Source organism: Salmo salar, chromosome ssa02 (assembly GCF_905237065.1).
Source record: "Salmo salar chromosome ssa02, Ssal_v3.1, whole genome shotgun sequence".
In the NCBI taxonomy this organism is placed as follows: Eukaryota; Metazoa; Chordata; class Actinopteri; order Salmoniformes; family Salmonidae; genus Salmo; species Salmo salar.
In genome coordinates, this window is record NC_059443.1 from 64,797,209 (window position 1) to 64,907,606 (window position 110,398).

At 42.0% G+C, this 110,398-nt stretch overlaps 2 protein-coding genes and 1 pseudogene across 2 annotated transcripts; 1 reads left to right on the forward strand and 2 right to left on the reverse strand.

Moving 5' to 3' along the window:
• The first annotated feature begins 24,141 nt into the window (after positions 1 to 24,141).
• On the forward strand, positions 24,142 to 52,579 carry LOC106589846 (glyoxalase domain-containing protein 4-like; annotated as a pseudogene).
• Positions 52,580 to 67,163: 14,584 nt separating this feature from the next.
• LOC106590134 (alpha-2A adrenergic receptor) lies at positions 67,164 to 69,706 on the reverse strand. The gene is made up of 2 exons (XM_014180757.2): positions 69,372 to 69,706; positions 67,164 to 69,230 (listed from the first exon to the last, which is right to left on the reverse strand). The coding sequence occupies exon 2, from the start codon at positions 69,029 to 69,031 to the stop codon at positions 67,712 to 67,714; it is 1,320 nt and encodes a 439-aa protein (XP_014036232.1). The 5' UTR covers positions 69,032 to 69,230; positions 69,372 to 69,706; the 3' UTR covers positions 67,164 to 67,711.
• A 2,719-nt stretch (positions 69,707 to 72,425) lies between these two features.
• Positions 72,426 to 109,453, reverse strand: LOC106590140 (leucine-rich repeat protein SHOC-2). Its single transcript, XM_014180771.2, has 10 exons — positions 109,349 to 109,453; positions 88,224 to 88,914; positions 85,693 to 86,128; positions 84,523 to 84,660; positions 84,015 to 84,145; positions 83,741 to 83,929; positions 83,075 to 83,197; positions 82,697 to 82,834; positions 79,450 to 79,567; positions 72,426 to 78,833 (listed from the first exon to the last, which is right to left on the reverse strand). The coding sequence occupies exons 2-10, from the start codon at positions 88,500 to 88,502 to the stop codon at positions 78,625 to 78,627; spliced, it is 1,761 nt and encodes a 586-aa protein (XP_014036246.1). The 5' UTR covers positions 88,503 to 88,914; positions 109,349 to 109,453; the 3' UTR covers positions 72,426 to 78,624.
• Between the last annotated feature and the right edge of the window lie 945 nt (positions 109,454 to 110,398).

Sequence of the window (110,398 nt, forward strand, 5' to 3'; positions counted from 1 at the left end):
AAAACCTCTAGATTCAGTCTACCACTCAGCCTTGCGTTTTATCACTGGTGATAATTTCTGTACGCATCACTATCTGTTAAATAGTTCTGTTGGCTGGGAGTCTCTGACGACCAGAAGGGCCCCGACATTGGCTATTATTGTATATAAAGCACTTCTCCGGAAACTCCCATACTACCTCACCTCACTTCTAAATGGGAAATCTAGTAACTCTCTAGACTGGATGGTTCTAGAGGTTCCACGGGTCTCCTCTGAGTTAGGGAAAAATTGCTTTCAGTTATTATGCCCCTCAGTCCTGGAATTACCTACAGGTCACTCTAAAACTTGATTATTTGTTGCTTACATTGCTTGAACTGTTGTTCTCAGGGCATCATTGGAAATGAAACCCTGGTCTCAATTGGTTCCCCTGGTTAAATAAAGTTAATACAAAATAATAATAAAACACTTAGAAGTCACACAGACCTCAGCTATTGTCTATTTATTGTACTCTGTAGAGATCTTTCACAGAAGGCTTGTGTATGCCGTATGGCCAAGGTTAGCAGTACTAACACAATACAATACTTGACACCTTACACTTGGGGGTGTCTTAAGTTGTCAGTATTGAGGGATTCCAGGGACATAAAACAGATAGATATTGTATTGTGTAAATCCAAAATTACACACACACATCTAATGTGTTGCCACTAGGCATTCTTGTTAGGGGTTTCCAGACCAAAATTGTGCTGCCTGCCTGCCTGTCCACACTGATTCCCAAAGAAAGCAATGGCATACAGTACAAAACCATAGTAACAGTGTCTATTCTGTATAAAATCTAAAATCTCTCCAATGCTAGACTTTCAGAAAGACATATATACCCCACCAGACTCACCACTATGGGTTTCTTCACGGCACCCAAACCAAAAACAGATTTAATCCGTTGTTCAGTTATGTGGCGCAGTGGTCTAAGGCACTGCATCTCAGTGCAAGAGGTGTCACTACAGTCCCTGGTTCAAATCACATCCAGCTGTGATTGGGAGTCCCATAGGGCGGTGCACAATTGGCCCAGTGTCGTCCGGGTTTGGCCAGAGGAGGCCGTCATTGTAAATAAGAATTTGTTCTTAACTGACTTGCCTAGTTAAATAAAGTGTGTGTAAAATGTAGATTATTTTGGGAATTTAATGTCATATATTTGTATTTTACGTGGACCCCAGGAAGAGCTGATGCTGCTGCATGCTAATAGGGATCCTAATAAACTAATCAGAACTTTTTATATACAGTATTATCTGTGTGGTCTGATTATCTGTGTGGACTGTAGGTAGTCGGTTTTGGGGGGTTCCAGTCAACCCAGGAGTACGCTGCTGTGTTGCCTTCCCTGACTTCCCATATTGATTTAATCAGATAGAAACAAGTAGCCTATAGCCATAAAAACCTAGAACCCCCTAGAAATCACATATAGCTGTGTCTTTGTTGTAGAAAATCCCCAGCCTCTTTCACACTATATGCTTTGGAATAGGAGATTCTAGTCAGATCGGGAGTCTGCTGTGCTACCTTGCCTTCTCATCCTTGACACATTGATTTGCCTATATCATAAAGACAGGGCTAGATACTATTTGTATCTCTGCACTATCTCTTTCTTCTATTCTGTAGAAATATCCCAATAAGCTTGTTATGTACAGTATGTGGCCTTAGTGTTGGCAGTCAGGCCATCCAGGAGTGTGCTGCTCTTCTGCTGTCCACCCTGCCTCTCCTCATCCTGTCTCTCCACTCCTCATCCTGTCTCTCCACTCCTCATCCTGTCTCTCCACTCCTCATCCTGTCTCTCCACTCCTCATCCTGCCACTCCTCTCTCTCCTCATCCTGTCTCTCCACTCCTCATCCTGCCACTCCTCTCTCTCCTCATCCTGCCTCTCCTCTCTCTCCTCACCCTGCATCTCCTCTGTCTCCTCACCCTGCCACTCCTCTCTCTCCTCACCCTGCCTCTCCTCTCTCTCCTCACCCTGCCACTCCTCTCTCTCCTCACCCTGCCACTCCTCTCTCTCCTCACCCTGCCACTCCTCTCTCTCCTCACCCTGCCACTCCTCTCTCTCCTCACCCTGCCACTCCTCTCTCTCCTCACCCTGCCACTCCTCTCTCTCCTCATCCTGCCACTCCTCTCTCTCCTCATCCTGCCTCTCCTCTCTCTCCTCATCCTGCCTCTCCTCCCTCTCCTCATCCTGCCTCTCCTCTCTCTCCTCACCCTGCCTCTCTCCTCATCCTGCCTTTCTCCTCACCCTGCCTCTCCTCCCTCTCATCCTGCCTCTCCTCTCCTCATCCTGCCTCTCTTCATCCTGCCTCTCCTCATCCTGCCTCTCCTCTCTCTTCATCCTACCTCTCCTCATCCTGCCTCTCCTCTCCTCATCCTGCATCTCCTTTCTTCTCATCCCGCCTCTCGTCTTCTCATCCTGGCTTCTCTTTCTTGCCTTTACTTTCCACATTGATTTTCTCCAGCAGCTTGTGGGCTAATTGCCCTTATCAAAATCATGACCGGTAAATGATCTCCGTCTTTAATCGCCTGCAGCCATTGACATTTAGTCAAATTAATGAAGGCAAGCAGTGAGAGGATTGGGGCTCAGTGACCTGGGTTTAAATACGATTAGAAATCATTCAAATACTTTGAGCTTTTGCTTTAGTCTGCCCTCAAGTGCTAGGTGGGTGGGGTCTGCACATGTGAGGCTTTGTAATTGGTTCCATTTCTACAGGCAAGCTCAATCAAGCACAGATAAAGTATTGGAAATTAATTTGAATAGTATTTGAACCCAGTTTAAAAGTGTCTGTTTAGTTGGCAAAATGGTCGCCTCCTTCACACTGAATAACAAGGCAAGTTAACAGAGGGAGATGGTGAGACAGAGAGGGAAGGAAGGTAAGAAAGAGAGAGAGCTAGAGAGGGGGAGAGAGAGCAAGAGAGAGCGAGTGTAATGTTTACTGTAAATTTGTTTATTTCAATTTTGTTTATTATCTATTTCACTTTCTTTGGCAATGTACACACGTTTTCCATTCCAATAAAGCCCCTTAAATTGAATTGAGAGAGAGAGAGTTAGAGAGAGCGTAGGAGAGAGAGAGTGTAGGAGAGAGAGAGAGGGAGACGGTGAGTATTCATTTTCACCAGCTGCACTATATGCAATCAGGGACTATGTGTCTACAGTGTGTGTGCTGCGCACGCTGCGGGCGTGCGTGTGTGTGGACAATTCATTTTCCGTAGCCTACCTTGATTGCCAGGTTAGAGACTCAGCGAGAAACAGAGCTAATTTGATAAACTATCATTTGGGAACAGTTTTCGGAGAGAATAATAGGCTTCGAACTGGTAGGAAGCTGCAGCTTTCGTGTCTGTTTCTTTTCTTCATAAAGGAGCCAATAAACTAAGCTCATTTGTTTCTTTCCTAGAGCAAACAAAACAACAGAGATCATAAAAATATGGAAACATTCCAGAAGCCTTTCAAATTCCAAATGGCATCAGTACAAATGTCTCAAATCCTCAAACAGGTGCAGAGTTAAATATATGCATTCATTCACACATATTGTACTGTATGTCAAAACATGCACCTGTACTATCACACCATCTGCAACCCAAACAGCACAATGATTCCCTATACAGTTGATTCCTGTACTGTTGATTCCTAAACAGTTGATTCCTGTACAGTTGATTCCTATACAGTTGATTCCACAAGTATTCAGACCGCTTGACATTTTCAACATTTTGTTACGTTCCAGCCTTATTCTAAAATGTATTAAATAAATACAAATCCTCATCAATCTACACACAATACCCTGTAATGACAAAGGGAAAACAGGTTTTTAGAAATACCTTTATTAGTATTCAGATACTTTGCTATGAGACTCGAAATTGAGATCAGGTGCATCCTGTTTCCATTGATCATCCTTGAGATGTTTCTAGCAATTGATTGGAGTCCACTTGTGCTAAATTCAATTGATTGGACATGATTTGGAAAGGCACACACCTGTCTATAAGGTCCCACAGTTGACAATGCATGTCAGAGCAAAAACCAAGCCATGAGTTCGAAGGAATTGTCAGTATAGGAATTGTCCGTCTTCTTAAATGGAAGAAGTTTGGAACCACCAAGACTCTTCCTAGAGCTGGCCACCCGGCCAAACTGAGCAATCGGGGGAGTAAGGCCTTAGTCAGGGAGGTGACCAAGAACCCGATGGTCTCTCTGAAAGAGCTCCAAAGTTCCTCTGTGGAGATGGGAGAACCTTCTAGAAGGACAACCATCTCTGCAGCACTCCACCAATCAGGTTTTATGGTAGAATGGCCAGACGGAAGCCACTCCTCAGTAAAAGGCACATGACAGCCCGCATGGAGTTTGCCAAAAGGCACCTAAAGGACTCTCAGACCATGAGAAAATAGTGGGACTGGGAGAATACTCAGGATCGAGGGAAAGATGAACGGAGCAATGTACAGAGAGGTGTGTGTGTGTGTGTGTGTGTGTGTGTGTGTGTGTGTGTGTGTGGGGGAAGACCGATAACGGATTCTGTAAAGTTTATCCAAGGGCACCAAGCTAATTCTGCAATTTAGTGTTTTTTGTAACGCTTCTAAACAAACAGATCTTGTTGTTCTTCAACGTGTGTGTGTGTTCTACCCAACTGATGTCAATATTTATCTCTCACAGCCAAGAGCTCTCAAAATTGGGGAGAAAACACCTGAAACATTAACCTTGTCCAACACCCACCATCATTGTTTCGCCTCTATTATTTCACAGAGCTGCCGACCCTGATTCCAAGTATTTTGAATTATGCAGTGTGAGTCAAGGACTACTTTTGTGAAATTATTTTTCATACAAGACAGGTCATATATGGTGATTCTGCATAAGTGGCAAAAATTGCTTTCCCACCCATAAAAACATTTTAAACCATTACATTTACATTTTAGTCATTTAGCAGACGCTCTTATCCAGAGCGACTTACAGTAGTGAATGCATACATTTCATACATTTTTTTCTCCGTACTGGTCCCCCGTGGGGGGAAAAGCAGCAATATGTAACTTTGTGAGCAACCTGACAGAATTAACAAAGAAATGTGAGTTATAGATCTGTCATTCTCGTTGAAAGCAAGTCTAAGAAGCGATAGATCTGTTCTATGTGGGCTATTTCTATGCTTTTCGTGTTTTAAGTTTTGTTTTTGCGTCTTTTAGTTTTGGCTTTTGTACACCAGCTTCAAACAGCTGAAAATACAATATTTTTGGTGATGGAAAATATATTTAGCAGTGGTTTAGATGGTATAATGATTATCTACACTATACTTGCTTGTTTTGTCACATAAACTGAAATTAGGCGAACTATTAGAATTTTAACAACCAGGAAATAGCAGAGCGCTTTCTGCATAGTGCATGTTTAAGTCTCCAAACTTAGGACATTTATTTAGATCATGATGTGTTCTAAGGCAATTACAAACATATTGGTGAATTAATCTAGTAGTACAAAGTTATTGTTTAGACACCTATTTTACTGAGAGCTGGCTGTCCCAAACCCTCACTCCTAAACTTCGTGTTGTAAAGTAATTCATGTTTTTTGTAAAACCAAAAAACGTAACTCTATTATTTCAACAGAACATCTTGAGTTGTTGTATTATTACATTGAAAGATACTGATCGAATTAGTAGTTTTGTTTATTTAAAGAAATCTTTCTCTAAAAAAAGATGTCACTACCAAAACACACACGTCCACACTACCAAAACACACACGTCCACACTACCAAAACACACACGTCCACACTACCAAAACACACACGTCCACACTACCAAAACACACACATCCACACTACCAAAACACACACGTCCACAATACCAAAACACACACGTCCACACTACCAAAACACACACATCCAACATAAGTCAGATGTCTAAACTGAACGATCACAACCAAAACAATTGACACTATATATATATAGATAGATAGATGAGGTCTCATCTTTGTATCTGTGTCTTTATGGCGTCTGTGACAGCATGGGCAGCGCCATTGAGGCTATCTCCATTTTAAAGTTTAATGTGCCATGCTCTATCAAATGAGCTACAGAAGACCACCATGTGGGTAGTGGACAAGTGCACACTACAGGAAAATGTGTAAAGTATGCATAGCCAGCAGGAATGCTCCAACTGTACTGTGCTCTACTACTCTACTGTACTTTACTACTCTACTGTACTCTAATGTACTGTACTCTACTACTCTACTCTACTATGCTCTGCTGTACTCTACTACACTGTACTCTACTACTATGCTCTACTGTACTGTGCTCTACTACTCTACTCTACTCTACTACTCTACTGTACTCTACTACACTGTACTGTGCTCTACTACTGTACTGTGCTCTACTACTGTACTGTGCTCTACTGTACTCTACTTTCGTTTTTTCTTTTGTCTTTAACTTGTCATGGTCTCAACTCTGGATCTTGGACAAATGTCCTGGTATAAATCTTGGACTTGGCTCCTTGATATTACCATTTCTAAAGTACATCTGTAATAGAAGGTAGACCATTATAATCACTACTGTGCATGGTTCTCCCTTTATTGCCGCTTTTCACTATGTTTCAAATGTAGTGTGGTGGTCAGAAATTCAGGGAAATATTTCAAGTAAGCAATACAAAGTGTGTTGTATGTCTATGTCTGTATGTCTACCTGACATTTTGACATTTTTTATTTAACCTTTATTTAACTAGGCAAGTCAGTTAAAAACAAATTCTTATTTTCAATGATGGCCTAGGAACAGTGGGTTAACTGCCTTGTTCAGGGGCAGAAAGACAGATTTTTACCTTGTCAGCTTGGGGATTCGAGCTGATGCCTGATGCTCTGACCACTAGGCTACCTGCCGTAGAGTACTAGTCAAAAGTTTGGACAAGTTTGGACAGACCTACTCATTCACAGGTTTTTTTAAATTTTTACTATTTTCTACATTTTAGAATAGTAGTGAAGACAGTGAAAACATATTTTAGATTCTTAAAAGTAGCCACCCTTTGCCTTGATGACAGCTTTGCACACTCTTGGCATTCTCTCAACCAGCTTCATGAGTTAGTCACCTGGAATGCATTTCAATTAACAGGTGTGCCTTGTTAAAAGTTAATTTGTGGAATTTATTTCCTTCTTATTGTGTTTGAGCCAATCAGTTGTGTTGTGACAAGGTAGGGGTGGTATACAGAAGATAGCCCTATTTGGTAAAAGGCCAAGTCCATATTATGGCAAGAACAGCTCAAATAAACAAAGAGAAACGACAGTCCATCATTACTTTAAGACATGAAGGTCAGTCAATACGGAAAATTTCAAGAACTTTGAAGGTTTCTTCAAGTGCAGTCGCAAAAACCATCAAGTGCTATGATGAAACTGGCTTTCTTGAGGACCACCACAGGAAAGGAAGACCCAGAGTTACCTCTGCTGCAGAGATAAAGTTCATTAGAGTTACCAGCCTCAGAAATTGCAGCCCAAATAAATGCTTCACAGAGTTCAAGTAACAGACACATCTCAACATCAACTGTTCAGAGGAATGAATCAGGTCTTCATGGTCAAACTTCTTCAAAGAAACCACTACTAAAGGACACCAATAAGAAGAAGAGACTTGCTTGGGCCAAGAGACTTGAGCAATGGACATTAGACCGGTGAAATCTGTCTTTTTAGTCTGAGTCCAAATTTGAGATTTTTGGTTCCAACCGCCGCGTCTTTGTGAGACGCAGAGTAGATGAACGGATGATCTCCGCATGTGTACTTCCCACCATGAAGCATGGAGGAGGAGGTGTGATGGTGTGGGGGTTCTTTGCTGGTGACACTGACAGGGATTGATTTATAATTCAAGGCACACTTAACCAGCATGGCTACCACAGCATTCTGTAGTGATACGCCATCCCATCTGGTTTGCACTTAGTGGGACAATCATTTGTTTTTCAACAGGACAATGACCCAACACACCTCCAGGCTGTGTAAGGGCTATTTGACCAAGAAGGAGAGTGATGGAGTGCTGCATCAGATGACCTGGCCTCCATAATCAGCTGACTGCAACCAGGTTGCAATGGTTTGGGATGAGTTGGACCGCAGAGTGAACGAAAAGCAGTCAACAAGTGCTCAGCCTAAATAAGGTATTTCTAGGTGTGTCCAAACTTTTGACTGGTACTGTATGTGAAGGCCTATTTCTTTTCTCTGTATTTCCCTATATTTCTCTAAATGGTCAATTGAATAGCATTGTACCCTCAAGCTCCCACACTGACAGCTCCAAAAGGCTCATCACTCATCCTTGTAGCGCCAGCTGTGGTATAGGAGATTTACTGCCCCTCTTAAAATGGCAAGCTGCCCCCTGTGGCATAGGGGATTTACTGCCCCCCTCCTGGCTGTGGCATAGGGGAATTACTGCCCCCCTCCTGGCTGTGGCATAGGGGAATTACTGCCCCCCTCCTGGCTGTGGCATAGGGGAATTATGGCCAAACAGTTCTATTTTTGTTTCATCAGATGAGGGCATTTCTCCAAAAAGTACGATCTTTGTCCCCATGTGCATTTGCAAACCGTAGTATGGCTTTTTTATGGCGGTTTTGGAGCAGTGGGTTCCTCCTTGCTGAGCGGCCTTTCAGGTTATGTCGATATAGGACTCGTTTTACTGTGGATATAGATACTTTTGTACCTGTTTCCTCCAGCATCTTCACAAGGTCCTTTGCTGTTGTTTTGGGATTGATTTGCACTTTCTGCACCAAAGTTCATTCATCTCTAGGAGATAGAACGCGTCTCCTTCCTGAGCGGTATGACGGCTGCGCGGTCCCATGGTGTTTATACTTGCGTACTATTGTTTGTACAGATGAACGTGGTACCTTCAGGTGTTTGGAAATTGCTCCCAATGATGAACCAGACTTGTGGAGCCCTACAATTTTTTTCTGAGGTCTTGGCTGATTTCTTTTGATTTTCCCATGATGTCAAGCAAAGAGGCACTGAGTTTGAAGGTAGGCCTTGAAATACATCAACAAATACACCAATTGATTCAAATTATGTCAATTAGCCTATTGGGAGCTTCTAAAGCCATGACATCATTTTCTGGAATTTTCCAAGCTGTTAAAAAGCACAGTCAACTTAGTGTATATAAACTTCTGAACCACTGGAATTGTGATACAGTGAAATAATCTGTCTGTAAACAATTGTTGGAAAAAATAATTGTGTCATGCACAAAGTAGATGTCCTGTCCTAACCGACTTGCCAAAACTATAGTTTGTTAACAAGAAATTTGTGGAGTGGTTGAAAAACGAGTTTTAATGACTCCGACCTAAGTGTATGTAAACCTCCGACTTCAACTGTATATGTATGGAGATCCCTTCAATCGACACTGAGTTAGGTAAATCTCCTTTTAGTTTTCTTTCACCTTACTGGAATAATCTGACTCGCTCTGAAATTGGATGAATTGGTGTCTCTAGGGCAATTCAAAAGGCTGATTGAAAACCTTTTTACTGAAGAATGTGTTTGTTTTCTATGACTGTATTTTGCTTTTGTGTATTGATGTGCATATTGATATGTATAGTGCATTAATGTATATTCAGGGCTCATCTGTAAAAGAGACCTTGGTCTCATGTCTCCCTGTCAAAATAAAGGTTAAATAAATACATGAAAAAAAATAAGGCAGCAACAAAGGCTATCCACTTATGGAGGTCTTTGGCCAACTGTCTTTACCAATGTCTGGTCAGTAGACAAGACAGTCTACTTCCTGTTGCACCATGTCAACAAACCAATCTTTGTACCTCCCCTCGCTCTGCTAGCTGTCTGCTTATTATTAAATGTTTGACCAAGATACATAACCTGCGTCATATGTAGTAAATGACTGCCCTCTGAGAAACGTGATGGGTGTAAATAGGTGTTCACACGTTCATTTATTTGATTTGAACAGTTGTGTCACTGCTGTGTCACTACTATTAAACAAACTTGATCTGGATTTGAGGCAGACCTGGGTTCAAAACTTTTTGCATTTGCTTTAGCCTGCCTGGAGTGCCAGATGATCTTGGTGTGCTTTTTTGCGACTTCCATTGGTTCCATTGCACCAAGCAGGTTCAATCAAGCCCAGATCAAGTGTTTGAAATAGTTTCAAACACTATTTGAACCAGGATTTCGGAATTCAGTCTAGTGCCAAAATCAGATGAAAGTAAATAAAACGTTAGTTTTTCATGACTTCATAGTTTAATCTATGCCATAAACTCCATGGTTAGCACAAATCTATTAAATAAGATGAAGCAAATCAATATACTGGAGACAAGTAAAGAATCTGAAAATTACAATGGGGAAATACTTTTGGACATGTGTGTATGTGGACATACCTTAAAATTAGTGAATTCGGCTATTTTAGCCACACCCGTTGCTGACATTTGTATAAAATTGAGTGCACAGCCATGCAATCTCCATAGACAAACATTGGCAGGAGAATGGCCTTACTGAAGAACTCAGTGACTTTCATTGCGGCACCATCATACAGTAGGATGCCACCTTTCGTCAAATGTCTGCCCTGCTAGAGCTGCCCTGGTCAACTGTAAGTGCTGTTTATTGTGAAGTGGAAACATCTAGGAGCAACAACAGCTCAGCTGTGAAGTGGTAGGCCACACAAGCTCACAGAAGGGGACCGCTGAGTGCTGAAGCGTTGTCCTTGGTTGCAACACACATCGTCTGTCCTTGGTTGCAACACTCACTACCGAGTTCCAAACTGCCTCTACAAGCAACGTCAGCACAAGAACTGTTAGTCGGGAGCTTTATGAAATGGGTTTCCATGGCTGAGCAGCTGCACACAAGCCTAAGATCACCATGCGCAATGACAAGCGTTGGCTGGAGCGGTGTAAAGTTCACTACCATTGGACTCTGGAGCAGTGAAAAACACGTTCTTTGGAGTGATGAATCACGCTTCTCCATCAGGCAGTGCGACGGACTAATCTGGGTTTGGCGGATACCAGGAGAACGCTACCTGCCTCAATGCATAGTGCCAACTGTAAAGTTTGGTGGAGGAGGAATAATGGTCTGGGGCTGTTTTTCACAGTTTCGGTCTAGGCTCCTTAGTTCAAGTGAAGGGAATGCCCCCATGCACAAAGTGACGTCCATACAGAAATGGTTTGTCTAGATCGGTGGGGAAGAACTTGACTGGCCTGCACAGAGCCCTGACCTCAACTCCATCGAACACCTTTGGGATGTATTGGAACACTGACTGCGAGCCAGTCAGTGCTCAACCTCACTAATACTCTTGTGGCTGAATGGAAGCAAGTCCCGCAGCAATGTTCCAACATCTAGTGGAAAGCCTTCCCAGAAGAGTGGAGGCTGTTATAGCTGCAAATTGGGGGACCAACTCCATATTAATGCCCATGATTTTGGAATGTGATGATCGACGAGCACGTGTCCACATACTTTTGGCTGCGTAGTGTATATCACCATTGAAATATGCATTCAGAGCAGATGCATGGGTGCTTCAATAATTCTGCCTCTGTGAAAAAAATACATTTAAAAACACATCAACTTCAATCAAGCGGTAAGAGAAAATAACAGTGCTGTGCTTTTAACCCATGGGGATTGTCAGAGCATAGGCTGTTTCGGTCGAAGTAGAACATTTGCTACTAATGCTATGACATTAGTGGAAAGTTTGAAATTAACATATTAGGTTTCGAGTAGCGTAACCTTTTACTAATGCTATGACATGCACTCACTTTCAATGAGTAAACAAAACAGGAAATAACAATGTCTGCTGTGGGTTTAGCCGACGGGGAATATCAGTCTATAGGTGATCTAAAGGTATCTGTATTTACGCAAAGCAGGACCTTTGTTAATGCTATGACATTAGTGCAAAGTCTGAAACAAACAGAATAGACATTGTCTACGTCCCAAATGGCACCCTGTTCCCTATTAAGTGCACTAGCTTTGACCCTGTTCCCCTTTAAGTGCATTATCTTTGGCCTGGCCCATAGGGATTCAGCCATTAAGTAGCCCTATATCCACTATCAATGATATAAATGCTATCAGACAGCTAGACGGCTGGAGTATGTACCCTGCTGAGATCGGAGAGTGGATGGGCAACCTGGTGTGTGTGTGTGTGTGTGTGTGTGTGTGTGTGTGTGTGTGTGTGTTTGTGAGAGAGAGAGATTATGTGCATGCAGGTGGGCGTGTGTGTCTCAAATCGATCAGGAGGGGGATGGATGAACGGAGGGGGTCGAGGTCACCGGTGTGCCGGTGCATCTTTGTTTCATGAGTTCTAATGCATTTTCAAAAAACCTCCCCATTCGTGTCCCCTCATGTCTAGCTGGGCTTTTCAAGCATCAAATGGCCCTGAAGGTAGCATTATCTGCTGGTTATTGTCTGGTTGCATTATCTGCCGATATTTGTTGTTGTGGTGATTAGCGGGGGAGGACACCATCAAGGTGGATCAGTAGGGGTTGAGCTGAGGCTCTTCTCGTAGGAGGAACTGAATTGAAGAGGCTGTTGTAATGCACACACACACTAACACATGTGTACACACGCACGCGTACACACACACACACAGGGTGCACCATATAGGGGATCAGCAGGGGGGGGGGGTTGAGGAAAGGTTGTAGGAATTGAACAGGCAGTTCTAGCGGGCTGTTCTGTTCTTGTGAATTACCCACTGGGTTGGGTTTGAATGTGTCAAAATCTAACATCCATCATGGTTAATCTTACTTGATCTGTTTCCAAGTTTAACTCGTAGTTCAGAGACACAAGAAAACAACAACAAGACCGCACGCACACATGCACCCACACACGCACGCACACACGAACATGCGCGCACGCGGGCACACACACGAACACACACACACCATATTTTCTCTTTTCTCCCTCTAAACACCTCATCATCACTTGACATTCCATGATGTGAAGTGTCCAGCTGTAGTTCACTGGGTGGATAACAAAGACAAACACGCGTGTGTACATGTGAACACCACCAGCTGTGTAGTATTTGAGGATGGCAAAGTGTGGCCCGAATGGCACCCTATGGGTCCTGGTCAAAAGTAGTGCACTATGTAGAGAATATGGTGCCATTTCAGATGCAGCCATTGTCTTCTCCACTACACCTCTTGTAACCGCTTCAGGGATATGTCATAGGGAAATACATTCAGTGCAATACTTCTCTCTTTGTCTAGGCAACAGAGACGTCCACTCCAGGCAGATATAAATGCACACCTATATATACAGTGGCTTGCGAAAGTATTCACCCCCCTTGGCATTTTTCCTATTTTGATGCCTTACAATCTGGAATTAAAATCGATTTTTGGGGGGCTTGTATCATTTGATATACACAACCTGCCTACCACTTTGAAGATGCAAAATGTCCCCCCCCAAAGTCAATACTTTGCAGCAATAACAGCTGCAAGTCTCTTGGGGTATGTCTCTATAAGCTTGCCACTGGGATTTTTGCCCATTCTTCAAGACGAAACTGCTCCAGCTCCAGAAATCTTTAAGTCATACCAGAGATTCTCAATTGGATTGAGGTCTGGGCTTTGACGAAGCCATTCCAAGACATTTAAATGTTTCCCCATAAACCACTCGAGTGTTGCTTCAGCAGTATGCTTAGGGTTATTGTCCTGCTGGAAGGTGAACCTCCGTCCCAGTCTCAAATCTCTTGAAGACTGAAACAGGTTTCCCTCAAGAATTTCCCTGTATTTAGCACCATCCATGATTCCTTCAATTCTGACCAGTTTCCCAGTCCCTGCCAATGAAAAACATACCCACAGCATGATGCTGCCACCACCATGCTTCAATGTCGGGATGGTGGAACTTGGGGTGATGAGAGGTTTTGGGTTTGCGCCAGACATAGCATTTTCCTTGATGGCCAAAAAGCTCAATTTTAATCTCATCTAACCAGATTACCTTCTTCCATATGTTTGGGGAGTCTCCAATATGCCTTTTAGCAAAACCAAACGTTTTTGCTTATTTTTTTTTATTAAACAATGGCTTTTTTCTGGCCACTCTTCCGTTAAGCCAAGCTCTGTGGAGTGTACGGCTTAAAGTGGTCCTATAGACAGATACTCCAATCTCCGCTGTGGAACTATGCAGCTCCTTCAGGTTAATTGGTCACTTTGTTGCCTCTCTGCTTAATGCCCTCCTTGCCTGGTCCGTGAGTTTTGGTGGGCGGCCCATATTCTTTCCATTTTTTAATAATGGATTTAATGGTGCTCCATGGGATGTTCAAAGTTTCGGATATTTTTTATAACCGAACCCTAATCTGTACTTCTCCACAACGTTGTCCCTGACCTATTTGTAGAGCTCCTTGGTCTTCATGGTGCTGCTTGCTTGGTGGTGCCCCTTGCTTAGTGGTGTTACAGACTCTGGGGCCTTTCAGAACAGGTGTGTGTGTGTATACTGAGATCATGTGACACTTAGATTGCACACAGGTGAACTTTATTTAACTAATTATGTGATTTCTGAAGTTAATTGGTTGCACCAGATCTTATTTAGGGGCTTCATAGCAAAGGGGGTGAATACATATGCACGCACCACTTTTCGTTTTTTCATTTTCTTAATTTTCTTTTAAACAATTTTTTTTTCTTCATTTAACTTTTTTGTGTATGTCCATTACATGAAATCCAAATAAAGATCCATTTAAATTACAGGTTGTAATGTAACAAAATAGGAAAAATGACAAGGGGGTGAATACTTTTGCAAGGCACTGTACACACAACACACACACACACACACACACACACTCCAGGTGGATATCTATTCACAGAGCCGCCAACAATGCTTTATTCTCCCAGTGGTTAGAATGATGTGCCTTTGTGGTCCTGTAATATATGCAATAATGCGTAGAACAGTGGGATATGGACTTGATAGAGAATAGACATGTATGGGGGATCTACATGAATGTACTTCTTCTCTACTCCTTTTTTAATTAAGTTAATTATCACCTCCCACCAACCCAAACCCTTTCCCGTAAACCGGGTCCGTATCCTGTACCCAACCCTCCCCCCAACCCAAACCCAAACCACTTACCCTAAACCGGGTCCATATCCTGTACTCAACCCTTCCCCCAACCCAAACCCCTTACCCTAAACCGGGTCCGTATCCTGTACTCAACCCTTCCCCCAACCCAAACCCCTTACCTTAAACCGGGTCCGTATCCTGTACCCAACCCTCCCCTTAACCCAAACCCCTTACCCCAAACCGGGTCCGTATCCTGTACTCAACCCTACCCCCCCCAAACCTTACTCTAAACCGGGTTCATATCCTGTACCTAACTCTACCACCAAACCTTTCCCCTTTCCCTAAACCTGGTTAACATGCTATACCCAACCCAACCCTACCCCCAAACCTTTACCCTTATCCTAATCCGGGTTCGTATCCTGTACCCAACCCTACCCCCAAACCTTTACCCTAAACCGGGTTCGTATCCTGTACCCAACCCTACCCCAAACCTTTCCCCTTTACCTAAACCTGGTTAATATGCTATACCCAACCCTACCCCCAAACCGTTACCCTTACCCTAAACCGGGTTCGTATCCAGTACCCAACCCTACCCTCTAAACCTTTACCCTAAACCGGGTTCGTATCCAGTACCCAACCCTACCCTCTAAACCTTTACCCTAAACCGGGTTCGTATCCTGTACCCAACCCTACCCAAAACCTTTACCCTTTCCCTAAACTGGGTTAATATGCTATACCCTACCCCTAAACCTTTACTCTAAACTGGGTTCATATCATGTACCCAACCCTACCCCCATACCTAAACCCTAAACCGGGTTTGTATCCTATACCAACACAACCTTACCCTCACTTTTATGTCAATATCTTCACTATTCTTTACACCTTTTAAACCCAATAAAGTTTGTTTTAATAAAAGTCAAGTTGAGAACAACATGAAAAGGTGAGGTCGAAGTAATTGTCCATCCAACCATCTCTGCAGCACTTCACCAATCAGGCCTTTATGGCAGAGTGGCAAGATGGAAGCCACTCCTCAGTGAAAGGCACATGACAGCCCACTTGGAGTTTGCCAAAAGTCACCTAAAGACTCTCAGACCATGAGAAACAAGATTCTCTGGTCTAATTAAACCAAGATTGAACTCTTTGGCCTGAATGCCAAGTGTCACGTCTGGAGGAAACCTGGCACCATCCCTACAGTGACGCATGGTTGTGGCAGAATCATGCTGTGGGGATGTTTTTCAGCGGCAGGGACTGGGAGACTACTCAGGATCGAGGGAAAGATGAACGGAGCAAAGTACAGAGAGATCCTTGATGAAAACCTGCTCCAGAGCGCTCATGACCTCAGACTGGCCCACCCAGAGCAGTGACGCTCCCCATCCAACCATCCAACCAGACAGAGCTTGAGAGGATCTGCAGAGAATAATTGGAAAAACTCCCCAAATACAGGTGTGCCAAGCTTGTAGCGTCATACCCAAGACGACTCGAGGCTGTACTTGCTGCCAAAGGTGCTTCAACAAAGTACTATGTAAAGGGTCTGAACAGTTATGTAAATGTGATATTTCAGGGGTTTTTGTCAACCTCATTTTTGCTTTGTCATTATAGGGTATTGTGTGTCGATTTGATAAGGAAAAAATACAATGTAATCAATTTCAGAATAAGGCTGTAACCTAACAAAATGTTGAAAAAGTCAAGGGGTCTGAAAGCCGTATCTCAGACTGGACAATAAAAAGATTAAAATGGGCAAAAGAACACAGACACTGGACAGAGGAACTCTGCCTAGAAGGCCAGCATCCCGGAGTCACCTCTTCACTCTTGACGTTGAGACTGGTGTTTTATGGGTAATATTTAATGAAGCTGCCAGTTGAAGACTTGTGAGGCATCAGTTTCTCAAACTAGACCCTCTAATGTACTTGTCCTCTTGCTCAGTTGTGCACCGGGGCCTCCCACTCCTCTTTCTATTCTGGTTAGAGTCAGTTTGCGCTGTTCTGTGAAGGGAGTAGTACACAGCGTTGTATAAGATATTCAGTTTCTTGGCAATTTCTCGCATGGAATAGCCTTCATTTCTCAGAACAAGAATAGACTGACGAGTTTCAGAAGAAAGTATCTTTGTTTCTGGCCATTTTGAGCCTGTCATCGAACCCACAAATACTGATGCTCCAGATACTCAACTAGTCTAAAGAAGGCCAGTTTTATTGCTTCTTTAATCAGAAGAACAGTTTTCAGCTGTGCTAACATAATTGCAAAAGGGTTTTCTAATGATCAATTAGCCTTTTAAAATGATAAACTTGGATTAGCTAACACAACGTGCCATTGGAACACAGGAGTGATGGTTGCTGATAATGGGCCTCTGTACACCTATGTAGATATTCCATTAAAAATCAGCCGTTTCCAGCTACAATAGTCATTTATAACATTAACAATGTCTACCCTGTATTTCTGATCCATTTGATGTTATTTTAATGGACAGAAAAAAAGTGTTTTTCTTTCAAAAACAAGGACATTTCTAAGTGACCCTAAACTTTTGAACGGTAGTGTAGATAGAGGAAGCGAAACAGCATAAAGTCCCCACAGTCATTGTAGCCTATGGATAATCACACTGGGGAAGAATGTTGACAAAAGACAACACTACTCACCTAATCAAATGAAACCTTGAAGTTAGTTTTATGAGTCTGGGAAACCTGGAGAGGGGTGTTCTTTACTTCCAGCTGAGTCTAGCTCACAATTATCATTCTTCTCTCTGTACAGAGAGGGGACTTCTGGGAGATGGTTTCCATGGTGATGGGGTAAATGCGACGAGGAAGAGGAGGCTTAATGTGACAATATTTCAGCCGCAATATCCCAGAGACCCATAACTAGGATTTCAAAAGGTTGGTATATTACTGGAAACCTTCAAAGTTTAGCACTAAACTACAAGGATTTTATCTAATCTATCACATCTAGTGGCCCTTTAGGGTACTTCACATTGTCACAGGTATGTAAATATGTGTGGCCTTATCACATGTAAAATATATTAAATAATTGAATAAGAAAAAAATTGAATGACAAAGCTATAAAACATTATCCAAAATATAAACCATCAACTTAGTGACGATTGGTGTTTAATTTGAGGGTTTCAGTATGAAATATCCCTATATATTTCTTCTCAAACTTTTTCTTATAAAACAAAACAAAAAAAATACTATGTCAATATGTATTTGTTGTTAATGTTTTTGGTGGCAGTTATGAAAAAAGTCATTAGTTGCAAAAGTTGCAGAGTTAATTGAAAATAATGTAATTGTTGATTAGCATCATTAATGAAAAGAATAATACATTTTCTCTTGAACAGTATGATCTATGTACTAGAAAATCATGGATAATATGGATACAGATATAATAAATTAATACTATAAATGAAAATATATTGTTTTGTTATTTAAGTATAAATGACCAAAGTTATGATAGATTGCCATAGATTTTCTGTTAATTACCAAAATTACTGAAGATTCCGGTAACTTTGCTAAATTGCCAGAAGCTTTGCAACCCTACCCATTATGAATTAATTCCACTCAATCGCTCTGGTAGGTAGCAACAGAGGGTGAAATAGAAAAACACGTCTGTAGAGAGAGTAGAGTATAATGGCATTTTTAAGACATTAAGATTTCTACTTCATTGAGCAGCTATGCTAAAACATGCATCTATGGTCTTGAACCAAATGTGACTTTTATTTCTCAAACTTTGAGACTTTATTATTGTTCTTACTCAGGGTTGTAATCACACTTTGAGCACTAGGCTTCTCTCCCTTCTTGGTAATAGATATGTGGACCTTTAGGGCTGAGTAAGTCTGGGTATTGAGAAAAACAAAATGGAGTGAAAATAGGTTTCTTTTCCGCAAAGACTTCCACACTGCGGGTGTACGCACGTCTAAAGGGAAAGAGAGAGGGAAGAGAGAGGGAGAGTTAAAGGAAGAAAGAGAGAGAGAGAGTTAAAGGAAGAAAGAGAGAGAGAGTTAAAGGAAGAAAGAGAGAGGGACAGTTAAATGAAGAAAGAGAGAGGGACAGTTAAAGGAAGAGAGAGAGATGAAAGGAGAACGAAATCCATCTAAAGCCCTGTGATCTGGAAAAAAGGGTTCTGAGGAGAGACGGAGTGTGAGGGCAGTCAGGTCACTCGAGATCCAAGGCGATATTCGACGTTCATCCATGTCCCCAGGATGTCGGGAGATGCCTTCAAAACAGGCCACTAGAGGCAACTGTGAGGTCCATTACCATCAAGTAGACTTGCGACAAGGGCGATGCGGATGGGGATGGCGGATAAGCTGCGAGCTCGGGGCTCCGAGGGTCATGTGTTCAATCCCAGTGCTAGGCACTTATTGGACCCTATCCCAAACCTTAACCCTTAACTCAACCATTCAGAATGAATGCCTAAACTTAACCGTCAAAATGTGACGTTTATCCCCTCCCACCTTGACAAACGTCGAATACTGAAGTCAAACTGTGAGATGTTGTTGGTGACCTCTGTAAAAGGGTTCTGATGAGAGGAGGGGTGAGAGGGAATATGAAAATTGAGAGAGAGAGACCATGGCCTGGGCTAATGGCCACCACAACCATATTAGCCACACAATAAGGGTCAGCCACACACACACGTGTGTGGTGTGGCCAGGTGGGGGGTTGTGAGATGTCATTAACCCTCCCAACAGCTGCACTGTGTGTGTGATATACCCAAAGTAAACAGGCACCAAGATAAATGGTGCAAAATGGCTCACTACACCGTGTGTGTGTGTGTGTGTGTGTGTGTGTGTGTGTGTGTGTGTGTGTGTGTTATCTGGCCTGGCGGGCGGTCATGGCTGGCGACGGTGTCAATGAAAACGTTATTAATGTTTGTGTTGCAGAGATAATGGCATCATTTTTCCAGTTGCTCCTGTTTCAGTGTGTGTGATGTCGTAAAGTGGAGCGTGTGGTGGGGGGATGTGACGGGACAGTGAGAGGTGTATGTGTGAGAGTGTGCCTATTGTGCCTGCCCATGAGCATGCAAGTGTGTGGGATGTGACACATTTCTTTACTAAATAAATAATAATGACTGTCACAAGTCCAGCCACCATGATATCGTACACAAACGCCAACCCCCAGAGTTTATGAAATGTTCTAAATCATAAATACACTATATTACACCTATATGCCTACATTTTATTATTATGTTTGTTCTCTCACTCTGTTGAAGTGTAATAAAATGTGTTCTTCTCGAAAATGAAAAAATGGCAATAAATATATATATATATTGCTCAAAAAAATAAAGGGAACACTTAACCAACACAATCTAACTCCAAGTCAATCACACTTCTGTGAAATCAAACTGTCCACTTAGGAAGCAACACTGATTGACAATACATTTCACATGCTGTTGTGCAAATGGAATAGACAACAGGTGGAAATTATAGGCAATTAGCAAGACACCCCCAATAAAGGAGTGGTTCTGCAGGTGGGGACCACAGACCACTTCTCAGTTCCTATGCTTCCTGGCTGATATTTTGGTCACTTTTGAATGCTGCCGGTGCTTTCACTCTAGTGGTAGCATGAGACGGAGTCTACAACCCACACAAGTGGCTCAGGTAGTGCAGCTCATCCAGGATGGCACATCAATGCGAGCTGTGGCAAGAAGGTTTGCTGTGTCTGTCAGCGTAGTGTCCAGAGCATGGAGGCGCTACCAGGAGACAGGCCAGTACATCAGGAGACGTGGAGGAGGCCGTAGGAGGGCAACAACCCAGCAGCAGGACCACTACCTCCGCCTTTGTGCAAGGAGGAGCAGGAGAAGCACTGCCAGAGCCCTGCAAAATTACCTCCAGCAGGCCACAAATGTGCATGTGTCTGCTCAAACGGTCAGAAACAGACTCCATGAGGGTGGTATGAGGGCCCGACGTCCACAGGTGGGGGTTGTGCTTACAGCCCAACACCGTGCTGGACGTTTGGCATTTGCCAGAAAACACCAAGATTGGCAAATTCGCCACTGGCGCCCTGTGCTCTTCACAGATGAAAGCAGGTTCACATTGAGCACGTGACAGACGTGACAGAGTCTGGAGACGCCGTGGAGAACGTTCTGCTGCCTGCAACATCCTCCAGCATGACCGGTTTGGCGGTGGGTCAGTCATGGTGTGGGGTGGCATTTCTTTGGGGGGCCGCACAGCCCTCCATGTGCTCGCCAGAGGTAGCCTGACTGCCATTAGGTACCGAGATGAGATCCTCAGACCCCTTGTGAGACCATATGCTGGTGCGGTTGGCCCTGGGTTCCTCCTAATGCAAGACAATGCTAGACCTCATGTGGCTGGAGTGTGTCAGCAGTTCCTGCAAGAGGAAGGCATTGATGCTATGGACTGGCCCGCCCGTTCCCCAGACCTGAATCCAATTGAGCACATCTGGGACATCATGTCTCGCTCCATCCACCAACGCCACGTTGCACCACAGACTGTCCAGGAGTTGGCGGATGCTTTAGTCCCGGTCTGGGAGGAGATCCCTCAGGAGACCATCCGCCACCTCATCAGGAGCATGCCCAGGCGTTGTAGGGAGGTCATTCAGGCACGTGGTGGCCACACACACTACTGAGCCTCATTTTTACTTGTTTTAAGGACATTACATCAAAGTTGGATCAGCCTGTAGTGTGGTTTTCCACTTTAATTTTGAGTGTGACTCCAAATCCAGACCTCCATGGGTTGATAAATTGGATTTCCATTGATTATTTTTGTGTGATTTTGTTGTCAGCACATTCAACTATATAAAGAAAAAAGTATTTAATAAGATTATTTCTTTCATTCAGATCTAGGATGTGTTGTTTAAGTGTTCCCTTTATTTTTTTGAGCAGTATATATAAACAACTCTCTGGTTTTGACAGAGTCGGGAGGCAGCTCTGGCCGATCCGTCCAAATCAATAAGGAATTTAAGACGTTAGTGCTCGGGCCTCTACCTCATTGCTTTAGCTCATTATTTACAAGCTTGGCACGACTGGTCCTGAATGGATGGAAAGTGTTTTACTCAACAATCCCCCACATTCTCTCTCTACCGCTCTCACTCTCTCTCTACCACTCTCTGGCTCTGCCTACCTGTCTCTCTCTTTGTCTGACTCTCTCTCTCTGCTTCTCTTTCTCTTTATCTCTGTCTTTCTCTCACTATCTCTCTCTTTCTGTCTCTCTTTCAATTCATTTCAACAGTAAATATTACACTCACAAAATAATATCTCTATGTTGTATTATGTCTATACAGTGTTGTAATGATGTGCAAATAGTTAAAGTACAAAAGGGAAAATAAATAAACATAAATATGGGTTGTATTTACAATGGTGTTTGTTCTTCACTGGTTGCCCTTTTCTTGTAGCAACAGGTCACACATCTTGCTGCTGTGATGGCACACTGTGGTATTTCACCCAATAGATATGGGAGTTTATCAAAATTGGATTTGTTTTCTAATTCTTTGTGGATCTGTGTAATCTGAGGGAAATATAGTCGTACATTTGGCAGGTGTCTCTCTCTCTCTCTCTCTGCCTCTCTGCCTCTCTGCCTCTCTGCTAAAGCATGTGAAATGGATAAACAATACAAAAATAAACATTACACTTACAGAAGTTCCAAAAGAATAAAGACATTTCAAATGTCATATTATGTCTATATACCGTGTTGTAATTAAGTGCAAATTGTTAAAGTACAAAAGGGAAAAGAAATAAACATAAATATGGGTTGTATTTACAATGGTGTTTGTTCTTCACTGGTTGCCCTGTCTCTCTCTCTCTCTCAACTATATCTCTATCTCTCTCTCTCTGTGCATGCTGGGAGTTTTTTGGGATTCTGAGTGTTTGGTGTGGAGTTACATTGCCTGTGTTATTTATTTTTTTCATTTTCTTGGTGGTTTTCCTTTTTCTAGGCATGATTAAGGTTATCATTACTTTAAAAAGTTATTGCATTTTGGAAAGTTTGCAACTTCAATTAAAATTGTCCCGTTGGGTTGCAAACACCCGGCTCTGAAACGGGTTATGTTGTTTCAAACACCCGGCTCTGAAACGGCTTATGTTTTCACACCCGGCTCTGAAACAGGGTATGTTGTTTCAAACACCCGGCTCTGAAACAGGTTATGTCTTTCACACCCGGCTCTGAAACAGGTTGTTGTTTTAAACACCCGGCTCTGAAACAGGTTATGTCTTTCACACCCGGCTCTGAAACGGGTTATGTCGTTTCGGCGACCGGTGTTTGTTTTTGGACTCACCGGAGCAGACTTTAGAGTTATTGTTTTAAAGTAAAGTATGACAACAGACTGTACAGTATATGGCTTATGCTAGTACGGGTAGTCAACGGTGTTTTGAGTGTGGGGATGTTGGTCATAAGCGACATGCTTGCCCGAAAAGGGAGAAGGCAGAGGGAGGGGTGCAGGTGGTTCTCGTAACGCCTGGGCCCACTGATGTAGAGAGAGGTGGTCCTCGTAACGCCTGGGCCCACTGATGTAGAGAGAGGTGGTCCTCGTAACGCCTGGGCCCACTGATGTAGGGAGAGGTGGTCCTCGTAACGCCTGGGCCCACTGATGTAGAGAGAGGTGGTCCTCATAACGCCTGGGCCCACTGATGTAGGGAGAGGTGGTCCTCGTAACGCCTGGGCCCACTGATGAAGGGAGAGGTGGTCCTCGTAACGCCTGGGCCCACTGATGTAGAGAGAGGTGGTCCTCGTAACGCCTGGGCCCACTGATGTAGGGAGAGGTGGTCCTCGTAACGCCTGGGCCCACTGATGTAGGGAGAAGTGGGCCGACAGTGATAGAGCAGTCACAAGCACCTGTTGCTGAGGAACAAGTTGTCCGCATTGAGGGTTGCAGCTTATACCAGAGGGGAACATAGCGTCTGTTATGCAGCAGAAAAATATTGTTGTAGGAGGTAAGGATGGATTTGGGGAGGCAATTCCCCAGACTGGTGAGGAGATGCCCAGTACGAGTGTTGGGGTTCAGGTGGAGCTAGTCTCCCAGGTAGTGGAGGAGATGTCCACTACGGGTAATGGGGTTCAGGTGGGGCTAGTCTCCCAGGTAGTGGAGGAGATGTCCACTACGGGTAATGGGGTTCAGGTGGAGCTAGTCTCCCAGGTAGTGGAGGGGATGTCCACTACGGGTAATGGGGTTCAGGTGGGGCTAGTCTCCCAGGTAGTGGAGGAGATGTCCACTACGAGTAATGGGGTTCAGGTGTGGCTAGTCTCCCAGGTAGTGGAGGAGATGTCCACTATGGGTAATGGGGTACAGGTGGAGCTAGTCTCCCAGGTAGTGGAGGAGATGTCCACTATGGGTAATGAGGATCAGGTGGGGCTAGTCTCCCAGGTAGTGGAGGAGATGTCCACTACGGGTAATGAGGATCAGGTGGGGTTAGTCTTCCAGGTAGTGGAGGAGATGTCCACTACGGGTAATGGGGTGCAAGTGGGGAGTGTTCAGAGGGATGTGGCTGAGGAGAGTCAGGGGTCTGTGGCCTCAGTTGAGGAGGATCAGGAGAATGATATGGACATCTCTGTTGATATGGTAGCAGCTGGTGACGACTCAATTTACAATTTAGCGGATGTAAATGGGTTCCTGGATCAGACTTTTGGGAAATCTGTCAAATTGGCAGATTTCTTTGACGTTGATAAGTTTGTGAGGTCAGTTGTGGTGTTACAGGAGACAGTGGGGTTAGACCAGTTGAGTGTGAAGAAGCATTTCCGCTTGAGGAAATGTGTTACTGCTGTCACGGCAGCAAAAGGTAGTGGGAAACTTAGTCAGGTTCAGAGAAAATTAAAACAATGATCGTGATCATGCCTCTTAGGGTGTTTTTTCTCTCGTTTCTCTGTGGTTTCTTCTGTTTTTTCCTTTCTCTTTTCTATACGGCAATCAATTTCAAGGATGCTCAATCAACGTAGACAAACTGAGCGTGATATATAATTATACAGTACACAGCAAACTCACTTGGATTATATTGGCTTTGAGGCAAGCCTTGCATTTAGTTTTCAAAGTGGGTGACAGAAGCAAAACGGCCACCTTTTTACCGAGATGTGCTCGGCATGAAGATTTTGCGTCACGAAGAGTTTGAAGAAGGCAACTTGTAAGGACCCTTATGATGGAAAATGGACCAAGACAATGGTCGGCTTTGGGCCAGAGGATGATGACTTTGTGGCTCAACTGATCTACAATTATGGAGTGGGAGGATATCACCTAGGCAATGGCTTCCTCGGTTTGACTCTGCAGTCTAGCCAGGCTGTCAGCAATTCTAAGCGGCTTGGTTGGCCCCTCACTGAGGTTGGAAAGGGCCTCTATCTGGCTGAGGCCCCATGAGGTTATTGCTTCTACCTGATGGACAAAGAACAGCCTCCCAATGATCCTGTACAGAAGGTGTGTCCGGCAGGGTCTGACCTGCAGAAATCAATATGCTGCTCCTCCCTTCTGGGGATGAAGGTGAAAGAGAGAAATGAGGAGAAGAAGACTGTGCTGACGGGATTCACAGACACTCAGTGTAAACTAGAGATTCACAACATTGTTGGGACAGTAGATCATTGGACAGCCTTCGAGCGGATAGCATTCTAGTGTCCATGTGAGCAGTTGGCAGATCTTGAAACCTTGATGACAAAGGGAAACCACAAAATCCTTACTCTCTTGGTTAGCCTGGAAACCCCTGGGAAGGCTACAGTAGAAGTGGTCATTTGGGCTGACTCTCTCTCTCTCTCTCTCACTCTCTCTCTCACTCTCACTCACTCACTCACTCACTCACTCACTCACTCACTCACTCACTCACTCACTCACTCACTCACTCACTCACTCACTCACTCACTCACTCACTCACTCACTCACTCACTCACTCTCTCTCACTAACTCTGCTTTATTGGCATGGGAAACATGTGTTAACATTGCCAAAGCAAGAAATAAACAATAAAAATGAACCGTAAACATTATACTCACAGAAGTTCCAAAAGAATAAAGACATTACAAGTGTCATATTATGTGTATACTGTATATACAGTGTTGTAATGATGTGCAAATGGTTAAGGTACAAAAGGGAAAATAAATAAACATAAATATGGGTTGTGTTTACAATGGTGTTTGTTCTTCACTGGTTTCCCTTTTCTTGTGGCAACAGGTCACAAAGCTTGCTGCTGTGATTGCACACTGTGGTATTTCACCCAGTAGATATGGGAGTTTATCAAAATTGGGTTTGTTTTTGAATTCTTTGTGGATCTGTGTAATCTGAGGGAAATATGTGTCTCTAATATGGTCATACATTTGGCAGGAGGTTAGGAAGTGCAGCTCAGTTTCCACCTCATTTTGTTGGTAGTGTGCACATAGCCTGTCTTCTCTTAAGAGCCAGGTCTGCCTACGGCGGCCTTTCTGAATAATAAGGCTATGCTCACTGAGTCTGTACATAGTCAAAGCTTTCCTTAATTTTGGGTCAGTCACAGTGGTCAGGTATTTTGCCACTGTGTACTCTCTGTTTAGGGCCAAATAGCATTCTAGTTTGCTTTTCTGTTAATTCTTTCCAATGTATCAAGTAATTATCTTTTGTTTTCTCATGATTTGGTTGGGTCTAATTGTGTTGCTGTCCTGGGGCTCTGTGGGGTCTGTTTGTGAACAGAGCTCCGAGACCAGCTTGCTTAGGGGAGTCTTCTCCAGGTTCAGCTCTCTGTAGGTGATGGCATTGTAATGGAAGATTTGGGAATCGCTTCCTTTTAGGTGGTTGTAGAATTTAACGTTTCTTCTGTATTTTGATAATTAGCAGGTATCGGCCTAATTCTGCTCTGCGTGCATTATTTGGTGTTTTACGTTATACACAGAGGATATTTTTGCAGAATTCTGCATACAGAGTCTCAATTTGGTGTTTGTCCCATTTTGTGAATTCTTGGTTGGTGAGCGGACCCCATACTTCACAACCATAAAGGGCAATGGGTTCTATAACTGATTTAAGTATTTTTTTTTGCCAGATCCTAATTGGTATGTCAAATTTTATGTTCCTTTTGATGGCATAGAAGGCCCTTCTTGCCTTGTCTCTCAGATCATTCCCAGCTTTGTGGAAGTTACCTGTGGCTCTGATGTTTGGGCCGAGGTATGTATAGTTTTTTGTGTGCTCTAGGGCAACGGTGTCTAGATGGAATTTGTATTTGGGGTCCTGGCGACTGGACCTTTTTTGGAACACCATTATTTTTGTCTTACTGAGATTTACTGTCAGGGCCCAGGTCTGACAGAATCTGTGCAGAAGATCTAGGTGCTGCTGTAGACCCTCCTTGGTTGGGGACAGAAGCACCAGATCATCAGCAAACAGTAGACATTTGACTTCAGATTCTAGTAGGGTGAGGCCGGTTGCTGCAGACTGTTCTAGTGCCCTCGCCAATTCGTTGATATATATATGTTGAAGAGGATGAGGCTTAAGCTGCATCCCTGTGTCACCCCACAGCCCTGTGGGAAGAAATGTGTTTTTTGCCAATTTTAACCGCACACTTGTTGTTTGTGTACATGGATTTTATAATGTCGTATCTCTCTCTCTCTGCTTCTCTTTCTCTCTCTGCTTCTTTCTCTCTCTCTCTCTCTCTCTCTGCTTCTCTTTATCTCTCACACTATCTTTATCTATCTCTCTTACATACACTGTCTTTTAATTCAATTTGATTCAAAGGGCTTTACAGGCATAGGAAACATATGTTTACATTACCATAGCAATTGAAATGGATAATGAACAAAAGGAAAATAAACCATCAGAAATGAACAGTAAACATTACCCTCACAAAAGTTTTGAAATAATATAGACATTTCAAATGACATTATTGGCTATGTGCGGTGTTATAACAATGTGTGAGTTGAAGTACGAAAGGGAAAATAAATAAACCTGATATAAATAGGTTGTAATTACAGTGGTGTTTGTGCTCCACTGGTTGCCCTTTACTTGTGGCAACAGGTCACAAATCTTGCTGCTGTGGTTGCACACCTAATAGATATGGGAGTTTATCAAAATTGGATTTGTTTTCAAATTCTTTCTGGGTCTGTGTAAATGGAGGGAAATATCTGTCTCTAATATGGTCATACATTTGGCAGGGGGTTAGGAAGTGCAGCTTAGATTTCATCTCATTTGTGCACATAGTCTGTCTTCTCTTGAGAGCCAGGTCTGCCTACAGTGGCCTCTATCAATAAGAAGGCTATGCTCACTGAGTCTACAACAACACCGGATGAGACCCAGATGCAGACACCGGATGAGACCCAGATGCAGACACCGGATGAGACCCAGATGCAGACACAGGAGGCAGATGGTTCGAGTCTCAGAGAGGTATTAGATACAGTTGAAGTCGGGAGTTTACATACACTTAGGTTGGAGTCATTAAAACTCATTTTTCAACCACTCTTGTTAACAAACTATAGTTTTGGCAAGTCGGTTAGGACATCTATTTTGTGCATGACACAAGTAATTTTTCCAACAATTGTTTACAGACAGATTATTTCACTTATCATTCACTGTATCACAATTCCAGTGGGTCAGAAGTTTACATACACTAAATTGACTGTGCCTTTAAACAGCTTGGAAAATTCCAAAAAATTATGTCACGGTTTTAGAAGCTTCTGATAGGCTAATTGACATCATTTGAGTCAATTGGAGGTGTACCTGTGGATGCATTTTAAGGCCTACCTTCAAACTCAGTGCCTCTTTGCTTGACATCATGGCAAAATCAAAAGAAATCAGCCAAGATTGGTTCATCCTTGGGAGCAATTTCCAAACACCTGAAGGTACCACGTTCATCTGTACAAACAATAGTATGCAAGTATAAACACCATGGGACCACGCAGCCGTCACACCACTCAGGAAGGAGACGTGTTCTGTCTCTTAGAGATAAACGTACTTTGGTGTGAAAAGTGCAAATCAATCCCAGAACAGCAGCAAAGGACCTTGTGAAGATGCTGGAGGAAACAGGTACAAAAGTATCTATATTCACAGTAAAACTAGTCCTATATCGACATAACCTGAAAGGCCGCTCAGCAAGGAGGAAGCCACTGCTCCAGAACTGCCATAAAAAAGCCAGACTACGGTTTGCAACTGCACATGGGGACAAAGATCGTACTTTTTGGAGAAATATCCTCTGGTCGGATGAAACAAAAATAGAACCGTTTGGCCATAATAACCATGTTTGGAGGAAAAAGGGGGCTTGCAAGCCGAAGAACACCATCCCAACTGTGAAGCACGTGTTTGGCAGCATCATGTTGTGGGGGTGCTTTGCTGCAGGAGGGACTGGTGCAATTCACAAAATAGATGGCATCATGAGAAGGAAAATTATATGGCTATATTGAAGTAACATCTCAGACAGTTAAAGCTTGGTTGCAAATGGGTCTTCCAAATGGACACTGACCCCAAGCATACCTCCAAAGTTGTTGCAAAATGGCTTAAGGACAACAAAGTCAAGGTATTGGAGTGGCCATCACAAAGCCCTGACCTCAATCCTATAGAAAATGTGTGGGCAGAACTGAAAACGTGTGTGCGAGCAAGGAGGCCTACAAACCTAACTCGGTTTCACCAGCTCTGTCAGGAGGAATGGGCCAAAATTCACCCAACTTATTGTGGGAAGCTTGTGGAAGGCTACCTGAAATGTTTGACCCAAGTTAAACAATTTAAAGGCAATGCTACCAAATACTAATTGAGTGTATGTAAACTTCTGACCCACTGGGAATGTGATGAAAGGGAACCAGGAAGACTAGCGAGAAGGAAAAACACATGCTGGGACTACTTGACGGGACAAGACGACCTGGCAACAGAACGACAGGAAACACAGGTATAAATACACAAGGGATAATGGGGAAAATAGGAGACACCTGGTGGGGGGTGGAGACAAGCACGAGACAGGTAAAACAGATCAGGGTGTGACAGTCTGTACATAGTCAAAGCTTTTCTTAATTTTGGGTCAGTCACAGTTGTCAGGTATTCTGCTGCTGTGTACTCTCTGTTTAGTGCCAAATAGCTTTCCAGTTTGCTCAGTTTTTGTGTCAAGTAATTATCTTTTTGTTTTCTCATGATTTGGTTGAGTCTAATTGTATTGCTGTCCTGGGGCTTTGTGGGGTCTGTTTGTGTTTGAGTCCCAGTACCTCTTTCTCTCTCTCCCGCTCTCTTTCTGTCGGTAACACCACTCACAAGGACAGAACAAGCTGCTCCTTCCATGTCACTGTGATACTGTAGATAGCTCCCCAAACAAAAAGATACTCCTACCACCCCTCCTCTGATTCTAAAATTGGTCTAATGCCCAAGTCTCCTCCCTTACAAAATATGTTGTTGGTTTTAGAAGGCAAGAGGTAGAGCGACAGAAAGTGATAGAGTGAGTGAGCAATTGAAAGGGAGAGGGAAAGAGAGAGCAAGCTGTCTAGACACCGTACTCTTCTCTGAACTCTTCACCATGTGTCATGTTATGTACAGAACATCCTAACCCTAATCATGGCGCAGGGGATGCATCCCAAATGACACCGTATTCCCTATATTGTGCACTTATTTTGACCAGAGCCCATGGGCCTGTATAGTGAATAGGGTGCCAATTGGGAGTCAGCCTCCTGCCTCCTAGCTCGCCAGTGTTTACCCAATCTGTTTAATCAGGAAGTGTCCACCCACGGATTGGGACTGGGGATGGGGACAGGAGTACAGGTTCATATTCATTTGGCACACTGTAGCAAAATGTTTAGCAACCGGAAACTAAAACAAGCATTTTTTATTGGACAAGTTCAGGTAAAGACCCTCCATTTCAGTCTGTTTGATTGTTGTTGAATCATTTGATGCATAATGAACCAGACCTAGAACAGGAGTACAGAGTACCTTCTAGAGCTGCCAAATGAAGCAGTGTGTATGTGTGGGGGGTGGGGGGGAGGGTGTGTGTGTGTATGACGTGTACTAGACCTACTAGAGCTGCCAAATGGGCCAGCAGAAACAGGCTAATCTATATGAGCCTGGCTAACAATGCTACGGGGGGGGGGTTTCCCCCTTACATTCTCACACATTTTTGTTCTCTTGCTATATTTTCTCTATTGTATCTCTCTCTCTCTTTCTCTACCCATCTCTTTCTTTCTTTACCTCAGTCTCTCTCTTATCCTCCTTCCCCATCCATCTTTCTCTCTATTTTACCCTCCCCTTCTCTCGTTGTCTTTCTCTCCAATATAGACTTTGTAATGTGTCTTTCAAATCTGAGGACAAGTGTCTCCTGTCGCCTTCTTCACCATAGAACATTGTTGATTCCACCCCCCCTTTCAGGACAAGATAGACAGGTAGGACTATCTGTCTGTTTGATGCTGCTAGGTGTAAATTGCAGGAAATTACATTTACCGCCATTCCCCCATGAGTATTGACAATACCTCTCCCTTTATTCAAATACCGCTTTTATGTTCGCCTTCGTCCCAAATGGCCACCTATTCACTATATGGTGCACTAGGGCCCATAGGGTTCTGGTCAAAAGTAGTGCACTATATAGGCAATAGGGTGCCATTTGGGATGCAACCTGTAAATTGAGTGGGGGGAGGAAGGGAGGAAAGGAAAAAGGTATAAAAGTGAATGCTCACACTGCATGAATGATAATTGTGTTTCTGTGGGTTGCTTGGTTACCGTTCACATGAAATTGGAGGTTGTGAAGAATTGTGATTCCGCTGTGGGTTTCCTTGCGCTGCTGTGCGTGAGCCGGTGAAAACACACTCCAGGAAATAGCACCATCACTTTGATATAATTTTTGAAAACAGTTTATGGGAGAAAGAAAGTTTGCAGAGAGACACAGAGTAGGCTGTATGATCTGTCTGTGCAGACAGATCAGATATTCTTCAAAACTTGGATCATATTTTCAGTAGCATAAAGACACATGGATATTTATGATAATATATTCTGTGCTCTTTCATGTCAGTCCAGAGAACAAACTAAAGAACTCAATGTACCATCCAGACAATGCATTTTTTATTGGCATTGACACACACACACACACACACACACACACACACACACACACACACACACACCTGTGGGTGGTGGTGGTGGATGGTTGTGGTGGTTGTGCTGGTGGTGGTGGTGGTGGTGGTTTTGATGGTGGGTGGTGGTGGTGGTGGTGGTGGTGGTGGGAAGTACATTCTGGACATAACAATAGTAATATTGGATGATGCAATACTAGTTATAAGACTAGTATTGGTGTATCCCACTATATGGCTCTGGTCTCGGGGTTTCACTTCTTCCTATTGGAAACCATCTTTCATGGCTATCGGAGCTCTGGAACTCTGCTGCATGCATCATAATCCATTTCTTAGAAAAAATATAAATGACAAAATACTGTTCTTGGAAATAGTGACAAGATACACAATGTGAATATAAAAAACAATGTCCAAATGCAACCCGCCAGCCCATATGGAAAAGAGAATATAACAAGATTCTTATGTTTTCCTGGAACTTGTACAGCAAATACACATGCAAGATTCATCAAATGTTCTTGTAATATATACTTATATGAGTAGACAAAATGTATACTTTACAAAATGTTGCATGTATTATATAAAAACATACAAGAGACATGTAAGCTAAGCCTTCTAAGGTCTCACATACATGGGACACTGTCTGATGTATTGAAGAAAGGAGGAAGAGGAGGAGCAGGAAAAAGGAGAAGCAGGAGGAGGAAGGGAGCAAGGAGGAGGAGGAGGGAGAAGAGGAGGAATGACTTTCATAGCATTAGTGAATCTATTTCTATTTAGTGGGGATCTCTCAACAATCATTCTCATGTTCACACATTGGTCAGTGACAATGACAAATATCAAAGCTAAGCAGGGCTGGGCTAGGTTAGGGAGACCGTAGATAAATGAACTGTCCAGTAGGAGGTGTTGCCCAGCCTTAATGATGGAAACTCATATCTGAAAATGTACCATTTGTGAACAAAACATTAGGAACACCTGCTCTTTCCATGACACAGACTGACCAGGTGAATCCAGGTGAAAGCTATGATCCCTTATTGATGTCACTTGTTAAATCCACTTCAGTCAGTATAGATGAAGTGGGGAAACAGGTTAAATAAGGATTTTTAAGCCTTGAGACGATTGAGACATGGGTTGTGTATATGTGCCATTCAGAGGGTGAAGGCGTAAGACAAACGATTTACAGGCCTTTGAACAGGGTACTGTATGGTAGAAGGAGCCAGGCACACCTGTTTGAGTGTATCAAGAACTAAAACACTGTTGGGTATTTCACGCTCAACTGTTTCCTGTGTGTATCAAGATGGTCCACCACCCAAAAGACATCCAGCCAACTTCACACAACTGTGGGAAGCATTGGAGTCAACGTGGACCAGCATCCCTGTAGAAGGCTTTCGACACCTTGTGGAGTCCATGCCCCGACGAATTGAGGCTGTTCTGAGGACAAACTTAATGTGTTCCTGTTTTGTACACTCAGTGTATATGCAAATATTGGAATTTTCTTATAGTTTTTTATATGTTAACTTATAAAAACAATGTGAAACCTATAAGGAAAGCATTTATTTTGTGGAATTGACATTGTCAGAACATAAAATTGTATTATGATATTCATAGATGACTCCTGTAATGTCTCAAATATGTCATACCATGTTCATGTAGGAAATTCACCACAATCATGTAATTAATTGTGTACATCATATAAGGCATATAAGTTAACACATAAACAACTACACCACTGACACACAGTGACTTTGGAAAGTAATCAGACCCCTTGACTTTTTCCACATTTTGATACGTTACAGCCTTATTCTTAAATGGATTAAATAAAACAATTTCCTCAGCAATCTACACACAATATCCCATAAAGACAAAGCGAAAACAGGTTTTTGAAAATGTTGGCAAATTTATTAAAAACAAAAAACAGAAATACCTGATTTACATCAGTATTCGGACAATTTGCTATGGGACTCGAAATTGAGCTCAGGTGCATCCTGTTCCTTTGATCATCCTTGAGACGTTTCTACAACTTGATTGGAGTCCACCTGTGGTAAATTCAATTGATTGGACATGATTTGGAAAGGCACACACCTGTCTATATAAGGTCCCACAGTTGACAGTGCATGTCAGAGCAAAAACCAAGCCGTGAGGTCGAAGGAATTGTACTTGGAGCTCCGAGACAGGATTGTATCAAGGTACAGATCTGGGGAAGGGTACCAAAATATTTCTGCAGCATTGAAGGTCCCCAAGAACACAGTGGCCTCCGTCATTCTTAAATGGAAGAAGTTTGGAACCACCAATACTCTTCCTAGAGCTGGTCGCCCGGCCAAACTGAGCAATTGGGGGAGAAGGGCCTTGGTCAGGGAGGGGTCCAAGAACCCGATGGTCACTCTGACAGAGCTCCAGAGTTCCTCTGTGTAGATGGGAGAACCTTCCAGAAGGACAACCATCTCTGCAGCACTTCACCAATCAGGCCTTTATGGTAGAGTGGCCAGATGGAGGCCACTACTCCGTAAAAGGCACATGACAGCCCGCTTGGAGTTTGCTAAAAGGCATCTAAAGACTCTCAGACAATGAGAAACAAGATTCTCTGGTCTGATGAAACCAAGATTGAACTCTTTGGCCTAAATGCCAAACGTCACGTCTGGAGGAAACCTGGCACCATCCCTATGGTGAAGCATGGTGGTGGCAGCATCATGCTGTGGGAATGTTTTTCAGTGGCAGGGACTGGGAGACTTATCAGGATTGAGGCAAAGATGAACAGAGCAAAGTACAGAGAGATCCTTGATGAAAACCTGCTCCAGAGTGCTCAGGACCTCAGACTGGGGCAAAGGTTCACCTTCCAACAGAAAAACAACCCTAAGCACACAGCCAAGACAACGCAGGAGTGGCTTCGGGACAAGTCTCTGAATGTCCTTGAGTGGCCTAGCCAGAACCTGGACTTGGACCAGAATGAATGTCTCTGGAGAGACCTGAAAATAGCTGTGCAGCAACGCTCTCCATTCAACCTGACATGGCTTGAGAGGATTTGCAGAGAAGAATGGGAGAAACTCCCCAAATACAGGTGTGAAAAGCTTGTAGCGTCATATCCAAGAAGACTCAAGGCTGTAATTGCTGCCAAAGGTGCTTCAACAAAGTACTGAGTAAAGGGTCTGAATACTTACATTAATTTTTTATTTCCTTTTTTTTTATTTTATACATTTCCTAAATTTGATCAACAGTTTTTGCTTTGTCATTATGGGGTATTGTGTGTTGATGAGGGGAAAAAATAATTTAATCCATTTTGGAATAAGGCTGTATAGTAACAAAATGTGGAAAAAGTCAAGGGGTCTGAATACTTTCCGAAGGCACTGTATCAGGAAAACCTTTCAACATCTTACCAGATACTTATTAGATTTTTGTACAAATCTTCTTCTGCCATACAAGGTTCTAATTATATTTTCAGGATTCTTTTCCTTCAAATCTATAGTATATGATAAAATACAGCTGGTCATCGGGGTCCATAGATACACATATAACAACTAATAAACAACGCAAAAAAAATGATAGCTGATAAAATTCCACCACGTGGGTCCATATTTCATAACCACACCATGAGATCAAATGACCAACCAGGTCCATACATTTTACATCAACTGATAAACAATGTGAAAATATAACAGTAGATGATCTAATGCCAACAACAGTGAATGAGTGACCTTTCAACCCTCTCTAGCATTAGTGGAGGAGGATGATAAAGGTGGATGAAGTCCAAGAGTCTGACAAAGGTCCGGCGCAAGTCAGCCGCTGATGTCGGAATCATCTAACGCCTCTCCTTATAATGTACCTCACCCTTCCCTTTACTGAACATAATGGCTGGAAGGCTGAACATAACACAACTATTACACACACACACACACACACACACACACACACACACACACACACACACACACACACACACACACACACACACACACACACACACACACACACACACTGTCATCTCATATCTCAAGTATGGAACGTATTGTACACGAGAGAGAAATATGTGTACATGCCTGCGTGTGTGTTCGCGCACGTGTTCTGTATGCACGGTGCACGTATGCGCTTGCGTGTGTGTGTGTGTGTGTACTAGCGAACCTAATGGAGGTCGTAGCACCTGGGTGATTACACCCCTCCAAGTATCCCTCTCATGGGTAATTTGGAGCTGCGTGTTCTGACAGACAGGAAACGTAACCATGACAAATAAGGCATTTCTCCAAGTTCTAATGTGGGGATAATGGGCCAGCTACAGGTCCACTCCATTATGGATGGATGGTTGGTTCTCCCCCTCAGTGGTGTGTGTTGATATGAATCACCATAATGGCTGTTGTTTTAGACTGATGAATTAGACTTGGCGTTTAATGGATTATGTACAAGTTCAGTGAGTGTACGTGTGTTTGGTTGTCAGGCTGAATTTAAGATGGAAATTAGTATTTTTGTGTCCTGTAGAGTCAAGGACTTGTATAAGTCACTGTAATAGATGTTGTTTTCAACAAGACAAGTGTTCGACACGTAACTGAGTCTGAAATTCCTATTATTTAATATAGTTGTATGAAGCACTGCTAAGAACGACTGTTGTTTTGGACTCAACCAACATTCAACAAATCATATTCCTGAACTTTACAGTCGTCACATTGAAGTTGAGAATGAAACCCCTAGTACTTTATGCCGTTGAAGAGTCCAGTGACTGTACGTTTGTCACATTCCTTTTCACATCCCTGTCACGTACACAAAGAACATAGTACGTCACGGCTGTGTTAGAATCAAAGGGTTCCTTCATCTTGGAGCTGTGGAGCATCTTACCCATTTGAAATAATTATGCAAAAATGTCATGTAGAGAGTATGCAAATATAATGTATCCACTGAGTAAAATGTGACAAATTTCAACCGTTAGCACACTCAGTACCATGTTTTCATGAAATTCAGAGTAAGCTGACATGTACAGCTAATCTCTCTACGTATTAAGCCCTTTACACACACGCACACACACACGTGGGTGTGCATAATCACACACCTTCCTTTGGGATCCCTCTTAGTCCAGTATGATTCCTTCCAAGTATACTGTGTTCGGGTTATGGTGTGGGTCTGGCTTGCTATTGGTCTGGAGATGGCTGAATAGGCCAATCGGTGACGTGCAGAGGTTGTCTCAGTGAGGGCAGGGGGGGGTCATCCTGTAGACATGGTTTATTGTTACTGGCACTGCTGTCGGTTCTGTGCGGCGTGCTCTTTTCCCGTGAAACCCCCTTGAGTCTAAGGGCCCGGGGCTGGGTTTCTAATAAGCTAACAAACAAATGGAATTGTTTTAAGATGGTCGTACCAAGGAATTGTTTGAATTTTAGGACCCAACAAAAATAATAACTTGATGAAACATTACATTTCGCTTTCCTGCTATTAGCCCATAACAACACATTGAATACATTGATAGTCAAAAAATACATTAAAAGGAAGCATATTTTGAAGTGTCTGTCCTATATCTGAGAGCTATAAGACAGTTCAGGAAATTATTCTATATTTTTTTTACACATATTTAACCCTTTTTTTGGCACTAAAGTACTTCCATACTTCCATTCCTTTTTTTTAACTGGTACAGGGTTACTTCAGACCAATCTTGTGAAGCTTGTAAGCATCGTAGAGAGTCTCCTGTTCGTGAGAGTCTCCTCTTTCTACAGTGGGGTCATATTAGTTTGTAGCGCATACTGTTTGGTCGCTACAGACATTTACATGAGAAGACAGACTTCCGGGATGTCTCCTGGTGTAGCTCTACCAGGTTCCACCGCAGATGGAAGGCTGACGGTCTGCGGACAGTAGCCCATGCAGAAACGGATATCTCTCTCTAAAACGGATGGATTTTGATGAGGATTATTTGTATTATGCTAATTAGATTAGAGTCAATCGACTCTAGGGGGTAGTTCTCTTCTTTGAGTTCCATTAGTGATTTTAGTCCTCCGCACACTCACACACTCACACACCACGCACACACACACACACACTCACACGCCACACACACACACACACACACGCACACAGCCCATCCTGTCCTCATATGACACATACAGTTGAAGTCGGAAGTTTACATACACGTCGATTGGAGTCATTAAAACTCGTTTTTCAACCACTCCACACATTTCTTGTTAACAAACTATAGTTTTGGCAAGTCGGTTAGGATATCTACTTTGTGCATGACACAAGTAATTTTTCCAACAATTGTTTACAGACAGATTATTTCACTTATCATTCACTGTATCACAATTCCAATGGGTCAGAAGTTTACATACACTAAGTTGACTGTGCCTTTAAACAGCTTGGAAAATTCCAGAAAATTATGTCATGGCTTTAGAAGCTTCTGATAGGCTAATTGACATCATTTGAGTCAATTGGAGGTGTACCTGTGGATGCATTTCAAGGCCTACCTTCAAACTCAGTGCCTCTTTGCTTGACATCATGGGAAAATCAAAAGAAATCAGCTAAGACCTCAGAAAAACAATTGTAGACCTCCACAAGTCTGGTTCATCCTTGGGAGCAATTTCCAAATGCCTGAAGGTACCACGTTCATCTGTACAAACAATAATGTGCAAGTATAAACACCATGGGACCACGCAGCCGTCATACCGCTCAGGAAGGAGACGCGTTCTGCCTCCTAGAGATGAACGTACTTTGGTGCGAAGCACAGGGGTGGCAGCATCATGTTGTGGGGGTGCTTTGCTGCAGGAGGGACTGGTGCACTTCACAAAATAGATGACATCATAAGAAAGGAAGACTATGTGGATATATTGAAGCAACATCTCAAGACATCAGTCAGGAAGTTAAAGCTTGGTCGCAAATGGGTCTTCCAAATGGACAATGACCCCAAGCATACTTCCATAGGTGTGGGCAAAATGGCTTAAGGACAACAAAGTCAAGGTATTGGAGTGGCCATCACAAAGCCCTGACCTCAATCCTATAGAAAATTTGTGGGCATAACTGAAAACATGTGTGCGAGCAAGGAGGCCTACAAACCTGACTCAAGTTGCACCAGCTCTGTCAGGAGGAATGGGCCAAAATTCACCCAACTTATTGTGGGAAGCTTGTGGAAGGCTACCCAAAATGTTTGACCCAAGTTAAACAATTTGAAGGCAATGCTACCAAATACTAATTGGGTGTATGTAAACTTCTGACCCACTGGGAATGTGATGAAAGAAATAAAAGCTGAAATAAATCATTCTCTCTACTATTATTCTGACATTTCACATTCTTAAAATAAAGTGGTGATCCTAACTGACCTAAGATAGGGGAATTTTTACTAGGATTAAATGTCAGGAATTGTGAAAAACTGAGTTTAGATGTATTTGGCTAAGGTGTATGTAAACTTCTGACTTCAGCTGTACATAGTTGATAAGGTTGGCGTGATAAACTCTAAACCTATCCGGATATAGAGCAGGATCTGTAGCACTTTGTGATGATTAAATTGACTGAACACGCAGTAATAAATCAACACACACAATTGTGTGAACACTGCCCATGTTTGGCTTATAGTGGTCTATGAAGCGTGACCATATCACACACACACACACACATACACACACACACAGTGTTGGCAAATAGTGTGAAGCGTGGCTGTCTAACGTGAGAATAGGAGTAGGGAAGGGAAGGGAAGGGAAGGGAAAGGGGATGCCTAGTCAGTTGCACAACTGAATGCATTCAACTGAAATGTGTCTTCATTTACCTGACTGACTAATTCTGTTGTTTCTGCACTGTACTAAGAGTTCTTGCATGTGTCAACAGGGAATGCAATGTTAAATATTGATATTGTGTGTGTGTGTGTGTGTGTGTGTGTGTGTGTGTGTGTGTGTGTGTGTGTGTGTGTGTGTGTGTGTGTGTGTGTGTGTGTGTGTGTGTGTGTGTTAAGAAGAAGCAAGCAGGTCAATGCGAAAAAAATGAATATATATATATATATATATATATATATATTTTTTATTTTACCTTTATTTTACCAGGTTAGGCTCATTGAGATTAAACATATGTTTTCCAAGAGAGACCTGGCCAAAAAAGCAACACAAATTTCCGTCAACATAAAACACAAAGCACTACAGTTGAAAAACATCCGTTTACACATTGAACATGCACATAGGGTTTGGGAGGAGGGGTTCAAATAGGGGTCAAAACATTGACATCCCGCTAAATCATTTCCCACAATAGATTTTACCCTAAATAAACTATATGACCAAAAGTATGTGGACACCTGCTTGTCGAACATCTCATTCCAAAATCATGGGCATTAATATGGAGTTGGTCCCCCCTTTGCTGCTATAACAGCCTCCACTCTTCTGGGAAGGCTTTCCACTAGATGTTGGAATATTGCTGTGAGGATTTGCTTCCATTCAGCCACAGTAACGTTAGTAAGGTCAAGCACTGATGTTGGGCGATTAGGCCTGGCTCGCAGTCGGCGTTCCAATTCATTCCAAAGGTATTCGATGGGGTTGAAGTCAGGGCTTTGTGCAGGCCAATCAAGTTCTTCCACATCAGTCTTGTCAAACCATTTCTGTATGGACTGCGCTTTGTGCACGGGGGCATTGTCATGCTGAAACAGGAAAGAGCCTTCCCCAAACTGTTGCCACAAAGTTAGAATCACAGAATCGTCTAGAATGTCATTGTATGCTGTAGCTATAAGATTTCCCTTTACTGGAATTAAGGGTGCTAGCCGAACTGTGAAAAACATCCCAGACCATTATTCCTCCTCCACCAAACTTTACAGTTGGCACTATGCATTGGGGCAGGTAGCGTTCTCCTGGCATCCGCCAAACCCAGATTCATCCGTCGGACGGCCAGATGGTGAAGCGGGATACATCACTCAAGAGAACGCGTTTCCACAGCTCCAGAGTCCAATGGCGGTGAGCTTTACACCACTCTAGCTAACGTTTGGAATTGCGCATGGTGATCTTATGCTTGTGTGTGGTTCTCGGCCATGGAAACCCATTTCATGAAGCTCCCGACTAACAGTTATTGTGCTGATGTTGCTTTCAGAGGCAGTTTGGAACTCGGTAGTGAGTGTTGCAACCGAGGACAGACTATTTTAAGTCCATACGCGCTTCAGTAGTTGGTGGTCCCGTTCTGTGAGCTTGTGTGGCCTACCACTTCACGACTGAGCCGTTGTTGCTCCAAGACGTTTCAACTTCACAATAACAGCACTTACAGTTGACTGGGGCAGCTCTGACAGGGCAACATTTTGACGAACTGACTTGTTGGAAAGATGGCATCCCATGACTGTGCCATGTTGAAAGTCACTGAGCTCTACAGTACGGGCCATTCTACTGACAATGTTTGTCTATGGCGATTGCAAGGCTGTGTGCTCGATTTTATACACCATCAGCAACGGGTGTGGCTGAAATAGCCGAATCCACACATTTGAATGGGGTCCACATACATTTAGCCTATAGCCTGTTTTCGAGAAATGTCATCATCGAATATTGTAAGAACTTTCATTATCTACTTATATGCCCCCTTTATTTGTCCCACGATTCTGACTTGGTGTACAGGGAGAATACTGTACGAATGGCCCATGTTCTGAATTCTGTCACTGTACATTTCAAAAGGGCTGAACAAATAGTTGTATTGACTACGTCAATCAAAATTACGGATTACCTCTTATCCGCTCGTTGTCCCATTATGCCATAGTTTGTACATCCCAATTGTCAGTAGAAACCACATTTGTTTAAGCAAGTAAGCCATATCAGCTATGTATTTTTAAAGGCACTAAATGAGGCTGAATGAACTGTTTCGCTGATAGTCAGGTGTAGCAGTGGCTGAAAAGAAAGCTCTGATGTTGGGCAGAGCTTTATGCAGGACCTAACAGCTTGTGGGCACTGTTTGTCACCGTTATAGTGCAATTAATGTATTGTTTAGTGTTGTGTAGTGGCTTTGCTGGCATGCATACATTTTTTTTGCCCCACCAAGATTTACACACACACAGACACATGGTGTTGGCAAATAGTGTGAAGCGTGGCTGTCTAACGTGAGAATAGGAGTAGGGAAGGGAAGGGAAGGGAAAGGGAATACCTAGTCAGTTGCACAACTGAATCCATTCAACTGAAATGTGTCTTCATTTACCTGACTGACTAATTCTGTTGTTTTTGCACTGTACTAAGAGTTCTTGCATGTGTCAACAGTGAATGCAATGTTAAATATTGATTGTGTGTGTGTGTGTGTGTGTGTGTGCGTGCATGTTTTTGAGAAAGAGCAAACCGAACAATACATTAAAGAAATATATATATAATTGATTATTTTACCTTTATTTTACCAGGTTAGGCTCATTGAGATTAAACATATGTTTTCCAAGAGAGACCTGGCCAAAAAAGCAACACAAAGTTTCCGTCATTTACAACATAAAACACAAAGCACTACAGTTGAAAAACATCAGTTTACACATTGAACAGGCACATAGGGTTTGGGAGGAGGGGTTCAAATAGGGGTCAAAACATTGACATCCCGCTAAATCCTTTCCCACAATAGAATTTACCCTAGCTGTAAAATAATTTGAGGAGACGAGATCCTGTACTTTCAAATGTTTTTGTAGCTCGTTCCAAGTAGAGGGGGCAGAGTGGGCTACTGGAATGCTTTTTTACCTAGCTCTGTACGGGCCTTAGACACGTTCCTGTGAGCGTGGGAGATAATTGCCATTAGCCTGCTGGACAATGTAGATTCACAGGTAAAATGGGAGCTGTCTCAGTATGGCCTTATAAATAAAAACATACCAATGACATAGTCTCTGTCTCCCTGAAGAGCTAAGGAAGGCCAGCCACTGTCATATAGAGGGTACAGTGATGAGTGAGGGTTTTGGTGTTCGTAATAAACCTCAGTGCCCCATGGTACACAGTGTCAAGCATGCGTAATGACGCAATAGGGGCATACAGGTACAAGGTATCCCCATAGTCGGATACAAGCAAGAAGGTAGAGGAAAACAAGTCTCTGTCTCGCTTCAAGTGAAAAACATGACTTACTTAGAAAAATGTAAAACTTCTTATCTTCTTTTATAAGCACCAGCTACATGTTCAAAATCACTATTTCTCATTAGCATTACAAATGGTTCCCCTTCCTTTCTGACAGCGACACACACACACACACACACACACACACACACACACACACACACACACACACACACACACACACACACACACACACACACACACACACACACACACACACACACACACACACACATCCCAGCCCTCCTGACAACTCACGTAGTGCGAAAGTGCATGCTGTGATCGGTCTAATGGCTTATGGAGTGTTACGTTTAGCGTAAATTACATTGGAATGTTGGTACTGTATAAGTGTATGACCTTTCTAAAAGCGAGAACAAAACCTTCTGTAGCCAACGATAATGGCTGCATCCCAAACAGCACCCAATATTGTTCCTGGAGGCCCTATGGGCCCTGGTCAAATGTAGGGTACTAAAAATGAAATGGGGTGCCATTTGGGTCGTAGATCATGTGTTTTAATGTCTTTATGCTCAAATACCAGTGTGGGTTTTCAATAAGTGTAACAAAAAAAAATGTAAAATCCTCCAATGTTGGTTCAGGTCGTCATGACCGACCAACCAAATGGCTTAAGAGTAATTACATCGAAAATGACATTTTCTTTCAAAAAGGAACATTTATTTTTCCAAAAAGGAACATTGTTCGCATCCCAAATTGCACTACTTTTGACCAGGTCCCATAGGGAATAGGAAACCATTTGGCACGCAGACATTGAAATGCAATGCAGCTAATTAAAACAGACCTTTAGGAACGACCCCAACTCCCCCAGTGTGCTTCACTGTATTCCGTGTCACCATCTCTCTCCACCTATGAATGAGGAGACTGATGACACTCAGACAGTCCCACAAAGGAACATTGAAATGAAACAGAGTTAATTACAACAGACCTTTATGAATGACCCCCATGTGCTTCACTGTACTACGTGCCATCACTGTCCACCTATGGGTGTCGTCAATGCCAATCAGTACTCAGTACACGCACAAGCGGCACGCACACACCACACACACACACACACACACATAAAAAAGGTTTATATACTGTAAGGTCAACCTGATTAAAATGTCACTGATTAAAACAGATAAGCGCCTTGTGATGATGACTGTAACATTATTACTCACTGACTGTGTGTGTGTGTGTGTGTGTGTGTGTGTGTGTGTGTGTGTGTGTGTGGAGGCTCCTCAGAGGAGGAAGGGGAGGACCATCCTCCTCAGTGAATTTCATAAAAATGAAAATAGTGAAACATTAAAATAATTATCCTTTTAAGATAAAACTATACGAAATATATTTACGTCTTACACAGTAATTATGACAACTTCCGAAGAATGTCCTCCAACCTATCAGAGCTCTTGTAGCATGAACTGACATGTTGTCCACCCAAGCAAAGGATCAGAGAATAAATCTAGTGCTAATGAGCACTGCAGTTTATAAAATGTGGTGAGTAGTCGACTCAAAGAGCGAGAAAGACAATAGTTCAACAGTTTTGAAGAAATGTATTTATTTAAAAATGAATGAGAAGCAGGAGAGAGAGCTAGCTATATGTCGTTGTATTTTTTTCACTTTCACTTAGCTAGAGAATATAGCTAGCTAGTTTAGCCTACTCAAACACCTGGCTCAAACCGAAAGGGATGCTATGTTAGCTAGCTGGCTATGGCTATCCAACATTGGAACTCTTCCAAGTAAAGGTAAGCTTTTGGTTTTGTTAATTTATTGCCAACAGGGCCCGCTGGTGTAACCGCTAAACTGCTTGCTGACTACACTGTACTGCATGATTGTAGTGAGTTTACTAATGTGTTAGTTCCAATAGCTATGTTGACTAATATGATGATAAAGATTTGGTTAGGAAAGTTTTTTTCGCCTGGCCACAACCAGCTGATGTTTTGTGCACTGAAGTCCACAAGCTAAAGGCGAGAGGAGGAGAGTGCGTAGATGCGAGAAGGAATTATACAACGTGCTGTCATGCTGTTTGTATGTGGCTGCTATGAAAGTGAACTGTGTCTGCGTGTGATCAGGGGTGTATTCATTCCGCCAATTCGGTTGGAAAACGTTTCTTAAACGGAAGCAAAAGGAATGAAACGGGGATAAACATACCTGATTTTCTCCAATAGAAACTATCGTTTGGAACTGTTGGGCTAATGATTACACGCTAGATGCAGGCAAGCGTGTGCAAGGTGATATTGAATGTGTCACTGTCTGTCACTTTGATTACTCAAATGTTTCTCTCGACCTGTGCACCTACGTCGTAAACTTTCATTCATATCAAATCAAATCAAATTTATTTATATAGCCCTTCGTACATCAGCTGATATCTCAAAGTGCTGTACAGAAACCCAGCCTAAAACCCCAAACAGCAAGCAATGCATGTGAAAGAAGCATAGGCTAGGTTGTAGCAACCTCGTGATGGGTATAGAGAAAATGTAAACTGTAGTAGCCTAAACCTATCGATGTTACATTGAGGTGGGTGAATGGAATATTACTGACAGTCATCCAATATGCTGTAATGGAAATAAGGCCATGCTCATAAAAACAATTATCCTCCTCCCTTATCTTAAACGGCACCGACCGCAACTAGTGTACTGTATGTGTGTGTGAGTGTGAGTGTGTGTGTACTGTTGTTAAGACAATATTAATTTAGCCACCCCCTCATGGGATAATGAGAATGGAGTTGAATAGAAAAACATCCAACCAATGCATTTCAGCGTCATTTAACCTTCATGTTATAGTATTCATCAAGTTCCCTTACAGAAAAAACATAATTTCACATGTGGAAAATCACACGATTTCACATGAAATTTCACATGTGAAATCATGTGAAAATGTTAATTTGGAACACTTCACATGTGATCACATGTATTAATACGTATAGTTCCATGTTATCACGTTGGTTTACATGTTGTCACATAATCATATAAACTTTACATAAGACCATGTGATAACATGAAAACATATGTTTTTGGAACACTTCACATGTGATCAAGTGAAATTCGAAATGTTTTTTCTGTAAGGGTTGTTTCCCCTCTCTCTCTGTCTCACGCTCTCTCTCTTTCTCACGCTCTACGCTCACTCTCTTCGACAACCTGTGACGCTGTGTGTGTGTGTATCTGTATGAGAGAGAGAGAGAGGGAGACAGAGAGAGAGAGTTAGTGAGAGAGTTAGTGAGAGAGAGAGTTGGTGAGAGAGAATGTGAGACCACAGGAGGTTGGTGGCACTTTATTTTAATGATTTATTTTTAGGGGGTGGATCAGCTTTAATATTGCAGATAGATTTAATTGTCTCCATCATTTCCAATCCCCCATATACACTACCGGTCAAAAGTTTTAGAACACCTACTCATTCAAGTGTATATCTTTATTTTTACTATTTTCTACATTGTAGAATAATAGTGAAGACATAAAAACTATGAAATAACATATGGAATCATGTAGTAACCAAAAAAGTTTTAAATAAATCCAAATATATTTATATTTGAGATTCTTCAAAGTAGTCTCCCTTTGCCTTAATGCCAGCTTTGCACACTCTTGGCATTCTCTCAACCAGCTTCATGAGGTAGTCACCTGGAATGCATTTCAATTAACAGGTTTGCCTTCTTAAAAGTTCATTTGTGGAATTTCTTTCCTTCTTAATGCGTTTGAGTCAATCAGTTGTGTTGTGACAAGGTAGGGGGGTATACAGAAGATAGCCCTATTTGATAAAAGACCAAGTCCATATTATGGCAAGAACAGCTCAAATAAACAAAGAGAAACGACAGTTCATCAATACTTTAAGACTTGAAGGTCCGTCAATACGGAAAATGTAAAGAACTTTGAAAGTTTCTTCAAGTGCAGTCGCAAAAACCATCAAGCGCTATGATGAAACTGGCTCTCATGAGGACCGCCACAGGAAAGGAAGACCCAGAGTTACCTCTAATGCAGAGGATACATTCATTAGAGTTACCATCCTTAGAAATTGCAGCCCAAATAAATGCTTCACAGAGTTCAAGTAACAGACACATCTCAACATCAACTGTTCAGAAGAGACTGTGTGAATTAGGCCTTCGTGATCGAATTACTGCAAAGAAACCACTACTAAAGGACACCAATAAGAAGAAGAGACTTGCTTGGGCCAAGAAACACGAGCAATGGACATTAGACCGGTGGATTTTTTATATTTTTATATTTTGGGGGATTTTTCACCCCTTTTTTTCTCCCCAATTTCATGGGATCCAATTGGTAGTAGTTACAGTCTTGTGATGGTGTGGGGGTGCTTTGCTGGTGACACTGCCTGTGATTTATTTAGAATTCAAGGCACACTTAACCAGCGTGGCTACCACAGCATTCTGCAGCGATACACCATCCCATCTGGTTTGGGCTTATTGGGACTATCATTTGTTTTTCAACAGGACAATGACCCAAAATACACCTCCAGGCTGTGTAAGGACTATTTTACCAAGAAGGAGAGTGATGGAGTGCTGCATCAGATGACCTGGCCTCCACAATCCCCCGACCTCAACCAAATTGAGATAGTTTGGGATGAGTCGGACCGTAGAGTCAAGGAAAAGCAGCCAACAAGTGCTCAGCATATGTGGGAACTCCTTCAAGACTGTTGGAAAAGCATTCCATGTGAGGCTGGTTGAGAGAAGGCCAAGAGTGTGCAAAGTTGTCATCAAGGCAAAGGGTGGCTATTTGAAGAATCTCAAATATAAAATATATACTGCTCAAAAAAATAAAGGGAACACTTAAACAACACATCCTAGATCTGAATGAAAGAAATAATCTTATTAAATACTTTTTTCTTTACATAGTTGAATGTGCTGACAACAAAATCACACAAAAATAATCAATGGAAATCCAATTTATCATCCCATGGAGGTCTGGATTTGGAGTCACACTCAAAATTAAAGTGGAAAACCACACTACAGGCTGATCCAACTTTGATGTAATGTCCTTAAAACAAGTCAAAATGAGGCTCAGTAGCGTGTGTGGCCTCCACGTGCCTGTATGACCTCCCTACAACGCCTGGGCATGCTCCTGATGAGGTGGCGGATGGTCTCCTGAGGGATCTCCTCCCAGACCTGGACTAAAGCATCCGCCAACTCCTGGACAGTCTGTGGTGCAAAGTGGCGTTGGTGGATGGAGCGAGACATGATGTCCCAGATGTGCTCAATTGGATTCAGGTCTGGGGAACGGGCGAGCCAGTCCATAGCATCAATGCCTTCCTCTTGCAGGAACTGCTGACACACTCCAGCCACATGAGGTCTAGCATTGTCTTGCATTAGGAGGAACCCAGGGCCAACCGCACCAGCATATGGTCTCACAAGGGGTCTGAGGATCTCATCTCGGTACCTAATGGCAGTCAGGCTACCTCTGGCGAGCACATGGAGGGCTGTGCGGCACCCCAAAGAAATGCCACCCCACACCATGACTGACCCACCGCCAAACCGGTCATGCTGGAGGATGTTGCAGGCAGCAGAACGTTCTCCACGGCGTCTCCAGACTCTGTCACGTCTGTCACGTGCTCAGTGTGAACCTGCTTTCATCTGTGAAGAGCACAGGGCGCCAGTGGCGAATTTGCCAATGTTGGTGTTCTCTGGCAAATGCCAAACGTCCTGCACGGTGTTGGGCTGTAAGCACAACCCCCACCTGTGGACGTCGGGCCCTCATACCACCCTCATGGAGTCTGTTTCTGACCGTTTGAGCAGACACATGCACATTTGTGGCCTGCTGGAGGTCATTTTGCAGGGCTCTGGCAGTGCTTCTCCTGCTCCTCCTTGCACAAAGGCGGAGGTAGCGGTCCTGCTGCTGGGTTGTTGCCCTCCTACGGCCTCCTCCACGTCTCCTGATGTACTGGCCTGTCTCCTGGTAGCGCCTCCATGCTCTGGACACTACGCTGACAGACACAACAAACCTTCTTGCCACAGCTCGCATTGATGTGCCATCCTGGATGAGCTGCACTACCTGAGCCACTTGTGTGGGTTGTAGACTCAGTCTCATGCTACCACTAGAGTGAAAGCACCGCCAGCATTCAAAAGTGACCAAAACATCAGCCAGGAAGCATAGGAACTGAGAAGTGGTCTGTGGTCTCTACCTGCAGAACCTCTCCTTTATTGGGGGTGTCTTGCTTATTGCCTATAATTTCCACCTGTTGTCTATTCCATTTGCACAACAGCATGTGAAATGTATTGTCAATCAGTGTTGCTTCCTAAGTGGACAATTTGATTTCACAGAAGTGTGATTGACTTGGAGTTACATTGTGTTGTTTAAGTGTTCCCTGTATTTTTTTGAGCAGTATATTTTGATTTGTTTAACACTTTTTTGGTTACTACATGATTCCATGTGTTATTTCATAGTTTTAATGTCTTCACTATTATTCTACAATGTAGAAAATAGTAAAAGATAAAGAAAAACCCCTGAATGATTAGGTGTTCTAAAACCTTTGACCGGTAGTGTATAAATATAGTGTATATATTATGTTAAAAATATAGATATATTATAATTTATTTATATATATTTTCCTTTATTATTTTCCCCTAACCCTATCACCCCTCCCGTAATTGGAGTAAACTAATGAACAACAACACTTAGGCTTCTACTTCCAGCTTATACATACTATATACACATTTTACAGACACAGTATATTTTACATTAGTTATATTTTGTTTGTCTTTAGTCACACCCTTCAGCTCCACTCAACCCCTCCCATCTATCTCTGAACACCATCCAGTTGATTTCTATTTGCCATATATTTTTCCAACTGTGCCGTTTCACAAAAGTTCTGAACCTTTCTATTCTCATAGTTTCTACAAATTATAAATGAAAGAAAAACATTTCTGCTTAGAGTATTATTATATTATTGATCGATTGACTATGACTTTTCAGATCACCCTATCTCCAGAGTTAACTCCTGGTACATGTTGCAATTCTTCATCCGTTCCTGGACCTGCCACCAAAAACAAGCTACATATGGACAGAACAGATCTAATGATTCTGCCTCCTTGCAGTAAAATCTGCAGAGCTGGGATGGTTGTATCCCCCATATATATACCATTCTATTGGTTGCAATACATTTTTATAATCATTTATATTGAAAAAAGGAAAACTCTAAATTGATTTGGTTGGTGGCACCTTAATTGAGGAGGACGGGCTTGTGGTAATGGCTGGAGCAGAATAGGTGGAATGGTATCCGATACATTAAACCTGTGATTTCCATGTGTTTGATGCCATTCCATTGACTCCATTCCAGCCATTATTATGAGCTTTCCTCCCCTCAGCAGCCTCCTGGGGTACACACACACGGTGTACATCATCTAAATAATTGTATTTCCTGGCAAAAAGCGACTGACCATGTTTCACGTTGATACCAGTCACATACCAGGCTGTGTGTCATTGCTGTTACAGGATTAAAGGAAAACACACAATATAAATGTCATTGCTGTTATGAGTATACCGGACAGACAGGAAACATAAGATTGCTCTTAAATTACTCCACTGATCCACAAAAGGGTGAATATAGACAACAATATAAAGAAACACAAAACATAAATGAATATGATGAAAAATTTAGCATTAGTATATTTTTTATCGTACACAACCTTCATGTTCATATCTATCAAAGAAAGAGAGGATATAAACAGTGAGGGGTGTTGTATTTGGGCTGGTTTTTGGAGTGCTGCTTTGTGCTGCGCTCCATGAGAGAGCTCGAAAGGGCAGCTTCCCAAACGGCACCCTATTCCCTACATAGTGCACTTCTTTTGACCAGAGCCCTATTGGCCATTTGGGACGCAATGGTTTCCATTTGGGACGTAATCTAAGAGAGGTGGTTACTCGTACATGTTATTTAATGCACCTCAGAGAGCTAGAAGAACAATGCGGATGTTAAACCTACATGACGAGCAAATATTTAAGCTGGGAATGAGCCTTGTCGCGTGGCACTTAAACCAAAAAACAGGTGCATTAGCAAATATATATTTGTTACAAGACTGTGTGTGTGTGTGTGTGTGTGTGTGTGTGTGTGTGTGTGTGTGTGTGTGTGTGTGTGTGTGTGTGTGTGTGTGTGTGTGTGTGTGTGTGTGTGTGTGTCTCTCTCTCTCTCTCTCTCTCTCTCTCTCTGTGTGTATGTTTATACTGTACGTTTATTTGATCTGGAAAATGGGTGGCAAATAGGTTCAGTTGGAGGCTTTTATCAATCTTTAGATTGAATTAACAATGACAGTTGGCTAATGTTTAATAGGACCTAATCCACATCAAATAATAATCATTTGTCATAAACAGGAGATGATCATATGCTCTGAGATAGTTGATCCACAGTAACTACGTAGTCTATTGACTTAACTCTAAGCCTACTGGACAAACATAATGAAACAATCTCTCATGCTTTGCTCTATTCTTCAAATATACTTGTTCACAGCTAGTGTAATTTGATTATTCTATTCCACTTGATAGCTCAACTTGTTTTCAGAACCTATCCATCCATTGTTATTAGCCAGGCTGCATCACATCCAGCTGTGATTGGGCGTCCCATAGGGCGGCGTACAATTGGCCCAGCGTCGTCCGGGTTTGGCTGGGGTAGACCGTCATTGTAAATAAGAATTTGTTTTTAACTGACTTGCCTAGTTAAATAAAGGTTCAATTAAAAATAAAAATAAAATATTCAAATACAGCTGACAGCTAGTGGAAAACTGTATTCCATCCCACTTGTGAGCCCATGTATTTATTTACTATTTGGGAAGAAAAGGTTTTTAAACTATGCCATTGAATTGGTTGCATGGCAGCACAGCAAAGGTCATAGTAAAGAGAAGCTCTTGTAGAGAGTCTGCAGGGAGTCACTTTGTTTGTAGCTCTCTTTGAGCAACACATTGTTAATCAATACAGTTGTGTGTGTGTGAGAGAAACAGAGTGCATTTTAGAAATAAGCCTTGGCCCCTGAAGCAACTCCATCTCTCCTCTACCGCTCTAACCACATCTGCCCTCTATGCTCTCATCCTTCCATCCTCTCACCCCTCCCTCAATCCCTTCCCACAGGGAAAGACAAATGGGAAGTTTTTAAATACATCTTCTACATCAACAATCGCTGAGAAAAAGGCAGAAATATGCCTCATGTTTTTGATTTACAAAGAAGTCTTATATCCTTAGAGCTTATGGTTAGTGGATGGGAGGAAGGATGGGTGGATGGATGGAAGGATGGGTGGGTGGATGGATGGAAGGATGGGTGGGTGGATGGGTGGGTGGATCGATGGATGGGTGAGTGGATGGAAGGATGGGTGGGTGGATGGAAGGATGGGTCGATGGATGGGTGGATGGGGAGACGGATAGGTCAAATCAAATCAGATTTTATTGGTCACATACACATGGTTAGCAGCTGTTAATGCGAGTGTAGCGAAATGCTTGTGCTTCTAGTTAGTGGAAGGATGGGTGGATGGGTGGTCAGGAAGGATGGGTGGATGGATGGATGTGGGGAAAATAAAAAATAAGACACAAAGCAGGTCAAATGCTAATCAGGGGCCCTGTATACACTCAGGTTGTACAACTGGTGCACAAGTTATTTGACACAACGGTTGTGTTACAACTGGTATTGTTGTGGGACAACGGAGAGCTTCACTGCACAAAAACGATTACACAACCATTGTGCGGATTCTTGACAACTGTTGTTTAAATAAAATTGTGCAGACAAACTCTCTGCTGTATTAAAACAGTTGTGTCAAATGTGTTGTACGTCAGTTGTACAACCTGAGTGTGGACGGGGCCATGTACAGGGAGAGGAGTGAGAGAATCAACTGTCCGTATGAGTTGCTGCTTGGAATGCTGATGAAGTAATCATTTGATCCTTCTTTCCTCACAACAGGCAGGTCTGTCCATCCGAGCAGCGGCAGGAAAAGTGGAGAGGAGAGCTTAGGTGAGGGACACCATCTGCTCTACTCTGCTCTCTACACTCTCTCTCTCGCTCTCTCGTTCTCTTTCTCTCTCTTTCTCTGCTCACATGTTGGTAGTTTTGTTTGTTTCATGGGGAATTACTCAGACCATGGGGGATTTTGTCATCAAAATAGTGAGATCGAATCTTTCACAAAATGAAAAATGACCCCAAAAAGCAACAGATAGCCTGTGGTATTCCATTTTTCATGAACTACTATGTGGTACAATATGATGTCCAGTCAGAGGCCTCATTTATACATTCACACACTATTAGTTCTCTTATAACTGGAGTATTTTCCTGATCTCAGGTCTCATGGGTCGAGGAAAAGTGCTGATCCCATATTGAGATGTATATAAACAGAAACATTACCCCATAGCCCACTTTAAGGATGTGATCCTAGAGAGAGGAACATTTTTCTGGATGTGTCATCCCCCAGTGATTGGTCAAGAGTGTGTGTGTGTGTGTGTGTGTTATCTCTCTGACCCACTCAGCATGGAGCCAGATGGAGCCTGTCCAGCCTGTCCTGTCCCTAGTAGTCTATCCTCAGGGTCCCTGGGGGGCCAACATAACAAACAGCCAGCTTATTCTGGTCCCTCTTACTAACAACCCCCCCCCCCTAGTCGTTCTCCAGCTCCACCATCCCTCCCTCCATTGCTCTCACATCTGGGGACCTCTCCTCCCCCCTGCTAAGTGGCTAAGTGGGAACTCTCAGCTGAAATATGAAAACAACACGTAGCAGCCTGAGTTGTAGTAAGTAAAGTAAGTAGCCTCGCTTGAGAACAGCTCATAGGGCAGGAGCCAGAACGGCCCATAGGGCAGGAGCCAGAACGGCCCATAGGGCAGGAGCCAGAACGGCCCATAGGGCAGGAGCCAGAACGCCCCATAGTGCAGGAGCTTATCTCTTGTTGTAACTTGAGGCAATTTGATGTATAAGTACACCCCCTGGACAGGACGCTGATTGGCCTGATTTGGCATGGGTTCAAACTCTACCCAGTCCCCTTCTGTCTCACACTCATACCTTTATTGTCTTCTTTTCGCTGTCCTATCGTTCAATAAAACCACACAAACATGGAAGAGAGAGTGGTACTCAAGGCTGTACTGTAGGCTATGCAGGCCTGCCACCGTCGTCACCGACCGGTGTCGGTGCGGCAGCGCTTGAGGAGATAAGCGATAACGAGTATCTGTTCTTTCAGAAGCACCTCATCCTTGGAGAGACACACACACTCCGAAGGTAATGCAGCAGGAAACGATTACAGATATGCTTCAAATGGTTGAAATTAGAGGCAGTCAGGCAACCGACCGAGGTTCAATTGCTGGCATCCTTCTTAGGTTTGCAGAGACTCCCGGAGGAGGATGTCTCAGCGCGCCAACGTTACATCAGGGTTATTGCAAGGTGTGGAATGAGATTGTCATGATCATTACCAGCATGTGATTGAGATTCATTGAACCAATAAGGAGAAGCCTAGACAGTGATAATTGTTGTTTTGTTCTAATCGCCAACATAGATGGTCTACGAGATGTTTGTACTAACGGTAGAAAGTTGGACTAACGGTAGAAAGTTTTGTCGAGTTTATCGAAGGACAGACAAACAGCTCTTTCTACAGTGACAGCCAGGAAATAAATAAAAAATGTCTGAGAAATCATCAATATCACGATTGTTGTTTTGTCCTCATCTCCAACATTGACGGTAGAACATTACATGATGCTATGATTGGTCGTGGGCTTGGAAACATATTGATGAACAGATTATCGATGAACAACCGAACAGCTCTTTCCCTCAGTGACAGCCAGGAGAAAATGAGTGTAAAAAAACAGACCAATTATTTTGGATTGTTGTGTTGTGGCAGCAGCGGGTAGAGAAACCAGACAGACTCAGTTATTAGCTATTTGCTGTAAAAGCCCAAACAAACCAATAAAGGTGGGGAGTAGGGACTGCCTGGCAGCATGGCATCTTCAGGACTGTGAGTTATCCAATCTGGATGAGGCCCTCTGGCTGTATTTGATTGAGCAGAGATTACTGTGTTTACTCTGGGGGATGCTGTGTGTGTGCGCATGTGTGCTCTGTGGATGGTCTGCGAGTCATAAAACAGTGGTAATTGAATGAGTGAGAGACTGGAGCCCCCCTTCAGACAGATAGGTAGTAAATCACAGGCTGTGACAGGAAGGTTATCCTCTAGTATCCTCCTCCTACACTGTGAACAGACCCATGAAGACAACTCTGACAGGCTAGGGCCCAACCTGCACTCAAGGCACTATCCCAACTGACATACAGGTAGTAAATCGGACTATGACAGTAAGGCTATCTTCCTCCTACTATATATTGACCTAGATTAGGGGCCTGAATTGCATTCTAGGAAGCACCCCAAATAACACCCTATTCCCTATATAATGCACCCTATTCCCCATAACGTGCACAAAAAATACAGTGTCAGTTGAAATGGAACAATGTTTTAAAACTTTTTTTTTTTTTTTTTTACCAAAGATGAGTGAAAATGTCTAATTTGTCGAATAATACATTCATCATGACACGCTTGGCCCTCTTCAATATCTGTTTGCCACTTCACAATATCTGTTTCATTCATGTCATCCCATTAAGAGCTCTCTGCTCTTGGCTGATTGTTGTTCATCACACACATTAACACACACATCCCTCCCTCAGGTGCATCAGGTTCCAGCTACAACAAGAGACTCATAGAAAAATGCAGTTGTATAAAAATAGCTGCATTTATGAATCACCGGCATGATTTTTTTCTAGAAATGTAAAAATGTATAAAACTTCTAATGACGCATTGTGATGACAGAGGGAAGTGGTGTGTGTGTGTGTGTGTGTGTGTGTGTGTGTGTGTGTGTGTGTGTGTGTGTGTGTGTGTGTGTGTGTGTGTGTGTGCCCCCAATACTTTCCACAGGCCATTGGGTTCTAATAGGATAAGAAGGCATTCCATTAATTTCTAGCATTCTCGTTTAGTAGGTACCAGTAATGAAAAAACCCATAGAGACTGCGGAGAGAGAATGACAGGAGAGATGTCTATAATATAATATAATATAATACAGTATAGGCTGGAGACCAGAGACGGATTGGGACCAAAAATCGGCCTGGGCATTTATAACACCGGTTCTTCCTTGAGGTCCCCACACTGGCCCATTTTCTTCAAGGCCCCGCATTATTAGCCAAATAATGATAATTTTGCTCAAGAAAAAAATATTTAGACAGGCCCACTCAGCTTAAAATGGACCAGCCCATCTGGCATTTGCCGAACTGCCCTACGGCCGGTCTGTTTCTGCTGGAGACTGGAGAGCTAGGCTGGTGTATAGTCTCATTATAAACCAACGGACAGAGAGGAAGAGTTACCATGGTAAATTTACCGACTGTGTCTGAATAGGACAGAGACAGACGGTGTCAACTGCGTCACCAGACAGGAGTGTTCGGCTATACGTCAGGAGTGTGTGTGTGTGTGTGTGTGTGTGTGTGTGTGTGTGTGTGTGTGTGTGTGTGTGTGTGTGTAACAGGCAATTGCAATGAGTTATGATCACAATGCATCTCAGTAGGAAGTATAAGAGTTAACTTTGATAGGAAACTTTACTCTAACAACATAACAGATACAGAATCAAGGTGTCGGGTTCCAATATGAAAGATAACACCATTACATTTAACCCCAATAAAACTTTCTGTAGGTATCTGTCCCAGCCCGGTAGCCCACGGTACAAGTCAGTATTCAACGTCCATCCATCTGAGGACGTCAGGAGATTACGTGGAAATCAGCCACTGGGGGCAAAAGTGAGTGCTGTTACCTTCAAGTAGGTTTTAGTTTTGCTAGGGTGTTGTGGACGGGGATAGCCAGGAATTTCATTACAACGCGAGCACACGTATGCACACACACACACACACACACACACACACACACACACACACACACACACACACACACACACACACACACACACACACACACACACACCTGTTGGCTGTGAACCTGAACCTCTTTGGGTCTAGTTTGAATTATGTGAAGGAACTCTGAATTCTTTGGCAATACAATCTCAGCCTGAGAGTTTACAGTTATATGAATGATAGTCTAACCCTAGCTATGTTAGTCTAACCCTAGCTATGAATGTTAGTCTAGCCCTAGCTATGAATGTTAGTCTAACCCTAGCTATAAATGTTAGTCTAGCCCTAGCTATGAATGTTAGTCTAACCCTAGCTATAAATGTTAGTCTAGCCCTAGCTATGAATGTTAGTCTAACCCTAGCTATAAATGTTAGTCTAGCCCTAGCTATGAATGTTAGTCTAACCCTAGCTATAAATGTTAGTCTAGCCCTAGCTAGGAATGGTAGTCTAGCCCTAGCTATGAATGTTAGTCTTACCCTAGCTAGGAATGTTAGTCTAGCCCTAGCTAGGAATGTTAGTCTAGCCCTAGCTATGAATATTAGTCTAGCCCTAGCCCATAGAGGAGCACAGCATGGTTTTAAATGCAAATATTGTCTGTTCTACTGCATTTTTTCATTGTTCCCCTTTAATCAGAGACTGATTTCAACCTGGGACACCAGATGTTCGCAAGTAATTATTAAGTAGAACAGAGAACGAGCAGGCTCTGGACCTTGTAGGGTATAATAATTGCTCTTTATCACGTGTCAAAGCCATTCCACGGAGGGCTGAGTGTCTGTGGGTTTTCGCTCCTCCCTTGTACTTCATTGATGAATTAAGGTCACTAATTAATAAGGAACTCCCCTCAGCTTGTTGTCTCGGTCTTAATTGAAAGGAAAACCAAAAACCTGCAGACACTCGGCTTTCCGTGGAATTAGTTTGACAACCCCTGCTTTATATGGTGTTAAGAATGAACTCAAATTCAGGCGAAAGGACAGGAACACTTTAACTAGTTGCCTTGAACGCAGCTCCCTAGCAACTCAATAAGCAACAGCTGCTACTAATTGCCAATCTGTCTCCATGCCTGTTTGCATCACTTTAACTAGTTGCCTTGAATGCGGCTCCTCAACAAGCATCAGCTGTAACTCATGTCTAATTAGCCTCCACCCTTGTCCTCACTCTCCTTAATCACCACTGCCACCCTACTTAAACCTGACCAAACTAACAATCCTCCTCTTGGTCTGCAGTGCATGTTGCGTTGAATGACACTGCATGTTACGAACATGATCAAGGTTTTGCATCCGTCTAGCTAGTATCTCTAAGGTTCTTCCGAGGATCTCTTGGGGGGGGATTGTCATCACCACAGCAGCCTAACTACCACAGCCTGACGGTGACATCTACCTGAGACTCCAAGCCAAACTCTACAGAGTCAACCCTCTGGATCCTTCATCTGCGACCCTCTGCTTCATCCGTTCCATTCTCATTGACTTCCTGAATCCTCATTATCATATCCATTCTGTTTCCTCAATAAATATTCTAAACTGGTCCTTTAACTAGTGAATAGTCATTTCCTCTGTCTCGCTAACTCTGCCAGCAGTCCTCAGCCTTATCATAAGTTGTCAGCTGCTGTCTTCATTTCCCACCATAGTAGATGGCTGACACATAATAGTCTGCCTTTTGGGTTGTTAGTCTAGCCCTAGCTAGGAATGATAGTCTAGCCCTAGCTATGAATGTTAGTCTAGCCCTAGCTAGGAATGTTAATCTAACCCTAGCTAGGAATGTTAGTCTAGCCTTAGTTAAGAATGTTCATCTAGACCTAGCTAGGAATGTTAGTTTAACCCTAGCTATGAATGTCAGTCTAACCCTAATGATGAATTAAGGTCACTAGTTATGTTTGACAACACTGCTTCTTGTCAATGTATTTGTTCAGTCTCATTGTTAATCAGAGAGCCTTTACCCCCTACTGTTCACCACCTCTGTGTTCATCATAAGACAACCATATCAGGGGCCCGTATCCACAATGTCTCAGAGTAGGAGTGCTGATCTAGGATCAGTTTTGGTTTTTAGATCATAATGAATAATATTATATGGACAGATCCTAGATCAGCACTCCTATTCTGAGCTGCTATGTGGATATGGTCCTGCTCCAGTTTTCTGTGGATGGGGGCATAACGGCCTCTTTTCAGCCAGACTGACACTGATCATTACTCTAATTTCTACTACAAACATATTAGAGATGCTTTCATAGAAAATACCCAAAACACCTTTGTACACGACTATGATGTTGCACGACATCGCACTGCTATCAAAATTGCCATTTACACCATCAAGCTACCACAGACTGCCTCTACAAGACTTCAAGGATAATGGCTAACTTTAAACCATCACGCCCTGCTTTCATAAAAAAATATTTTATTGAGAACACCCAAACTACTCTATCACTGCTTGAGAATCAAGTTTGAAAATCAAAACGTCTCCTTTGTACAAGACTATGAGGACATGGGTTTACAACTAACAAAATGTCAGTTTATGTTTAAGGCCATTACAGACTGCCAAATAGGAGGGTACTTAGGTCTAATCTCCATCACACACCCACAAGCTGTCCATCACCACTCACTGGATAGAATATTAGAGCTCTCTACAGAGAGAGAGAGAGAGAGAGAGAGAGAGACTGTGTTGATTATGGTAAGGCTCTGTCCCTCCTGATATCAAGTTACAGGGAATATGGATTAATGGACATTGGATTAATGGACTCAATGGACATTGTTCTGATTTCTGAACTCTTTTATGAAAGTCAACTCTGTGAGATGACAGCATCACAATTTTATGTGGTCACACATACACACACACATATATACGCACACACACACATCAATGTGACTTCAGATTAAAATAATAATATCTCTCCCTGAATGTGAATTTGAGAACACAGTGAAGCTCTGTCCCTTCTTTACAACAGTCTTTATACTGTATGCCCTCACACAGTGAGAAATGAACATTGGAACACTGGATCAGAGAGCACCAATAGGAACGGGTCTTAATATAACTGTTATAATCATCTATCATTATTATATCAGAATTATACCCCATAATATAATATACTCTACAGTATTATCCATGATTGACGTTTGTTCATGGGAAGAATTTCCTTTATGATTGTGTGTGTGTGTGTGTGTGTCTTTGCTGTATTCTGTTAAAGCCTCATTAATGCAGCTGTGAGCGACTGAAAACATAAATTTTATGTCTCTTATCAGAGTGAACAGGAAATCTTCCTGTTTCCATCGATGGCACAGAGAGAGAGGGAGAGAGAGAGGAGAGAGAAAACGAGAGAGAGCCTGACACGGCTGTGTGTGTGTGTGTGTGTGTGTGTGTGTGTGTGTGTGTGTGTGTGTGTGTTTACAGTTTGTGTGTATGTGTGTCTGTTTACAGTTTGTGTGTGTATGTGTGTCTGTTTACAGTTTGTGTGTGTATGTGTGTCTGTTTAGAGTTTGTGTCTGTGTGTGTATGTGTGTCTGTTTAGAGTTTGTATGTGTGTCTGTTTAGAGTTTGTATGTGTGTCTGTTTAGAGTTTGTGTGTGTGTGTGTGTGTGTGTGTGTGTGTGTGTGTGTGTGTGTGTGTGTGTGTGTGTGTGTGTCTGTTTAGAGTTTGTGTCTGTGTGTGTATGTGTGTCTGTTTAGAGTTTGTGTCTGTGTGTGTATGTGTGTCTGTTTAGAGTTTGTGTCTGTGTGTGTATGCATGCGTGCATGTGCGCCTGTGTGTGTTTCAGAATGGCAGGAAGGTTCAATAATCAAATCCCCAAATGTCCTCTCTTTGTCTGTGAGAGGATGAGAGATAATTGCGTTCGGTAATAATGAGCTCTGGAAAATAGATTGTCTACCCAAATAGTTTTCTGGGAAATCTGTGTTTAGGGAATTTGGCATCCTGGTATACAATACATCCAGCCTAATACAGTACTATCCATAGAAAGATAGATCTATTCATTTAAAATAGATAGTACCATAGAAATATAATGAATATCATATACAGGTAACTGACAACATAAAGGAAACACCAACATGAGTGTCTTAATAGGGAGTTGGGCCACCACGAGCCGCCAGAACAGCTTCAATGCACCTTGGCATAGATTCTAGAAGTGTCTGGAACTCTTGGAGGGATACAACACCATTCTCCCACGAGAAATTCCATCATTTAGTGGAAAACGCTGTCTCCGGTGCCGCTCCAGAATCTCCCAGAAGTGTTTAATTGGGTTGAGATCTGGTGACTGACTGACACACACACACACACACACATACTTTATACCCCCTATGCTCCTTTGAGACCCCTCTTTCAAAGTCACTGAGAGCCCTTCTAATAGCCATGGTAGCCACAATAATGAGCAACTGGGCATTTTTATACATGACCCTAAGCATGATGGGATGTTAATTGCTTAATTAACTCAGAAAACCACACCTGTGTGGAAGCACCTGCTTTCAATATACTTTGTATCCCTCGTTTAATCAAGTGTTTCCATTATTTTGGCATTTCCCTGTATTTATCAAAGAGATTATTAAGATTTTTATTAAGGTTAACCATAAACTGGTGTTGGCATATATTCATCATGTGTTGGACATACAGCCCAATCTATTAACAACTAGATTATTCCAGTTAAAGTGGATAATAGCTTTATGTGTTCACCCAGACTAGAATACAGTAGCTACCATCATTTTATATAAGAATTTGTTCTTAACAGACTTGCCTAGTTAAATAAAGGTTAAATAAAATAAAAAATGATAATGTAGTTGTCATGGAGATTATTATTAAAGTTATCATGACCTATTGTTGGTATGTCCAACCTCCAGGCTACAGTCTCAGTGTACTAACAGTACTAATTGCAAATAGATTGTTGCAGTTATTAAACTAACATATTTAATAATAGGTATTAAGTTGACGTCATTTCAACCAGTTAGGCCTACTGGAAGTTAATAACAGGTTTTAAATCAGATGAATCATCAACATTTTGGGGGGCATTCTACCACCACGTAGACTACATTCTCAGTGTGGAATACACAGGTAGCCAAATACAATACATTCATGTATCTCTTTCTCTCTCTCTGTTCTTTTTTCTTTTCTTCTCTTTTTTTTTTTACAATTCGTCCATTTTTTTTAATCCGTGGACCATATACAGTTGAAGTCGGAAGTTTACATGCGCCGTCGCCAAATACATTTAAACTGAGTTTTTCACAATTCCTGACATTTAATCCTAGTAAAAATTCCCTGTTTTAGGTCAGTTAGGATCACCACTTTATTTTATGAATGTGAAATGTCAGAATAATAGTAGAGAGAATGATTTATTTCATATTTTATTTCTTTCATCACATTCCCAGTGGGTCAGAAGTTTACATACACCCAATTAGTATTTGGTAGCATTGCCTTCAAATTGTTTAACTTGGGTCAAACATTTTGGGTAGCCTTCCACAAGCTTCCCACAATAAGTTTGGTGAATTTTGGCCCATTCCTCCTGACAGAGCTGGTGCAACTTGAGTCAGGTTTGTAGGCATCCTTGCTCGCACACGCATTTTCAGTTCTGCCCACAAATGTTCTATGGGATTGAGGTCAGGGCTTTGTGATGGCCACTCCAATACCTTGACTTTGTTGTCCTTAAGCCATTTTGCCACAACTTTGGAAGTATGCTTAGGGTCATTGTCCATTTGGAAGACCCATTTGCAACCAAGCTTTAACTTCCTGACTGATGTCTTGATGTTGCTTCAATATATCCACATAATTTTCCTTTCTCATGATGTCATCTATTTTGTGAAGTGCACCAGTCCCTCCTGCAGCAAAGCTCCCCCACAACATGATGCTGCCACCCTTGTGCTTCACGGTTGGGATGGTGTTCTTTGGCTTGCAAGCATCCCCCTTTATCCTCCAAACATAATGATGGTCATTATGGCCAAACAGTTCTATTTTTGTTTCATCAAACCAGAGGATATTTCTCCAAAAAGTACGATCTTTGTCCCCATGTGCAGTTGCAAACCTTAGTCTGGCTTTTTATGGCGGTTTTGGAGCAGTGGCTTCTTCCTTGCTGAGCAGCCTTTCAGGTTATGTCAATATAGGACCTGTTTTACTGTGGATATAGATACTTTTTTCCCTGTTTCCTCCAGCATCTTCACAAGGTCCTTTGCTGTTGTTCTGGGATTGATTTGCACTTTTCGCACCTCTAGGAGACAGAACGCATCTCCTTCCTGAGCGGTATGACGGCTGCGTGGTCCCGTGGTGTTTATACTTGCATACTATTGTTTGTACAGATGAACGTGGTATCTTCAGGCGTTTGGAAATTGCTCCCAAGGATGAACCAGACTTGTGGAGGTCTACAATTTTTTTTTCTGAGGTCTTGGCTGATTTCTTTTGATTTTCCCATGATGTCAAGCAAAGAGGCAGTGAGTTTGAAGGTAGGCCTTGAAATACATCCACAGGTACACCTCCAATTGACTCAAATGATGTCAATTAGCCTATCAGAAGCTTCTAAAGCCATGACATCATTTTCTGGAATTTTCCAAGCTGTTTAAAGGCACAGTCAATTTAGTGTATGTAAACTTCTGACCCACTGGAATTGTGATACAGTGAATGATACGTTAAATAATCTGTCTGTAAACAATTGTTGGAAAAATTACTTGTGTCATGCACAAAGTAGATGTCCTAACCAACTTGCTAAAACTGTAGTTTGTTAACAAGAAATGTGTGGAGGGGTTGAAAAACTAGTTTTAATGACTCCAACCTAAGTGTATGTAAACTTCCGACTTCAACTGTACCTGAAAATTCTACTCTGTGTAGTTTTGATGTTACCAGTCTATATACTAACATGCCCCATTAGGGCGGTCTAGAGGCCCTCATGTTCTATCTCAATGTACGTCCCCCTAATGCTCTACCCAGCACCAATTGTATTGTGGACTTGGCTGAACTGGTACTAGCCTCCAACTATTTTCTCTTCAGAGGAGACTTCTTCCTCCAGACCAAAGGGACAGCGATGGGGAGCACTATGGCTCCTAATTATACTAACCTATATCTAGGAATGCTTGAAAAACAGGTGGTGCTGAATCCAGACCTTAACCCTTTTCTCTCCAATATTCTCCTAATTCTGAGATATTTGGATGACATTTTTGTGATCTATACAGGCACCCAGGAAGAACTTTTGGAATTCCATGTTTATCTAAACTCTATGAATGAACACCTTCACTTCAGCATTAACTATGACCTATTGCGGATCAGTGTTCTTGATGTGATGGTTATTAAGGACAAAACCTCCCTCTCTACAGCTCTGTATAGGAAACCTACGGACAGGAACACCCTCCTTAGAGGTGACAGCTTTCATCCACATCCACTTATTAAAAGTCTCTCTATAAGTCAATTCATGCTTTACCCAATACTCACCATTGGAGAAGGCATTTAAGGACATTATCAGGAAGCACTGGTACATTATTGATACTGACCCACAATTGAAACCCATTTTTAAATATCCTCCACGTATGGTTTTTAAAAGACCCCCAAACATGAGAGATACTGTGGTTAAATCTGATTACCCACCAGAGAAAAGGGAAACTTTTTTGGTCAAGGTTCTGGAGAGTAATTACAAATGTGGCCAATGTGCTCAATGCAGCTTTATGTACAAATGCAACTAATTTACCCACCCCCGCACAGGACAAAGATTTCAGATCAAGGGCCTGATTATCTGCATGTCTACCAATGTTATTTACTTGTTGAAATGTCCTTGTGGTCTGTCTTACATAGGGAAAACCTGTAGAAGCCTTAAGACACGGATCAGTGAGCACCGCAGCAATATATAGACAGGAGAAACAAAAAATCTGGTTACTGCTCATTTTGTACATGCTGGACATCCTATTAGCTCTCTGAGATACATTGGAATAGAAATGGTGAAGATGTCCTGCAGGGGAGGGGACATTGAGAGGAAACTTCTTCAAAGGGAATCTTTTGGGATCCACAGGCTCAACACACTGTCTCCTCTTGGCCTTAATGACGAGTTTGACTTGAAACCGTTTTTATAGTTTCAATATGTCTAAACTGTGTGTTTAAAAAAAAAATCCTAATTGAATATTGTATGTGTATGTATATTACTATAAATATTGATCACATTCCCTGTGTATGATCATATATGTTGATACATTGAATGTTAATATTGGGAAACTATGTTATAATTTGTTTTACCTCCAGTTTCAGGAAGGGATGTCACTGAGTACTGCCTCTATATATAGGACCTTCCACCCCCACCTGGGATATGGATGCCTGATGAAGCCTAAGGGTCGAAACGTTGTTGTAAATAAATATCACCTGGGAGCATGAGCAGCAGTGTGCAGTGTTTTCCTTTCTGTTTTCCATGAGTTTGCCTATAACTCCAGGAACTGCGGAAAGTACCTGGATGTGCGGATGTTTTTCAGCTTTGTGCAATTCGTCAAAACACCAATGCAAATAATCATATTGCCCTATTCTGCCATGATGATATTGTTTGGGTAGGCCCCTTGAAAAAGCAGATGTTTTTTGCTGAAAGTGCACTGGAGGTCGGAATGTTACGCAGGTGTGTTGGATTCATCATTTCCCTCCTCCACTATACGGTACTATGACATCACCAGTGAGGCAGTCAGGTCAAATGTGATTCCAGCTCGACAGCATCTCTTCCTAACTGCAATTGATTTGTCCGAGATGGCAGGAAAGAGGGTAACATTTATTCATGTATTTTGATTGGTTGGGCCCTCTTGGTGACAAATGAGCACTCAGGTTTGTTGATCTATTACCGTGTGTGTGTGTGTGTGTGTGTGTGTGTGTGTGTGTGTGTGTGTGTGTGTGTGCGTGCGTGCGTGCGTGCGTGCGTGTGCGTGTGAAAGAGAAGGGAGGGCTGTAGACTTACCAGCAGGCCTGTTAGTTGAGCTGATTTTCATATGAGGTTCTTGTTATGTGGCCCAAGTGAACGAACACTGAGCGTGGTGGTTTGTTTGGAATAAAAAATCTACAAAAAAGTGGTCTTGGTCTTTTTCTTTTCTCTGCCTGAAAATGAGGGAACGTAGCCAATATCTTCACACAGACGATATTGGCATTTTAAAACCATGCTGTGCTCCTCTATGTGCTAGGGCTAAACTAACATTTATAACTAGGTCTAGACTAACATTCATAGCTAGAGCTAAACTAACATTTATAACTAGGGCTAGACTAACATTCATAGCTAGGGTTAGACTACCATTCATAGCTAGGGCTAGACTAACATTCATAGCTAGGGCTAGACTAACATTCATAGCTAGGGTTAGACTAACATTCCTAGCTAGGGTAAGACTAACATTCATAGCTAGGGCTAGACTAACATTCCTAGCTAGGGCTAGACTAACATTCATAGCTAGGGTTAGACTAACATTCCTAGCTATGGTAAGACTAATATTCATAGCTAGGGTTAGACTAACATTCATAGCTAGGGTTAGACTAACATTCATAGCTAGGGCTAGCTATGAATGTTAGTCTAGGGTAAGACTAATATTCATAGCTAGGGTTAGACTAACATTCATAGCTAGGGTTAGACTAACATTCATAGCTAGGGTTAGACTAACATTCCTAGCTAGGGTAAGACTAACATTCCTAGCTAGGGCTAGACTAACATTCCTAGCTAGGGCTAGACTAACATTCCTAGCTAGGGTAAGACTAACATTCATAGCTAGGGCTAGACTAACATTCCTAGCTAGGGTAAGACTAACATTCATAGCTAGGGCTAGACTAACATTCCTAGCTAGGGTAAGACTAATATTCATAGCTAGGGTTAGACTAACATTCATAGCTAGGGTTAGACTAACATTCATAGCTAGGGTTAGACTAACATTCATAGCTAGGGCTAGACTAACATTCATAGCTAGGGTTAGACTAACATTCCTAGCTAGGGTAAGACTAACATTCATAGCTAGGGTTAGACTAACATTCATAGCTAGGGCTAGACTAACATTCCTAGCTAGGGCTAGACTAATTATAATTGTATGTCTTCTTTAAATGTGAGCTCAGTAGTTAGAGAGAGAGAGAGAGAGAGAGAGTGTGTTTGTTTGTGAGTGTGTGTGTGTGTGTGTGTGTGTTCTGCCCATGACCAGTCTATCAGGTTCTGGTTTGATGAGCCAGCTAGATCCACATCCTGGGTTTAATGATGCGTGAGGCGGCGGTACGTGGAACTCTAAATGATACGTTACTCTGCAACATGGATGAGACCTGCTCTCGTAACTGCCTAACTACGTGTGTGTGTGTGTGTGTGTGTGTGTGTCTGAACAGACTGGGAATTAACATTGTTCCTTTGATTACAGCTGCTAGGCTATGTTCAAAATGGAACGATATTCCTTATACAGTGTGCTACTTCTGAAATGACACACTATATTCCCTGTCCTCACAGTGAAGCAGTGTCTGAAGCACTTTCATGAACAATGATCAATCTCACTTCTTTCTCCCTATCCCATTGTCTGTGTTCTCTCCCTAGACATGAACTTAAGGCATTATTATTATTTTCATCAGAAGTAACACTGCTCTGTGTGTGTGTGTGTGAGATACCACGCATACTATTGTGATGCTGTCATCTCAGAGTTGACCTTCCTATCAGAGTTCAGAAACCATGACAATGGCCATTGAGAGATGTTTATTCTTTAACATAACTATGGTAACCCATACTCCCAGTTGTAACATGATATCATATAAAATGACGGTGTTTCAATAACAATGAATAGAACACACCAAGGTGGCTCAGAAAGAGACAATTATTTCAACATAACATCATAAAATACTACATATATTATCATATTCCTGACCACGTTTATCCAATGTTGTGATTCAAACATTCACAAAACTGTAGAAAAACATTGGTTGAATGTTGGATGAACGTGGCTGTAATGGTTGAGCTTTTTTAAAGTCTGTATTCACAGGATAGTTTGTTTCCAAGCTGTGGTGTGGCGTAGTGCTGCCGACCTTTTGGAAAAACAACATTTTGATGCTTTTACTGCACGTACTGTAGTAGGTTTTAGTCTTTCCCCCAAAAGCCTTTGCAACATAATACATGTAGATGTTTTGTCACAGGTAGGTACATTATTTGTTTAAAGCCACGGATCAGACCATGCACGATAACAATTTATTTTAAAAAAAAACATACAAACAACTAAAAAGTCCCAAGTCTAATCATACCATTCTTCGGTTATCCCTGCAGAGAATCTTTTTAAAAGACCTTCGGAAGTCATTGTTGAAGATTGTATAGATAATGGGATTGGCTGAACTGTTACAGTAGCCGAACCAGAAGAAGAATTTAAACAGTGTGTCAGGTATGTAACACGAGTCACAGAGCGCCGTCAGAGTGTAGGTAAAGAAGAAGGGGAACCAGCAAACGACAAAAACTCCAATGACCACAGCCAAGACAAAGGTGAAACGTTTCTCCCTGTTCTGTCTCCCCTTCCATCGACTCCCCTTAGAGCTCTGTCTCACCACCAGTTTGGGCAGCGCCGGGTGGTCCAGTCCTGGTTTGATCTGGCTCAGTTTGGTTTTAGCCGTGTGTTTCTTCTTCTTGATAGAACAGGGGTTGTTGACCTGGTGGTCAGACGATGAGGAGTCCTCCATGTCCACGCCGTTTATCTCCCCTTCTTTCTCGTCCTCTCCTCTGGGTTCATCCCCCTCTCTGTCTCCTTGCTCTCCGTTGAGCTTCTCGTGACAAGCGTGTTGGTCACCTCCGACTCCCCCAGCCCCGTTCTCCTTCTTGCCCGTCACCGGCGACACCGCGGCTGCCATTTTGGGTTTCCGGTCGCCTGGTGGTACCCGCGTCCGTTTCTTAGCGATCTGATAGATCCGGATGTAAACGAGGATCATGATGACGCAGGGCACGAAGAACGAGCCGATACTGGACGAGATCATGTACCACTTGTCTTCGTTGATCTTACACACCGGCCCCTCCTCTTTATCGCTCTCCTTCTCCATGGTGATGAGGGGCGGGAACGAGATCACCGCGGCGATGACCCACACGATGACGATGATGCACTTGATCCTGCGCGGTGTCCGTTTCAGGTTGTACTCGATGGCCTTGGTGATTGACCAGTACCTGTCCAGACTAATGGCGCACAGATGGGCGATGGATGCCGTACAGAAGAGAACGTCCAGTGCAAGGTAGAACTCGCACCAGACTTTACCAAAGTACCAGTAGCCCATGAGTTCGTTGGCCAGGGAGAAGGGCATGACCAGGGTCGCAACCAAAATGTCCGCCGACGCCAACGAAACCAGGAAGAGGTTCTGAGGGGCCTTCAGGGCCCGGCTAGTAAACACAGCGATGACCACTAAGATGTTGCCGAAGACTGTCAATAGGATGAGCATCCCGACCAGGATCGTTAGGGGCAACGAGATCTGGAGGGTATAGGGCGGACCCCAAAGGATGGTCTCATTGGTCATGTTGCTCATGATGGTCGTGCTTGTAAGAGTCTCATTGGTCACGTTTGTCATGTTATCCCACCCCGCCATTGATTCTCCTTAGATCCTCAGGGATCCAATCATGTAAGGTCAGCAAATGTCATCCAGGAGACCATGTAGTTTGCAACTGGAAGACTGGAAAGTGAGGGTGTGGGACTCTTCAGTGGTTTTTCTGTAGTTATTTTTCGCTCCATTGCATGGTGGTCGATCAAGAACAGTTTAGGTTGAATACAGCGGATTGTCACTTCATCTGAAAAATAGGAGGCAGAAGTAAGAATTTTAAAAAGCCCGAACTGGAGATGCCTTAACTGTCAATTTACACAAATACAACATAACTCTCTAGTTATACTTTCCAAGAATATTGCAGGTACACACTAAATACAACTCTTACCTCAAGCATTGTGCTGTGTCACTTGGGTCCTTTTGAGTGGCCGACAATAGAATGGACAGTGAGTAACTTCTTCATGCAGGTCAGTTACCCGAATCAGCTGGCTTCTCGCGCATCTCTTCTGTGTTCCATGGACGAGCGCGAGCTGAGGTTTCACAGTCAGTTTTCCTCTCCACAGAATGATCCGCTCCGTATCTAAGTCTGTCTCACTAGCGGAGAGCTAATAGAGCCGTAATCACGTTATCCTGTGGCTGCTGCTCCTGCTGCTGCTGCCGTCGGTTCTGAGTGGAGACTATCGCCCTACTATGCTACTGTTGGCCGCTCCAAGCTCAGTTCCGCCACGCCCTCTATTTATAACCCCAACCTCCAGTAGTGCGTTGCTATAGCAGCACCCGGAGCCCACACCACGTGGAAATTAAACATAGGCTTTTTATTTACTTGGCGCGCGCTAACTCCATTCCGTTCACGAACCAACCTCTTTTAAGCACCATTTATTGCCACACCAACCATTCTAAAACTTTTTAAATGATATTTAAAAAAAACTAAAGGGGCTGGGGTTCATAGTCAATGGTAAGATAATTATAGGCTAGGCCTACTAAGCAGTAAACTATTGACCAGTCAACATTGGCTTTAGTATAATAGTTAGCCTATAGGGTAAAATAACCAATGTCAGCCCATGTGATGCTCATTTCTGAATCAATATCTATTAAGCATTTGCAAAGGCTCTTGCATAGAACATCACATTATTGTATTAGTATTAGACATGGTCTAACACTTTCCTACGTGTGCACAAAACATGTAAAAACATGATTTGGCCACTGCATAAAAGTAGCCTATATCCTAATCATGGGCGCTTTATGTATCTCCATTGTTTAATGCTGCAATATATAACTTTTTGGAAGACTGCGAAATGTGAGTTACAGATCTGTCATTTTCATTGAAAGCAAGCCTAAGAAGTGATAGATATGTTCCATCTGCGCTATTGCTATGCTTCCTGTTCTTAAGTTTAGTTTTTGTGTATTTTATTTTCGGTTTTGCACACCCGCTTCAAACAGCTGAAAAAACAATATTTGTGGTTATTGAAAACATATTTCATAGCAGTTTAGATGATACAATTGCTTGTTTTGTCACAAACTGAAATTAGGCTATAAGAATTTTAGCAACCAGGAAATGGCAGAGCGATTTCTGCATATTCTATCATATGTTATTGAGACAGACCGCATTGGATCAACTTGAAGAGTGATAACACCCAGAGGTAGGCTATGCCCAATGTAGCCTCTCTTCCATTTTAGAACAGCCGCTTTCAATAACATAGCCTTCTATCAGTATAAAGCTTTTCTACCATATCATGTGTGTTTGGGGAATGGAGGAAGGTGTTGTTAGTGTGATATCATATGACAGCGGAGTTCTGTGTTTAGAGTAAACATCACTGCTAGTTATCATGCGTCAGTACGCGGATGGAGCGCGAGGATAGTGACACCTGTCGTCTTCTGAAACAGCTTCCGCGCCCGGCGTCGGTCTCTCCCGGATTCGCTTTGGAAGAAATAGCCCGAGGCGCGCCATCACCACTGATGTTATGTGACATTCAGGATTGTAAATCCTACCGTTAAGTATCGAATGATACCGCATAGTACTCTATGCTTTCACTGAAAACAATATTAACTATTATGCGTTTTAACTTTTACCTTTTCTAATAAGACCATAGGTAGTTCCAACTTCTGTTTTCCCATAAAACATTTTTAAAAATGCAAAAGCGTCACATATTTGACATAACCTATTTAAATTAAGACAGGACTATCCTAGGTAAATCTTTAGGCAAGGTATTTGGTTAATGCACTAAATTGTCATTTACTCCGATTCAACATCATCATCACGTGCTAAGTGCAGTCCAAATTTAGACTGCCAGTTCAGATGACACATGAAGTATTGTGATACTTTACCAGTTGTTGAAAAACGTCCCAAACTCCTCTGTCTCCATTTTCTCGTGGTGGCTTAAATGGGAAACGACAAGACAGAAGAGAAAAAAAACATACCTCACTTGTAATATGTCTAACGTAATGTATTCTGAAAAACCCAGTCAAAAACCTCAATCTGACTAGAATTCAAATCAATTTAGAAGTTGAAGGGTGAAAGTAATTGATGTTGACTGGAGTCTTGACTTGTTTTCAATTGACGTTGACTTGATGTTTTCAATTATCCAGTAGGGGACGCTCTTGTATTGGGACAGGCAGAGCCCTTTATAAACCTCTCTGGGTACAGGTGCAAATAGAATGGAACAACGTGTCGAGATTGAGAAGTACAATTTCCAGTTTTATTACACAGACCATATCCATCTACTTATTCATATTTCATCAACCGTAATATTGAATCAAAGTCAGACGTACCCCATCCATATAAATAGAAAGTGTAATTATGTATATATCGTTTATATTTAGACAGTTTGGAAACAGTGGGAGGCAGGGAAGCAGCGGTACAGAAGAATGAGTGGATGTGAGATTGAACAGTGGGGAGTTGTACACGTGCCATGAATGTTACCACTCGACTACAGGTCTTCAAAGTTAGTCATTCAGATATTCTACGTGCCTGTTATTGCTCTTCGATTGCGGTTCAGACCTTTTATTGGTCAGTCTGACGTAACCTTACTGTATATGTGCATCCCAAATGGCACACTTTTCCCAATATAGTGCACTACTTTTGACCGTAACCCTAGGGACCCTGGTCAAAAGTAGTGCAGTGCACTGTATAGGGTGCCATTTGGGATAAACAGTCATGTGCCATAAGTGAAGTAAAGAGGAAGATATTGAACTAAATGTAAGACTGTATTGAAACAGCAAGTCACTACCAGTATTTACAACTTTACCTATCTATCAATTTGTTATCGCTTTGTCCAATTGGACAATATAGGGGCAGTTTCCCCACACACTAATTAAGCCTAATTGAGTTAGCTTTTAGTCCACGACCAGGCTTAATATTTGGCCGGGAAACTGCTTCACAGTCCCTGATATAGTGGTCAGTTATATTTTCTCATTTGAAAGAACACATCCATACAACATAATGTATAAATTCAAGACAGAGTAACCGTTTTCTTTATATTGAAGAAGTAACAAACAGCACATTACAATTAATTGGATTAAAAGTACATTTATCAGTTTTTTTTCAGAGCTTAAATTCCACAATTTGACAAATAGTGGGAAAACCTCCAAAATATAAAATGAAAACCAAAGCATTGTGCAGGCATGACAGGAGTAATATACAAACATCAGAACATTGTAAAATGATAAAGTTTGTACACTCGAATGACAACAAATGACACGTTTTTCTAGGTACAAAAGAGACATTTGAGAGAGAACAGCCCAGTCCTGAACATAATAAAAAAGGCACAATACTGTCTCTTTTTGAAATGTGGGAAACATTTCAACTGCTTTTTTTGGGGGGGGGGTGTTAACTGACTAACAGGATAAGAGTCAATTCCATTTTAAATTCAACCAAGAAGTACAACAAAATCAAATTCTAATTTCCCTCAATGCTCCTCTTTGTAATTTCAGCAAACATCAGGAATTAACTGAATTCAAATGGATCCCTGCTGACTAACGTACAATATACTTTTCAAAGGTCTCCAGCTGATACTGCTGTCTATAATAGACAGAGAGAGATATTGAATGCACTTCACTACCAAAGATATATACTGACTAATTTTTACCTTTAGCTAAAGGGCCAGACAATGTAGATAATGCTTCTAGAATCTACATAACCCAAAAACATTCTGGGCCTAGACGGTATAGCAACAATCCAAAGCCTATATGAGTTTAGTTTTTCATTTAGCTTCAGGCAACAAGTTTGGGCACCCTACATATCAAGTGTTCCAGAGTAGGTGTGCTGCTGATCTAGGATCAGTTTTGCCCTTTAGATCATACTGAATAAGATTACATGGACAGGTGGGACCCTGGGCCAGTGTTCAAAAAGCATCTCACAGTAGGAATGCTGATCTAGGATCAGGTCTCCACCTGTCGATATAATCTAAAAGGCGAAATGGATCCTACATCAGCACTCTTACTTTGAGACAGACACTTGGGCTGTGTTTAGACAGGAAGCCCAATTCTGATCTTTTTTCACTAATTGGTCTTTTGACCAATCAGATTAGCTCTGAAAAAGAGCTGATGTGGAAAATAAGATCAGAATTGGGCTTCCTGTCTAAACGCAGCCCAAGTGTCTGTCTCAAAGTAAGAGTGCTGATGTAGGATCCGTTTCGCCTTTTAGATCATATTGAATAAGATTATATGGACAGGTGGAGACCTGATCCTAGATCAGCACTCCTACTGTGAGATTCTGTGTAAACAGTCTAAGTGCCATTGTCTTCTGTATGATTGGGATTTTGAAATTGTGCCCTTGCTGTGCAAATCATTGCTAAAAGGTCATATACTGTGCAGGACTCTTGGCTTAAATGCTGCTTCATGTGTTTTGAAAATAAATACAAATTCAGTTACAGAGAAGGGAAAAAAAAGAACAAAGACAAAAATAGGAATTACTTGAGGACATAGGCAGCTCTGTTCTGCTCTCTCAATGTGACCGGCAAACAACCAACCATGTTCATTTTGCAGTACTTTTTGGTGAAAGCAAAAAAAAAAAAAATTACAAGTCACTTTTTTATTTTCAAATTTGTAAAGGTTTATAGGTTTATTAATTAAAAATATTTATGTATGTACATGCAGAATGTCACCAAACATTGCAGTTTTTCACCCATTTTGCAAACTTAGGAGTCTAAATAATTTTCTTTACAATGGGTCGGCTTTGATTAATAATTGTGTCATTTACAACCAAGCAAACAAATCCTTTTTCTAATTTCAATCGCCAAGTAATACTCAGTAAAGGCATGTCTCTCGGTACTAAACAGTAGGATGTTAAGGTAAAATAAATTTGTCATGTCACTATTTTTCCAATTCTCTTACATACTCCTCAACTTGGACCATGGTGGCCACCGTAGTCAGGTAGTCACGTCTGCATATACTGTACTCATATTGGTATAGACAGAAAAGAAAGCCATATAGTTATTATTGGCTATAACTCTTAGTTTTTCCTGGTCAGGTGACTGGTCACATTAAGGTTGGGAAAAGCATTTCCCCCTATTTATATCAAACTGATTTGTCTTACATGATTAAAAAATAGCAAAGTGACTGAAGGTCTGACTGGGTGAAAGTTGAGGGAGAGGTGATGCTTGGTGCACGACTTAAGGCAGTTAAATGAATGTTGGTTTTTGCTCCAACCCCAGTTGTAACTAAACTGATTCAGTTTATCAACCAGCTAATTATTAGAATCTGGTGCGCTAGTTTAGGGTTAGAGCAAAAACCTACAGGACAGTAGCACTCCAGGACCAGGGTTGGAGACCACTGGTATATGGATTGTTTGGAGTGGCCTGTAGCTAGCATGGAATCCGAACTGAATTGTGTTGTTTCACTATTGCTCACTAGTGTTCCAGAATAATGAAACTGAACACAGAATTCAGTTTGGAGAGTGCTTATGTGAACTGTCAAGCAATCATCAGATCAGGTTAAAATATGCATGCACAGAGCTAGAAAGGAAGAAAGAACAGAAAATGAAAGTTACCTACTACAGCCACAGACACGAAGGGTTAATAACAAAAAGGTTTTTAACAGTTAAGGCTGCTTGATAAAGAATAGGTAGGTAAAGCATTGCTGGCTGCACAATGTTTCAAATACTGTGAAATGTACAAAAAAAATCTACAGGAAACATTTTTGCAGATACCAAATAGTAGCAACATTATCTGGTCTTCTATTTACAACGAATCGCCACCCCAATGTAGCTCCGATCCAGACAAAAAAAACCATGTCAAATTATTTTTCAACATGCATTTTGCTACAATTTAAAAAATAAAAAGAATTAAAAAAAGGCCACGATTACACACTTTATGACCCAAAATCAGACTGAAAAATAAACACCACCTAGTCATCTCCAAATCATTAGGATGCATCAGAACAATACCTCTTCGTCATCAACCTCAGATACAAGAATCCAAAATATGATCACCCCCAAACCTAGACTAAGTCACACATTTCTTTTCCAAAAAGCGTGTTTTAACTTACATTCCTTGTTTTGATAAATGCTTTTCTGAACAATGACGATTATGTCTCAGGTTCTCTACACATACGTCAGTCATCCACCCCTCACCTTGCAAATGGCACATAGATACAAATATGAACAAAAACAGACTCAACATTATACAGGATAACAGCGTTTCTCTTGCTGCATACCCTAATGCACATCTCACTTAAGTACTTACACTGAAGGCATTTTCACATAATGATTCCATTTTGTTTATAGATAAAAAACGTAAATACACAACCAATCCCCCAAAACAATTTACATATTTTTTTTTTCATTTCTTCCGAAGCTTTTTTAAAATATAAAACCAGGAATGCAATGCCTCTGGTGGTATTCTTTGAGCGTGAACGAGAAGAAAGCCCTTTTTACATTTTTTTGTCTTTTCAAAAAAGTATTGTGTTGTAACTGCGTCGTTATAGGCTCAAATATGCACCTTGGTTTTTCCTCATTGTACGTCGGTCCAAACAATTTGATCTGTTTGAAAACCACCAGACCTCATGTGACCCCAAACTCAGAGGTCAAGGACAGAGGTCAATCTTCCCAGGCAGGCTACTGTACGAGTCTTGTGTATCGATGTTGATTTTGTTTAGGATAGATCTCACTTTTCCCGCCCCATCAATCGTTTACAGCACATTTTTCAAGCAGCAATAGGTTCTGCTGGTAGGATTAGAAGCAGCAATACATTTTGTCTGGGTGTGTGCTCTGCCCAGGCCTCGTTTTTTTCTTAGCAGTCCACAACCCACATCGAAACTGTAATCCTAAACTGCTGCCAAAAAACTAGACCCACACTTGATTGAAAATAAATACTAAAAGATGATTGAGTACAAAGCTTGGACGCAACACATTCATTTCCAAAACCAAAAAAAGCTTTTGGTTTGATCTACCTTAGTTGGGATTTTAATGTACAGTCACGTGATATAATACTAACCCAATACAGTGTCAAAAAAATTATAGTAACAGAAAATGATTTAAATTTTACAATGTGGATCTCAACGAATTGCAATAATTTGACATAAAACATTTTGCTTGTAGTACATATGAGAAAGATATGGGGTACTTTAATACATCTTTAAACATATCAATAAGACCCTTATTGGACATACACAGTTCAAGCTAATATTTTCCATCAAGATTGATAGGACGAAAGCCAAAACGTCTGAATTCGACGCTCCACATACTTACTAGTTTAGATTAATCTTGAGCTTGTCATCTCATCCTTAATATTCATTTGACACCATTATAAAATGTACACGATACACTGTTCAAAGAGATAAAATACTTCTTCACTGTGAAACAAAAATGCCCCAGTTCCACGTAACCATGGAGATAAGGATATTGTCATTGTTAAAAGAGGATGATGCCAATGTCATTTACAAAGTGCATAAGAACAGCATCATTGCTGGGACAGTGTGGGACAAAAAAAAAAAAGGAAGCCAAGTAACAAACTTTCAGATCTCGTGAAGAGGCGTATTCAAAAAAGCAGTCAAAGAAACTGGATGTAAAATGACAATTATGGGTTTTGATTCATGTTTTTGGCATACCTTAATGACCGTAACCATGGCAACGTTAGTCATTAGTTATAGACACCTTTCCTTCAACGTTCCTGATATGTTGTTGTTGGTCAATCGTTTCCACGTTGTATGACAGCCCCAACACTGAAGACATAGCGAAAAAGTAAACATTAAAATGACTCAATTGCACTCAAGGCAACAATCAGTATTTCTAGAATATATAAAAATCACTACAGATCACTTATCTAATCACCTGTCTTTTTACAGTTTAACTATTTATTTATTTTTCTCTCAAAGCAAAAACAAATCTAATATCTTAAACATGAGGGCAACATTACTGCCCATTTTGGAAAGGTTTGAGTCAAACTTGCTAAGTCCATTTTTTAAAGCATTAAAGATTTCGCATTTATTTTATATATTACTAGCTTACTGTTTAAAGATTACTGCTTTTTTTTTTTCTTTCTTTAAAACCTCCGAACGACATTGATTCAAATGTATACTTTATCGCTTTATTTTATAGAATCATTGTCATCCAACAATGATAGAACTAATGTAAAAAAAAAAATTTTTACAAACCATAATTCTAGAAAGAAAATTGGTTTACTAAATGATACCTTTGTATAATGGACAATTGTGTTTAGAGCGTCAGAAAAACCAGTGGACCTTCCTGGACATATAGGCACTGTTTTTTTACGTATTAATGTGAAATTAAAATCATCAACATTAGACCTTTGTTCTTTAACCTCAAACCTCACGATAACAAATCTTTAGTCGAGTGGTAAAAAATATATATACACATATCAAAAAGAAAGACATGACAAAATGAACATCGATAATGGCAGCAGCAGTAAAAATTTAAGTTTCAAATATTATTTTTGCATACAATAGTTGTATCCTAAGCTCTCCTAATATACATACCTAATTACTGTAAATATGTTGGCATTGGGAATCTGGTTTCTATGTTAAAAGAATCATAGCCACTTTAGCTCACTGGTACTCAATATACATGATCCGTTTTGGCAAAAGGTGGTAGAGATATTAAAGGGCAATTCCACCACTTTTTAATCTCCTATTCATTACCTCCAGCACTATACCAGTGTCTTCATATGTATGAAAACAGATTATGTAACATATGGTGCTGGAGTTAATGAATATAATGTAAAAAAAAATTAATAATAAGTTGTGTAATGACCCTTTAAGTTTTGTCTTACATGATTCGGGAATAAAATATTGGAGAAGTTGGCCTTCTACATGGCTATGATTCCTCAACAGAAACGCTGGAGCACAGTCTCAATATAAATGTACTTGTTACGTTTTTTTCCGCATATAGATAGATAATGTATGAACCGAAAATGTTTTCCTCTCTTTTTGTACATTTAGTTTGTTTTTGTTATGATGTATTTTAATTTTTTTTACAGTGTATGACACACGTAGTTGGATAGGTATGTGATTGGGTGGGGTGTCTGAATGGGTGGGCGTCGGCCTTCAGAATATGGGCATGGTCTATCCAATTATGGGCGTGGTCCGTTATCAGATCATGGGCATTGCGTGGGCCTGGTATATCAGCCATCAAATCAGCTCTCAGACTATGGCCTCCCTCTGGGCCCAGAGGCCAAGATTGTGGTCTATCAGACCATGGCACGGTAGGGCCCCTGCATCTTGAGGAACTGGATAATGAAGGAGGGGCCCCCGGCGACGATCTGCGGGGGCAGATGGCTGAGAGGACAGTTCTCGATGCTCATGATGGACAGCTTGCTGCACAGGGCCAACTCAAACGGGAGGCTGTGCAGGTTGGGGTTGTCATTGAGGTACAGCTCCTCCAAGTTCTCCAGTGTACCTAGGATGGAAAGAAAGGAGGGAGGGAGGGAAGGATGGAGAGAGATAGGAGGGGTGGAGGATACAGGAGTGTTATATTCTATCTGGAGGCACAGACAGATCATCAGCTGGTACATACAGTAATTATTGATGGGCTGTAGATTGCTGGGGCTAAAATATGCTAATTAAATTGTTTAGCTGAAGTTACATTTTATATGTAATATATAAATATATGCCATCTAGCAGACGCTTTTATCCAAAGCGACTTAGTCATGTGTGCATACATTTTAAGTATGGGTGGTCACGAGAATCTAAGCCGCTACCCTGGCGTTACAAGCGCCATGGTCTACCAACTGACCTACAAAGACCACATGTAGTTCCCTCTCTATTCTGTCAAGTGTAAGTATCCAAATGAAAGCTTGTGACCTCCTCCAATAAGCTCCTTGTTTCTCAATGACATTTGGAGTTCAGGTGAGGATGGAAGTAATCAAGGAAGTACTTTTGAGTTTCACTCCTAGTCTGAGTTGTATGTAGCCTGGGTACCAGTCTTTCTGTATATTTGGCAAATGACAGAGTACAAGGAGTGGTCTCAGCAGAAACAGACCGGTACCCAGTGGTATGATGTAAAATGTATTTACCGATCTCCTCCGGCAGGTGCTGCAGCAGGTTCTCTCCCAGACCCAGGTGGGTCAGGTTGGTGAGGTGACCGATCCCACGGGGCAACGTGGTCAGCTGATTATTGGTCAACACTAGTTTCTGATAGGATACAAGCAAAAGATGCAAACAGCTTAGCTGTCGAAACGTTGGTGAATAAATTATTCTATCTGAGCTCCATCGTTCAAACCCGGGAGATATAAAATGGTTTATCTAAAAAGGTCCAATGCAGCAGATCAATATCAAATTGTTTGTTTTCAATTTTAAAAAAAGATTATTATCCAAGAGCAATTTCTCCAGCAAGAATTTTGCTAGGAGTGTCAGAGTGGTCTGAGTGGGGAGGGGACAAGTGAAAACTAGCTCTTATTGGTTTGGGACTCTTTCTTTTTGGTCTATTAACTAATTTACCACTGGGTGATGTCAGGCCGAAACTCCAATCCACCAAAACAGGCTTACATTTTAGAGACAGTCTTTTCAAACAGCTCTTACACTAAAAGAGCATTATCATAATTTTTACAATTTCACAGAATTATTCCAACCTTACAGTGTGGAAATACAAAAAGTATGTGGACACCTGCGTGTCAAAAATCTCATTCCAAAATCATGGGCCTTAATATGGAATTGGTATCCCCTTTGCTGCTAGAACAGCCTCCACTCTTCTGGAAGGCTTTCCACTAGATGTTGGAACAGGGGGGACTGGCTTCCATTCAGCCACAAGAGCATTAGTGAGGTCAGGCACTGATGTTGGCCGATTAAGCCTGGCTCACAGTCGGTGTTACAATTCATCCCAAAGGTGTTCGATGGGGACTGCCAGATGGTGAAGCATGATTCATCGCTCCAGAAAATGGAGTCCAATGGCGGCGAGCTTTACACCACTCCAGCCGACGCTTGGCATTGTGATCTTAGGCTTGTGTGCTTGGCCATGGAAACCCATTTCATGAAACTCCTGACCGACAGTTCTTGTGCTGACGTTGCTTCCAGAGGCAGTTTGGAACTCATTAGTGAGTGTTGCAACCGAGGACAGATTATTTTTACGTTTCAGTACTCGGCGGTCCCATTCTGTGAGCTTGTGTGATGTACCACTTCACGACTGAACCGTTGTTGATCCTAGACATTTCCGCTTCAAAATAACAGCACTTACAGTTGACCGTAGCAGCTCTAGAAGGGCAGAAATTTTACAAACTGACTTGTTGGAAAAGTGGCATCCTATAACAGTGCCACGTTGAAAGTCACGGAGCTCTACACTAAGGCCATTCTACTGCCAATGTTGGGCTATGGAGATTGCATGGCTCTGTGCTCAATTTTATACACCAGTCAACAGGTGTGGCTGAAATAGCCAAATCCACTAATTTGAAGGGGTCCATGTACTTTTGTATATACAGTGCCTTTGGAAAGTATTTAGATCCCTTGACTTGTTTCACATTTTGTTAGATTACAGCCTTATTAAATTGTTTTTTCCCCCTCAATCTACACACATCTACATAATGACAAAGCAAAAACTGTTTTTCAGAAAATAACACATTTACATAAGTATTCAGACCCTTTACTCAGTACTTTGTTGAAGCACCTGTGGCAGTAATTACAGCTTTGAGTCTTCTTGGGTATGATGCTACAAGCTTGGGAGTTTCATTATTCTCTGCAGATCCTCTCAAGCTCTGTCAGGTTGGATGGGGAGCGTTGCTGCACAGCTATTTTCAGGTCCGGGCTCTGGCTGGGCTACTCAAGAACATTCAAGAGACTTGTCCCAATGCCACTCCTGTGTCGTCTTGTTGGAAGGTGAACCATCGCCCCAGTCGGAGGTCCTGAGCACTCTGGAGCAGGTTTTCATTAAGGATCTCTCTGTACTTTGCTCTGTTAATCTTTGCCTCGATCCCAACTAGTCTCCCAGCCCCTGCCGCTGAAAAACATCCCCACAGCATGATGCTGCCACCACCATGCTTCACCGTAGGGATGGTGCCAGGTTTCTTCCAGATGTGACTCTTGGCATTCAAGCCAAAGAGTTCAATCTTGGTTTCATCAGACCAGAGAATCTTGTTTCTCATGGTCTGAGTCTTTAGATGCCTTTTGGCAAACTCTAAGAGGGCTGTCAAACTCTAAGAGTGGTTTCCGTCTGTCTACTCTACCATAAAGGTGTGATTGGTGGAGTGCTGCAGAGATGGTTGTCCTTCTGGGATTTCTCCCAGCTGCACAGAGGAACTCTAGAGTTCTGTCAGAGTGACCATCGGGTTCTTGGTTACCTCCCTGACCAAGGCCCTTCTCCCCTGATTGCTTAGTTTGGCCGGGCGGCCAGCTCTAGGAAGAGTCTTGGTGGTTCCAAACTTCTTCCATTTTAAGAATGATGGAGGCCACTGTTCTTTGGGTCCTTCAATGCTGCAGAATTTTTTTGGTACCCTTCCCCAGATCTGTGCCTCGACACAATCCTGTCTCTGAGCTCTTCGGACAATTCCTTCTACCTCACGGTGTGGTTTTTGCTCTGACATGCACTGTCAACTGTGGGGCCTCATGTGTGCCTTTCCAAATCATGTCCAATCAATTGAACTGACCACAGTTGGACAATCAAGTTGTAGTTTATTTTTACTTTACCTTTATTTAACTAGGCAAGTCAGTTAAGAACAAATTCTTGTTTACAATAACGGCTTACCACGGCCACACCCTAACGACGCTGAGTCAAATTGTGCGCCACCCTATGGGACTCCCAATCACGGCCGGTTGTGATACAGCCTGGAATCGAACCAGGGTTTGTCGTGACGCCTCTAGCACTGAGATGCAGTGCCTTAGACCACTGCACCACTCGGGAGTAGTAATATCAAGGACGGTCAATGGAACCCGGATGCACATGAGCTCAATTTCGAGTCTCATAGCAAAGGGTCTGAATACTTACGTAAAAAAACATTTTCGCTTTGTCATTGTGGGGTATTGTGTCTAGATTGATGAGGGCAAAAAAACGATTTAATCAATTTTAGAATAAGGCTATAACGTAACAAAATGTGGAAAAAGTCAAGGGGTCTGAAAACCTTCCGAAGGCACTATAAAGTGTATATATAAATCCCTTTTTATTTATGCATTGGGCCTTTAAAAGTAGAAGAAAGATTACAAGTGTCAATCACAGCACTACAGTATCACTACATCTGTTAGTGGTCTTTGAATGGTTTATAACTCAACACATTTTAGTTAAAGGTAGGCCTAAATGCTTACGTGACAGTGCAGGGAAATAGCGTAATAGTATCAAACCTGTAAATCTTTCAGGTAAGCGATTTCATTCGGGAGCGATTCCAACTTGTTCTCCTCCAAGTCGAGCTCCCGTAGTTTCCTCAGGTTGCCAATACCATGTGGCAACTTCTTGAGAAGATTGTTGGACAATATCAAGACCTGTGTACAAAACAGATGTTTCAGAACACTGAAGCGAACTATCACAACCTGTAGCTTGTGTTACAGACCTAAAAATAACTAAATAGTTGATCACCTACTGTATGCTGAAATGAGAGAGTGATAATCATTCAGATTTTCTGGTCAGTTTAAATAATGTATGAATTGATGACGGCATCAGAAAAGTACTAAGTCCACATTTCTCAGGAAAGATCCCATCTGGGAATTCTATCTAGGCCTCACCTCAAGCGAAACGAGACCGCAGATGTCCTCTGGGATCTTTGTCAGCTGATTGGTGGCCAGGTTGAGCTCCACCATACTGGTCCACGTGCCAAAGTCCAGAGGCAGAGACGTCAACTGGTTGTCCTGAAAAAAATAAACAACGACATTGACAACAATTCCAGAATCAGAGCAGAAAGAAGACATTGGTCATCATGTCAGCTCTTTACCTAAGCAAGCACCGTCACCAACCATTGTCAACCTTAAAGGGATAGTTCGGGATTTTGGCAATGAGGCCCTTTTTCATCTGACTCTGGGGAAGTAGATATCGGGGATAGCATTTTTATGTCTCCGCGTGCAGTTTGAAGGAAGTTGCCATCTAGTGTCGGCGCAATGACTGTTCCTGTAGACTTCCAGTGATTGCGCTAACGCTAGTTAGCACTGGCTCACGAAACTACCATTAACTTCTTTCATACTGGATGCAGACTCATAAAAATGGTATCCACGACTCTGGGAAAGTACATAAAGGGCTTCATTGCCAAAATACCCAACTATCCCTTTAACGTCAGAAGAAAGAGACGTTGTCCTGCCTACATAATATCTGGGACTATCGTCTTGGTCCTCTTCCTAGAAGTCATCAAAAAAAGAGGGAAGGAGATGACAACACATAACAATGGACAGCATCCTTACCTTCATGTTGAGTTTGCTGAGGACTTTGGCCCTGGAGAAGATTCCAAAGGGTATCTTGTTGATGCGGTTGTGCTCCATGTTGAGAGAGTAGATGGTGGAGAACTGGGAGGGTCCTCCCACCGGGTAGGACTGGAAACAGTTCCTCGCTAGGGTTAGACTGGTCAGATTCACCAGACTAGACAGGAGACCCTGGGATAGAGAGAAGGAGGTAGATAGATCTGCTATATCCCTAACAATACCATTAAATGCAGTAATCGATAAAAGCACCACTCACTTCTGGTAACACGGAGATGTTGTTGTTTTCTAGGTTGAGCTCTTCCAGTTCTCTGCACTTGGCTAGCGACCTGGGGATGGCTGACAACCGGTTGTACCGCAGACCCAAGCGGTTTATGCTTGACAAGTTACCTGCAACGAGAGAAGGTTAAATACAAAAACGACAATCAACAAAGTCAGATATTAGATATCATGTTAAGCGTTTCAAATGTATGTATGTATGCATGCATGCATGCATGCATGCATGTATTGGCTGGTGCAATCAAATTTCCCCTCTGGGGGATCAATAAAGTACCATCTTATCTTAAATACCAGCACTTGCAGTTCCTAAAACTGTAGATTATACAATTAATGAGAATTCTCAAATGTTTTATCCTAGTCATCACAATGTACAGTTAGGAATGTGCACTGTGCAGCTGTGTCAGTACTGGTATCCTGTAGGCAGATGATTGCCCAAATTGCATTGAGGAGAGAATATTTCTGACTGCCGAGGTCCCGGTCAGTCTCACCTATAGTTTCTGGTAGGTCCAGTAGCTCGTTGTGCTGTAGATCCAGGTTGGTGATCTGGGTGCAGTTGCCGATCTCCTTGGGTAGATGTTCCAGCTGGTTATGGGCTACGTCCAGGGTGATGAGGTTACAGAGCTCCCCTGCAGAGAGGCAGGGCCAATACAACAGTCAACACACAAACGTGACTAATCTGGACAAGAACCGCAATCAGAGTTATTAAAAGACTGGTTTAGCTTATGGCTTTAGCTTATTCACAACACTGCAGCAATGTCTTCTGTAATGCCGGGTTTACACCAGACGACTTTCAAAATCCTAACATCGCTGAGCTGCTCACATTTAACGACCGTCTTTCCTGTAGCTTGTTGTCTGGCTAACGTAGTGGTGCGCACACTAAACCATGTGGCACAGACGGGTGTCACACACTACAAGACTCTTCAGTTGGTTGTGAGGATTCTCCATACCACGCTGTCTCGCGAAAACAATGTGATTAGATCGTTAAAGTAGCCACAACAAGCTGTGGCTCAGACAAGCCTCACAACGTTTTGAATAACATTGGTAGTGAACTTCAGAGCTGTAACGATTTGATACTTTGGCTTTGGTTAAAGGCAAGTACAAACACATACTAGTAGTAGTTATCACTCCTGCTGGAGAGTCTACACATTCTGGGTGATGTGATGCAACATCATCTCACTGGCTTCTTCTCTGGCGAGCGCTCATTGGCTATTGCTGATCACTGTTCTCATAACTTGTCATTGCACCTCTCACACTACAAGAGCATTGGAGATTTTGAAAATATTGGGACGTCTGAAAGACGGGATCGGAAGCCCTCGGATTGCATCACTGAACCGAGCGTCGGTGACGGCCATGCGCCCCAAGTAGGCAACGACATGGGGATTTTGTCTCCGATCTCAAAAACTTGTCTGGGACAGCTAAAATCAAGGCCAAAAGAGTGCGTATGCCCTTGGCTTATGGTAGGCAAAAATTATGATGCATCATCATTGTTATCAAGAACCCAATCTGCCAGCCTCGACTCCCTCCCTCCCTCCCTCCTCATCTGTTTGATCTTGTTCTTGTGGATGACTCTCCCTCCCACTCACTTCTTCCCCTACATCCCTCCCTTCTCCACTCACCTCTCTCTATTTCCCTCCTCCCCATCTCCCTCCCTCATTCACCTATCTCAGCAGGCAGCTGTTTGATCTTGTTCTCACGGATGCTGAGCATGGTCAACTTCGCCAGGTTCCGGATGTCCCTCTCCACCGCCGTGATCCGGTTGAACCTCAGGTACAGTGTGGTCAGCGACGTCACCCGGTAAACCACGGCCGGTATCTCCCTCAGTTTGTTATGCCTCAGGTCCAGCATCCTCAACTTCTTCAGGGAGTCCAAGGACTCTGGTAGGCTGGTTAGAGAGTTCTCACTCAGGGCTAAGGTGACCAGGCCAGACAGGCAGCCCACTTCTGAGGGGAGGCTCTGGAGCTTGTTGCTGTACAGGTAGAGCTCTGCCAGCTGGGTGAGTTCCTTGATGGAGGTGGGTAACATGTGGATGGAACGCTTGGACAGGTCCAGACGCATGGAGTTCTCCTCACGGCACTTGTTGAGCTCTTTGATCACCTGGGAATGGGAAAGTTGTGTCCACGTTATTGAAGACATGTTATGCGTTTCCAAAACTCAGTCTTGAGGACCCACGGTTAGTTTGCCTTAGCACTACATAGCTAATTTAAATAATCGACTCATCAACAAGCTTTGATTATTTGAATGAATGGTGCAGTGCTAGAATAAAAAAAAGATGTGCCCCCCCTTGGGGTCCCCAGGACTGAGTTTGAGAAACGCTGTGTTGTGTGATATAGAATAATAATAACAACGTTTTTTCTGGATCAAAATTGGGCTTAGGTGGTGGGCGTGGCAGGGGCGTGGCCATGGTGTGGACGCCAACCCAATTGTTTGCAAATTTCTACACATTTTGCCATGTAGCGGAGACAAAAATGTGCAATTTTAAAGCCAATTTCCTGCAATTCTACATATTTTGCCATCGGAGTGACTCAAACATACATTTCAGACAGAATATTTGTTCTCATTGAAAAGTATATTGGTCCATTATCTTTTATACATACTTTACATCTGTATCCGAAAGTTACACAACGCCATACATGTGGTCTGCGGTTTTGAGGCCTGTTGGACGTACTGCCAAATTCTCTAAAATGACGGAGGCGGCTTATGCTAGAGAAATTAACATGAAAATTCTCTGGCAACAGCTCTGGTGGACATTCCTGCAGTCAGCATGCCAACTGCAAGCTCCCTCAACTTGACACAACCATGAATGCCATGGTTGTCTCAAGTTGAGGGAGCTTGCAGTGTGACAAAACTGCACATTTTAGAGTGGCCTTTTATTGTGCCCAGCACAAGGTGCACCTGTGTAATGATCATGCTGTTGAGTCAACTTCTTGATATGCCCCACTTGTCAGGTGGATGGATTACCTACATATGTACATATGTGTGTGTGTGTGATAATATATATATAAATAATTCTGGCAGCTTCATTAAATAGTTCCCGCAAAAGACCAGTCTCAACGTCAACAATGAAGAGGCGACTCCGGGATGCTGGCCTCCTAGGCAGAGTACCTCTGTCCAGTGTCTCTTCTTTTGCCCATCTTAATCTTTTCGTTTTATTGGCCAGTCTGAGATATGTTTTTTTTTTTTTTGCAACTCTGCCTAGAATGCCAGCATCCCGGAGTCGCCTCTTCACTGTTGACGTTGAGACTGGTGTTTTGCGGGTACTATTTAATGAAGCTTCCATTTGAGGACTTGTGAGGCGTCTGTTTCTCAAATTAGACTCTAATGTACTTGTCCTCTTGCTCAGTTGTGCACCGGGGCCTCCCACTCCTCTTTCTATTCTGGTTAGAGCCGGTTTGTGCTGTTCTGTGAAGTGAGTAGTACAAGAATAGACTGACGAGTTTCATAAGAAAGTTCTTTGTTTCTGGCCATTTTGAACCTGTAATCAAACCCACAAATGCTGATGCTCCAGATACTCAACTAGTTTAAAGAAGGCCAATTTAATTGCTTCTTTAAAATCAGCACAACAGTTTTCACCTGTGCTAACACAATTGCAAAAGGGTTTTCTAATGATCAATTAGCCTTTTAAAATGATAAACTTGGATTAGCTAACACTACGTGCCATTGGAACACAGGAGTGATGGTTGCTGATAATGGGCCTCTGTAACCCTATGTAGATATTCCATTTAATTTTTTTTTATTATTATTATTATTTTTTTAAATCAGCAGTTTCCAGCTACAATAATCTTTTACAACATTAACAATGTCTACACTGTATTTCTGATCAATTATGTTATTTTAAAATTGACCAATTTTTTTGCTTTTCTTTCAAAAAACAAGGACATTTCTAAGTGACCCCAAACTTTTGAACAGGTATGTATGCATCTCTGCAACTTCAAAATTAATTTACATGTAAATGGACAATAAAGTATATCGTATCGTACATTAATTTTCTTATGAGTAGCCCCTGCAGGAAACAAACCCCTTGACCATAGCGTTGCAAGCGCTATGCTCTACCAACTACCACATAGGAACACAAATAATGTGTCTTATTAATATTAGTTTAGATTTTAAAAAAAATCAATATTTTCAGCCACAAATGTGTACGTTATGATATGTTAGGCTGTGTGTTTTGTAATAAAGTATCTCATCTTACCTCGGCGTTACTGGACTTCTTGCGCGTCCCCGGCGCCGGGTTGGGCCTCTTTATCGTGTTGTCCACGGAGAAGGCGACGGCGGGCGACGCGGAGCCTGCATCCTTCTTTCCTTCTTTGGCATCTTTCCCTTTGGCCTTGGGATCCTTGCCGCAGTCTTTGCCGCCTAAGCCAGCCAGGGCCGCTTTGGCCTCTTTTTCCCTTTCTTTCCCTCCTGTCGGACCTCCTTTCAGGTCCTTCTCTTTCCAGTCTTTGTCTTTGTTACCTAAAGTACTACTCATGGCGTCGACGTGATTGTCGGTCCCCCTGCGGAGTCTCTCATGGGACCGCAACACCCCAACTGTCACTCTCCTTGGTTTGTTTGGAGTTTTCCCTCAAAAAAGCAGTCAACAGACAAGTAGGCGTGGAGAGGGATAAGAGCAGGAGACGACCTTTATAAACACACCAGCTGATACATACCTGTGTAGGCCTATACATTTACTTCACAAATAAATCCCTGTGATCCAAGCGGTTTCGTTTCTCAGAACGCCATAGGGGAGTAAATCCTTTGAAGCTGTGACTTGACAGGAGTGGTGGTGGCAGCCATGGGTCACCTAGTTGTTTGAACTGTAGACGATTATCCCTCAGTTCGGTTTGAAGCCAGTTCAGACTAGAAAGGTCATTGAGGTTCTCATCCTTTGGGCTTTTTGAATGCTGTTGAATAAAACAGACAATGAGTCAAAAGGCTGTTCAACGTGATCATATTTGAAATGACGAGTCAAAATCACATTTGATATCTTAGTGAATAGCGGTAGAAAAATATCTATAAAAAAGGAGGCAGATGGATGATATTTTAGGCCGATATTCAATATCATTAAAGGGGCAATCGGCAGTTTCTACATTCATTTTTGGACTAATGATATGTACCCATTGATTCTTGATGAATATAAACGTATAAATGCCTCATGAGCTTAATTCAACTGTCACACCCCAACAGAACCCCAAATAATCTTATTTCACTCCAATGTTTGTAAACAAAGTAAATGTAAACAAACACTATATTGCCTCAAAACATGGTTAAAACTAATGTTGATATCATGGATGACCAATCCTTGCATCCAAAGCTATGAATTTGAGAGTGATTCAATGTCTCCAGCCCCATGCCTCAGCTTTTTACCGAACCAGGGGTGGGGAGTACGCTTTACTATTGTTTCTACTACTGATTGCCGCTTTAAAATATGAACATTTTGATAACAGAATTTGCCCAGAGAGCCATGTACGCATTAATGTATCAATTTTAAAATCAAACAATACATTTTACTAATCTAACTTCAAAACATAATGGTAATAATTTTATTTGAATGGTAAATCTCTTGATAAAATGTAAATGAAGATGGCATATGCCTACTCACAATGCATGCATCAAGTTATTGAGCTAGTTTTGGCTGATCAGTGGAGTCAGATACCTTATTTACATAAGTATTCAGACCCTTTGCTCAGGTGCATCCTGTTTACATTGATCAACCTTGATGTTTCTACAACTTGATTGGAGTCCACCTGTGGTCAATTCAATTGATTGGACATGATTTGGAAAGGCACACATAAGGCCCCACAATTGACAGTGCATGTCAGAGCAAAAACCACACCATGAGGTAGAAGGAATTGTCTGTAGAGCTCAGAGACAGGATTGTGTCGAGGCACAGATCTGGGGAAGGGTACCAAAACATTTCTGCAGCATTGAAGGTCCCCAAGAACACAGTGGCCTCCATCATTCTTAATGGAAGAAGTTTGGAACCACCAAGACTCTTCCTAGAGCTGGCCAAACTGAGCAATCGGGGGAAGAAGGGCCTTGGTCAGGGAGGTGACCAAGAACCCACACTCTGACAGAGCTCCAGAGTTCCTTTGTGGAGATGAGAACCTTCCAGAAGGACAACCATCTCTGCAGCACTACACCAATCAAACTTTTATGGTAGAGTGGCAAGACAGAAGCCACTCTTCAGTAAAAGGTACATAAAAGCCGCTTGGAGTTTGCCAAAAAGGCACCTAAAGAGACTCTCAGACCATGAGAAACAAGATTCTCTGGTCTGATGAAACCAAGATTGAACTCTTTGGCTTGAATGCCAAGCGTCACATCTGGAAGAAACCTGGCACCATCCTTACGGTGAAGCATGGTGGTGGCAGCATCATGCTGTGGGGATGTTTTTCAGCGGCAGGGACTGGGAGACTAGTCAGGATCGAGGGAAAGATGAACCGAGCAAAGTACCAAGAGATCCTTGATGAAAACCTGATCCAGAGTGCTCAGGACCTCAGACTGGGGTGAAGGTTCACCTTCCAAAAGGACAACAACCCAAAAGGACAACAAGCACACAGCCAAAACAACATAGGAGTGGCTTCGGGACAAGTCTCTGAAAGTCCTTGAGTGGCCCAGCCAGAGCCCGGACTTGAACCCGATCGAACATCTCTGGAGAGACCAGGAAAAAGTTGTGCAAATCTCCATCCAACTTGATAGAGCTTGAGAGGATCTGCAGAGAAGAATGGGAGGAACTCCCCAAATACAGGTCTGCCAAGCTTCTAGAGTCATACCCAAGACGACTTGCGGCTGTAATCTCTGCCAAAGGTACTTTAACAAAGCACTGAGTAAAGGGTCTGAAATTTCTGTTTTATTTTATAAATTACCAAAAAATTCTAAATACTGTTTTTTGTTGCTTTGTCATTATGGGGTATTGTGTGTAGATTGAGGGGGAAAAAAACGACTGAATCAATTTTAGAATAAGGCTGCAACGTAACAAAATGTGGAAAAAGTCAAGGGGTCCAAATACACAATATATTAGCCTACTGATCAACAACATTTGCATAGAAGCATCATTGAAGATATAAAATAACATCTATTCAATGTAAATGGGTCTAACGTAACTTCATGATTTGTGATCACGGATGCTAATGAAACTAGTATTTGTAATTTTCTGTGATCGGGAATTATTTTAAAATGTTTCTGCTGTCAGGACACAACTGTAAACAACTCACCTACCAGGACAAAATCCAAAACAACTCAATTGGCTAGTTCAGCCATCTGTCAAGAAACAGGCGGGTTCTAACTTGTATCCTACTGCTACGATTGGATAGAGTGAGGCTGTAACGCCGTTTACTTTCATATCTCTTTCCATCGCTCATATCACTTGGTGCTGTGTACTGCTACTATGACGACTAGTTCAATGGCAATTGCATTTGCTACCAAGTCATAAATGTACATAATATCTAACAAGGACAACGAGGGTAGGGGGAAATATCTTGTTGCCGAAAATGGTGCATGTGTAAAAATGACAACCAGCTAATGTTAGGGGCTAATAGCCAACGTAGCTAGCTATCTGATATCTTAGGACCATGCTTATCTAGCTAGCATAGTAGCTAATATAGCTAGCTAACACCACAGATGAAATGGCTAATAATCGTAATCTTTGCTAACAGGTCACATAGCTATGTGCTTAGCTAGCTTATTTTTTTTTCACCAGGTAGGCTAGTTGAAAACAAGTTCTCATTTACAACTCCGACACAAACAGAGTTACACATGGAATAAACAAACATACAGTCAATAACACAATAAGAAAAAAGTCTGTATACAGTGTGTGCAAATGAGGTAACATAAGGGAGGTAAGGCAATAAATAGGCCATAGTGGCAAAATAATTACAATTTAGCAATTAAACACTGGAGTGATAGATGTGCAGAAGATGAATGTGCAAGTAGAGATACTGGGGTGCAAAGGAGCAAAAAATAATAACAGCATGGGGATGAGGTAGTTGGATGGGCTATTTACAGATGGGCTATGTACAGGTGCAGTGATCTGTGAGCTGCTCTGACAGCTGGTGCTTCAAGCTAGTGAGGGAGATATGAGTCTCCAGCTTCAGTGATTTTTGCAATTCGTTCCAGTCATTGGCAGCAGAGAACTGGAAGGAAAGGCGGCCATAAAATGAATTGGCTTTGGGGGTGACAAGTGAAATATACCTGCTGAAGCGCGTACTACGGGTGGGTGCTGCTATGGTGACCAGTGAGCTGAGATGAGGCTGACCTTTACCTAGCAAAGACTTATAGATGACCTGGAGCCAGTGGGTTTGGCGACGAATATGAAGCGAGGGCCAGCCAATGAGAGCATACAGGTCGCAATGGTGGGTAGTATATGGGGCTTTGGTGACAAAACGGATGGCACTGTGATAGCAAATTGGATGCAGTCTGAGTAGAGTGTTGGAGGCTATTTTGTAAATGACATCGCCGAAGCCAAGGATCGGTAGAATAGTCCGTTTTACGAGGGTATGTTTGGCACCATGAGTGAAGGATGCTTTGTTGCGAAATAGGTAGCCAATTCTAGATGTAATTTTGGATTAGAGATGCTTAATGTGAGTCTGGAAGGAGAGTTTACAGTCTAACCACACACCTAGATATTTGTAGATGTCCACATATTCTAAGTCAGAATGGTCCAGAGTAGTGATGCTGAACGGGCAGGCAGGTGCTGGTAGCGATCGGTTGAAGAGCATGCATTTAGTTTTACTTGCATTTAAGAGCAGTTGGAGGCCACGGAAGGAGAGTTGTATGGCATTGAAGCTCGTCTGGAGGTTAGTTAACACAGTGTCCAAAGAAGGGCCAGAAGTATACAGAATGGTGTCGTCTGCGTAGAGGTGGATCAGAGAATCACCAGCAGCAAGAGCGATATCATTGATGTATACAGAGAAAAGAGTCAGCCCAAGAATTGAATCCTGTGGCACCCCCATAGAGACGGCCAGAGGTCCGGACAACAGGGTCTCCGATTTGACACACTGAATTCTATCGGAGAAGTAGTTGGTGAACCAGGCAAGGCAGTCATTTGCGAAACCAAGGCTGTTGAGTCTGCCGATAAGAATGTGGTGATTGACAGAGTCGAAATCCTTGGCCAGGTCTATAAATACAGCTGCACAGTATTGTCTCTTATCTATGGCGGTTATGATATCGTTTAGGACCTTGAGCGTGGCTGAGGTGCACCCATGACCAGCTCGGAAACCAGATTGCATAGCGGAGAAGGTACGGTGGGATTCGAAATGGTCGGTGATCTGTTTGTTAACTTGGCTTTCAAAGACCTTAGAAAGGCAGGGTAGGATAGATATAGGTCTGTAGTAGTTTGGGCCTAGAGTGTCTCCCCCTTTGAAGAGGGGGATGACCGCGGCAGCTTTCCAATCTTTGGGGATCTCAGACAATACGAAGTAGGAGGTTGAACAGGCTAGTAATAGGGGTTGCAACAATTTTGGCTGATCATTTTAGAAAGAGAGGGTCCAGATTGTCACGCCCTGCAGATTTGTAGGGGTCCAGATTTTGCCGCTCTTTCAGAACATCAGCTATCTGGATTTGGGTGAAGGAGAAATGGGGGAGGCTTGGGCAAGTTGCTGTGGGGGGTGCAGGGCTGTTGACCAGGGGTGGCCAGGTGGAAAGCCTGGCCAGCCATAGAATAATGCTTACTGAAATTCTCAATTATCGTGGATTTATCAGTGGTGACAGTGTTTCCCAGCCTCAGTGCTTCCTAGCCTCAGTGCAGTGGGCAGCTGGGAGGAGGTGCTCTTATTCTCCATGGACTTTAGTGTCCCAGAACTTTTTGGAGTTTGTGCTGCAGGATGCAAATTTCTGTTTGAAAAAGCTATCATTTGCTTTCCTAACTGCCTGTGTATATTGGTTCCTAACTTCCCTGAAAAGTTGCATATCGCGGGGGATATTCGATGCTTGCTTACTGCATGCATGCATGTCCGGGCACATCGACACAAGCCTTACTATTACTGAATTAACTACACAAATATTTTATTTTGGTCATAGTGTCAATTCCTCCATTTCTCAGTACTGCACCTTCCTGTTGGAGAATGAGCCAGCTTGCCGCTGTGGTTGATTTTCCCAGCTAGACATTCCTCAGCATTGTGCAATTAGAGATAGGGCTATCATATCATGGTATTTTTCACAGTACATTTCTTTGTGCACTTATTTGAGAATTTCCACACTGCCACATAGGGCTGCACAATACAGGCAACAAATCTAAGCCTTATTTTTAACCAAATGTTGCAACTGTGATTTAGATCAAAAACACTTAGGTGAACTGTTGGAATCATGGAAGTAGAATGTGGGCACTTAGAATAGTGTTATTTGACATGACAACAAATGAAAATGCCAGGGAGGAGTTATTGTGACAGGATAGGAACCAAAGTGTTAGTCAGCGTTTCCTAAAGGACCCTATAATCTTTGCTTACATTAAAAGTTCCTTCATGTAGCCAATATATTCATGCTTAGCCTATTCCTCTTTGATTTGGAAGATACTGTTACACAAACAACATGGTGATTTAGGCCTACACCATCACTGTTATCAAGCTGTATTAGCTAGCTTTGCCTCAGTACATTTATTAGCTAGCAAGCGAGCTAACTAGCGATTAGCGACTAAAACTTGCTAAGAAAAGACAAGCGCATAGTGTAATTATAGAACGCTTGAGAATTTACATTAAGCAAAATGTATCGTTGTCATCAACATTGTTGCATGTACTGCATTGACCATGCAGACTGAACAACAAATGCGCTCCTTGAATGAAAGGGGGCGGGGCTAAGTCGGTGTGATAAGCGGCATGGAATGAGAGAGCGGAGGGGGATGACTCAAGTAGAGGTGTAAACTATAAATATTTTTGTTACACACGCCATATCACATTTACAAACCAAACATACAAATACTGTTATAGAAGATAAACAAAAAATGGTCAGTGGATCAATACCGGTATATAGTAAAATACGGTATACCGCCCAGCCCTATGTGCAGTGCTCGTGGCTCAGGCTGGCATAGCAGCAGCTTTGCCATGTAGAGGGACTATCAGCAAAGCCGATAGAGAGGGGCCGATAGAATAGAAAAGGCCAATATCATCCCGATACATCGGCTTGGACGATTATCGGTCGTTCTCTAAATCCTATCATATTGACAACATTGCAATATTATTTGCGCTAGCTGGCTGTACCAAAACTACAGTATTTTTCCTTCATAGCTTGTTCAAATCAAATTATATTTGTCACATGCCCTGAAGACAACAGGTGTAGGTAGACTTGAAATGCTTACTTACGAGCCCTTTCACACAAAAAAAGGAATTAGCAAATAAGAAAAAAGAAATCGTAACAATAAAATAACAATAGCGAGGCTATATAAAAGGAGTAGAGGTAATATGTACATGTAGGTAGAGGTAAAAGTGACTAGGCAGCAGCGTATGTGAAGAGTGTGAAAGTGTGTCTATGTGCGACAGTGTGTGTGGTGTCATAATGCGTGTGTGTGGTGTCATAATGCGTGTGTGTGTGTGTGTGTGTGTGTTGGAGCATCAGTGTAGTCAGTGTGTGGGTAGAGTCCAGTGAGTGTGCATGGAGCCAGTGCAATAATATCTCTCCATCTTTGTAAATAGGGAGACAATTTGTTTTCCGCACTTATCTCCATGACTGATCAAAAACATTTTCTCATTGCTCTCGTCCCTCTGCAGCAGACAGAGGTGAGCAATAAATCACAGTATCGAATCTACGGTGGACCCCATTTAGTCGACTGGTTGATTGGCTTTTGGTCGACTGCTAAAGATTTCTTTAGTCTAGCAGTAGCAAAAAATAAAATCATGGTGTACAAGACACCTGTCTGATTGGCACCTGTTTGAGTGGACTGATCCATTGTGGGGATGGCACAGTCCATCACTAAGACCTATGCTACTGAAATTGTATATGGTTATATTATGTAAGAACAATGATGCTACACTAATAAAAATAATATTTTATAACAAATGTGCCTTCTCCTACATTGGATAGTGTTCGCTGTCCTCAGTTCTGAAACACATCAGCGCGTTGTTGAATTGGCACATTTTCCTAGACCATGTTGCTATGTGCATAATAGAGAAGTTAACAAGCATATTGGTGTGGAGAAGAATGCTGGAGGCAGCAGCGAAGTTAGGAGACTAGAAAACAGCCCTTGCCTTAATCATCTAAAAAAAGTGAGGAGAGAGGAAAGCACCTTAATTAGGCCTATAATCAATGACCTAACTGTTAAATGTACCTGGCTTTATAAATCATCCATATATACACTACCGGTCAAAAGTTCTAAAAGGTGTTCTTTATTTTCTACATTGTAGAATAGTTATGACATCAAAACTATGAAATAACACATATGGAATTATTTAGTAACAAAAACAGTGTTAAACAAATCAGAATATATTTGAGATTCTTCAAAATAGCCACCCTTTGCCAAGAGTGTGCAAAGCTGTCATCAAGGCATTCTCTCAACCAGCTTCATGAGGTAGTCACCTGGAATGCATTTCAATTAACAGGTGTGGCTTGCTAAAAGTTAATGCATTTGAGCCAATCAGTTGTGTTGTGACAAGGTAGGGGGGTATACAGAATATATGTTTTACCAAATAGGGCTCAAGTCCATAATATGGCAAGAACAGCTCAAATAAGCAAAGAGAAACGACAGTCCATCATTACTTTAAGACATGAAGGTCAGTCAATATGGAACATTTCAAGAACTTTGACAGTTTCTTCAAGTGCAGTCGCAAAAACCATCAAGCGCTATGAAACTGGCTCTCATGAGGAACGCCACAGGAATGGAAGACCAGAGTTACCTCTGCTGCAGATAATAAGTTCATTAGTTACCAGCCTCAGAAATTGCAGCCCAAATAAATGCTTCAGAGTTCAAGTAACAGACACATCAACATCAACTGTTCAGAGGAGACTGTGTGAATCAGGCCTTCATGGTCAAATTGCTGCAAAGAAACCACAACTAAAGGACACAAATAAGAAGAGGAGAATTGCTTGGACCAAGAAACATAAGCAATGGACATTAGACCAGTGGAAATCTGTCCTTTGGTCTGATAAGTCCAAATTTGAGATTTTTGGTTCCAACCGCCATGTCTTTGTGAGACGCAGAGTTAGTGAACGGATGATCTCTGCATGTGTGGTTACCACCGTGAAGCATGGAGGTGGTGGTGAGATGGTGCTTTTCTGGTGACACTGTCAGTGATTTATTTAGAAATCAAGTCACACTTAACCAGCATGGCTACCACAGCATTCTGCAGCGATACGCCATCCCATCTGGTTTGCGTTTAGTGGGACTATCATGTTTTTCAACAGGACAATGACCCAGAATACACCTCCAGGCTGTGTAAGGGCTATTTGACCAAGAAGGACAGTGATGAAGTGCTGCATCAGATGACCTGGCATCCACAATCACCCGACCTCAACCCAATTGACATGGTTTGGGATAAGTTGGACCGCAGAGTGAAGGAAAAGCAGCCAACATGTGCTCAGCATGTGGGAACTCCTTCAAGACTGTTGGAAAAGCATTCCAGGTGAAGCTGGTTGAGAGAATGCCAAGTGTGCAAAGCTGTCTTCAAGGCAAAGGGTGGCTACTTTGCAGAATCTCAAATATAAAATACATTTTGATTTGTTCAACACTTTTTTGGTTACTACATGTGTGGTATTTCATAGTTGATGTCTTCACTATTATTATACAATGTAGAAAATAGTAAAAATAAAAATCTTGAATGAGTAGGCGTGTCCAAACTTTTGACTGGTACTGTGTATGAATATGTAACCCTACCATCCCTCCAGTAATTGGATTAAACTAATGAACACCACCACTTAGGCTTCTAATTCCAGTTTATACATACTATATACACATTTTACAGACACAGTATATTTTACATTAGTTATATTTTGTTTGTCTTTAGTCCCATCCTTCAGCTCCACTCAACCCCTCCCATCTATCTCTGAACACCATCCAGTTGATTTATATTTGCCATATGTTGTTTTTTGTAACCTTTATTTAACTAAGTCAGTTAAGAACAAATTCTTATTTACAATGACGGTCTAGGAATAGTGGGTTAACCTCTATGGGCTAGGTGGGACGCTTGCGTCCCACCTACTCAACAGCCAGTGGAATCCCGTGGCGCGATATTCAAATACCTTAGAAATGCTATTACTTCAATTTCTCAAACATATGACTATTTTACACCATTTTAAAGACAAGACTCTCGTTAATCTAACCACACTGTCCGATTTCAAAAAGGCTTTACAACGAAAGCAAAACATTAGATTATGTCAGCAGAGTACCCAGCCAGAAATAATCAGACACCCATTTTTCAAGCTAGCCTCTTAACCTGTTGGGTCTAGGGGGCAGCATTTGCACGTCTGGATAAAAAAAATGTACCCGATTTAATCTGGTTACTAATCCTACCCAGTAACTAGAATATGCATATACTTATTATATATGGATAGAAAACACTCTAAAGTTTCCAAAACTGTTTGAATGGTGTCTGTGAGTATAACAGAACTCATTTGGCAGGCAAAACCCTGAGACATTTTCTGACAGGAAGTGGATACCTGATGTGTTGTATTGACTTTAAACCTATCCCATTGAAAAACACAGGGGCTTAGGAATATTTTGGCACTTCCTATTGCTTCCACTAGATGTCACCAGCCTTTACAAAGTGTTTTGAGTCTTCTGGAGGGAGATCTGACCGAACAAGAGCCATGGAACGATGATGTCCCATTAGACACCTGGCGCGCGTGTTCATGTTGGGTACCCTCGTTCCAATACGTTATAAAAGAGTATGCATTCGTCCACCTTGAATATTATTCATGTTCTGGTTAAAAAAGGCCCTAATGATTTATGCTATACAACGTTTGACATGTTTAACGAACGGAAATATATTCAGTTCTTAAAGGCCCTAATATTTATGCTATACAACGTTTGACATGTTTGAACGAACGGAAATATATTTTTTCCCCTCGTTCATGACGAAGTCCGGCTGGCTTACATCATGTGCTAACGAGACGGAGATTTTTGGACATAAATGATGAGCTTTTTTGAACAAAACTACATTCGTTATGGACCTGTGATACCTGGAAGTGACATCTGATGAAGAGAATCAAAGGTAATGGATTATTTACATAGTATTTTCGATTTTAGATCTCCCCAACATGACGTCTAGTCTGTATCGCAACGCGTATTTTTCTGGGCGCAGTGCTCAGATTATTGCAAAGTGTGATTTCCCAGTAAGGTTATTTTTAAATCTGGCAAGTTGATTGAGTTCAAGAGATGTAAATCTATAATTCTTTAAATGACAATATAATATTTTACCAATGTTTTCTAATTTTAATTATTTAATTTGTGACGCTGACTTGACTGCCGGTTATTGGAGGGAAACGATTTCCTCAACATCAATGCCATAGTAAAACGCTGTTTTTGGATATAAATATGAACTTGATAGAACTAAAAATGCATGCATTGTCTAACATAATGTCCTAGGAGTGTCATCTGATGGAGATTGCAAAAGGTTAGTGCATCATTTTAGCTGGTTTTATGGTTTTGGTGACCCTGTCTTTGACTTGACAAAACATTACACACAATTCTTGTAAATGTACTGTCCTAACATACTCTAAATGTATGCTTTCGCCGTAAAACCTTTTTGAAATCGTAAAACGTGGTTAAATTAAGGAGATGTTTATCTTTCAAATGGTGTAAAATAGTTGTATTTTTGAAAAATTTGAATTTTGACATTTATTTGGATTCAAATTTGCCGCTCTTGAAATGCACCTGCTGTTGATGGAGTGCACCACGGGTGGCACGCTAGCGTCCCACCTAGCCCCAAGAGGTTATTAAGGATACCCTAGGATAGGGGGGCGCCACAGCGCATTTTGAAAACAATTTGTTCCCATTTTCAACGGCCTACTAATCAAACTCAGAAGCTAGGACATGCATATACTTATTATATATGGATAGAAAACACCCTAAAGTTTCTAAAACTGTTTGAATGGTGTCTGTGAGTATAACAGAACTCATATGGCAGTCAAAACCCCCGAGACCGATTGAAACAGGAAGTGTAATTTTGAATTGTGGACTCGACTTCATCACTTTGCCTATTAATCACACCGTGAGCAATGGTTCACTGAGCACTTCCTATTGCTTCCACTAGATGTCCCCAGTCTTTTCACAGTGGTTTGAGCCTTATACAGTCGAAACTCAGTCAATGAGACACATTGGAAATTGGTCACAGGGGATGGGCCATCACCATTATGACGTCGGCGGCCCTGTCTACCCCCACCTTTGGAAACGTTTCAAAACACTCTGCAATCGTCCCCGTCGAATCTTATTGGCTCTCTTGGTGTTACAGGCCCTGAAGATGAATGTTTTACAACGTTTGACATGTTTGAACGAACCTAGTGGAGGAAAAAAGTAAATTTTCCGAAACTACTGTCCCGCGCACGTCGGAGCAGTTGGAGACACGCTACCAACAGCAGGCTAATGGAACATGAAGGATGGAATTTTTCGACAGAAAATACATCTGTTGTGGACCTGGGATTCCTGGAAGTGCTTTCTGATGAAGACAACTAAAGGTAGGCGATTATTGACAATATTATACAAGATCAGATGTGACTTGCGATTGTGCCAAGATGGCGCGGCGCTAGTTTTCCAGGCTCATTTTCTGAGTATCGCATCTCCTTTTATCGCAAAGTGTGATTACCCAGTAAAGTTAATTTAAAATCTGGTATGACAGGTGTTCAAGAGATATTCATCTATAAATGTTAGATTGACAATATACATTTAAAAAATTGTTTTCGAATAGTAATAAAGGGAATGATGCACTGTTTCCCGGAACGCATTTGAGGGGAAAATAGTTAGTCAACGTCAGACGCCGATGTAAAATGCTGTTTTTATATATAAATATGACCTTTATTGAACAAAAGAATGCATGCTGTGTGTAACATGATGTCCTAGGTGTGTCATCTGATGAAGTTTGTAAAAGGTTAGTGCTGCATTTAGCTGTCTTCTGGGTTTTCGTGACATTATATGCTAGCTTGAAAAATGGGTGTCTGATTATTTCTGGCTTGGTACTCTGCTGACATAATCAAATTTTTTGCTTTCGCTGTAAAGCCTTTTTGAAATCGGACAGTGTGGTTAGATAAAGGAGAGTCTTGTCTTTAAAATGCTGGGAAATAGTCATATGTTTGAAAAATTGAAGTTTTCGGATTTTAGAGGAATTTGTGTTTCGCGCAACGCCCATCATTGGATATTGGAGCAGGTGCTCCGCTAGCGGAACGTCTAGATGTAAGAGGCTAGCATATGTCACAAAAACCAAAACCACAGCTAAATGCAGCACTAACCTTTGATGATCTTCATCAGATGACACTCCTAGGACATTATGTTATACAATACATGCATGTTTTGTTCAATCAAGTTCATATTTATATCAAAAACCAGCTTTTTACATTAGCATGTGACTAGCATGTGACTAGCATTCCCACCGAACACTTCCGGTGAATTTACTAAATTACTCATGATAAACGTTCACAAAAAACATAACAATTATTTTAAGAATTATAGATACAGAACTCCTTTATGCAATCGCTATGTCCGATTTTAAAATAGCTTTTCGGTGAAAGCACATTTTGCAATATTCTGAGTAGATAGCCCGGCCATCACAGGCTAGCTATTTTGACACCCACCAAGTTTGGTACTCACCAAACTCAGATTTACTATAAGAAAAATTGGATTACCTTTGCTGTTCTTCGTCAGAATGCACTCCCAGGACTTCTACTTCAATAACAAATGTTGGTTTGGTTCCAAATAATCCATAGTTATATCCAAATAGCGGCGTTTTGTTCGTGCGTTCAAGACACTATCCGAAGGGTAAAGAATGGTGACGCGCCCGGCGCGTATCGTGACAAAAATTCAAAATATTCCATTACCGTACTTCGAAGCATGTCAAACGCTGTTTAAAATCAATTTTTATGCGATTTTTCTCGTAAAAAAGCGATAATATTCCGACCGGGAAACCCTGTTTTCGTTCAAAGACTGAAAATGTAAACATGGTGGAGTCTCGTGCACGCGCGCCCCAGTCTCATTGTTCTCAGATCGACCACTTACCAAATGCGCTACTGTTTTTCAGCTATGGCCTGCAAAGTCATCATTCAACGTTCTGGCGCCTTCTGAGAGCCTATGGGAGCGTTAGAAAATGTCACATTATGCCAGAGATCCCCTGTTTTGGATAGAGATGATCAAGAAGGCCAAGAAATGGTCAGAGAGGGTGCTTCCTGTTTGGAATCTTCTCAGGTTTTGGCCTGCCAAATGAGTTCTGTTATACTCACAGACACCATTCAAACAGTTTTAGAAACGTTAGGGTGTTTTCTATCCAAATCAAACAATTATATGCATATTCTAGTTACTGGGCAGGAGTAGTAACCAGATTAAATCGGGTACGTTTTTTATCCGGCCGTGCAAATACTGCCCCCTATCCCCAACAGGTTAACCTGTCTGGGCTAGGGGGCAGTATTTTCACGGCCGGATGAAAAACGTACCCAATTTAAACAGGTTACTACTCTGGCCCAGAAACTAGAACATGCATATTATTAGTAGATTTGGATAGAAAACACCCTGAAGTTTCTAAAATTGTTTGAATGGTGTCTGAGTATAACAGAACTCATATGGCAGGCAAAAACCTGAGAAAATTCCAAGCAGGAAGTGGAAAGTCTGAGAATTGTAGTTCTTTTGATTCTCTATCGAAGCTACAGTGTTTGTGGGGTGACGTTGCACTTCCTAAGGCTTCCATTGGCTGTCTAAAGCCTTCAGAAAGTGGTTTGAGCATTTTCCTGTCACTGGGCAGATAATAGGAGCTCAGTTACTGAGTGGTCTGCCTGGCAACAAAGGGATTGGATATGCTCGGTCCCGCGGAGCGCCCCTCGTTTTTTCTTCTTGAATGAATATGCTATTGTCCGGTTGGAATATTATCACAATTTTACGTTAAAAATACCATAAAAATTGATTTTAAACAGCGTTTGACATGCTTCCAAGTATGGTAATGGAACATTTTGACTTTGTCTCTGGTACCGCGCTCACGCGTTATGCCTTTGGATAAGTGATCTGTACGCACGAACAAAACGGAGGTATTTGTACATAAATATGGATTATTTCGAACAAAAACAACATTTCTTGTGGAAGTAGCAGTCCTGGAAGTGCATTCTGACGAAGATCAGCAAAGGTAAGAGAATATTTCTAATACTAATTCTGAGTTTAGGTTGCCCCAAACTTGGCGGGTGTCTGAATAGCTCACCGTGATGGCTGAGCTATGTACTCAGAATATTGAAAAATGTGCTTTCTCCGTAAAGCTATTTTAAAATCTGACACAGTGGTTGCATCCAGGGGTAGTCTATGTATAATTCTTTAAATAATTGTTATATATTTTGTCAACGTTTATGATGAGTATTTTTGTAAATTGATGTGCACATTCACCGGACGTTTTGGTGGGAATACATTTTCTGATCACGCGCCAATGTAAAATGCTGTTTTTGGATATAAATATGAACTTTATCGAACAAAACATACATGTATTGTGTAACATAATGTCCTAGGAGTGTCATCTGATGAAGATCGTCAAAGGTTAGTGCTTCATTTAGCTGTGTTTTGGGTTTTATTGACACATGTCCTTGCTTGGAAAATGGCTGTGTGATTATTTTTGTCTATGTACTCTCCTAACATAATCTAATGTTTTGCTTTCGCTGTAAAGCCTTTTTGAAATCGGACAATGTGGTTAGATTAACGAGAAGTTTCTTTAAAATGGTGTAAAATAGTTGTATGTTTGAGAAAGTTGAATTATGACATTTTGTTGTTTTTGAATTTTCCGCCCTGATATTTCACTGGCTGTGTCCTGCAGGCTACCGTCCCACCTAGGCCATAGAAGTTAACTTCCTTGTTCAGGGGCAGAACGACAGATTTTTAGCTTATCAGCTTGGGGATTCGATCTTGAAACCTTTCGTTTAATGGCCTAACGCTCTAACCACTAGGCTACCTGCCGCCCCAAGCTGTAAGCCTAAGAGCTGTAGGGCTAAGAGCACCTCCTGTTTACTCATAATACCGTACTTAGGCCTATATTTCAATAGGCTACAGTACTGCATCAATAAATCAATAATTCCTTCATATCACAGCATACAAGTCATTCATGATTTGAAATGCAATCAAGCATTTTAGTTTTAAAATAAAATATAGCAAGCCTTGAATAATTAGCGTAAACAACAAACCGTTCCATTTCGGAAATTTCATTCACGAACGTTACAAACTCTGGTATGCTTGTAATTTATTTAGTGTTGTTTACATTCTTCCAAAAAGTCAGAAAAATGTTTTATTGTAATCTAACAGCCCCTTTTTGGCACACATAATATGCACACACTGCTTGCTCCTTTCTTTTTCTTGATCTCCAGTATTTTCCATAACTAGTCAAACTCATTCCACACATCTGACTTCCCCTTTACCTACTGACTACTGAGCAACCAGTAAACATTCCCCCGTTTGAGTTTGTCACGTCCTCTACATTCATTTTGCTGTAATGTGTTACAGTGTTCGGAGTTTGCTATAACCAATTATTGATGTGATTATGATATGCTATAGGTCAGGCCCTATTGGTCACGCGCATGTGACGCATACATGTGTCATGTGAAGACCACAAGGATTGAGGGTATAGGGAATGTTTTTCCTAAACAAATGAAGGATTTCAGCAACGACTTTTCAGTCTATATAATGGAAAAATACGTTATAAAATGTCAACCAAATAATTGGTTGAAAGAACAGACATCTCGGTTGACCAATATAGATTTGTTATTTCTCGGGGACAGCCCTAATCAAACTACATAGAATCGTGAGAATCACAATACATATCGTATCGGCACCTAAGTATCGTGATAATATCGTATTGTGAGGCCCCTGGCAATACCCAGCGCTATTAGCGAATAAGCTAGGCCATAGGCAACTTCAACAGGTTAAGTGAGAAGACATTGTAAGCCAATGAATGTACTACAATAGCTACAAGTGATGTTGAGAAAACCTGGTAAGCAGGTTGGCCTGACTTAAGCTAAAGGTCATAAAAGACAAATTGACAACAAGTGTCAAGAGCGTCAACATCAAAATGATTGATATAAAACCAAAGTCTCTTGGTTCCTGTCTTTGTTATGCCCATAGAAATAGATTATCTAGGAAGGGTTTGGAACCTCTAACCCTCATTTTAGTTCTGTGGTTCCATCTCACAGCCTGTAGTACAGCAGTAGCATCATTTGTATGTAGTAATAGGCTACAGTATGAAGCCTAATAAAGTCATTGTCTGTTATGCTCTAGGTGTGTGTAGTGTAGAAAAAGAGCAGGCTTGGCTACAGATCAGAGCTAAGGGAAAGGTTAGCACTGCTGCTGAGAGTAGGGGTTTGTGTGCGTCTAATCTTTGGGAGGGAGCGGTCTTCAAAGCATAAGACTCATAAAACCTATAGGGGTAAAAAGGGGTCCTGTTGATCCCCTTAATGACAAAGAGATAAGCTTAAAGGCCCAATTTCTGCTGTTTTTATATCAAATCAATTCTGTAATAGCTCACCATTAAAAATGGTCAAAAATAACAAGTATTGCTTTATTAGCAAAAAAACTCCAAATTATTTGCTAGGACTGTCAGAGTGGTCTGAGTGGGTAAACTGGCTGTTATTGGCAAAGGTTTGTAACTCTGTTATTTATCTATTAATTACTTTTCCCCTGGTGATGTCATCAGGCAAGCTGAAACTCCACCTATGCAAAACCAAGTGATTAGAAGGTCCTGTGTAGATTGTATTTTCAACCAGTAACTATCAGGAAATTACGATCAAATGTGTTCACACTTTTACAGTGTTAGTGTCATCAGCTGTTGTACAATATTATACAAATACACAGGAAAAACTGAATGTTGACTACACAGGGTCTTTAATATTGCTGTGTAGGTAAATGTTGTGGCTCTTCTCAGTAACAGTTATGTTCACTCAACAGAGAAGTATCTAGCAGCACTGACCTCACTGACTTAGGATAACTGTGAACTCTATATAAGGCTACTAATAAAATGAGAAAAGAGATGATGAATATTAAAAATACATAAATAACAATGTGACAGACTGTATACTGTGAACTAGGCCGACAGCAAAGCATCAATCACTGAATGACCTCTGACTCAACCCAGATTATAATGAACTAAGAGAAAGGTGATGGATGTTGAATATCAAAATACATTACTGTATAAAATAATAGTTTGTTGTATCAAAGCAGATAGCTTCTTTGTGTTTTCTTTTGGGAATAGTCCCTCAAATAGGGTCGTCACTAGATGCCAAAAAGTCAGAAACCCCGTGCCACAAAGTCACTGCTAAACTTAAGACAAAAAAGCACATTTTTGTTTTCATGTAGAGTATTTTTACAATACAGCCAATTTTGACTTTGTGGCATTGGTAACTTGTGGAAACCCTAAAATAGCCTACTTACTATCACATCAATCATGTCTTGGATAAAGGCAACACAGCAGTGGGGTCTGGGGTTGCCTGGCGACTCATTCTGAATTTAATTTTGCTGCTCTAACTATCATTCAGTCAGACTGCCATCGTAGAAGTCCTTTCTGCTGATGTCAACGTGAGGGGCGTTATACAAAACAAGTCATCTGCGATTGAATTGTCTTTAACCAATCAGAGTATCAAAAGCAATGACCATTTCTGAAACGCCGCTTTACCCACGTCTTCAGGCTCTGGCCACACCCATGGGTTACTGGGACCAACCAGAACGGTTTGAACGTGTTGGCATTCGAGAAGTCCTCGGGGAGGAGATCAAATGCAGACTCATTGTGGAGAATACATTTTAATGGGCGTGGCGTTTGGCCAGAGAGATGTGGACTGGTCACCAGGCATAGTCTGGGGTGCATCAAGTGTCAAAATCCCAACAATAAACATGGCAACGGCAAGCAGAGAACTAACCTACTGGCCCTCACCTAAACAAGCAGTGGGATGTCATTGTTTGTTTATTCTTTAAATTCCTCTTCAAAATCATAAAATGTACCCAAAGGTTTGAAACAAACATGAGAGCTAGTTTAATAATATGCAGGTGACCGAACCGAAGAAGCACTCCCCCCCCCCCCCCCAACTCCAGAAAAATTACTTTTGGGCGAAGTCATGCTGTAGAAAAAGCACATAAGGTCAAGGGTCACGGAGCTCAGCAACTTTCCAGTTATTTTTCATCACTGACTGACTAAATGTATCATTCCAGATTCCACTCCATGGAGAGCAACCAAAAGGAGAAGAACCAAAAGGAAAGGAAGAGGAACCAAGTTTGGGATGAATGGCAGGCGGTGCAATAGATGATATACATAAAATGAGAAGGCTGGACACCATTTTCCTCTGATTATTATGATGATCCAGCAGCACCCCCATATTTTGGAAATAAATATTTTGCCGTGAGCATGGGCATGGATGAGTGAGCCCATCATCATACCTGTTTTTTCAGTGTACCAGACAAGACAGGCTAATGAAACATAGTTCTGGAACAAAACCTAAACCCAACTGTCAATATTTAAATCCCTACAGTTTTCATGCCAAATCATAAACGAATCCTTCATTTCCTCCACCAGCATCATCATAATCATCACTGTAGCTTTCCTCAATTCACGTGCCAATTGTTAAGCCTCTACTTGTATAATGTAGCCTATAGCCAGTTTGTGGACATCTTGGGCAAAGCAAGCAGTCACTACTACCAATCCTGCCAAGTCTTCCCATGTCGTTGCGTCATGTTTGCTCAAGACTGGCCAATTTTCTTCATCTCTGTCTTCTCCCTTTGAGGATTGCATAAGTATACGCATATATCATCATCATCATAGGAATAATGTTGGAATAACACATAGGTTTAGGCTTTGATATGATACAAACACTACAATTGTGCAAATACATTTGGCTGCCATATTTGTGATTGTTCCAAAGTCCTTAACCCCCAATCAATCTCCCCATGTCCACTCCTGAATGAATGACAGTGAGAGAGCAGAAATAAACTCTTTCCCTTGCATATCTTTTTTCATTTTACAAAGCATTTAGCTAACTAGGTAACGTTAGGCTTAACAACTCTCTCACTGACTGACTATCAAAAATGATTACAACCAATAGGCCTAATACTACGCAGCTCCTGTAATGTGTGTCTACATTTGACAGTGATGGCAAGAGATGCACTGGTGAGGTGGCAGGCTGCTACATAACCAGCCCACAGCACAAGCAGGATGTAACCGTGCCAATGACAAATCCGTGGAAAGAGAGATTATGGATAAAACCGGTGCCACAGTTCGTGGAAGTCAAGTTACGTTCAAGATCACGATTGATATGCGTAAAAACGAGACGCAAGCCAACCTGTGTGTGTATGATACAGCAGCAAACGATGGGGTGGTCCTGCTGTTCTTGTCAAAGCCACATACTAACGTTAAGTTGGTTAGTTAGCAAGCCTACGAACTGGCTAACATTAACTAGCTAGTTAGCTATTGATTGTTTGGGAAAAGTAGCCGCAAATAGTTAGCTATTCTTAATTTAGTGTCACCCTTGTCGTGCTATCAAAATCTGTAAGCAAACTAGCTAAATTATTTCAACTGGTCATGAAATCAAAAAACGAAACGTCAACACATCTAGCTAACTTCAGAAGCTAAGTGAGGCTGACAAACATTTTTTTGCAACCATTCAGTCAAATCGAGGAGCAAACAACTATGACAACGTCATATCTAGGTACAATTCTGGTAGAGGAAACAAATATCAGTCTCAGTAGCTAGATAGCCTTCTTATTTATAAAAATAATTGCTAACGTTAACCTCAAAGCTCACATACCCGAGCGTTCTGACTGTGCGGTTCCCGTAGGCCCCACCAAAGCAGCTGTCATTCTTGGAACACCATCCCGACAATCGCGAGCCTATCACGGGGAAATAAGCAAGCACGCAACCCCACTATCGAGCTACCTTCTTCAACTGTACTGACACCCACATAATAACAACTATGTTAAAATCGTTAGTTTACAGTTTGACACTTGGTCATTCAAGGCCGTTTTCTCGTCAAGCATTTTCGCAGCGCCCTTTTCTCGCTCTCGTAGTGAAATGAGGAAAAAACAAAACATTCTCAAAACAGCGGCCATTCCGAACAAAGCTTGAACAAAAGAGTGCGTTCTCAGTCTACGGAAAGGCAGTACTGCGTCATCAACCAAGCTATGCGGATGACAAAAGGGACATTTAAGAAGCCTACTATAAAAACATCAGCTTGATTTAAAGGTATATTGAAAGGTATGAAATAATAGAACTGTTTTACCTTCAGAGGTGTGACTCTGCCATCCCTGCTTCCTCCTCTTTTCTACCACTGCTGTTGCTTGGGTCCCCTCCCTACCACCAAATTGCGTCACACGCACGCATTACCAATGTATCACGAGACTTACTTGAACAGAAAAGGTGTTTGGTTGAGTGAAAGTGGTGAAAATGTGTCATTTAGCTACCTGACATATTTATTGTCATAATAAATGTGTAAAAGTCAGAGAAACCCGGAATATAACTCAAAGCTTTTTCCTGGGAGTGAAAATTAATGTTTGAAGCAAGCATATATTGCTAGTAGGTTTAGTATAAATTCGTTTATATTCGTATTCAAACAGTCAGTTAGAACAATAATGCACATCCGAAGAGTTGGATTAGGTCTGCTCCATGAGCATCTATTTTAGCCACTACCAGAGCTGCCAACTCTCACGCATTGGCGGTGAGACACGCATTTGACGATCTTCTCATGTTCTCACGGCACAGCTTTTATATCACACGCATTGAAAAGTACAGATTTTATTTGTCTAATTATTCCATTGTATAGACAGCGCGTTCACTTTTCAACTGTGGTCTAAATCGTTTTGAAATCAGAGCATCTGCGCCTGCAATTTAACATCACGAGCCACAGCGCTGTGAACAGCGGCACATTGAAGCATATGATTGGCCTAATTATGTAAGAGATCAAGGGGATTGGAGGCATGTTTTAAAGAAACGCCCCTCAAGATTTGAGTGGCGCTAAATAGAGAGAGAGCGAGAGAGAGAGAGAGAGAGAGAGAGAGAGGGAGAGAGAGACAACGTTCTGTGATGAGGTGTGTGGACCACGGTAGCACGCTGTTTTATGTACCACGTCGTCAACAAAATTAGGTTGCTGTTACTCCCGTCCCTATTGCAGAATGCAGCCTTTAGACAGCATGTACTAATATCGATTTAATCCACGTTTGCATTAGTCCCCTCGTTTGGTGATTGGCATTTAGGCTGTGACAACGAACAGGCAGCAGACAGACCCACACAGTTTTAGTCGGGACGTTTGGTATTGTGACCTAATTTGTAACTA

Coding starts and splice junctions, on each gene's coding strand:
- LOC106590140 (XM_014180771.2), bottom strand. CDS start 88,502: ATGAGTAGTACTTTAGGTAACAAAGACAAAGACTGGAAAGAGAAGGAC. Junction 84,661..85,692: donor ACAGCTGCCTGCTGAGATAG/GTGAATGAGGGA, acceptor GCCTCTCTGCAG/GGGAGCTCTGTAACCTCATC. Junction 79,568..82,696: donor CTTACCTGAAAGATTTACAG/GTTTGATACTAT, acceptor GTATCCTATCAG/AAACTAGTGTTGACCAATAA.
- LOC106590134 (XM_014180757.2), bottom strand. CDS start 69,031: ATGGCGGGGTGGGATAACATGACAAACGTGACCAATGAGACTCTTACA.